Below are 141,399 nucleotides of genomic sequence, written 5' to 3' on the forward strand. Positions count from 1 at the left end.
CTGCTGTATTCAATAGCCTTCCTTCCCAAGGCTGCCGGAACATTCTTCTAAACTCCTCATGCGTGTCAAGCGGCAAGTGTACCCTGTGTGGTCTGTGGGGCTTTCACGTGGCTCTCCATATGCCATGTCAGCTGGAGCGAGCGCTAATCCCCAGATGTAAGAAGACAAGGCCGGGGTGAGAGTCCTAACACTGAATTTCTAAACTCTGCTCTTTTGAAGCAGCCTTTCACTTTGCATTAATTCTGGCCAGTCTAATTTGCGCCCCCGTCCAAAACTACGGGTCCACCAGGGTGCAATTCTTACAGCCAGATGAGCTAACGGCAGTGGGCCCTAGCTAGGCAGATTTTCCTTACCACTAGGAAAAGGCTTTTCATAGTAAGTCTACTTAAGAAGGAGACCAGGGGCACCTGGATGGCTCAGTCATTTAAGCATCCAACTCTTGGTTTTCACTCAGGCCCTGATCTCACGGTTCGTGGGTTTGAGCCCCGCGTCCGGCTCTGTGCTGACAGCTCAGGGCCTGGAGCCTGCTTCGACTTCCGTGTCTCCCTCTCCCCCTGCCCCTCCCCCACTTGTACTCTGTCTCTCTCTCAAAAAATGAGTATTTAAAGAAAAAAACAGGAAGGGGGGAAGGCCAAATTTCAGATTAAATAGCGGCGGGGAAAAAAGTTTCCTCGGGGCTTTCTCTTGAAAAATGAAAGTAAAAATTTATTTGAAAATATGTCTATGTATGTTCTTAGCAGCTTTCTTCGTAATAGCCCCAGACCGGAAATAACCAGATGAACAATTAAACCACTGCACGACACGCACCACGGACCCCACTCGGCAGTGAAAGGGATCGTCGCAGCAACCTGGATGGGGTTTCTGCCAGTTTCCTACAACTGCCGGAAGCAATTACCATGAATTCGGTGGCTTTACGAAGAGGAAATTTATTCTCGTAGTTCTGGAGGCCAGAAATCCAACACAAGGTGTCCCCAGGGCCGGTTCCCACCACAGGCTCCGAGGGAGAATCTTCCAGGCCTGTCTCCCAGCTCCTGGCGGCTGCCGGTGACTCTTAGAACTCTGGGCCTTGTAGGTGCCTCGCGCCAGCCTCTGCTCTGTCTTCGTGTGGCCTTCCCCTCTGTGGGTCTCTGTCTCACTCCTCCCTCCCTTTTCTCTTACGAGGACACCAGGCGTAGGACTTCGGGCCCAACGGATATCCAACATAATTACATCCCAAGATCCTTAAATTAATTCCATCTGCAAAGACCCCTTGGCCGTATAAGTGTAGTCACATTCACGGGTCCTGAGGGCTAGGAACCGAGGCTTCTCTTTTGTGGCAAAACTATTCTACCCACGAGCGACCTCAGGGAAAGTACTCCGAGTGAAAAAGAGCCCGTTGCTAAAGGTTACGCGCTGTATGATTCCATGTATGTAACATTCTCGAAATCACAGAATTATTTCCTAGTGGTTGCCGGGGTTGGGAACGGGGGCGGGTGGGTGTGGCCATAAAAGGGTAGCTGGAGGGATCCCTGGGGTAATAGCACAGGTTTGTATCTTTACTGTTAGGAAGCTACACTTGATAAAACTGCAAAGATATACACCAATGAATGCACGTAGCTGGTGAAATCCGAATGAACTCTGGATTGTATTGATGTCATTTCCCTCAATTTGATATTGTTGCGTAGTTATGCAACATAGCAACTTGGGAAACTGGGGGAGGGCACATGGACTCTGTAGGTTTTTTGCAACTTGTGGCACATCGATAATTACTCCAAAATAAAAAAATAATAATAATTTTATTTAATAAAAGGTGGGTTATTGTGGACTATACTCTCATCCTTGGAACAAAGGATAGACGAGGAATAGGTTTTGGGGATAAATTTTCAACAAAAACCATTCCGTGTTCCAACAAACGACCACTTTACCCTCATAGCCCAAACATAAGGAGGGTTGTTTCTGGAATATAATTTCTTTTTCTTTTTTTCTTTTTTGTTTTTTTAACGTTTATGTATTTTTGAGAAAGAGAGAGACAGAATGCAAGCAGGGGAGGGGCAGAGAGAGACGGAGACACAGAATCCGAAGCAGGCTCCAGGCTCTGAGCTGTCAGCACAGAGCCGGATGCGGGGCTCGAACTCATGGACCGTGAGATCATGACCCGAGCTGAAGTCGGAAGCTCAACCGACTGAGCCACGCAGGCGCCCTGCAATATAATTTCTAGACACTCCTGGAAATGATGTGAAGTTTCGCTGATGTTCTAAAAGACTCCTGTTTGTTTTCACATAATTCTCCTACACAAGTGCCTCTCGGAGCATCGTCCTGTGGATTTCCTCTTTGCTGTTGTCTTTCGGATCCTCGTGTGGCGCCTTTGGGAGCTTCGAGCAGTTCTCCAACATCACCTGTGTTAGCCTTGTGACGTTCTGTATCTTTTGTGAGATTTGCAGTAGATTTGATTTGCTGGGTGACTGTCATCGGTCAGTCCCTTGCTGACCATCAGGTGTCCCCAGCATCCAGCCAAGCGATCAGCCAGCCCAGAGCTGCAATGGGTGTGAGGAGGTGTTTACTTCTGCCTGGACACTTCAGCTTCTGCCTCCCTGTGCAACCTGGGGAGCCCAGGCCGGGGGCGGGAAGGGGCGCAGGGAGAAGCCCCGGCGGGCGTCCCTTCCGTGTGTTTCCTAAGGGCCCCCGGAATAAAGTTCCAGAGGAGAAGTTCCAGTACCCAGCATGCAGAAGAAACCAGAGTATTTGTGGAATGCACCAAATGTAATGCAGTCCATTCAGGTAAAATCCAGTGTGAACTAAGACAACTATGTTGTCTAGTCCTCCTTTATATGTCAAGGGGCGCCTGGGTGGCTCAGTCGGTTAAGTGTCTCACTCTTGGTTTTGGCTCAGGTCATGATCTCATGGTTCCTTGGATTGAGCCCCAAGTTGGGCTCTGAGCTGACAGCACAGAGTATGCTTGGGATTTTCTCCCCCCCCCCCCCCTTTCTCTGCACCCGCCCCCCTGCTTGGTCTCTGGCTCTCTCTCAAACTAAATAAACTTAAAAAAAAATTTTTTTTTAAATTAGAAAGTAAGTCAAAAACCAAAACAAAAAGAAATGAGATCCTAAGCTTCCATGCCAGTCTTCTTTACATGCTTCAGCTGCCGGAGACATTTTTTTACATGCTTTCTGGACACCTGCTGAGTGTCAGCTCCCAGGAGAGAGTTGAGTGAGGAGGGGTCCTGGGACGAGAATCTGGGTGCAAGCCATTGATGTGGGAGGAGATCCCAGGAAGCTTTGGTAGTGCAGTGGAGGAGTGAGACAGGGGCTTGGAAAAGTACTAAGTGCTAAACCAGTTCCCATTGTATGCTTGTTTTCAAATCAAGCAACTCAAGTGTAAAATTATATCATAAATGTGTACACAGAGAATCTTAAATAAAATAGTATATGCAACCCATGCATTGGAAATAAAGAATATGTATCAGAAATATCTGAGCTTTGGGGCACCTGGGTGGTTCAGTCACTTAAGCATTAACTCTTGATTTCAGGTCAGGACATGATCTCATGGTTTACGGGTTTGAGCCCCACGTCAGGGTCTGCGCTGCGCAAAGCCTGCCTGGGATTCTCTCTCTCCCCGTCCCCTGCTCACGTGCATACTGCATCTCTCAAAATAAATAAGTAAACTTTATTTTTAAAAGAGAGAGAGACAGAGAGAGACAGAGAGAGAGAGAAATATCTGAGCTTAACTAATGGTCTAGGTGTCCTAAGTGCCCTGACCCCAACCATCTCCTCTTAAATTAAGACCCAACAAGAGGCCATCAGCAATGGACGAACAGGACACAGGTCTCTTTACAGTGGCATTCATTGCTTACAATGTCCCGCCATGGCTCCAAGAAAAAGGTTCTCTGATGATGGTCAGGACACATAAAATATTTGGGAACAGCTGCAAATTTCACTCAGGCTACAGTAGAATCTTTTCTAAGACGCTCTACAGGGACAAGAGAGGCTCATCTCATTAGCAGCAGGATGATTCCACTTTGAGAATCAGCCTCCCTGCCAACTAAATTATTTCAAGGAAATCTATTATTGATAAGAACACACAAGACCCTGAAAACAAGAGATAGTTCCCTGTATCTCAGATAAAGAATTGATTCCCTGCTGAAGGATTAGATGAAATAATGTAGGTTAGAAATGCTCTGTAAATGACATGTATGAAGTTGTAAAATAAGGAAGGCAAGCCTCACACCCTAATTACCTTGAGTCCCCAGAACGTAGCCAGCACCTGGGACACAGAGGACTGGCACTATATCTGCAGAATGAAATCATTCAAAACCGTTTTGCTAACGAATACAGATTCCACCCCCCTGCCCCCGTGGTCTTTCTTAATTATACACATATATCAATAAGAATGAGATCACTCAGTAGAAAAATGAGCAAAGAATAAAGAACTTTCTTATTCAAAAACGCTTTTAAGCAAATGGAACACTACTCAAACTTATAGTAAAAAAATGTAAAATAACACAATGAGGTGTTGCTGTTTTTTTTTTAACCATCAGATTGGCAAAGATCTAAAAGTCTGAAAACACTAAGCTGGCAAGGGTGTTGGGAAACAGCCTTTCATAGGCATGTTGGAGAACATGAATATAGCCCCTTGGGAAGGAAATTTAGCACTGCCTACTCAAAATCAGAGCTTAGCACTCTTTTCGAAACAATACCATTTCAAGGAATTTATCCTACACATATACTCTCACAGGTGTTCCTAGAACCATGCTGGGCACATAGGAAGCGCTTGATTGTTTGTTAAATGTATTTGTACAAAGATATAAATATCAAGATACTCTTTGAAGCACTATTACTAATAGCAAAAAAAAAAAAAAAAAAGTAAAAATCCTGAATGTCCTTCAATGGGGGAACTGGTTAAAGAAAGTGTAGAGCACAAAAATAAACTCAAAATGGATGAAAGACCTAAACGTAAGATAGGAAGCCATCAGAGAAAGCAGGCAAAAACCTCTCTGGCCTCGGCCACAGCAACTTCTTACTCAACTTCTTGTCCAGAGACAAGGGAAACAAAAGCAAAAATACACTATCGGAACCTCATCAAGATAAAAATTTTCTGCACAGCAAAGGAAACAATCAGCAAAACTGAAAGGCAACCGACAGAATGAGAAAAGATATTTGCAAACGACATATCAGATAAAGGCTTAGTATCCAAAATCTATAAAGAACTTCTCAAACTCAGCACCCAAACAACAAATAATCTAGTGAAGAAATGGGCAAAAGACACGACTAGACACTTTTCCAAAGAAGACATCTAGATGGCCAACAGACACATGAAAAAATGCTCAACATCCCTCATCATCAGGGAAAGACAAATCAAAACCACAATGAGATACCACCTCACACCTGTCAGAAGGGCTCACATGAACAACTCAGCAACAACAGATGTTGGCAAGGATGCGGAGAAAGAGGATCTCTTCTGCATTGTTGGTGGCAATGCAAGCTGGTGCAGCCACTCTGGAAAACACCGTGGAGGTTCCTCAAAAAACTAAAAATAGAACTACCTTACGACCCAGCAATACTGCTACTAGGTATTTATCCAGGGAATACAGGTGTGCTGTTTCAAAGGGGCACATGCACCCCAATGTTTATAGTAGTGTTATTGACAATAGCCAAAGTATGGAAAGAGCCCAAATGTGCATCGACTGACAAATGGATAAAGATGTGGTATATATATACAATGGAGCATTACTTGGCAGTCAAAAAGAATGAAATCAAGGGGAGCCTGGGTGGCTCAGTCGGTAAGCGTCCGACTTCGGCTCAGGTCACGATCTCATGGTTTGTGAGTTTGAGCCCCACATCGGGCTCTGTGCTGACAGCTCGGAGCCGGGCGCCTGCTTTGGATTCTGTCTCCTTCTCTCTCTGCCCCTCTCCACGTCTGCTCTGTTTCTCTGTCTCTCAAAAATAAATAAATGTAAACAAACAAAAAAAGAAATTACATGCAACCACCAATTCATCAAAATACTAGGAAAAGCAGAGCATAGATTGATAGTGCACAAAACACCCCAATACCAATTTTTCAGTCTTTGAAAAATATCAATCTCAAACCACTTTATGTTATATTAAATTTACAAGGCATGAAAATGAACAAAAAAATATACTTGCCTTCAAAACTTGAACCACCCAAGATGATCAGCTTATGAATACAATATAAATGCAAAGCATATAATACAGGTGTTAAAATTGTTAAACTGCTGTAGGCTACTACCCCCAACACTTAATTAACTTAATTAACTTAATTAACTCCAAATGCACCAAGCTACATAAGACTCAAATCGTGTTTTGCTGTCATCTGTGTTTCTCTTTAAACCTAAAGCCTTTATCCAGCCTACAGGTATGTTTCCATTGGTAAAACAGTTTCAGAATTTTAAAATCCATCCTCAACATTCCAAATCAGGAGATTTCACAGAAAACTCCAAGGATCCAAGTTCGGGTCTCCAAACATCCAGATTTTCTTCCTAATACTGAAAGATTTCGCAATACCATACCTGTATTCCTGCACAGGCAAGTGGGCTGAAGCTGTTTAGTGGTTTTAGACGTGCTGTGTAATCCTAGACCGCCAGGGTCCCTAGCTGGCCACCCTTCCTCATTTTCTTGGCTAGCCCCTGGAGTTATGGAGTTTACAAATCACTTGACGCTCCGTGCCAGATAGATATTTAACTGTTGTTCATTATGTCAAATGAAACTTGTGATCTAAAAGTCCTATTTTCCCTCACAGCTCTCAAGACTACCAAAAGGATGCTCCCATTAGTATAAATTTAAGGCAGTAGTCCCTGCTGTACAAAGGTACATTTAAAAATATTTTTCTAAGTGTTTATTTTTCAATATATAGGCTTTTTAAAAATAATTTTTCATGTTTATTTATTTTTGAGAGAGAGAGTGTGAGCAGGGGAGGGGCAGAGAGAGAGGGAGACACAGAATCTGAAGCAGCCTCCAAGCTCTGAGCTGTCAGCACAGAGCACAGAGCCTGATGCAGGGCTCGAACTCACGGACGGTGAGATCATGACCTAAGCTGAAGTCGGACGCCCAACCAACCGACTGAGCCACCCAGGCACCCCTGTTTATGTTTAAAAGAGAGAGAGGGGCGCCTGCGTGACTCGGTTGGTTGAGTGTCCGACTTCGACTCAGGCCATGATCTCGCCGTTTGTGTATTTGAGCCCCACAACGGGCTCTGTGCTGACAGCTCAGAGTCTGGAGCCTGCTTCAATTCTGTGTCTCCCTCTCTCTCTGCCCCTCCCCCACTCATGCTCTGTCTCTCTCTCTCAACAATAAACATTAAAAAAAAAATTTAAGAGAGAGAGCGCTAGCGGTTAAGGGGCAGAGAGAGGGAGACAGGATCTGCAGTGGGCTCTGTGCCGACGGCAGGAAGTCCAACGTGGGGCTCGAACCCATGAACCGTGAGATCATGACCTGAGCGGAAGTCGGATGCTTAACAGACTGAGCCACCCTACGCCCCCTTCCTTTTTTATTATCTTAAGACCTGAGATGAGTAGCACTCTTTGCCCTCAACAGTGCAACTGATGGTGTGTGTGTGTTTCTTAACAGTTACAAAGTTGATGGAGAGATGTGGCATGACTATGGTGAACAGATTTGAACCATATTTGATGGAAGAACGTGTTTAGAAAGGCACGTTCCTCAAAAACTGCAGGGGAGGCTAAGAAAGGATATTTTCAGCCCTGCCAGTGTAGTGGAAAGTGGAACTGGGGAGGCTGTTGGGTAGACAAGCCAGAGTTCACCCCAGGGGATGATTAAGTCAAGATTGTAAAACACCACCTCCCCTTGTTACCCAATAAAGCAAGCCTTGCTTGGGAGTTTTACTGGACTTAAGAGTCCCCTGTTTCAACTCACCTGAACTTTGGACTGTTCTATTCTAATACTTTGTCTCTGGCCTCCCTCATCTGGAAGCATTGGGTAAAGCACTGCTCATTTGAAAGCATGCCCAGGGGATGTCTGGGGGGCCCAGTCAGTTAAGCTGCTGGGACCTTGGTTTCGGCTCCTGTCCTTATCTCACAGTTTTGTGGGTTTAGTGCACAGAGCCTGCTTGGGACTCTCTTTTCTTTCTCTCTCTGCCCCTCCCCTGCTTGCACTCTCTCTGTCTCTCTCAAAATAAATAAACTTAAAGAAAAATGCCCAAAATATCTTCCATCAATGTCACCCTACCCCTGGTTTTATAACCAAGGTGCCATCGAGGAGGGAAATTTTAAGACCTGAGACTTTTCACTTTCCTCCCCTTCGGCAGCTTGTTTGACAAATAGCATTCTGAGTAAGGGACGAAACACCTAGACAATTCACCATTCATTGTTTCTTACATTCTGAATAATTGGACTGAAGATTAAAAGCCAGAATCGGTACCACTATATAGAACTTCGTAATAAATGATATCCTATCTATTACCCCAATTCTGGGCTGGCTTAATGAGCTTTTCTCTCATATCCTGAGTGCTTCAGAGATTATAGTTCATCGAAGGTATGAATTAACGCTTTTTACCGTTTTATTTGCGAAAGACTTTACCACCCCTGCACCATTTTTTTTTTTCTTAATATTCCAAACTGACTCCAGAATTATCCTGAATCTTAAGGCAGGTGCACTATTTCAAATGATGAGATTTTATTATTACCTGGACAGGGCTACCTCACTTTACGGATGAAATCCTGAGAAGATACAACCTGTAAAAGCAAAGAAATCTTCTCCTGGGTGAAGAAACTAGGCTACATACCTGACCTCAGGCTCTGAGGGGCCCCTCTGCTGCTGTGGGAGGGAGCAGCTAATTAAAAATAAACAACATTGGGGGAAAAAAAGTTGTTCCTCTCCTATGGGAACATTCTCAGGAGACTTACTGCCCTTTTTTGACCCCCCTCCTTGGCAAGCCTTCTATTTACCTTCTGTGACTCATGTTGAGACCTTATTTCTCAACTTCCTTGACCAAAGTGGCTCATTATTAACCAGACATTACCTAGGTAACCCACTGGTGTCAGAGGATTTCCAGGCTTTCCTTCCCCAGAGAGAGGTGTGCAAGCCAAGGGCATCCGAGTCCATTTCTTCTGCATCTGAAACCCAAGCTCTTCCCTTCTCTCAGGGCATGGATTGTTTTTCAAAAGTGAAACATGAAAGTTACAAAGTTCTCACTGAGAGGCAGTATAACATATTGCTTAGGGCCCTGGCTCTTCAGCCAGACCATCTGGGTTCAAATTCCAAATCGCAGTGTAAGTGCCCAAGAAGTGTTAAGCTGTTATTTTACTTGGACTAAAAACCAAACTTCTGGTCTACTACCTACTTCATGTGTTCCCAATCTCCGTAAACCTTGCCTTCTTATACTCTCAATTGTTCACAACCCACTTGCTTCTTCAGTTTCTTGAACTTGACAAGTTTATTTGCCTCAGGGTCTTTCCACTTGTTTTTCTCCCGGTCAGGGATGTTCTCCCAAATCAAAATGGCTCATTGTCACCATTTACGTTTGGGTTTCATGTGGACCCTTCTGCAAAGAGCTAATGATCCAAAATAGCTCTTCCTTCCCCACCCCCAAACAGCACTTTTCGTTTCTTTTATGACACTCAACACAAATTTACTTATTGATTGGTCTCCCCCCATTTACATGTAAATTCTGAAACAGGAAATCTCTTGTTCTTCTTTATCCCAGAGTTTAGAATAGTGACTGGTACACTTGATGTTTGTTAAATGAAAAGGAAAAAAAGTTACAAATTAAAATCCTGTATGAATATTAAAAAACTGGCCACAATCCCCACAGAAAACAAAATTGCAAAGAATAAAAAAATCTGGATCCTGTAACAGATACCTGTCATGTCAACAGCCCATCTTTTCCAAACAAAAAACCCAGATTGAGTTCTGCCTCTGCAGACGTCAAAACTCACATTCCCAGCCGCTCTTGCCACTAAGATATAGGCATGTGACTAGGATTTACTCTAAGACACACCTCAGAAGGCTAAGAACAATCGATGGAGGCGCCTGGGTGGCTCAGTTGGCTGAGTGTCCGACTTCGATCTCACGGTTCATGGGTTCAAGCCCCGCGTCAGGCTCTGTGCTGACAGCTCGGAGCCTGGAGCCTGCTTCGGATTCTGTGTCTCCCTCTCTCTCTGCCCCTCCCCCGCTCATGCTCTGTCTCTCTCTTTCTCAAAAATAAAGATTTAAAAGAAAAAGAAAAAAAAGAGCAATCGATGTAAAGCCGATTCTGCTTTCTGTCCTGAGCTGTGGCTAAAGTGCTGGGCTTTCTGGGAGAGTAGTGGGGCCAGGTCAAGTAAGATCAGTGAGGTACCCTAGCAGTTTCCCCTAGTGCTAGATGGGGCAGCATTGCACAGCAAGTGGTCTCCGATCAGTTCTGTGCACGGCTTTGGCCATCACTCCTGGAATGAATAGCTCCCAGGCTCTCACCCAGATACTTACAAGCACCGTATCTCACTTTCATAAGCCCTTTTCCCACGTCAGCAGCTAGAGTCACCTGTGCTATTGACAACCAAGTTTGCAGGGACTACCAAAACTGCTTAACTTTAGGCCATCACTCTTTAGAATATCAAAGAGTTCCTACGTCCACTTTATTGTTTAATATGGATCAGAAGCAGCTTTTGTCCTGGAAGCAAGAAGCTGAGACACAGGCCTGCTATCTTTGTTCTCTTCTCCTGGCCTCAGTCATTCATTTCCACAACTCCTTGGGGAAAAAGCACAAGAAACCTGCTCCTGTAACCTGGGTTACCGTATTTCACGGTTAAAAAGTTAAGGGCTATCCTAATTTTGCATTTGGTAAATAATACCATCCTTTTATGATAAACTAAGAGTCTATATCAGAGATTGCAGACTGCTGAGTAAATCTGACCTGCAGAGGGTTTTGTCTGGCCCACATAAACTTTGTATATATACTGTATATATTCTATGTATATATATTGTAGCCAGAGATACAAAGATTCCACACATCTGTGATTTCTGAGAATTATAGACTGGCAGGCAACAATCAGCTGGAGAGTGGAGGCTCTTTTGACATGGCATGTACTCAATTTGCCCCAGATACTCACCAAATCTTTGCTTTTAATTTTGTACGTATTTAGAAGTTAGGCAGACTACCTTCCATCTCATGAAAATGTTGTTTAGTAAGTAAACATAAAAGCACCTACAATTTGTACTGTCATAAAATCCTGGAATAAAATAGATTAAATCAAAGTAGAAAGAGTAAATTGAAGGGGAGAAGTGGGGAGCTGTTTGGTGGGTGTTTCAGCCATGTGGGATGGGGGCTCCGGGATCTGTTGTACAGCGTGTGCATGTGGTTGACAATACTGTATTGTATGCCTGAAAGTTATTGAGGGGTAAATTGTGTTTGTGTGTGTGTGTGTGTGTGTGTGTGTGTTTTGCCACCATAGAAAGAATCAATGTAGTTTACTGCATTAACCGAAGTGAAAAAAAAGCAGCACATAATAATGCAGGAAAAGCACTTGACGAATTCAACCAAAGCTTAGCTAACTATACACGGAAGGAAAATTCTTTAATCTGATAAAGGGAATCTCTGGTAAAGCAATAACAAGTAATACTGGTCAAATAGTCAAGTTTTTCACCTGATTGTGAAGGAGGTAAGAATGCTCCCTATTCCACTTTAATTCAGTATTGTATTTGGGGTCCTTGGCCAGTAAAGCAAGAAAGAAACATAACAGGTTGGATAAGGAAAAAAGGGCAGGGGAGGGCAGAAGGTTGGGACTTAAGCTTGAAGACATCAAAGCAAGCCAAACCGCAGTATATCATGTATACAACACTATAAGAAACATTTTTTCTAAATCATCAATTTGTAAGAGAAACTGACAGACTACAAAGTTTTATCTTGCTAAACTACAAATATCTCACTTTGATATTAATCCAAAATGTTTCATAGAATGACCCTTCCCCACATAATTAAAACAATTTACGTTTTAAACACTTACTTCGGTAGCAATATAGTCTATCCTTTGAAGTAGAAAAAAGACCCAAACAATGTCTTAGCAAACATTAAACTGACCTTAAGTATATCATCTGTGATCAATTTAGTAAAACTACGTTTACAACACTTTTCCAAGCATCAAAACGGACGATTTAAAGTACTGTTTGATTGAGGGAGGTGGACAAAAAAGGACACACGATCTATCAAAACGCAAAACCCTGTCACTTAACATTATAACTCACACGTTCAAGACCTCATCCGAGTGCTAAAAACACAAGACAGATCTCAGAAACGGTAATATAACTGAAAACGACAGCATCCAATACGTTACGACAACAAAGCCCCTTATATAAAGGAGTTGAGGTATTCAGGCTCTTCCATACATTCCTGAAAAAAAAAATGCAAATAAATGTATCTTTTGGGTAACCCAGCCATCTTCCTCAGGTCAGACTCTCCCATCCACCTCAGTACTGCGGAAATGTTCCATCGATTTTGGCAGCCCAGGCCATAAGGCCCCCCACAACATCTTGAACTGTGAACGATTCTAACTCCTGGACTGCTGTCAAGGACTGCAGGATCTTCACGGCTTTCTGGGAGTCATTGCCCAGTTTGCAAATCACATAAACCGGGAAAGCTGCCCCTTCCTGTGTGCCCTGCTTCCCTTCCCGGATAGCTTCTCCTAAGAGTTCCAGGCTCTCTGCATCCCTCCGTTCCAAACGTTTCAAAGGGATGTGTAAGGCATGAGGCAAACGACAGATGTCCACCTCCACTTGAGGCCTAACGTCCAGCAACAGGTGGGGTGAGCCGGAATCCAGAAGTCGCTTATAGTCGGTGACCGAAACTCGCTCCTCTGGGCTCAGCAACCGCAGAGAGCGGCACTTATCAGTGGCTGAGGAGCCACAGAAGGCTTCGTAGTCCTCCAGGGCAGTCACTGTGGGCCGCTCCCCACAAGCTGCACAGTCAGGCCTGCGGCCCCGAAGCTGAATACAACGAAAATGTCCTCTGAGCGCATCAAAGATCAACAGGCTGCCGCTGTAAGACGGGCCCAGGCCTGCTGCGATCTTCAACACTTCCAGCGCCTGCAAGCAGCCCAGGACCCCGGTTACGACACCGAGCACCCCGCCATCCGCGCAGTTGGTCACTGTCTCCGCAGGAGGTGGCTGAGGGAATACGCAGCGGTAGCAAGGCCCGCCGTCATAGTGGTAGACCGTGATTTGGCCCTCAAAGCGCAGGGCGCTGGCTGACACGAGAGGCCGGCCGGCTAGCACACATGCGTCATTAACCAGGTAGCGAGTGGGCACGTTGTCAGAGCAGTCAGCCACCACGTCATAGCGGCGGACTAAGTCTAGCGCCGTGGCTGGCGTAAGCGCCTCCGCATAAGGCACGCACTCCACCGCCGAATTGAGGCGGCGCAGCGAGGCGGCGGCCGAAAAGACCTTGGCCTGCCCGGCCAGTGCCTCGCCATGCAGCACCTGGCGGGCCAAGTTGCTCATTTCTACTACGTCGTAGTCCACAAGGCCAAGGCGGCCTACGCCGGCCGCTGCCAGGTACTGCGCCAGCGGGCAGCCGAGCCCACCGCAGCCCACTACTAGCACCGATGCAGCGGCCAGGCGCAGCTGTCCCTGCACGCCCAGCTCAGGAAGCACCAACTGCCGGCTATAGCGCAAAATCTCATTTCGAGACAGGGAGGCCTTCGGCGGCAGGGGTGATACCGAAACCAGCCGCTCTGGCTCCGGCTCCGCCAAAACAGCCGCCGCCAGCTTCTGCTTCAGGAAACTCAGCTCCTCCTCGCGCTGGGCAACTTGAGCCTGCAAGGCGAGTACCTCCTCCCTGGAAGCCATGGCGCCCCTCCCGGAAGTTGTCCTGAAGAGCATTTCCGCTTCCGGCTTGCCGTCTCCTAGCGACTGGAATAAACTAAATAATTTTACGGAGCTGGGGAAAAAAGCGAAAACTAGACATGCACCTCCTGAAGAAACCCTAAGATTCAAGTTTAAAGATTTATAGTTCCTGGATATTTCCAACGGAACCATGAGGAGAGCCTTAGGAGAACTAGAACCTGGCCACATGGCTGTCCCCCTCTTCCCGAATTTGGTACGGTCCGACCCGCCCCTTCCCGCGCCACGTGACGTCATTCCGTTTCCGGCGTCTCGCGCAGTTCCGCCATGGCCTCCGAGGAAGCGAGCGGCAGCCCTCATAGGTCTCGGCGGGAGCCGGAGGGGCGCGTCCCGCGACAGGACAAGTATTCGGTGCTTTTGCCCACTTACAACGAGCGCGAGAACCTACCGCTCATCGTGTGGCTGCTGGTGAAAAGCTTCTCCGAGAGGTAGCGTGCCCTGCCGCCCTCCCTGAGGAATGAGATGAGCTGGCTTCGCCTGCCTGGGTGTCGGCAGTTGGCTGCGCGAGGAGTCCCTGCAGGCCTCCCTTCGGCTCTTGAGGGAAGCCTCGGGGAGAAGGCCACCCTGCGAGAAAGAGGCGGCGGATACTTCTGGGGTTCATTCTGTGTCTCGGGTTCTCATTCTTGCCCTTGGGTTTTATGAGACGTTCCTTTTATTGTACACTCCCATCCTCTGTCCCCCAACCCCACCCCACGCCCCTGGTTGTCTTTTTCTTAGTAGCGTTGCCCACCTTTTCAGTCGGAGCGAGGTTGAAAGCTTGACCTCACTCCTACTTCTGGATGGTCAGGATGCGGCAGGAGCCGGGAGACTAACCGAGCACGCTCACTCCCGCCCCCGTGCTGAGTGCTTATGTAAGCATGAGGTTTGATCTCTGTGGGTTAGGGAGCTGCTGCTGGCCTGGGCAACTTCGTTGGTCACTAGTGGATGTTTGGTGTGGTTGCTAGAAACTGGGGCTTTTAGAGTTTGAATTTGAAAGTGTTATACAATGTTTTTAAGATTTCGGAAGATCCTGGTATCAGTATGAAGTAGCTTGTTTTAGATCCAGTGGGATCGCGTATAGATGAAGATCTTTCTGTATCAACACATACAAACTTCGAAAATTAAGTAACTTTCTATATGGCTGTGTTATAATTTAACCAGGTCATCTCCGTGAACACAGATTATTTCTAGAGCTTTCTTGTTTTTCTTTTTTGACTTTTGTTTTACGAATGAAAACAGGTACTTTGTTCACACTATATTGTCCAGCATTTAGAAGAGCGCTTGACACACACTGAATGCTCCTTTATTAAATGACTGTTACAGCAAACATGCTCATACTTTTACTAGTGTACTGGGGATAAAGTCTTCAGGATGGAATTACTGGGTCAACTGATGTGCTTAAAATTGACAGTTATTCCCTCTCCTGCTTGCATGGTCACGCTTGCTCTCTCTCAAAAAACAAAACAAAAACAAAAACTAAAAAAGCTTTAGGGGCACCTGGTGGCTCAGTCGGTTGGGCATCTGACTTCAACCCAGGTCATTGATCTCGCAGCTCCAACCCCATACCTGCCCTCAGTGCAGAGCCCACCTTGCATCTTCTGTCTCCCTCTCTCTCTGCCCCTCCCCTACTCTCTCTCTCTCTCTCAAAAATATAAAAATCAACACATTGCTCGCAGAAAAAAAGATTGTACCACCTTAGGACTAGCATTATTTGGAGAGTGCCTGTTTCCCTACCAACCAGCCAACCTGAGCTTTATTAAACTTAACATTTTTGAAAACACTAATTGGTGAAAAATATTGCTTTTTTTTTTAAAGTTTATTTTATTTATTTTGAGAGAGAGAGAGAGAGAGAGAGAATCCCAGGCAGGCCCCACACTGCCAGCACAGAGCCCAACGTGGAGCTCAGACTCACGAATCATGAAATTACCTAAGCCGAAATCAAGAATCAGACGCTAACCGACTGAGCCACCCAGGCGCCCTGTAACTAACTGTCTTAATGTACATGGCTCCTTGCAGTTTTTGTACTCATATCTTTTCCTTTATTTTTTATTTTGGTTTTTACAAACACTTTGCAAATTAGAGAAATTATCTTAATACAGTTGATCCTGTTTATTTTGTCTTCTGATTCTCAAATATTTTTTCCTTTAATCAGAGTGATGTTTAATGAAGGAAACAACTATTTTCAGCTATGATCAGATTACTTAAAGGGAGTTTAGCTTGATTCCTTTAAACTACCTTACCCTCAGGTGTTCTGGGCACTTTGAAACGAGAGAAAGGAATAATTTGCTTATGAATGACTTCATTTCTTTATGAAGTATATCTCTTTCAGCATATCAACTGGAATCAACATCTTAGCAGGTTTTGGCTTGTTAAGTACTAAAGCACCTAGAGGAGAAGGCTTAACAGATGGGCTGATTTTAGCTTTCTTTTTGGATTTTGGGGCTGACTTTTGAAAGCCTTTTAACAGAATGAATGTTTTCTTGCTGATTTCCTTACATATGTTTATTAAGACCAAGAGGAAACAGTGTTGTGGGGGTTTGGTGTGCTTCCTTTACTTTGTCCTTAAGTTTCCCAATAAAGTTGTCCAAAACAAATCCAAAAGGGGGGTGGAGGAAGATGCAGTGATCACATGTACATCCAAGTATTGTGTTGGCTTATTTTTAGAATAGAAACTGTAACATAAAGTTAATGGAGAGCCAGCAGAGAGATTTTAATTTTGAAGCACATTAAAATCTTATGTAATTTTCTGTGCTCTTTCTAATGACTGAGATAATGGTACAACTATTTGAAATAGTGGTGTAAAGATTATGTCACCATTTTAAAGAGGGTTTTTTAACAGATGAAATGAAGTCCTATTTGTTCTTGATTATGTTATTTAAATTTATTTGGGATTAAATTTAAAAGAATATTCAGTCTAAGGTGGCTCAATGGGTTGTGGCCAACTCTTAATTTCTGCTCAAGTCATGATCTTGCGGTTTGTGTGTTAGAGCCCTGCATGGGTCTCTGCCTCCATGCTGAGTGCATGGAGTCTGCTTGGGATTCTGTCTTCCCTTCTCTCTGCTTCACCACCACCGCCCCAATGCACACTGTCTGTCTCAAATAGAACATTAAAAATAAATAAAAGAATATTAACTCAGCAACTCAGTCAACTTGAGATATCTTTTTTTTTTTTTTGAGAGACGAGACAAAGCGCCAGCCTGGGGAGGGGCAGAGAGAGCGGAAGACACAGAATCTGAAACAGGCTCCAGTCTCTGAGCTGTTAGCACAGAGCCTGACGTGGGGCTCGAACTCATGAACCACAAAATCATGACCTGAGCCGAAGTCAGACGTTCAACTGACTGAGCCACCCAGGCGCCCCTTGAGATATCTTTTATTTATTTATTTATTTTTTTTTTAAATTTTTTTTAACGTTTATTTATTTTTGGGACAGAGAGAGAGCATGAATGGGGGAGGGGCAGAGAGAGGGAGACACAGAATCTGAAACAGGCTCCAGGCTCCGAGCTGTCAGCCCAGAGCCCCACGCAGCTCTCGAACTCACGGACCGCGAGATCGTGACCTGAGCTGAAGTCGGCCGCTTAACCGACTGAGCCACCCAGGCGCCCCTTGAGATATCTTTCAAATGTACTTTTGAAATATTTTTTATAACTAAGACTTGATGCTAAGGTTCTATAATTCCACTTCCAAAGTAGGTAAGTAAAATTTTATGATATCCTATGGCATATAATGGACGGATGTGTATGTAATCGCTGTGAGTTTTTAAACTAAAGAGTGTGTTTTTGATTTGAGAATTTTTTTTTATCTCAGGGCTTCATTGTAACGTTTTTATCCATAGGCTGCCGAGTTTGGAGGTAAAGTACTAAATGTTTGACATTTGTTTCATTTGGTAATTGAAGTTTTCTTTGGTGATTAATATGACATAAATTCCCACTTATATTGGTGAGGAAATAGTAATTTTAAAGTTATTTTTTAATTGGAGAGTATTGTCTCTGCAAGCAATACAAACTTTTTTTTTTTTATTTTAGTGGAATCAGCTATGAAATTATAATCATAGATGATGGAAGCCCAGATGGAACAAGGGATGTTGCTGAACAGTTGGAGAAGATCTATGGGTCAGACAAAATTGTAAGTCATGTGAACATTCTTCTGTCACATTAGTTGTGTTTGTAGGGGAAAGATGAGAAATGACAATACTTAAAAGGCAATCTGTTTTTCTAGAAACTGAAATGAAAAAGAACATCTTGCTTGAGTTTTTCCATGTCTTTGATAAATTGGGTCAGTAGCAATTTTACAGCAAAATAGTGAGCCTTTGGATAAAGTCTGTTTTCAGAACTTACTCTGCAGATGAGTTTTCTTGAAGGGCAAAATTAAAGCATGATATTGACAGGAATATTAATGGAACTAGATTGCAATTAGTAATATGTGTCATGATCTTTCTTGCTCCCCTTTTTTGCAACTATAAAAGCTTGTAGCTGGGAAACGTGATTGTTTCCATGTGAAGTTGGCATCTTTCTATTTGTCAGAGCACTTGGCATCTTTCTTTGTAGAACAATCATCTGGGAGTAGATTGACTCTCTGAGTCTTGAACTTTATAGAGTTTCCCACTGTACGTTAAAGGGTGTTGTTTTTCTGCTGGAGTAACTTAGATGTAGAATTCATTTTATAATGGCTTTATAATTTTTATTTTTTATTAAAATGGTTTTTTTAATGTTCATTTTTGAGGGATAGAGAGAGGCTGAGTGTGAGCAGGGGAGGGGCAGAGAGAATCTGAAGCAGGCTCCAGGCTCCAAGCTGTCAGCACAGAGCCTGATGGCACAGAGCCTGACAGGCAGGGCTCAAACTCAGGAAGCTCGAGATCATGATATGAGCCAAAGTTGGACACTTAACTGACTCAGCCGCCCAGGTGCCCCTATAATTTTTATTTTTGACCACTGGTTTATTTTTATAATGGTTTTTATTCATAAGTGTTTGAATACACTTGTGAGCTCTACTTTAGGTAATTTTGGGGCCCAAGCAGACAGTTGAATCCAGATTTAAACACATTCTGAGCATTGGGTATTTTAGAATTTGTATGGACCAGAGTTTCTCAGTCTCGGCACAATTGACATTTTGGACCTAATAATCCTTAGATGTGGGGGACTGTCCTGTATGTTACAGGACATTTAGCATCATCCCTGGACTCCATCCACTAGATGCCATTAGCAGCCCGTCTCCCCAGTGTGGCCACCAAAAATGTCTGTGAGTATCATCAAATGACCTCTTGTGGGCAAAATTGTCCACTCCTCCCAAAAGAGAACCATTGGTATAGATACGAAGAAAGAGGTCTCTTGGAGAACCTTTGTTGATATTTTCATTTTAAGAAATAGCAATTAAGCATTATAAAAAAAAAACTGTGGCAGGGTGCACAAGTTGGAGGAGATATTGGTTGATGGAAGGGAAGCATTTAAGGGGAACATGTTCCTCTTACACACATAGTAAATCTCTCCTATACTAGTTATTCTTTCCATATCACACCTGGGCACCTCAAAGATCTATCACCCTTCCAATCCTCCTCCAGATGTACAGGAAGAGATTAAAAGTTGACAGATTTCCAGCCTTCTGTCAGTGACTTCTTATGATGCTAGGTTCGTTTTTTTGGCCACAGTCCCCCAGTTTTTCTTTTACAAGTTCCGGGCCAAAGCCACTAAATCACATGTTACATGTAGAATACTCTGAGTTAGGCACTTCTGTTTAAGCCAGGAATATCAACCTGACAATACTTTGAATACTTTTGCCATAGAACTTCAGCCCTGAGGTATAATTGATTGATCTTAGGGTATGTCTACTAAATTGACCTTTTCAAATGCTAAAACAATATGGCCCTCAAAGAGTTCCATTTTTCCCATCAACCAATAAAATTCAAAATAATGGGAAAAAAACTGCATTCACTATTACAATTTTCTTACAGTTCCTTTGTTATTTTATGATATTCAAATCATTTAAACTAGAAAAATTGCCCTTTTTTCCCCCTCAACAATATCAGGCCATGCCAGAAATGGCCCTTCTTGCTTTTAAGTGACAAGTGCCACAAGTTTACTTGGGAGAGAAGATGGAGAAGGATTATTATTGAAGCTATTTTACAATATCTCAAAACATTAAGCACCCGATGCTTTGTTTGCTGGTCTTTCAAACTGGCTGGAATGAATGTTTCAGAAAATGAAGGAAGTTTGTTTGGTTTTTAACTCTATGTGAAGAAACTGAGCCAAGAGGTTAAGTCACTTCCAATGTCATATAGCTAATAAATAGCAGAGGTGGGACCATACAAAAGTAGAGGCACATACCTTGAACTGTTAATGATGGTTATATAGGTCAGGGAGAGCTGAGGTTGTGGAGGGCTTCAGCCTTTCTATGTCGAGTGCTTACATGACATTTGATTTACATCATCTGTTTCAGCCTCCAACCTGAGGTCAGATTATATCACTTATATTATTCCATAGTTTACTATTTTACAAGTTCTGATAATGTAATGCATCTTCATTACTTTTAAAACATCAAATATAACTAAGATTGAGAGGTTTGACTACTTAAAAATACCAAAATATTACCTCTGACGAAAAGATCAGTATCCTAATGAGATGTACAAAACCATAATTCATAAGAACTATAAACAGCCAAAAATGGAAAAAATAAAATGAAAAAAAAAAAGGGAGCCTCATTGATAGTAAGGAATTGCAAAACAGGAAGAAAGTACAATTATTAGCCTTTTTTTTTTTATGTTTTGAGAGCGCGCGCGCGAGAGTCAGAGAGAGAGAGAGAGAGAGAGAGAGAGAGAGACAGAGCACAAGTGGGGGAGGGGCAGAGACAGAAGGAGACACAGAACCCAAAGCAGCTCCAGGCTTCCAGCTGTCAGCACACAGAGCCCGATGTGGGGCTCGAACTCAAACCGTGAGATCATGACCTGAGCCGAAATCGGACGCCCAACCGACTGAGCCACCCAGGCGCCACTACAATTAGCCTTTCTTAGCTGAAGATTTATTTTCATTATGGTAAAAAAAAAAAAAAAAAAGTCCACTCAAATACTGTTGATCCTGGTTTTTCTAAAATGTCATCAAGATTTTCTATAGTAAAAATGTTTTAGAAAATAAGTGTTTTACCAAATCATAGGGTCACATGAAGTATCTTATAAGCAGTTGTGGTGAGCATTCATCAGAGTGTGTGCCCAGCACTCCTGCACGTACTTTCTGTGAGTTCACACTTGTCCTGATGGCTGTGAGATAAGCTCTGTTGTGCCCTTTACTGCTTTGAGCCATCCTCATTGATGTGAGGGGGCAGAAAAGGAAGGGGGTGGAATTAAGGATTTGAAAGTACAGCACGCTAAACAAAACAGTGTGTTATTATGTAAGAAATGAAAAAACTACATTGTTGTCAAATGAAAAAGTTACTGATAAAACTGAAGTTGCCGTTTATGAACCTCCTAGTCCCTTCCCCAGGGGAGACCTCTGTCAGCAGTTTGGTGGGGGTGGCCTCAGACCTTTGTGCATGTGTGCGCATGGGTCTACATGTGGAGAACTGGGTAAGGTGGTGCTTTTGTTTTTTTAACATAGATGTAATCTTCCTGCATTCTGTTGATTTGTAATTATAGCTTGGAGATCTTTTATTACTAAATTTTCTCATTCTTTTAACTGTAGCACAGCATTCTTTCATATGCAGCGTGGTTTATGTTTTATAAACACTTGAGAAAAGACTTTTCTAGCAGAAACATAGGATTAGAAGATCTAAGGTGAACTCTATTTTTTTTAATGCTCATTTATTTTTGAGAGACAGAGCACGAGTGGGGGAGGAGCAGAGAAAGAGGGAGACACAGAATCCGAAGCAGGCTTCAGGCTCTGAGCTGTCAGCACAGAGCCGGACGCAGGGCTCGAACTCACGAGCTATGAGATCATGACCTGAGCTGAAGTCGGACAATTAACTGACTGAGCTACCCAGGCGCCCCTCCCTGTTCAGTAAATTTTAATTACTGTACATGGTTGATTGAATGTCTAGTTCTCCTGTAAGAGCTCATCAAGCAGAAGTGTATTTTGTCTTTGTTCCTCCCCAAGACTTGCATGCAGTTTGCATGTAGTAAAAAGTACTACAATCTGTCCTGGTTGAATTGAACTGAAAATACTCTGTTTAGAGATTTGCAGTCTGAGGCAGCCTGCTTATAGACTGGCAAATGCAGAAGGGGACAAGATAGGCTCAGTAGTGAGTCTACTTGAGCCGTGTAAGAAACAGTAAGAAAAGAAAAAATACAATTTTTTTTGTTAGGAATATAACCCTAGGGGCACCTGGGTGGCTCAGGTGGTTAAGCATCCAACTCTGGGTTTCGGGGCACCTGGGCGGCTCAGGTGGTGAAGCATCCAACTCTGGGTTTTGGCTCAGGTCGTGGTCTTGTGGTTTGTGAGTTCGAGCCCCACATCGGGCTGTCTCCTATCAGCACAGAGCCCACTCTGGATCCTCCTCTGTCCCCCTTTCGCCTTACCCCTCCCCCTCACGTGCTTTGTCTCTCTCAAAAATAAACATTAAATATATATGTATGTATATGTATATATTTAGGAATATAACCCTAAAGTCATGTAATTGTGGCATTAGAGAATGTAATGAGGTCATCCAAGGATAAAGTCAGGATAAGTTGATGGAGTGATGTCAGCATTTAAGATCATAAAAGGAGTTCAAAGAAAGGAGTATAAATACCCTTTCAGCCAGTGATTCAACTTTTAGGGTGCTAATTACAGAAATAACTGGACCTTGGGACACCTGGGTGGCCCAGTCAGTTAAACATCTGACTCTTGATCTCTGTTCAGGTCATGATCTCCTGGTTCCTGAGATCAAGTCCTGCCTAGGGCTCAGTGCTGATAGCATGGAGCCTACTTGGGATTCTCTCTGCCCCTTCCCCACTCCTTTTCACTCAGTGGTGCGCTTCCATTCGTTGGTGCACTCTGTTTCTCAAAATAAGTAAATAAACTTTATATAAAAAAGAAAACGGGGCGCCTGGGTGGCTCAGTCGGTTAAGCATCCGACTTTGGCCCAGATCATGATCTCACAGCTAGTGAGTTTGAGCCCCGCTTTGGGCTCTGTGCCGACAGCTCAGAGCCTGGAGCCTGCTTCAGATTTTGTGCCTCCTCTCTCTGCCCCTCCCCTGCTCACGCTCTCTCTCTCTCTCTCAAAAATAAACAAACATTTAAAAAAAAAAAAAAAAGAAAGAAAACAGGACCTATACAAAAGGATATATGTACAAGTGTCTTTGTTGTAGGTATATTTGTAGTGGCAGATACCTGGAACCAAACTGAATGCCATTAACTGATGAATGACCATATATTGTCTAACTTGTAATCTTAAGCCTGTGTTTTTGTAATTGAGAAAAATAAAAAGGAAAACAAATCAAGAACTAAAAACTAAATCATTAAAATCACAAAAGGAATTGGGGAAACAAATGTGGCTATCAAATATTCCAAGAAGATATGGAATAAGTGGGTTAAATCCTCAGTTTTCTTAGGGGAAGGAACCAGTAGATGTTGTTCAAAATGCTAAGTCATAGATATAATATATTGTTACATACTGTTTTCTGGTGGGTAACTCCAGGAAAAAAAAAATGTTTAAAATTTGGCCTGCAGTGTTGGGGTGAAATTTTCTAAGCTGTTAAACTATTTGATTTGTTATTAAATACTAAGCACTTTTTCACTTTGGCAAAAAATGTTAAGCATACTTTGCTTTAATGTCTAATATAAGGTCTAATGTATGGAACTATGTTTCTGTTAAAAAGGGTAAGTACCTATAAAAAAATAATTTTTAATAGTTTTGTGTGTGTGTGTGTGTGTGTGTTAAAATGCTGTTTCTTATTCTTGTAGCTTCTAAGACCACGTGAGAAGAAGTTAGGACTGGGTAAGTATAACCTCTCACCCCTCATACCTGCTCCTTGCCTTGGTAAGGTGATCCAGTATGTGTTTTCCCAATTTGGAACAGGGCCAAAATACAGTGTCCTCCTGTAATGGTTTTTAATGATCTTAATGACATTGAAATGGTTTAACTTGAGTTGTCTCTATCTGTCAAAGCCCAGTTGGGAAAGCAGAAACCACTGTCAGTCTTTCAACGTAGGGAATTTAATACGAAGAATCTGGTTACGCAGGTGAAGGAATGCTGAGAAGCCAAATGGAGCCGTGAAGCTACTCAGACTAGTAACAGCTAGTGGTTGCTACCACCCCTCGAAAGAAGCAACAATAGGAGATGGTGCTTTTGGAGCCCAGGAACCCCAGGTTATTTAGAAGGGGTTGGAATAATGGAGTGGGGGCTACCTGGCAGGAGCTGGAGCCATGGGGATACCCAGTCAGTGCTGGGATGCAGTGTAAGAGTGGGGACACACTTCGACTTTTCCTCTTCTCTCCTGGCAACTATCCCCTGGTGTCTCCCAAAGCGATTTGGCAGCCAGTTGACAAGAGCCCTTGGGAACTGTAGTTCCATGCAGTGTAGAACAGAGAAGGGGTCCGAGAGCAAATGTGTTGGGACCAGCACACCACTTTAGCTCTAAATCTTTGAGTATTTTTTTAGAAGTTATAAACAGTTACTCTTTGTTTTTAAAAAAGAAAGCTTTTCCAGCTTTTAATTATAGGAGGTTATAGAAAATCTCAGATGAACTTGGTCCTTCCAAGATGAATATCTGAATGCCCTTATTTCTTTTCTTTTGGTTGTAGTTGCTTATATTGGGAAATAATAATAATTTTATTAAAAAATTGAGAGAGCATGGAGGAAGCACAGTTCTTTTTTGTTGTTTTTTAATGTTTATTTGATTTATTTTAGAGAACGAGAGAACACAAGCAGGGGAGGGGCAGAGAGAGAGGGAGACACAGAATCCGAAGCAGGCTCCAGGCTCTGAGCTGTCAGCACAGATCCCTTGGGGGTCAAACTCATGCACTGTGAGATCATGTCCTGAGCCAAAGTTGGATGCCTAACCGTCTGAGACACCCAGGTGCCCTGGAAGCACAGTTCTTAAAAATCGAGTACTTGCTGTCCTGAAGACCCTTAGTTCTCTGGCATCATAAAGTATCTGAATATCTGAACCCAGAAGTTCTTTGGGATTGAAGTAATCTGGAAACTGCCGTGAAAGCAACCAGGAATTACTAACCAGTCAGTAGAAATCCAAAAAGCTGTGATGGTGACTTTTGAGCAAAGGAAGTTAGAACTGAGTTCGGCCTTGGGGCACCTGGGTGGCTCAGTTGGTTAAACGTCTGGCTTCAGTTCAGGTCATAATCTCATGGTTCATGAGTTCCAGCCTCGTGTTGGGCTCTCTGCTCTCAGCACAGAGCCTGCTTCAGATCTTCTGTCGATCCTCTGTCCTCTCTCTGTCCCTCCCCTACTCCCGTGCTCGCTCGCTCGCTCGCTCACTCACTCTCATGAATATTTAGAAGACTTTGCCCTTACTAAGAAGATACTGTGGTGGCTTGGACCTAGAGAATGCAGGAATCCTCAAATCCCAATTTACCCTTACTTGCCAGGTCCATAGGGAACTTTTAGGCATGAGGGTGGCTAAATAATTCCTGGTTGTGCCTTTGACCCCAGACACCAGACCAGGGCTCTAGTGTATTAGGCTTACAGCATAGAAGACATTCACTGGGTAGCTTTTATGAAGATGGGACAGGAGTGATGGGGAAGAGCAGAGGCAGGGCAATACTCGCCAGGTCAGGATTCAAGCATCGGAAGATGGTGCCTGGGACTAAGGTGAAGTTGGAGATGAAAGAACGGACTCAAGAGATGTTTTTTATTTTGAATAAATAGGATTTAACAGTAGTTTAGTTTTACCTCTGGAGAACTGCTGTATGCTTTTCAGATGCTTAATTTAATTTCTCGCCTGTTCACGAGTATACTTCAGTGTTTCCGGTGATTTTCTTTAATGGATATGTTTTTGTTTTTAGGAACTGCATATATTCATGGAATGAAACATGCCACAGGAAACTACATAATAATTATGGATGCTGATCTCTCACACCATGTAAGTGGTATCTTTTTTTGTTAGCTATTCATGATAGGTTAAGCCTGTTTTACTGACTTCATGTTTATTTTTTTTTAATTTCAGCCAAAATTTATTCCTGAATTCATTAGGTAGGTATTTCTAATATTTGAAAAAATTCTAATTCAAATCATTTATCTTATGTTGATTTTGGACTTCTTTTCATTTTTTTCATTCTTTACTAATTAAAAACGGACATGCTATTTTGTTTGCTGTCAAAATGGATACCAACATATATATTTGAGGCTCTTGACTATAGATATGTGACTAAATGATATATTTTAGGAACTAAGCAACAGATAATTCCTTTGTTATCTAAATTCTTCCAGAATATGGGAAAAGATGGAAGGTGACTCTGTTAAATGGAATTAAGCCCTGCATCGTAAGGGTGAAACACCATGAACAAATAGGGTTTATTCCAAGAATGCCAGGATGGTTCATCATCAGGAATTCATCAACATAATTTATCACATTAACAAAGCATGATTGAGTCTATAGATGCTAAAAGGTATTTGACAAACTTCCTGGGTCACCTCTAATGAAAACTTGAAAGTAGAAAGAAAAGGAGAACACTTAAATTTGATGGAGAAATCCAGTCCTGACACAAACATCTTACTAATTGGTGAAATGTTGAATCATTAATAAATGCATCAAGTTAGGCATACAGCTGTTATTATACATGGATATTTTAAGTGACATATTAAGCATGTAGTATAAATACTGATAAGGGATACAAAATTGTATTTATTTGCAGGTAGTATAGTTGTATTCTTAGAAAATCCAAAACAACATGAAACCTCTCAGAATAAGAATGTGGAAGCTGTGCTCAGTGTAAGCTACTAGGTAACGTTTCTCCCCTGTTTGGATCACTTCAGGCTCTTTTCTTTGCCCTTCAAACTGCTGTGTGATCTGGCCCCTCTGCCCCCCTCCTTTGGCTAAAATGTTCTTTCCTTTCTCCTTCATAGCCAACTATTCTCATCCTTTGATCTCTGCATAAAGTCCCTTCAGAGATACCTTGTCTGCTTATATGTTGAATACCCAAAAGCCCCTTTGACCTGTGAAGGAAATGAAACCAGGGGAATAGAAAATTTGTGAAAGACAGAAATAGGCCATATGTAGAAGAAAGCCCAATGGCTGATGAACCCAAGAGAAGATACCCTGGCATGTTGTCAGGGAAATGCAGTTGAAATAACTGTGGGAGTATTTTATTACCCGTTAGTTCGTCATAATTACAAACTGAAAGAGCAGCACATCTAGTGCCAATAAGATGGTGGGAGGTGGACACACAAATATTGCCGGAGAAATGTGAGTTGCCACAACCTTTTTGGAAAGTAATTTCTGGTGATATCTGTTGGAAATACTCCTAAGCTTTATTTTAGCAAATCTGTTATGTTCCACTTTGGGTCGTCTAAGCACCAGGATGTACGTTTATAAAAACATTGCCACACTTCATTGTGGTTGTGTTGTTGGGGGTGGGGAAACCCACCATGAAAACAACCATATAAGTATGTGGGTTCAGTGTTCTGTGGGACATTTTTGCAGCTATTGGAAAAAATGGGGAAATTCTCCGCTGACCTATAGGGATGTCCATGGTTCCATTATGTATGTTGTTAATGGACACAAGGCAGTTGCAAAATGTACTTTTTTGGGTTCCAGTTTCGTTAAAGCAACCAGAAAGCCTGGAGTTCCGTGTGTCTTTATCTTTCTGCAAAGAGAAAGGTCTGGAGGGTTACCAGACTGTTTTAGCACTGTTTACTTCATGGGGCCGAGAACAGAAAGGAGGGAGATTACATCTTAGGATGGTTTCACATGGTACAATCAGCAAGTACTATTTTTTTAGTTTTAGAAGTTAACACAGGGGAAAAAAATCAGAATTGGAAATATTACATCAAAAGATTTCTTAGTGGTATAGTTCATGCTTTCTTGGCATTATATTTCCTGTGCAAGTCTTAAAAGTTCTTTTTGTATAACTCATGAAAATAACTATTGAAAGCTCAATAGCTTTTTCTAATTGACAACTGATTTTTTCTATAGGAAGCAGAAGGAGGGTAATTTTGACATTGTCTCTGGAACTCGCTACAAAGGAAATGGAGGTGTATATGGCTGGGATTTGAAAAGAAAAATAATCAGGTAGAGACATGTGCTATGGTTTCTCTCTTGTTTAGTGTAACTGGACGTATGTTTGTAACAGGTATTTGGATTATAAATCACCATGGTGCCTTGGGATTTCTGGGACCAGATTGTTAACTTCATATATACGTATGTATGTATGTACATATGTATATGTGTATATATATAGTCATCTCAAATGTATGTAATCATTTCAAATAAATGAGACACTTCATGATCAGCTATTACTAAGCAGCAAAAGTAGTGAGGCTTTGGAGTCAGACCTGGGTTAAAATCCTGATTGTGTCATTTAATCCCTGTGTCACGTAGCATATTGTACCTTTTCTAGCCTTACTTCCCTCATCACAAAATGGAAATGAAACATACTGTTTCAGTTTTCTATCACTGTATAACAAACTGTGTCAAAGCTTAGTGACTTAAAACAACTATTTCTCCTCATTCTGTGACTTGGTTGATGGTTCCCCTGCTAGCTTCACCTGGGCTCATTCTTGCAGCTTCTTCAGCTGGAAGGTCAGGGTCAGGTAGGCTGAAAGATCCAAGATGGCCTCATTCCTGTATCCAGTCGTTGGGGCTGGTCGTTGTCTGGGGCATCTCACTACTGCACCTTCTGGAAAGCTTGGCCAGTGTCTTCACATGGCATCCTAAGGGCAGCATCCAAGAGTCCTAAGGCTGCAGCAGCAAGGCCTCCTAGTCCTAGGCTCTGGAGCTAACAGCATTCTTTTTTGGTCAGAGCAAGCCCATAATCAAGTGGTGAGGAAGGAGAAGCCACTTACTGGTCTTCATCCACAAGGAATTTGGGAGCATATTTAATCTACATCACTTTTTTGTGCTTCTTAGGAAGATGAGGTCAATTTTAATCCATAAAGGATCTATCCAGCTTACTATGTTACACATGACGACATAATTTTATACAAATTCTTACTAATGTTAGTGTTTTTTGTCACCCTTTTCATCCCTATTGAAGATTCTGTTGAGTTAATCTCCGTTCTGCTTCTTAAATGTGGAACCTTGGGCAAGTCATTTAAGACCTGTAGGACCCTCAGCCTTCAGTGAAATGAAGGGGTTGGATAAAGCAGAGAAAAAATCCTACACTACTTTTTCCTGTTCGCTCTTTCTTTCTCGTGCACACACACACACACACACACACACACTATATACACCGTTTGAATGGATCACCACAGGTGGGGCAAAACCATCAGTATTTTCCACAGGCTCTCCAGATGATTCTGTTGTACAACCAACATTCAGAACAACAGATGAGTGATCTCTCTCTCAGACCCGTCTGAATTTGGTCATCGGAATTCTTATTTAAAATAAGGGAATCCCGATCAGATACAATTTACAGCTTTTAGTTGGATCATTAAGTTATATTGAGTTGTGTTTGTCATCACTTGTTAATGTCTGCACTGACTTAGTATATAAACTCCTGAGAAAGATTATGTAATCACTTGCCCAAGGTCTCATTTGTGTGATCCAGAATTAGAATTAGAATCCAAGTCTGTCTCACCCTTGCTGCATATTTTAAAACAAACCCCCATTTAAAAATGCATTATCATGACGGGCACCCTGGTGGCTCAGTCATTTAAACGGCAATGCCTGATTTTGGCTCAGGTCGTGATCTCAGTTCGGGAGTCCAAGCCCCATGTCAGGCTCTGCGCTGACAGCTCAGAACCTGCTTAGGACTCTCTGTCTCCCTCTCTTTCTGCCCTCCCCTACTCACGTGCTCACTCGTGCATGTGCATGCTCTCTCTCTCTCCCTCTCTCAAAAGTAAATAAATAAACATTAAAAAAAATACATTAGCTTGAATAGAGCTGCAAATACATACGTATACATACACACATAAACATGTATGCATGCTTTCCTTTGATTAAACCCATCTTGGGGAGGTAAACTGTGTCCTAGAATTTTTTTGTTATCTATTAGAAGCCTCTTGAAAGGGAAAATGTTTTTGAAATTAGCCATTATCCCAGCTATATGACTAATCATGTTATTTGTATAAAAATAATCTTTCCGAGGGAGGGCCTTGGTAGTTAGTTACCTTGGCTTTGGAGAGAAACTGTTCTTTCCAGTTTGCCCCGGAAAACTTTTTTTTCTGAATCGGAGTTTACTAAAATAGCTGCAATAAAAAAGCCACTTTTTCCAAGGGCAAGGAAAGTCTTTTTGAAATACTAATAATAGCTATTAGTAATAGCTTGAAACTGATACTTGGTTGTGTTGGAAGCACACATCCTGTCATTGTTGTAGACTGGATGTCTTTGCTAAAATTCATGTGTTAAAGTACCTTACCCCCAAAGCATTGGTATTTGGAGGTGGGGCCTTTGGGAGGTAATTTAAATATAGTGACCATGGGGCACTCATGGTAGGATTAGTGCCCTTTCAAGAAGAGACCAGAGAGATTGGCTTCTCTTGGCCTCCTCCCCTCAGCACATAGCATGAAGGCAGCCCTTTAAGCTAGGAAGAGGGTCCTCCTCAGGAACCAAGTCTGCTGCACGTTGATCTTGGACTTCCCAGCCTTCAGAACTGTGAGAAATGAATATAAGCCACCCAGTCTACGGTATTTAGTTATAGTGGCCCAAGGAGACTGACACAGTCTCAGAATGAACCTTTGTTCAATTTCCACAGATTGCCAAAAACCAAAACCCTTTCCCACTTGTATACTTTCTTTAAAAAAAAAAAAAAAAAAAAAAGCCGTATTTATGCAGACTGACCTGTTGCATTACTTGAAATCCACAATCCCTTGTTGCTGATTAGAATCTGAAAAGGATACTCCAAATCCCTGATCCCTTTTGCTCTCTGAGAGATGCTCATAATTCTAAATAATGGCTGTTGGCAAATAGGCAAGTTGAATTTAAAATGTTACCTTTCTTACCTAAAATTTATAAGAATGATTGTTTTATAGGTCCCCTCTACGTGTCACATTTGAGAATAAAAGTCCCCATTTTCTGAAAAATGAGAATGCCAAATCTTTTACTGACTAAACTTTTTTATAAAATTAACATTTTTTTAAATGTTTATTTTTGAAAGAGAGGGCATGAGTGGGGTAGGGGCAGAGAGAGAGGGAGACAGGATCCAAAGCAGGCTTTGCACTGAGAGCAAAGAGCCCGATGTGGGGCTCAAACTCATGAACCATGAGATCATGACCTGAGCTCAAGTCAGATGCTTAACTGATTGAGCCACCCAGGCACCCCTATAAAATTGACATTTTTGTGAAACAGTTGTATTTATGAAATTTGTGTAGCAATTTTAGCACTCTGATCTCATGTGTGTTTCTCTTGTTTAAAAAATGTATTTTATAAAGAAAATCTGATTGTTTTATTTAACAGCCGTGGGGCCAATTTTATAACTCAGATTTTGCTCAGACCAGGAGCATCTGATTTAACAGGAAGTTTCAGGTACAGTAAAAACTTGTAATTTTATATTTTCTATATAAACTTTCTTGCTATACAGTGGCTTATTTAGGAAATGCTTTTCATTTCTACCCCATTTTTCTTCTGGAACACACAAAGGCCGACTGAAGTTCCTTCAGAGTTGCTAATGAGGCCTAAGCATCTTCTTAAGGAAAAATGTGTACTTTCCAAAGAGCATCCAAGGCAGGGCTTAGGTTAGTGTGTTTGTTAACATTCTCACTGGTGCTCAGCCCCTTGGGGGGCCCCAGAGGGCCAAGGTGGTTACTCAACTGCTTATTCAGAACATGGCTGTCACTGGTGATGTGCTCCAAAGAACACGTCTACCAGCAATTTTCTGCAATTTATATGAATATTTATGGCACAGTCCACAGAAAAGTTTAAAGACTTCAGTTACGTTGTTCTCCATATGCTTTCAATTAAAAAGCAAGCCTTGTTTAATTGGAATAAAGCCTCCTGCCAGGTTGGGAAGGGGTAATTTTTGTTTGTTTGGGGGGGGGGGGGGTATGTTTTTAATTTTTGAACTGCTATAGTAGATGAACTGTTTCGTATGACCATGCCAAATGACTAAAGACTGCCACTTTTTTGTCTCTGAAGCTAGAAGATGTCTGTTCCTCTACTTTAAGGCCTAAACCTCATGCATTAGTTGATAATTTATATTACTTGATACTTGCTCTTTTCTATTAAATGTTGATTCTTTTTTTTTTTTTTTTTTTTAAGTATTGACACTCTAGGTTAAGCCAGGTTAAGACAGGAACTTAGGCATCACAGGATTGAGGCAGTCCTGGTAAGATACAGCTATTACCAATTAAGGTCACAGTTAGATATGTATAATGGACAGATGTCCAGCCCAACTTTAGATGGGCTGCAGGCCAAACAGATCCCATCAAATTTACAGAGTAAGACAGAGGAGCTAAGAAGTCCTTTGGGTGAACCCAGTCACTTTCTTCAGGAACTCTCCTTTAAGTCCCCTAGAGGTACTTCAGTTTATCCCAGGGAATTTATTTAGTAGATCTTGGGAAATAGAAACTGGTTATAGGCATTTGTGAGGAAACACCTGTTAGTTACTGAGTGTGTTCTGCTTTATATTGTGGATTCATCATCATCTGTCAACTCTATTGTTGCAATATTTGGAACAGTTTCCCTTTGTTCAACCTGAAAAATAAATTTTAAGAAAATTTAAAAACTAAAAACAGTGGGTGGTTCTGCTTCAAGTGATTCACTTTAGCCTATTTTTATAACTTCCTTAAAAGACACTAAGAATTCATTTTCAAAAGTATTCTAAATTATTTACCAAATATTTCATGACCATTCCGCTTCAGGACAAGTGTCATAATCATCAGCTGTGACCACTTTTCTGCATACAGATGGCTAGTGAAAGTTTTAGGTTTTATAAATACCAGTGAACTTTCCAAAGATCAGGTTACATGTAGGCAAGTGTATTTACCTAGGTGTTCATGTATATTTTAATTTCTCACAGGTTATACCGAAAAGAAGTCCTACAGAAATTAATAGAAAAATGTGTTTCCAAAGGCTATGTCTTCCAGATGGAGATGATTGTTCGGGCAAGACAGTTGAATTATACTATTGGCGAGGTAGGCAACTGATGGTAAATAGTCCACTGTATTCCTTGTAAAGGAACAATAGGTTTAGACTTTTTATAATAAAAAGTTTAACTTGCACAACTACTGAATAAATGTGGAAAGCTTCCAGTTGTTGAGAATGTTCGTGCACTAAAGGATGAAAATTCATTTCACTTCCAAATTACTACCTACATTTGACCTAAGATGTAAAACCTTAATAGAAGGCAGCATTCTCTTTTAAGGGATTAAAAGCTACTGGTACCTTATTCATTTTGCCCTTTCTTCTGGTCACCCAGCCTTGTGAGATGAGTGTCTTTGCTCCTTTTCTTCTTGCCGTTGCCAAGAGCCACCCTAATGATGAATCCTTTTGCCATTTCCTAGGAGTAAATGAAGAGGACAGGAATATTTCCAGCCAGCTAGTGAGCTCTCAGGGAAGGCTCTCCTCACTTAACACTAATGTTTGTATTCATAGCAAGAAAATAGCTAACTAGATTGCCATTTCTCGTGTGGAAGTTCCAAGATTTTTAACTTCACACTAAAATAGTGACAGATAAATTTAATGGACTACTGAAAAATTGTACTTTTGGAGTATCAATTTTTCTTGAAGTACAGGCTGAAACTTTGGTAAACCAGCTTAATATTCAGGATCAGTGCTTTCAGACAGTTGGAGATTTGGTTCATATGACCGATTTTTACATAATGAAATGTTTAAAGATTTGGAGGTACACACGATTGCTGTAAGAATCCTCTAATTGTGAACTTACTTGAAGGACTTGGCTATCAGAAGTTAAATTTTATTTGTATTGTATTGGTGTATGCCTGCTATACTTCCTTTCTAATAGTTTTGAAGACTGACTTACCATATATATTTTTTTTAACTAGGTTCCAATATCATTCGTGGATCGCGTTTACGGTGAATCCAAGTTGGGAGGAAATGAAATAGTCTCTTTCTTGAAAGGATTATTGACTCTTTTTGCTACTACATAAAAAGAAAGTTATTCATTATACTTATCATGTTGATTCATTTAAACATAAAAGAAGCCTGGTTGCTGATTTTTATAAAATGTACTCTTAGAGCATAAATCATAAGGTAAGGTAAATTTCATACAAATCTTTTTTCTGAGGAAACTACATTTTATATGTCAAATTAAATTAGAAAAACGAGCAGTGTTCTCAATTTTCACTTGCATTTTGCTGTATTAAGACTTGTAAATAAATGTATTTGGTTTTTTTTTTTCCCCCCAGAAAATACTGCTTTCATTAGAATATGAGTGCAGAATTTCTTACATGGGGAAGATTTTGAAGTATATAAAAACTGGATTCATAGCTCTTTGTAATAGTGTCAGAAGTAAGAAAAATGTTAATTTTATTCATGAAATATATATGGCTGTTTCTGTATGAATGAACAAGTAGACACATCTGCCCCTTCTTAAAAAATGTATCTCAAATTTCTTAGATAAAATAATATATCCAGATCACAATTTTAGAATTTGGCCCTTTGTAGCTGTTGTGTTGATGAAGCATTACATCTGTCAAAGCAAGTCTGTTTAAAATACATACTGTGAATTGGAAACTTGACATCAGTTGATGGCATAGTTTTTTTCTCCCCTATCCTGAGCAGTAGCTTCTATCAGTAAGAAAAGAATACTGATGACATATTAAGGTATCGATGTTTTAATGACTTTTAAGACTTAGCTGCTATAGCACTTTTTAAACATCTGACTCTTACTAAGCTGTAAGTGTTCTGCCAGGTAAATTGCAGGCTAAGTTGTTCCTGAAAGCCAGCACGAATGTTCTGTGTACCTATCTTGTCTAACCTGGGTGTTTCAAAAACACTAAATTTCTAACTGTAGTATAGCTTATGGAACATACAGGATCTTTTAAGTTTGCAGGAAGTCATACTTTGAGCAAATAAGCTTAGAAACGAGTTGACTTGCAGATAAGAGACATCTCTAAGTTATTTAACAAGCATATTTATTGAACTGTATTCCTAATTACATTTTCCTGGCTTAATTTGGCTGCTAAAGAAACTCAAAGTCTGATTTTTCCATCGCATTTCTAACAGATACCACCAGAAATTAATACCAGGACGTAAAACCTTTGGTGTCATTTTGAACATTACCTTTTCCCATAATTGAATCCATAGGACACATTCCAGTAGGGCCTCTACTGTTCTGTTTCCCTTTTACACCGAGCTATGTAGCCAGCCAGCACACTACAGACCCACCTCCCTTGGGGAAGTGACGTCTCTTCGTCGTTAATAACAACTAGAAAGTTCATCACTGTTGGATGTAAAATTAGTTTTAAGCTAATGAAATACGGTACTTGCTGTTGTGGTTGAATGTTTAGAATCTCTTCTACTTCATCTAAACCCAGAGTTTTCATTGTCAGGTATGTGGAGCAGAGATGAAGTAACTACCTCAGAACTCACTAGAGTAGATAGCTATCTTCTGCCTTTTTAATCTTTTTGGTTCTTACACCCACAGTCATTACAACACTGTCACTATTGGAATTTATAGTAAAGAAAGTATTTGAGCAATGAAGACTTCATTACTTAGAAGTTATTTAGAAAATCTGGACTATTTAGATGCATGTTTTTTCGTAAATATGATGAGCACTAAAATATTCTTAAACATTTACATGTCAATCTAGCATCTCTTTTTACTTTGTAAATTAGGCCAAGGACGAAATCCAGATGTTTTCCCTTTGTATCTGTATTATCACTGTATGAAATCTAAGTATATCTAAGAAAAACTAAACTTGGGATAAAATTATTTTGCTTATTTCATGGTAGCTTTTGCCTGTATTCTGCAACGTGTAATTAGGTTTTTCATCTTTGTTTCTCTAAATCAGATGCTTTGGCGCCCCTCCCCCGCCCCCCCCCCCTTTTTTTTTTTTTACTTTTCCAGCTATTGTTTTCCCTTGAAACATTGATTGGGCTTTTAAAGATATATTTTATTACAATTTCAGAGATGGGGTTGGATGAAATGGCTTGTTTAAACCCGCTAACTGAAGTCTTCGAATTGAGCCATATAGAACCACAATTTGTACTATTTTGAATCACGTCAGGATCTTTTGGGATGTTAGGTATGGTTTGAAACTATTTTAACTTGAAATTTAGAGAAACAGCCCAAGATCAACGTACTTACAGAGCAGACCTTAAGAAAACAGGCTTGGTTAAACCTTCATGATTGGTATTCGTTACTCTCCAGTCTGTTTAGCCAAGGACATGCTCTCAGATGCACCTGCTATGAAAGGTGGGTTCGGAAATGTTGACATAATGTGTTGGTTGGGGTTGACCTAAATCGAGAGGCAGACTCTGCCCGTGTGCTATCCAGATTGTGTGCGCCCTAAAAGTGTCCCCGAGACTACAGTCGGCATAGTCATCGAGCATCTTGGGGAGGCCCGTTGGCAACACCCCTTCTCATCCTCAGGCTTCACCAGTCCGGTGGCCTCAACGCGCTAGGGATCCCGTTTGTCTTCTTCAGGCCAAGGAGAAGAGCCCATCACCGACCCGGAAGAATGTCCAGTCCCAGGGCGGCAGCCGGCCTTCTGTAAGACGCAGCCCCTGCCCACCGAGTAGCCCACCCCACCGGGACGGGGCCAGGCCTCCGAGGGCCCGTGTCTCCTCTCCAGTCGCTGTGTGAAGCACGAGGCCCTCACGCCTCATCTAAGGCGGGAGGCATCGCGCGCGGCCGCCCAGGTGCCCCTGCCCTTCCCGCGGCCGCCGAGCCCGTGAGAGCGCGGGCCTCCCGGCACGTGGAGCCGCCGGGCTGCCCGCACGCCCCCTCCCGCCAGATGTAGTCCAGGCCCAGCTGGGCCCGCGCAGGGATCCCCAGCACGGCCACCTGACTGAGTGCAGGGCGTGCTGCGGCCCGCTGCTTGTGCCTCCGCCGCCGGCGCTGCGGCCGGAGGAAGGCGCCCGCCGTGCACACGGGCCCTGGAAGCGCACTGCGGCCATTATCCGCGGCGCCTCCTAGTGGGTCAATGGCAAATCCTCTTGGTTCTCGCGAGAGCTCCCCCTCAGAGGGGATTATATAATTTCTCTTGGGTGGGGGTGCTGGTGCCACCCTCCCTCCAAAAAAGTTTGGTGCAAGCACAAGTGGGAGTGAGACGGTTGTCCCTGGGGGACATGGGGGGAAGGGGTAAAGCCCCCCACTGCCCCCCCTACTTAGCTGGACAATGAGTCCTCTTATGCTAATGAGGTATTTACGTCACTTCCGCTCTTTCTCGGCCGCCATTTTGGCTAGGGCAGGTTCGGGGACTCGCTCCGAGGCGCTTGTATTGTCTGCTGAGGGGAGACGCGGGATCGGCCCCCTCCCCCGCCCGTTGCCGCCGCCGCCTCCGCCGGCCCGGTCTCCCCTCCGCCGCCCGCCGGGATCCATGAGCTGAACTCCCGCCCCCCCCCCCCTCCCGGCCGCCGCCATCTTGTGCCCCCTCCCCCTCCCGCGGGCAGCGCTAAGGGGGATTTTGGCGTCTCCTCAGACACAGCTCCCTCTCTCGGTCCCCGCTGCTGAGGAGCGAGAGGAGCGCGGCCGCCGCCGCCGCCCGCCTGCCCGCGCCGGTGAAGCCGCCTCTCCCACACCCTCCGTCTCCTCCCTCCGCCCCTCCTTTGTCTGCACCGCTCGACGACGCTGCCGCCGCCGCCGCCCGCGCGGGGACTGGAGGGAGCCGCTCGCGCCGCCGCCGCCGCCCGCCGCTCTGCTGCGCCCGCCGCGCCCCCCGGCAGCAGCCGCGGCCGCGGCGCGAGCCGGAGCCCGCCGAGCCGGAGCGCGACGAGGCCCAGGGCGCGCCCTCGCCACCGCCGTGCCGCCGCCATCCGCCCGCCGCCGCCGCCGCCGCCGCCCGGCCCCCGAGCACGCCGGCCCCGCGCGCGCCTCGAGGCCGAGTCAAGGTAAGCCCCGGCGGCCGCCGCGCGCCGACCCCGCCGCCCGGCCCCGCTCCCGCCGAGCCGGCCCCGCGGGCGCATTGTTGTTTCCCCCGCCAGCCCTCCGGCCGCACACGCTCCTTCGCCTACTCCGGTGCTGACGGAGCGCCCGCCCCGGCGCGGACCGCTACCCGGGCTCCGCTCCGGGGTCCAGGCGCCTCCTCCTGCAGCCCGACCCCCCTTCCCCGCCCCGTGAGCCCGCCGAGGCCAGCAGCCAGCCTGGCCCCCGGAGCTCGTGCCGCTGATGGCATCTCCCTCCACCCCGCCCCCAGCAAGAAGCGAGCAGCTCCCATCCCTGGAACTAATCCCTTCTTCCCGTCCTCCCCCCCCCCCCTCCCAAAACGAGCCCCCCACGCACACCCCCAGTGCTTGGGACGAGCCTTCTGCCAGGTCTGCCCACCCTTAGCTGGGGGGAGGGGGGACAGATTGGGGGGCGGGGAGCATGCATGGCACGGGAGTGGAAAGTCTGTGCCTCCGCCGTGCAACCCTTCCTCCCTAACATGCCAGCTCCCCTCCTATCCTAACCGCGGAGTCCACCGCCACCCCCTTTTCTCAGAGTCGCAGCTGCCTGGTCAGCACGACCTCTTCCGAGCATTCTGAGCCCCAACTTTGCAGTAAGACGGTAAAAAATGGAAATTCAGAAAGCTGCGAAAAGATTTTTTTTTTTTAATGCAATGAATGGGGAGGAGTTCTTTGAGCACCCTTTTATTCACCTCTCTTTCCTCTGGGCTGCCTGCCTGCCTGCCTGCCTTCCCCTCCCCCTCCCCCCAACCTGGATGCCTGTCTGCTGGAAAAGGCGCGATTGCTTCTCTTCCTCTTCTGCCCAAGATCAGGCACTAAGGTCTGATACCCTTTTTAGTTACACGTGTGTCCACACTGAGTCTTCTTGATGTTCTTGCATTCACCAGTTCCTCTGGACAGTTCTTGCCATAACCCCATTTCTCAGACAAAGGCTTAGGAGGGAAAAAGAACCAAACTGCTTCCTGTGTTTGCCATTTTAATGCTGTCCATCCCCACACGCCCAATTCCTATCCCTGATGTTTCTCGTGCCAGCGTCTTGAACCTTCAGGAGGAAACAAACAAACAAAAAAAATCTCCTGGGTAGCTTGATACAGTTTCTTTATAAATCTGCATTGTTGCTTCTGGTTTATGGCCACGAAGAAAATACCAGCCCCCACCCAAAATGCACCGCAGCCAAGTCGGCTAAAGGCGATGAGTGTTGGAGTCAGTAGGGGGCGCATTCCCTGCACTGGGTAAGGCTGCAGAGGGGGGAAGGGCCCCAGAGCTAGAACAGGATGTGCTTCACAGCGCCTTCTACAGACCATGGGAAAATGGACCCAGCAAGACACACTCTCGCACTCTTAGTTGGTGAGCTGACAGCAACATGGCGAAGGATTAAGTGAGTCAAGAGCGGTGATTTTATTTCTTTTAAAGAATCCACCCAGCATTTTAGAAGTTCTGTCTTTTGACTTGTTCACAACTGTTGACCCTGACAATCCACATTTGTTCTTGGCACATCCTTGGTACACAGATTTCCTGTTCTCTGGAATTCTTCCACCTTAAGCTTTGAATGTGTCACCATGTCTTTCCAAGGTCAGGTGGTAAAGGGGAAAGTTTAAAACCTGAGAGTAATGGGTTTGGGAGTATTGCTGATAACCTCCTCTCTTCACGGCCCAAATCTTTCCCAGTCTTTGAGAGTTAAAAACCATTCTCGAGGGATGTTAGATTTCAGTGGGGTAGTAATTTTCATGAGCATGTAGATGGGTGTCATGATTTGCAAAGCCTTGTTGGTAAACATCGAGCCCATGTTGAGTTCTTCGTTGTCAAACTCAACAGAGTTGATTGTCAAATTTTGTTGCCTTCCAACTTTGGACTTGTAATTGCCGTTCATTATCCTCAGTAGCCAACCACCTTTGCAAAAGTGTTGACACCGGTCTTCTGTGAGCACCCACCTTCTTAGGGTGTGTTGATTTCTATAGATTTTACTCCTCTTGTTATTTCCATAGGTGTGAGATGCACAATGCGAAACCTAGGCCCCAGCTTTTGCACCATGATGCACAGGGTTGTACTTTTTGTACTGAACTGATAGGTGGCCTAGTGGTTATGCCCTGTACTACCATTTTGAGGATCTGGACTCCGTTCCTGCCTTGCTCTTTGGACCACATTGTCAATTCACACCGGTGGGTATATTCATTTTGGAGGGTGGGAACTGCAGCAACAGGGAGGCCAGAGACTTCTTCCTCCTTGCTCACCACCAAAGCCAACACTTCCAAAATATCAGCCTAGCCACATTCCTCAAGGAACCGGTTAGAGCTGGTTGCAGTCGTGGGTTCTGAACAGAGAAATGACTTAATGGCTTGTTTAAGACAAAAATTTTTTAAGTTGCTAATATTGTTTGAATGGTTTGCATTCTGCACTCTTGTGTATAAAGTTAAGTTCTCAATTACTGTTATCTTGATGACCAGTCTCAAGAGTTGCTAAGCTTCTATAAACCTTGGAGATTCTCTGATCAGAACAGACTTTTTCCATGAACATGAACTCGCTACCAATGACTGACAGTGGTAGTTGATACTCAAAGGGTACTTTAAGACTTTGTTGCAAGTTTTATATAGATACACCAAGATAAATTTGTGGGGATATGAATGGATGTATTCTTTGATAGACACAGTTATTCAGTTGGTGCTTAAGGGAGAATTTTCCTTGAGCATTTGCTGCCAAGTAACATTTTGGTGAGTGAAAAGGAGGCAGTTTGGTTCAGATAGTCCATTTGGAGACAATTAAATACTGCTTTTGCAATTTTTTAGTGACTTCAAGAATCAGATACTAAATCTAAGTGGTATTATTTATAATTTTAAAAACTGCTCAGTATTTATTAAACAAGTATAATTTTGACCTGTACTTGGTCTTTGGTATATACTTGTATGAGTTTTTAAATGAGTAATTTGAAAACAACTTACTTGAGTGCATGTTTGAGGTGAAGTTTGTGAAGGTGCTTTTGTTTGCTTTGGCAAATTATACATACGATACAGTGTTAACTGATGTCCTTAGTGGTAATAGCCATTTTTCCCCTACAGGAAAACTTGCTGTGATCTCTTAGAAAGCATGTATTTTGCAGTTTCAAGGTTTCCTGGTTTTACTAGTCAAAATAAATAAATAAAAGGTGAAACAATTGGGCTTGAAGGCTGGAATTTAGGTAAACCTATGAGGGCTTGTTAAAAGTACAGAAAAGAAAAAAAAAAAAAAAAAGCCTTAATAAACCAGAGGGTGGGGATGGGTATTCTGTTTAATTGAACTTTTAATAGAAATTCCTAATTTATCTTGGACCTTGTTGGAAATTTACTGAAATTACCTTATTAGAGGCTGCTATACATTGAACCAACCAAATCTTTGATTCTGGTTCTTAAAGTCTCTGTATAGAAAACTTAGGAGATTGGGCTTTGAATCTCTAAAGATTTCTGGCCCTGGCTATCCTGGAAGTCATTGGTTGTAAACATACCCACTGTGAATTTGTTTTGCTTAAATTTCTCTTTTTTTTCCTTAAACCAGAGTGCAGGAAAAGTTCTAATACTATTTATATTAAAATAAAACGTCACCATGTTGAACAGATTAAGTGTCAAGTAAGTTCACAATTATTGTTTTTGTTTTTTGATGACCCAGTCTGAAGAGTTGCTAAGCTTTTAAAAACCAGAAAGAGTCTCTGATTAGAATAGGCCTTTCCGTGAACATGTAGTTGCTACCAAATAACCAGCTAATAGGCTTTTATCAAGTAAAAATGGCTTTTGGTTTTTGTTATAATGTAAATGCACATACTTGTTTGATTATGAAAAGGAGAATTAAATAAGGTCGCTTTACTAGTAACTATCCACAAAATTTGAAAAATATCTACTGAATATAGTTTTTAGTATTTTAAAATGTAGATATTTAGCAGTCTGTTGATTCACATACTTAAGATGTACACACACTGGCTACATGTTTAATTGTGGGAATTACTTTAACGAGGATGATATGGCTGATCTGTTAAAAAGGAGCAGGTAGGGATCGATACTTGGGTAGAGAGAGATTGAAAGAAAAACCTCAGAATTTCAGTAGTATTTTTGTCTTTTAGGAACTATATATAAGTAACAAAAATTGCATAAGTTGTAATAGACTTTGGCAGGTTGAGTCCATTAATGGGAGTGTGTATATATACACACTTCAAATACAACCCGCTTTTTTAGAGTTGAAAATGACTGGCCTGTTATTAAATGCACTTGATCTTAGCCAAAAGGCCGAGAAGCGATAAATGCAAAGTCCATGCATTAGAGATGCGGTTGGGAAACAGTATGTTAACTATGGAAAAAATGAATTAGACGTTGTAGTTTTTTTTTTTTTAATAACCTGTTAAAATCTTAGATGAACTTTTAAGAAATGTGAAAAGTACAAAAAAATGAAAAATTTTATTTTACGATAAGATTAGAAGCTAATTTGTAGTTTTTACCAAGATGCTCAAAACTGTTGTGTGATAATCCACGTGTTCATCCTGGACTTTTAAAAGACTTTCACTTTAAAGTCTGTTATGTCTTCCAGAAGATAAAATACTTTTCATGGGGAGTTTAACTTTCATTTATTTGCCTAAGAGACATGAACATTAAGTAAAACTTTGCTCCCCTAAGTAAATAATTTATTTAGATTCACAGAGCCTGACATGTTCTTAGCCTCACAAACTTAGGAAGTTTTTCTTCCCCTAGTTTTCTAAGAGCCTGTGACATTAAGTCTGGGACAAATGGCCATATTTTGCTGCTGTGCATCACTGTCAGTTATACATTTTATGTTAGTTTGGAAACTTGGCATTTAAAATTGGTGAGAAACCACCCCACGCTAACTGAATTGATAATTTTGAACGTAGAAGCCATTTCTTATTTACTCATTGGCACTTTTCTGCCTTAATCATTGAGCTACTTTATGAAAGAGGCCATCTGTGTTTGGCCCAGCATGAGTGGCCACAATTCCATTGTGACTTTATGCTTTTTATAGCCTGATCCTGTTAATTACAAAGTGAGGGAAAGGCTGATTGTGCTCCCTCAGTCTCTCAGGGTCTTAGTACTCCTTAGACCTATGTTTTGGTTGTGACCTACCTTTGCTCTCTGGCAGTTTAGGAGTCTGCTTACATGAGAATCCATATTCTGCTTCACTGGAAGAAGGCTCTCCTCACGTATTATCAAGCTTCTCAAACTGGGGTACAGAGATGTGTACTTGATTACATTGTGATATATGTGTCCTATCTTAGGAAGTCACAGATAAAATGTGAGCCAGCTACATAAAGGAACCATTTTGATTGAGGGCGCACATTTTCTAATGAGTGTAAAATGCAAAGTTCCTTTCATTCTTTCCATCTGGGTTCTGTCCTCTCCGTGTCTGCAGCAGCTAGCCTCTGCCCGTAGTTCTTTGAAGTGCACTCACAAGCTGCCTTGCTTTTGTTGATCCCTGGTTTAGTTCTAACACAGCAGCTAGAGAAATACTGAAATCTCCAGAATGTCAGCAGTGTTCCAAAAATGAAGGTTGAGAGATTAAGGAGAGCATGAGAACTTTTGGTGGAGTTTACTAAGGGAAGACTGCCCTGAACATACACTGCAGTTTAAGACTTAAGGTTAAGGGTTAACTCCAAAGCATGCACATGATCTACTGTAGGAGACTTGTGCATTGTGTGACCATCCCTTAGAATTAAAAATAAATCCCTACACATCCTAACTCCCTCTCCAGTAAGGGTATAGAGTTATAATTGAGTCACTCAGCTGTGGCTTGTTGCTGTTTATGTGTCACTTTTCACATGACTTGGTTGAGGATTTTAGTAAGGGTGAGCTGTGAGTGGAAAGGCCTCTTTGCTGGCCTTTATGGTATTATAATATTAATGGTATGCCTGTTTTATTTGCCAGGCACCTTATGAAACCATTCTCAACCCTCTCAGGATTGTCCTTGTTTCACAAGTGGGCAAATCAAGGCACTGCGACGTGCACTGATGAAGTGAGCTACAGAATGTGTCTGTGCCAGGCCTGTGCCTGGAACATAGGCTTTTATAGGCTCCCATGTGCTGTTTGGCTGATGAGGGCACACACGAATGCTTCATGGTGATGTTTTGTGCTTCTGTATCAGAGAGTACCCAAGGATCCTAAGTGGGCTTCACAAAGAGGCTGGCAAGAGAGCACCGGTGAAAATTGTGCTGGGGGGTGGTTGGTTGAAGTAGTGTGTGTCTAGTTTGGAGTTGCCTGTCCAAGGATCTAAAAAGAAAGTTTGTTTGTGGTCCTGTTGCTTTTTCCAGTGTTTTGGTTTAGGGCAGTCTTATTCCTTCTCTCCTCTGAGCAGTTATTTTTGCTTAGACAGATAATTGCTGGCTTTTGCCCTTCTGCCTTTCCTTTTTCTGAACCCTCTGTGCTCCGTTGAAGAGTTTGCTGTGGAAACCTGTGCTTCCCTTGAAAATCTGCATCTTTTTCTGGTGGGAACTGGCAACAATTGAAAACCTGTATGAGTGGTTTCTTTTGAAATGTGATATATCTGAAAAAACTTCTGTCTGGTGGAAGTACAGAAAAACTCATTAAAATTTTAAGTTGGGGTTGTAAACGTAAGTCAGTAGTTGGAGTTCTTGCTCTCGTGAAAGGGAGACTGGAAGTGTCTTACACAGTGGGCTCAAAGTCCTGGTTCTGAATCAGTTAGGCTTAAAAACAACACCAAGAGAAAACTTCTCTGCAGAAGGTGTGAGGGTTGAGCCAGCAAGTGACAAAGCCTGCTGCAAGAATAATGCTTCTGCTACAAAGAAAGCTTTGCCTAAACTTTGACTCTTTGGAGGTAGCTTAGAAAAACTTGAGGTGATTCAAGTAAATTATTCTTTTATTCATGGATGAGGAGAAAACTAACCTTTCCCTTACTCTGGGAAAATTATTTGAGTAGTTTTGATAGAGCATGGAAATGTTACCATTAAAGGATTAAAAATAACCTGTTTTTCGTCTTAGGCGATTTAGATGCGAAGACAAGGACATGTCACTGGAATGATTAAAAGTAGATGTACCTAGATGTCTTCTTAGGCCCACTTGTGAATTGATTTCCCTTGTTCACATGTCTCTTAAGCCAGGTTGTCCACCTAAATTGACAGCAGCAGCACTAAGCTATGGAGTTCTTACGTGGGCACCAGAGCGTTGGGGTCGTGCCCCAACGCTGTGTCCCTGCCTTGCCGGAATGCCTGTTTAAAACGGAGTAAATTGGGAAATCCTTCCCGTCTCATACCTTCTGAAGTTAGATTAGGGTGTTAGAGATGGTCTCCATCCTTTTGGGGTGGGCGGTAAGCTGTGAGGCATCTTTCTCCCTGTCACGTAAAATTGCGTCTACTCCAGTATGTAATATCAGTAAAGGGTTAGGGACCACACCTCCAGTTGCTCAGCTGTCATCTTGTCCCTCTGGCTTCATCTCCCCTTCCATCCATGTATATATCTTAACAGTTTCAGCACACTCTCAGAGGTGCACCCTGAAAGCCATTGGTTCCATTGGTGTTCTGTAGATTCTGGCGGTCACAGCTAGGAATCTCATCTGAAATCCAAATACTCCCAAGTAATAGGGAGTTTCCAGTTACAGGCACTAGTCTTGTAGTCTGAAAGTCTTCTTAAAAGAGAAGTGACCCACATGCTTTTTAAAATAATAAATATGCAAAATCTAGATCACACCTTTAAGTTTCTATGTGACTGTAAGTCACCTAGGCTTATTGTGGGTACCTGCAGATACGCTATTGCATAAACGTTTTAAGTGCCGCAGAGTTTGTGAAGTTAAGAATATGCTAACTCTTTAACATGAAAAGCTCCCATAAACATTTTCTGTGAAAGCACTGTTATGTGTGTGAATGCGCGTTATAATGTGTATAGGAACAGGTAGATGGCAACCACGTCTGAATCTCAGGAATAATAGTCCATATTTTTAAAAAAGATTATATATACTGTGGTGTGAGCTCATAATTTTCAAAGTGATTATTCCAGTATCTGATCTGGTTTAAGATAATAATGATAACTGCTATAAATATTAACTGGTGTCATCTCATTTAATCCTTCTGGCACTTGAACAATGGGGATAGTGTCCTTCTGGTTATACCATAAGGAAACAGACCTCCAGAGGTTGAGTAACATTTTTAAGTTCACAAAGCTAGTAAGTGGCAAGAGTAAGGATATTTGAACACAGATCTGTCCAGCTCTGGAGCTGGAGCTGTATTCTTAATCACTACATTGTACCATCTTTCTTTTGAGCAGAGGAAAACTTTGCTGTGTCCCTATTTGTTACAGAAGTTTGAAGCTGTGAGGTAACAATTTTACATGTGGCTGATAGGTCAGCTAAATTTTTGTTCATAAAAACAATATAGTCTTACTGGAAAACAGATTTTAATGTAGGCTATAGGGTTCAGCCTTGAACTTCACCTTTTGCTATCACTTCAATATCGTATTACCTTACCTTACCTTACCTTGTACCTAAGGCTCTGGTGATTTTGCAGACCTTTCAGATCGCATAGGTCTGAAACGGGTGTAAGCTCTCTCAGGCAATTCTGACAGTTGCTTAGGCCTGGTATGCCACTCTTTATAGACTTCCTTTAGGCCTTTTTTAAATGGGACCTGCCGACCATGGCCAGATGCATTCTCTTAAAGTGCCATTCGAACTGTATCACTTCTCTACTTTAGTATCTGCAGCGTCTCGGTGCCTGCCAGACATAGCAGCAGACTCTAGCTTCACACTCGAGGCTGCTTTCCTGTCCCCGACCTACCCTTCCAACCTTGTCATTCATTATTACTCAGAAGCTTGACATATCAGCCATTCTGGACTCTGTGCAGTACTTCCTAAAACTCCTTTCCCACCTCTGGAACTGTGTGCCAGCAAGGGTTTGTTTGTTTGTTTGTTTTTGTTTGTTGTTTTTTTTTTTTTGCAGTGAATGCAGATTCTCAACCTAGTGGCCCCAGCTTAGCCTCTATTCCCACCTTCTCCTGAGCTCCCCTGCTGCGAATGAATTCTCCCTTTTATGAAACCTCAGTGCATTTAGTTTGTCACACATCTGACACTTTGCTTCTTTTCCTGTGTGTATTTATGGGGTGTCATCTCTGTAAGTCCTTTCTAGGCAGGGACTGTTCATTCCGTCGACGTGTGTTGAGTGCCTGCTATGTGCCAGCCACCATTGTAGATTGCTAGAGATCTAGCAGAGGGGAAGAAACCGAGCAAGATCTTTTCAATAGACTTTCTTTGCTTTGGATACTGAGATGGCACCCTTGTCTTCTTGCATATTTTAAGGGTTCTTAAGTCCATCAGTTGAGATCAGGAAGATCAGTCTCTGCTAAAAAATGATTCATAGTGATTGTAATTTACAGCCATGACTACCTCTTTACCACACTGTATCAATTATAATTTCAGGTCATAGTTTTACTAACTCTGAATTCGCCTGTGATGAGTATTTAAAATAAAACATTTGAGTCACAGTGTAATTGTAGTTTTGAAGATAATGTGAATGGGGCTGTTTCTTTCCCACTAGATTCGTGGTTTGATATTAGTGAGCCACACCACATGAAGAAAACAAAACTTAGTAAACTTAAATTTTCATCACTGTGTCACCTTTGAAAAGCCTTCCTAATTTATTTTTGTTAGGACCTCTCCCCTTTTGCAGTTCTACTTTTATAACCATTTGAAAGAAATGTAAAGTCATTTAAAAATTTAACACATGGAAAATCTTTGAAAATCTTTTCTGTACTGCTACATGTTTTAAGTTTATTTATTTTGAGAACGAGTGCACGAGCACAAGCAGGGGAGGGGCAGAGAGACAGAGAGAGAATCCCAGGCAGGCCTGCACTGTCTGTGGATAGCCAGATGTGGGCCTCAACCTCACTAACCCATGAGATCATGACCTGAGCCAAAATCAAGAGTCGGATGTTTAACCAGCTGAGCCACCCAGGCACCCCTTCACTGAGATTTGTTTTGAGTACTCAACAGTTGGGGACCATTAGTATGTTACCATAGAGTCATTCATTTAATACTGTCCAAAAGGTCCAGAATTTTACAAAGGCCTTCAACGTTCCTGTACATCCAGGACCTGCTCTAGAAGATCTGTTCTGTGCAAAGAAATCTTAACAGATGCTTAATATTCACAGTTTTGGCAGAGACTCATCAATGATAAATGCCTCTGGTTTCGAACCAGACTGTCCATGCTGATAAAATTATTACCAAACCTTATTTGGTTCCATATTCAGCATTGTTGCCTCAGATTTTCCAGTAGTGACATTTAGTATCTCCTATGAGTAGAATCACAGTATTTGTCCTTTTGTAACCAGCTTATTTCAGTTAGCCTAATGTCTTCAAGGTTCGTCTGTGTTTCCAGTAGCCACATTTTAACTTTTAATTTCATTTAATGTTAACATTTAATTTAAAAATGAAATTAATTGTAATGTGTTTTTAACCTGGTAAATCCAAAGTATGGTCATTTCAACATGTCAATATTTTTGAAAAGGTACTTACAAGATATTTTTCATTTTTTAATTCTAAGTCTTGGAAATCCCAAGTATATTTTACATGTGAAAGCATATCTTAAATGGGCAAAGACTTGAATAAACCTTTCTGCAAAGAAGACATACAAGTGGCCAGTAAGCACATGAAGATGCTCAGTACCCTTCACGGTCATTAAGGAAATGCACATCACATCTACGATGAAATACTACCTCATACGCATTAAGAGGGCTGTGATAAAAAATTAGCAGATGTTGGTGAAGATGGGGAGAAATTGGAAGCATTGTGCACTGTTGATGGGAATGGAAGTGGTAGAACCGCTGTGGAGACAGAATTACCGTGTGAAAAGATACTTGTACACCCATGTTCACAGCAGTATTCATAGTAGCTAAAAGGTGGAAGCAACGCAGGTGTCCCATCAACTGCAAAATGTGGCACGTACATAGCATGGAATATCATTCAGCCTTTAAAAGGAAGGACATTTGGGGGCACCTGGGTGGCTTAGTCGGTTGAGCGTCTGACTTCAGCTCAGGTCATGATCTCGCGGTGAGTTCGAGCCCCGCGTCGGGCTCTGTGCTGACAGCTCAGAGCCCGGAGCCTGCTTCGGATTCTGTGTCTCCCTGTCTCTCTGCTCCTCCCTCACTTGGGCTTGGTCTCTCTCTGTCTCTCAAAATGAATAAACGTTAAAAAAACAAAAAACAAAAAACAACTTTTTTTTTGAAGAAGGAAATTCGGATACAGGTTAACACGTACAAACCTGGAAGACATTGTGCAAAAGGAAAAGCCAGTCACAAAAAGACTTTGTGATTCCACTTACGTGAAATACTTAGCAGTCAAAATCATGGAGACAGTAGAATTGTGGTCGCCTGGTGCAGAGGGGAGTGAAATGGGGAGTTAATTGCCTAATGTATAGAGTTTCACTTTTGCATCACGAAAAGAGTTCCGGAGATGGGTGGTGGTGATGGTCAAATGGTATTATGACTGCTTAGTACCACTGAACTGTATACTTAAAAATGGTTAAGATGGTAAATTTTGTTACGTGTATTTTTACACAATATAAATTGATTTAAAAGCATCTCTCCAGTGCCTGGCTGGCTCAGTTGGTGGAGCGTGCAACTCTAGATCTCAGGTTGTAAGTTGGAGCCCCATGTTGGGTGGAGACATTAGTTAAGGTATAAAAAAAATTGTTTTTAAATAAATAGAAGCATACCTCCGTTCATTTCAGGCTAACCACATTTTATGTGAAGAAGAGCCATTTGTGCTAGCATTTACCTTGTTGGAAGGAAAGCACAGTTCTTAGAATAAAAATTTAAAAACTCTCAGCCAGCATTGCTTTTCTTGCTGCATGACTAAATGCTTGAGATGCATAGATGCATTTCCTTTTAAAAGAAAAATTGCGGGGCGCCTGGGTGGCTCAGTCGGTTAAGCGTCTGACTTCGGCTCAGGTCACGATCTCACGGTCCGTGAGTTCAAGCCCTGCGTTGGGCTCTGTGCTCACAGCTCAGAGCCTGGAGCCTGCTTCGGATTCTGTGCCTCCCTCTCTCTCTGCCCCTCCCCTGTTCATGCTCTCTCTCTGTCTCAAAAATAAGTAAACGTTAAAAAAAAAAAAAAGAAGAAAAAAAAATTGCGTGTGTGTAAAAATCCAGAAGGATAAATATACCCAGTGTTACCCTTGCCTTTGGGTATGATTATTTGTGTTCCGTGCCTTTTCTACATTTTGTTACATTAGCTCCAGTTGCCTTTTTCTTTTGTCACAGTTTTACTGAGATGTAACTCCTACACCATGCAATTCAGCCCCATGAAATCTATGATTTTTTTTTGTATATTCAAAGAGTTGTGCAGCCATCACCCCACAAAAGAACCGGGTCCCCATTAGCAGTCACCTTCAACCTTCCCCCCAACTCCTCTAGCCTTTGGCAGCTTTACTCTTTATGTCTCTGTAGATTTGCCTATTCTGCACCTTTTGTGTAAATGGAATCATATAACAAGTGGCCTCTGGCAGCTGACGTCTTTCACTTCTTTTACATTATATTTCATACGACGTTTTCAGGTTTCATCTGTGTTGGAGCATAGATCAGTACTTTTTTATGGCCGAGTCATTTCATTGTATGAATATACCACATTTGATTTATCCACTTAACAGTTAATGGAGATTTGGGTTGTTTCTCCTTGGGTGCTAATAATTACTGTGAGAACATTTCGGGTATAGGTTTTCATGTGGATGTATATTTTTATTTCCCGGTTGCTTTTGTAACAAAAATGAATGGAACTTTATTTGCCAAAAACAGCCTAAGAGGTAGTTGAAAGCAGACCAGCCTCCTGCCTAACCCTGTTCTCCAGAAAAAGAAAAAGGATCACCAAAGCCTCTTCTTTCCCAAGCAGTTTTTGGAGTAGCATGGTTCGAGTATTGATAATTGGAAGGTGGTAAAAGAGAGACATAGGATACGTCTGTTTTTGAAAAGCTGTCATTTTACTTAGGGATACAAAGGTTGTGGTTTTCGTTTTGAAGGTATTATTACGATTTAAATGTCCTTCCAGCGTGACTGTTTAGTGAGTTGGCATTCATGGTGATGGTAAGAGCACTTTAGAGCAAGTGGTCTCAGAACTCAGTTCTTGTTTCAGTTCTCTGGATCTCACGGGGCCATCTGACCTGATATATGTGCGAATTCTTAATCCCAGTTTCACCTCTTGAGCTAGTTTAGTTGAGCTTGTATAAGGTCATTTCAGTCTTGAGTTTTGAAGTTTTGGCGCGTGGAGATGTATCTATTTGACATGCTCTTGTTTATTACCAATGTCAGACATCAGACCTTGGTCCAAATGGGTAATGGGAGGAGGGCTGCATCCTAGATCTGAAGATGACCTTGAGACCCGGCTCTGCTCTGTCACGGACAAACTGATCACCCTTGGGTCAGGTGCTTCACCTCAGGTGCTAATCTGTAAAATGAGAAGAGTTTAGATTAGGCAACCCTGAGGCTCTTTCAGTGATTCACAGTGTTCCACTTTAGAATCGGAATACTCTTGCCCCTTCACTTGAAAAGATACTTAAAGACTTGATAATTACTTCCCTTCAAACCAGACGTGGACTCAGTACAGATTTTTTTTTTTCTCACCAACTGAACCACCTAATACTGAAACACGCAGCACATATTTAAAAAAAAAAAAAATCTTGGTTAATCGTCACATGTGAGGTGGCTGCCACCAACACAAATAACACCTTTCAGGAGCATTAATTTAAAAATAATATCCAGGGCATGCCCAGTGAGTGGAACATGCGACTCTTGATCTCAGGGTCATGAATTTGAGCCCCGTGTTGGGCAGAGAGATTACTTTTTAAAAAAATAATAAAATTTGAAAAAAAAACCCCAGTAACATCCAGAACTAGAGAAGTGTTGTCCCATTTGACCTTCTGATTTAGCATATCTGGAATAAGTTTATTTAGGGCACCAAAGACATTGACAGACTGGAGCCTGTCCACTGGAGATTGGCTTCTGTGATAGCAGAAGCAATGGTGAAAAGAACTGAGTGTGGGTAACTTGGAGAAGGGGGAATATTTGGGAGGAGAAAGGGTCTGAAAAACGTGGAAGGCTGCCCTGTGGCTAGAGGATTAAAGATTTCTGTACCCGGACTGAGAGCTCTAGGCTTGTGGACAGAGCTTTCCGGCGTGGGACAAGCTTCCTGGCAGGGTCTGTGCTGTGCTCACTCAAGGTGATCAGGCAGAGAGATGATCTTAGAGCAGGGCTGCTTGTGGGAGGGATTCACCCATGGTTCGTCAACAGTGGCCAAAAGTGTTCCTATGACCAAATGTTGTACAGGATGCTATATTTGCATAAATATACTCATGTTGCCATCTACTTACCAAAAAAATAGTATGAAAGCTTAAGGAATTTAATCATTGATTTGGTTAAGACTTGAAGAACGTCAAAATGTCTTTTTCTGGAGGCAGTTTTGTATTTGACAAGATTAACTCCATTGGGATTTATTATTATCAGAGAATAGTAAAAGTCAATGCAGTTAGTGGATAAGAATAAAACAGAAATTGGTTACATTTCCTGCCTGCTGCTTTATTAACAGGGTTCTAACATGATTATCCTAAGCAAAATAATTCATTATTCAGATTTAGTTTTTGGTACAAGTGTGTCTTCATTTGCAAAGTAATTTCTCTTTCTCATCCTCCTGGGCTTTCCTAATAAACCCCTGTTGTGGCCTCAACACTACTTCACAATTTCTGTTAATTAAGGAGAAGGGAGCCTAAACTTTGTTTTCTTACCTCTCATGCTGCACAGTTTTATCTGCTAATCCAGAAGAGCATTCTGCTCCTGGATTATCAGTTACATTCTCTGGTATTTGGGATTGAGAAAGAGAGATGATAATTAGAGCTGCCTTTCTATGAAGAGCCTCTGGCATCTGCAAGGTCTTTTGCCCAAGTTTATAGGAAATTGAAAGATTAGCTGCTTCTGTTCAGGACTGTGGCTTTAAAAAAAAAAAAGATTGAGCAGGGTGATTGCTTCCAGACTGAATGTTAGGCTCTGGGCTCTCAACACTGTCACTCATTGGAAGGTTGTTCTAGAAAGGCTTTTACAGGGTTTATTTTTCAAAATACAAACATACAAACTTTTTTACGACTGGTTTAGTTTAAATGTAGGACTTAGTGACACCCTTAAAAGCAAATAAGATGTGTCTGTTCACTGCTTCTGATCCCAGAATTATCAGGAAAGATAAGCACTTAACTGATTATAAAAGAAACTGTGTTTTACAATAACCACAGTTATGCTCTGTGATATCGACTGGTATTAAATATGTTGCTGAGGAGGTGGTAAGAGGAAGAGTGAGCGCACAAATATGGAAATGTTTTCTTTCTGCCTAGTTTTTATTTTAATGGGTCCTAAATGTTTCCACAGAGATGTCACAAGAGCTGTTTTTAAAAAAAAGTACATCATAGGTAGCATGAAGATTTCATGAAAATCTTAAAACGTCTGTGCTTCCTAAAAAATAAAATTTAGTTAGCGATTTAAACTTAAAATATATCTGACCCTTAAACCCCAGTGTGGGTTATAAGATCTTTATATAAATAGTTGAATCCTTAGAACATTGGAATACTTTGTTTTCTTAATATCAAGGGTCTGAATTTCTTCTTACATGTTAATTTGGACTGAGGATGTTTTCAAAAATGTAATTGTTTATATTGTAGTAGTTTGAATGTCTTCCTGATTCTTTATTAATTTAGAAAATAACAACTGCCATTTTTCTTCACTAGTAATGGCATAATTTCCGGCCTTTGATCCCACCCCCAGCCCCCAGTAAAAGATTTTCCCAGATGTGTATTTTTCTTTACAGCTTGATGTAGAAAGGTTTAAAAGACAACATCAAAGTATAAACTGTACTTTAATCCTTAGGCTTATTGTGGGCTTCTGATAACCATACTCTGATCAGACTGTAATTTTAGGTAGCGGAGATTTTCAGTAAACTACTGGAATTCTGCTGTAGCCATCAAACTTCTTGCTTTGGGTGATTGCCCACCAGGTCCCGATTCTACATTTCACAACTGCCACCTTGGCATGTATATTTGCTTTAGAAACAGTTTAGGCAAGTAACTATTTCAAGGAGATTCTCGGGAACAGACTTTTCCTTTTTTCTCTTCCCATTTCAACCTGAGTCCCTCTACTTTTTTATAATTCAGTTAAGATTTGTTTAGAAACCAGGGTTTCCTCTTCAAAGGGGGTGTCGGGGGTGTTGAAAACCCTGGTTTTAGACTAAGCAGCTTATGTTTAGGTGTTACCAGGAAGAAGTAACCATTCCTGGCTAGCTCTCAGTGCATTGTTAGAAACATTTGCTTAAGATAATTACAAGTTATAATCACTCACATAACTGATGCATTAGTTGTCATTCGGGTATGTGCTTAGATTTTGGTTCCCAGATACGAGAAAGTTGCACTTATACTTGGGGGTGATGGAAACTAGGACATGCTGTCGTATTTACTTCCGTATTTTCTGGCATGTTAAATTAGCACCATATGTTCTTATTAAGAACTTGGGAAACATAAGAATGCACATAAAAATATGAAGAATTGTAATACTGAAAAATCCCATGTTACATCCACACTTGAAGGAAAAGTTTGATGTGGGGCTTTTTTTTTTTTTCTTCTGGCTTGTTTGATTATCTGTGCCTGGTCAAAGGTTTAGGTTGGGTTTTTTGTTTTTGATTTAACTTTCTGTGGGCACAGTTATGTTTTCTGCTTTTCTTGTACCCCTAAAAACAGAGACTAAAGGATGCTATCCTTGATCTGATGGCTTTGTGAGGGACCTTATCATACATAGACCAGCCTCATTGACTCTTGGTACATCAGGTCCTGCCAACCTTGCCTTGAGCCAGATAAACTAGCACCGTCTGTCGGATTCCTGTTCGTCTTCCTAACCCAGGAGAACCTGAGTACGACACCTAGCTTGATTCAAGCCTTTCGGCAGAGATTTTGCTTCCTAAAGGATAATTCTTTTTCTCAGATAATGGCTTCTTTGCTCCTAAGGAAAGTTCACAGTGAGGTAGTATTGTCCTTCCTGTGTACAGATTCAGCCTGTATAGATGGTACGTCCTCATGAGACACACTCACTCTGCCTCATTTACTCTCTTGGTATGTGGAGTAGAGAAGTGTTTTTGTTTTTGGTATATGGAGGGGTAGAAGGAGTATGTATTTGGTGAGTCTTCGATACGTGTTTTCATTTCATCTCTAGCTCAGATTTTCATTTCTGCCATCTGACTCGTGCTTTCTAAGAAAGTGCATGAGTAGGAGTTTGGCCAGGATTATTACCAGAACTTTAATGTGTTGGCCCCAATCAGTAGGTGTGGATATAATTCTCAAAGATCAATAGGAAGGAGTGTGGCTGAATCATTCAGCAGCAGTGAATTTAAATCATTCTCAAAAATTGATATTTTAAGTCTAGTTCATCAGATGGCATATGCTTACCCAAATGCTACTTATTTTCAGTTGTTAATAAAATACTTGGAAATGTTAACTCTTATTAATAGGTCATTTAGGGGCACCTGGGTGGCCCAGTCAGTTAAGCATCCAGCTCTTGACTTCGGCTCAGGTCATGATCTCCCAGTTCGTGAGTTTGAGCCCTGCGTTGGGCTCTGCACTGACATTGTAGAGCCTGCTTGAGTGTCTCTCTCTCTCTCTCTCTCTCTCTCTCTGCCCCTCCCTCCCTCACAGGCTCTCTCAAAAAATAAATCAATATAAAAAATAAATAGGCCATTGAGCTTTTAGAATTTAGAAAGTGATTCTTTTCATACAGTGTTTGTTTTAATGAAACCAGGGGCCACATCATCTTTCAGAATGACTGTCTTCCTGGCAAACTCTTATTCTTCCTACTAGACTTAATTTACAAATGTAATTGCTTGGCATAAAGTTCTTCATCTTTTCTCTTGCTCACTTCCTCTTCTGTGTCCCACTGCCCAGTGGTCTACTAAGAATTTTGGTTGCAAGGGACATGAACTAAGCTTAAGCAGAAATGGGCATGTACTTGGCTCTTGTTTAGGAAAAGTCGAACAGGTGTCCTTCCTCCCTCTGCTTTCTGCATGTAGTAGTAGGTCCTGAATCCTTTTCAGCATCACTGTCAGTCTTGTTTGGGCACATGTCCAAGTAACTCTACCAGTCAGTGTCTGTAGAGATAGAATACTCTTAATTGGTGTACCTGAGTCCTGCACACTCTGCTCTAATGGAGGAAGGGCCTCCTAATGGCACATCATTTGTACCAGGGGTGGCTCCAAGGGGGAACGTTAGCAGGTAAAAACAACCATCTTTTTTATTCCAGTGCCCGAGTGCCTACTGTGTGCTCTATAGGTCCTGTCCCTTAGACACGATGGATTTTTGAAGGGAACGACTAGGTCCTGTTCATCTCCCTTTTCTGAAGTGACAAACAGGTGAACTGTGGTTCCATTCTATTATATTGGATATTATCCCCTTTTTTTGCCATGAGCTGAAAGGATTATGGTATGACTGAAGGGAGCTCTCCTTGGTATTGAGATAATGGTGCAGACCTGGTGAAATAGCCATCCTCACGGCCAGGGAGGTTCAAGAGAAAGAACTAGCCACGTGGGGACAAATCTGGAGAGGAAGACTATCCTGCATTCCTTTGAAAGCCCATCACCAGACAGTTTTAACATTGTAAGATATCTTCCTCCCTAAGAGTAATTGTTGTAAACACTTTGTTTTTAGCTAAGTGAGGGAACAGCCCTTAATCCCAGTTGATTTCTTATTTACTCTGTTCCTGCCCCTCAGTCACTTAAGGTATGGGCCCCTTGTCCAGGTTTCTAATTTAAAGGGCTTTTTAGGGGTGCAGAGGAGGCCAGGAGTTACTCTTATAGAAGTTTTAAAGTATGAATCAAATAGATAACATGGGTGAACCCTAAAGCCGGCAGTTGGAGTTTTTTTGTTTTGTTTTTTGTTTTTGTTTTTTTAATGTTTATTTTTGAGAGGCAGGGGAGGAGCAGAGAGAGGGGAAGATACAGAATTTGAAGCAGGGTCCAGGCTCTGAACTGTTAGCCCAGAGCCGGATGCGGGGCCCGAACCCACGAACCGTGAGATCGTGACCTGAGCTGAAGCCCACCTTAACAGACGGAGCGGAGCCACTCAAGGCACCCCGAAGTTGTTTCCTAACAGCAACAGGCTGGGGAAAACAACAACATAGGGCTCTTGAGTTCTTTTTCTTATCATCCATACTAATCCTAACATTCACAGATAAGAGTTTGTTGGAAATGTTCTTTTGGAACCTTTGGCTTGTAGAAAAGCTTGACATAACGGTGGCCCCTATAGGAAGGAGGAGAGCTCCATTGCTGGAGGGCAGGAGTAGGAGGGAGGCTTCTTTGCTTATATTCTTACACTGTGTGCCTGTTTTGTGCAGTGTTTTACTTAAAAAACAAGAGTCTTTGTAAATGTTTTTGATAGTGCTAACACGATGAATGAATGTGTTATTCTCGCTCCAGATGGACATAATCTTGTAAGTGATCTCCATAAGCAAGATACATGGAGGGTACCTCCATCTGGGGAAGGGGGTAGAAAGGATTCCCCAGGTAATTTAAAAAAAAGAGAAAAAAACAACTGGCATTTTTTAAAGTTTATTGTTTATTTTGAGAGGGCATGAGCATGACTGGGAGGAGGGGCGAGAGAATACCAAGCAGGCTCTGCACTCCGTGCTGAGCCCGACACGGGGCTCAGTCCCCACGACCTGTGAGATCATGACCTGAGCCCAAATCAAGAGCCAGACGCTTAACTGAGCCACCCAGGCACCCACCCCCCCTCCCCCCCCAAAATGCCAGGAATCTTAACTCCGAGTATTCTGTATCTTTCAGTGTAAACTTAGGCTCCTCCTAGTTGCTAATCATTAAAAAAACCATTTTTGTACAACATTTTCTGGTAAGCAATGTTCACTATATATCTGTTTAATTCAGCCTAAGTAAACTTGAGATTTACTGTATGGCTGAAATACCAAGTTTTATAAATTATAAGTTTCTTGTAGCTAAGCTCCTTTATGAGCATACTCACTTTTTCAGACCTATAGGTTTATAAGTCGGGTACCTACCATGCAGTGAGGTGCTTCAGTTGGAGGTCTTAAAACAATTTTGCTTGCTGTGAAGGGTGGGCACTTAGGAGAATGAGTTTTCCTTTATCCTCTGCAGCAGTTGAGCTCCCCTGGATGTTTTCTGTGTAGGTGGGTGGCTTCGGTGGTGGCGACATTTCCAGATCATTGGGCATTTGTTTTGCTGAGATGTTGAGCTGCTTCTATCCAGGAGGCAGGGGAGACCAGTAATGGCTGCCTTCTGGGCCCATCTCTCCTCTGAAGTAAAGCAGGACTGACTAGGGAAGTTCGGAAAGAACTGCTGGGTTTGGGCCCACAGAGTTTATGAATTGAATAAACAAAAATGTCCCTTCTCAGACTTGGGTGCTTACGGGCATCTGTTTGATGCCTGGGCTCTTCAGAATTAGCCTGTTACATTTTCTGTTATTTCTGAAACATTTCTATCAGGTGGCTTTCTCCAAATGACCTAGTTTGGGGAATGGTTTTATTGAGCAACTAGTTAAAAAGTTTCAAAGAGATGATTTAAAAACAATTTAGCAATAAAATTTCCACAAGGAATAATGGATTTGGTCTTGAGTGCACATTAATTTGTATGCAAAGTGACTTCTGAGTCCCCTGTTAACCACTAGGCTGATTAGTGGAGGGCACAGTGTGGAGGGCACCGTACTCATGCTTCTTAGCTGATAGAGGAGTTTGGTGTTGAGCATGGGAAGGCTGATTTTTTTTTTGTTTTTTTTAGTGAAGTGCTTTGCTTTTTTGACCTCAATTACACTTCAGTACTTCATGTAGAATATTTTGAAACTTCTAAGTTCTGGTGACATACCAAATTCTAGGAGTTACTATTTGCTTTGGTGTAGGCTTCACACACTTCCATTTTTCATAGTCCACAATATTGATTTTTGGATTCGAATGATAAATGAGGCAACACGATACTGTATTACATTTGGATTAGTTGATTATGGTCGTGCTAAAAATGGTAGTGATGTTAGAGAGTACCTGCCTTTATTAATTAGAAACCCAGATTTGCATGTATTAAACTTTTAATTCCTGATGCTTTGGCTTTCAGGTTTGCCTCTAGTTTGGGGTTTTGGAACTCTTTGATATCCTACAATATTCATTTGGACTACTAGATAAGTTCTTACCATATTTTATAGGAAAATATAAATGATCATGTTGAAAGCCATACAAATAACTAATTTTATTTTCTTAACTTTTGTTTTTTAAGGAACTTGGTGAAGTGGATCTAAATTTCTGCTTTAATGTGTTAGGTCATTTAAATAATTTTTCAGTTCCTTCACACATATATAGGCTTTTCCTTTTTCAAAAGGATCCCCTAAAATCTGTAACACAGCACCTGCTCTGATGCTGAGTGCCTAGCTTTCCCCATCACCATGAGTGAGTGCCTTTGTCCAGGTGTGGTGCTGGCTGGGGGGCAGGCTACACAGCCGTTAGTGTCTGTAGTTGGGATAGTATATGGAAACACTGAAGGAGATTTCTTTAAGAATATCATAGCAGCATGCAGGACGGTTCCCAGAAAACAAACACTTCTTTTCCCTGGCACTCAAAATTATGTGGCAATGATGCTGGAATGGTGAACATTTTTCTATTTTCAGAGGCTCAACATCACAAGGAGAAAAGCACTCACACTCAATTTTAAAATAATCGGTTGGTATTATTAACCTAATTCTCCACTTTAAGAAAACCAGTGTGGTGATGAAGTTAAGCTCTAGAATTGTGCCAGATTAGACTCCTAGTCCATCTATGATGTAAAATGTCCTGTTAGACAAGGTCACAGAGCACTTATTTTGCCTGCCTGCTCTAAGTATCCGAACAGACTAGGTAAGGGTGTCTGCTCACCTTCTTTGTCAGTGGGCCAGGGTTTGTGGTCCTGCCATCAGTGGAACTAGGAAATATTACAAGTTGTACGTGTTTTGACTTGACTTAAATTTTTTTTTCCAATAGAAACTATGTTCCAACTTCCTGTCAACAATCTTGGCAGTTTAAGAAAAGCCCGGAAAACTGTGAAAAAAATACTTAGTGACATTGGGTTGGAATACTGTAAAGAACACATAGAAGTAAGTAGCATGCCATTTTTTAATTTTAACATGACTCAGCTTCTGATCCATTACTTTGTGTCAGCAGCCAGGATGGTTAATTCTTAGCTGGGATTCTGAATTTTAACTGCAGCATTAGCTTCCCCAGAGCTTTCTCAGTTGGCTAAACTTGTTCCCTTCTCCCTAAAATGGGCTTTTTCATCTTTGCATCATGAAGCAAAAGCAGTTCTACCATTGAGGACATAGTTTACTAGGCGCTTTAAAATGGTCTCTAAATCCAGATCCTTAGAACAACCCCTGGGGGAAATGTAGGAATTCTCATCCAATTTTCAGATGAAGAACCGGTAAAGAAATAGGTTCACCTCACAGCTGAGCGTATGGCAGGGTCTGTCTGCGGGACTCCAGAGCCTGTTCTCATTCTGATATGCCTGAGTGTTCTGGTTGACCTTCTGATTGTTGAGGCGTGGTGGTTTGGGTGCTTGTTGTCTCTTTCCTTAGGATTTGAGCAGTCGTTGGCCCTTTTGACCCATCATAGACGATTATCTTCCCCTTGTGTAACAGTTTGGACTTTTGCAAACTGTTTTTCTAACCTGTTTATTCTACGAGCTTTTAACAGCCCTGTGGGATAGCCAGTGTGCTGGTCTCCTCCTTTTCCAGATCTCCTTGCTCCAGATCTTGCTGGTTAGTTGGTCAAAGCCTCTGGTTGAAATATTTAAAGCCGTTTTCCCCTCTAGCCTTTAAGTTCCAGCTGGCCAGGGACCAGAACTACCTTGCCCATCCACGTATAGCCAGCACCAAGCGCAGTGCTGGGTACATAATAGGCACTCAGTAAACGTTTGGATGGAATTGAAAGTTAAAAAGTGATTTCCTTCCTACAACGGGTTTTCTTTTCCGGATTCCCATGAGTAATACTCTAGGGGTGTACGATGAAGACTGAAGCTTCTCAAAAGTGGGCTTCTCTAGTTACGTTGTCCCCAAGCGTGGAAGTTCACTGCCTCTCCAACCCCACAAATTCAGGTAGATCTGCCCAATGAAACAGTCCATCCGCTTCCACTTTGCACGCAGCTGGGTAATCTGCATAAGAATAAATGCAAATGTGAAGATACCTTTCCTATCCTGCATTTGATGTGTTCCTCCTGTTACTACGCCCATTACATCCTCTGGAATTTATACATACTTGATTTTTCCACAGGGAACTGTGAACCTTTTAGGAGCCAAGAGGAATTTTCTCCTAAGACTTTGCTATCTTCCTGGCCTGGGGGGAAAATGGGCCATTAAATTTTTATAGGAGAGTATAAATTTAACACAATACTGCTTACTTTCTTCAAATAGCTTTCTTTCTTCCTTTTGTGGGTTCAGAAATCGTGAGTTTTCCTCCCAGTCCATTTCTACCCACCCCCCAACCCCTCCCCCCCCTTTTTTTTTTCCTGCAGAAACAGAGTATCACATCCATGGTGCCTTAAGCAAACATTGCTAGTTTATATTCCATTTTAATACTACAATTGATGAGTTACAATACTCTAATGAAAGGGGCTTTGGTATTAATATGTGGCTGAATTTTTTACTTAATTAGAACTTCAATTGGTTTCCTTGGAAACCTGGCTGACCATTTAGGGGAATGTTTGGTTGTTAGAAGATGTTGAATGCAACTTCCATGTGCCTTTTCTATTTCCTAATAGCCTGACCGTTCCTCACTTTTAGTTCTTGGTGGGGTTGGTTTTTCTGTGTGTCTCCCCAGCTCTAGCTAAGAGATGGGATTGGAGTCAGGTTGGGCCAGAGTTGGTATCATGATGTTTTTGTAAACTTCTTTCACTGTTTTCTAGGATTTTAAACAGTTTGAACCTAATGACTTTTATTTGAAAAACACTACATGGGAGGATGTAGGACTATGGGACCCTTCACTCACAAAAAATCAGGTAAGTGGCCGAGGGGACTTAACGACAGCATCCTTGGTACACCCCCTTGTCAGCTCTAGGCTTTTTCATGATGATGCATTGTTTCGTAGGCAGCAACCTGGTGTGGAAAATGTCCATTTCCTAAGTGGCAGGGAAAACTGGGAAGAATTTGTCTTTTTTGTCATTGGACAGAAACTTCAAGTGTGAGAAGAGGAAATTTTGTTACTTAAAGGTTCTGAGGCCCAGTGTGCATCAACATTCCCTCACAGAAGTACTTTGGCTCTTTTGTTTCTGTTTCTAAAATGTTCCCTCCAACATTCTGTTCATCTAGGTCATCCATCATTATTTTTGTGTCTGTCACAATTCTTATTTTTTTGGAGAGGGTATTTTTTTCTAGGTTGGTATCATCCGACCGCTGTGGAGCAGGGTGGCTTTGTCAGGATGGCAGTGACAGGTGTAGCTTAAGTTTTTACAGATTGGAATTAAAAACACTATTAGGTAGTTCAAGGCACCAGCAAGTGTCAACAGGTGAAGATGTGACAGAGAGAGTGGTGTAGGTGGTGGTTCCTGTCCCACAGGGAGAAGTGATTGTCACTGCGGACTTTACCATTAACCTATTTCAGTAGCGATTGTAACTCTAATTATTGATCTGTTTGTCCATCGGAATATACTTAGGGAATTACTACTTTTCAACTCTGTGTCAGAAATCTGATAGTATAGTTACTTGGTTGTTTTCTTCTAAAAGGTATTAACCAGAAGTCTTAGAGTGTAAAAGCTTTCCAGTGGGACATGTCACTTAATTCGGTTTTATGAATCCCAGAGCTTCGTATTCTAACACTAAATAAGGGTTGAGCTTTAAGGAAAAGGGGAGTATTTAATATTGCCGCACACCAGCATCTGAAACAAAGTCAGTTTCTACGGAGGAAAGGTGGTCTCTTGCCCAGCTGGTGTTTCACCGGTCTTCAAAGGACAAACTGCACAGGTGCTAATGAGCATAATTCTGGAAGTTGCTCTTTGAAGTCAGTATATTCTGCAATACTCGTTGGCTTTTTAACACCATGCATTGCTCATAGTCCATAGGAAATTTTTATTTAACTTCTTAATTTGAGTCAAAGCAGCTGTCACTTCATTACTTCTTTTGAAGCTGCTCTTGCTTGAGAAGAGAGCATGGCTTCTAGAAGAAAGGCTTCTAGAAGAAAGCAGACTCTTCAAATCAGTAGCTTTTTGATCGGCAATGAAATCTGAATACTACACTGTACTTCGATCAGAGGGAAAAGATGTTCTGAGATTTTTGAAGATTCTCCATGATGGGAAGGATCAAAGGTGTATCTTTATGTCTTACTGCCTAATTGCACACAGCACTCTGGGCCCTGAGTTTTACTGAAGAGTAAGTCTGAAACCTTTAGTGATTTACTGATTCAGGGAGTGAAAGTGATTTCACAGGGTTTATTCTTGTCGTGTCTAACTGTAAAATGTTTATCTTTGAAGCCATTTGTCTTTGGCTTTTCTAAAACCAATCAGCAAATATGACTTTGATCTTTTCTAAACATTGAGGAAAACTGGAACGGGGTATTTTGTTTATACTCTGGAAACAAAATTATTAGATTTCAAACTGCTTTTCCATCTGGGTTTATATTTTATAAATCCATTTTGCAGAAGGAAAAATAATTAATGCATTACAGAGTTTCAGTTCTAAAAATACCATTATATCTCTATTAAAAATAGAGGATGTCTGGGGGAAGACCCAGAACTTGTTAGCGCCTATCTGAAGTGGCATTCTCATTCCAGTTTTTGTCTTTTCTTTAGGACTACCGGACAAAACCTTTTTGCTGCAGTGCTTGTCCGTTTTCTTCAAAATTTTTCTCTGCCTACAAAAGTCATTTCCGGAATGTCCATAGTGAAGACTTTGAAAATAGGATTCTCCTTAATTGCCCCTACTGTACCTTCAATGCAGACAAAAAGACTTTGGAAACACACATTAAGATATTTCATGCTCCAAACGCCAGCGCACCAAGTAGCAGCCTCAGCACTTTCAAAGATAAAAGCAAAAATGATGGCCTTAAACCTAAGCAGGCTGACAGTGTAGAACAAGCTGTTTATTACTGTAAGAAGTGCACTTACCGAGATCCTCTTTATGAAATAGTTAGGAAGCACATTTACAGGGAACATTTTCAGCATGTGGCAGCACCTTACATAGCAAAGGCAGGTGAAAAATCACTCAACGGTGCAGTCCCTTTAGGTTCAAATGCCCGGGAAGAGAGCAGTATTCACTGCAAGCGATGCCTTTTCATGCCAAAGTCCTACGAAGCTTTGGTACAACATGTCATCGAAGACCACGAACGCATAGGCTATCAGGTCACTGCCATGATTGGGCACACAAATGTGGTGGTTCCCCGATCTAAACCTTTGATGCTAATCGCTCCCAAACCTCAAGAGAAGAAGGGCATGGGACTCCAGTCGAGAATTGGTTCCCTTGCTTCTGGAAATGTCCGGTCTTTGCCATCACAGCAGATGGTAAATCGACTCTCAATACCAAAGCCTAACTTAAATTCTACAGGAGTCAACATGATGTCTAACGTTCACCTCCAGCAGAATAACTATGGAGTCAAATCTGTAGGCCAGGGCTATGGCGTTGGTCAGTCAATGAGACTGGGTCTAGGTGGCAACGCACCAGTTTCCATCCCTCAGCAGTCTCAGTCTGTGAAGCAGCTACTTCCGAGTGGAAATGGAAGATCTTATGGGCTTGGGTCGGAGCAGAGGTCCCAGGCACCAGCAAGATACTCCCTGCAGTCTGCTAATGCCTCTGCTCTCTCATCAGGCCAGTTAAAGTCTCCCTCCCTCTCCCAGTCACAGGCATCCAGAGTATTAGGTCAGTCCAGTTCCAAACCTACTGCAGCTGCCACGGGCCCTCCCCCAGCCAATACTTCCTCAACTCAAAAGTGGAAAATATGTACAATCTGTAACGAGCTTTTTCCTGAAAATGTCTATAGTGTGCACTTCGAAAAAGAACATAAAGCGGAGAAAGTCCCAGCAGTAGCCAACTACATTATGAAAATACACAATTTCACTAGCAAATGCCTCTACTGTAATCGCTACTTGCCCACAGACACCCTGCTCAACCACATGTTAATTCATGGCCTGTCTTGTCCATATTGCCGTTCAACTTTCAATGATGTGGAAAAGATGGCGGCACACATGCGGATGGTTCACGTTGATGAAGAGATGGGACCTAAAACAGATTCTACTTTGAGTTTTGATTTGACATTGCAGCAGGGTAGCCACACTAACATCCATCTCCTTGTAACCACATACAACCTGAGGGATGCCCCAGCTGAATCTGTTGCTTACCACGCCCAGAATAACCCTCCAGTCCCTCCAAAGCCACAGCCAAAAGTTCAGGAGAAGGCCGATATCCCTGTTAAAAGTTCACCTCAAGCAGCAGTGCCCTATAAAAAAGATGTCGGGAAAACCCTTTGCCCTCTTTGCTTTTCAATCCTAAAAGGACCCATATCTGACGCACTTGCACATCACCTACGAGAGAGGCACCAAGTTATTCAGACGGTTCATCCCGTGGAAAAAAAGCTCACCTACAAGTGCATCCATTGCCTGGGTGTGTACACCAGCAACATGACCGCCTCGACTATCACTCTGCATCTCGTTCACTGTAGGGGTGTCGGAAAGACCCAGAATGGCCAGGATAAGACAAACGCACCCTCTCGGCTTAATCAGTCACCAGGCCTAGCACCCGTGAAGCGCACTTACGAGCAAGTGGAATTTCCCTTGCTGAAAAAGCGAAAGTTAGATGAGGATAGCGATTCGCCCAGCTTCTTTGAGGAGAAGCCCGAGGAGCCTGTTGTGTTAGCTTTAGACCCCAAGGGTCACGAAGATGATTCCTACGAAGCCAGGAAAAGCTTCCTAACGAAGTATTTCAACAAACAGCCCTATCCCACCCGGAGAGAAATTGAGAAGCTGGCTGCCAGTTTATGGTTGTGGAAGAGTGACATTGCTTCCCATTTTAGCAACAAGAGGAAGAAATGTGTCCGAGACTGTGAAAAGTACAAGCCCGGTGTGTTACTGGGCTTCAACATGAAAGAACTAAACAAAGTGAAGCACGAGATGGATTTTGATGCCGAGTGGCTGTTTGAGAATCACGATGAGAAGGATTCCAGAGTGAATGCTAGTAAAACTGCTGACAAGAAGCTCAGCCTTGGGAAGGAAGAGGACAGCTCCTCAGACAGTTTTGAAAATTTGGAAGAAGAATCCAATGGAAGTGGTAGCCCTTTTGACCCTGTGTTTGAAGTTGAGCCTAAACTCCCTAACGATAACCCGGAGGAACACATACCGAAGGTCCTTTCTGAGGATGCTTTAGAATCGGAGAAGCTAGACCAAAAAGAGGAGGATGGTTCAAAGTACGGAACTATTCATTTGACTGAGGAACCAACCAAACTAATGCATGATGCTTCTGACAGTGAGGTTGACCAGGATGATGTTGTTGAGTGGAAAGACGGTGCTTCTCCGTCTGAGAGTGGTCCTGGTTCCCAGCAGGTGTCAGACTTTGAGGACAACGCGTGTGAAATGAAACCAGGAACCTGGTCTGATGAGTCTTCCCAGAGTGAAGATGCAAGAAGCAGTAAGCCAGCTGCCAAAAAAAAGGCTACCGTGCAAGGTGACAGAGAGCAGTTGAAATGGAAGAATAGTTCCTATGGAAAAGTCGAAGGGTTTTGGTCCAAGGACCAGTCACAGTGGAAGAATGCATCTGAAAATGATGAGCGCTTATCTAACCCACAGATTGAGTGGCAGAATAGCACAATTGACAGTGAGGACGGGGAGCAGTTTGACAACATGACTGATGGGGTTGCTGAGCCGATGCACGGCAGCCTCGCCGGAGTTAAACTGAGCAGCCAGCAGGCCTAAGTGCCAGGCTCTCTGGCATCGGGGACCTGCTGCAGCCCGGAACTCTGCTCTCCTGGCGGCAGGACTGCACAGCTGTACTCTCACTGGCACTGCCTTCTGAGCGCTGGGTCATCGGGCTGTGGGGACGCGTGGCCACTGCAGCCCGGTGGTGGTTTCCAAGTCTGTGACACACGATCGGCTGATCGGGCTTCAGAACTTGCTGTGACAGACACGGTAAATAAATGTGAAAACCCAATAAGCTGGTGGCTCACGAACGCACGCGAGGAAAAGCAGAGGTTTACTTTTCTGCCTTCTCGACGTTTCTTTCCCTCTGTAAAATGTTTGGTTGGATGACCTTGGGAGGCGTTCTCCTGATTCGCGTGGTGGTGCAGGGCCAACAGACAAGCTGCCAGTCCCGTGTGTATAGTAGACTTTGGGGAAAATCAATTTTTTTTCATGTATTCATTCTGAATAGTTGAAATGTATATTTGTACAGTCTTTTAGACCTATTCAAGTGATGCCTATGATATTGTTATTGTGTACCCATCATAGATTTGTTTTTTTTTTTTTTTTTTTTTTTTTTTAGTGTTGCCCTTGCTGTGTAATAAACGCTATACCTAGTTTACCTAGCAAAAGCTTGAAACTGCGCTAGTATGGACCTTTGGACAGACTTAGTTTTTGCACATAACCTTGTACAATCTTGCAACAGAGGCCAGCCACGTAAGATATATATCTGGACTCTCTTGTATTATAGAATTTTTCTTGTTCTGAATATCCTTGACATTACAGCTGACAGAAACAAAAACTGGTATTTCAGATCTGTTTTCTGAAATCTTTTAAGCTAAAATCACATGCAAGAATTGACTTTGCAGCTACTAATTTTGACACCTTTTAGATCTGTATGAAAGTGTGTTGTGTTGAAGCAGCAAACCAATGAGTGCTGCGTTTTTGGATATTTAGTTTTATCTTTAGTTAAACACCTCCCTGGTGTATTCATTTATACCATCTAATATATGACACACTGTTGTAGTATGTATAATTTTGTGATCTTTATTTCCCTTTGTATTCATTTTAAGCATCTAAATAAATTGCTGTATTGTGCTTAATGTAAATATTTGCTTTATTACACATTACAGTCCTGTGTCCATTATGTCTTGTGCCAGCCGATGCCATGGCTCACTTTCATCAGAGACGAGCCACGGCCACTGAGGAAACTTGTGAAAGACCACAATGTGCCATTGGCATAAAAGAATGCTTTCTCTCAAGGCACCTGTTACAAAATCTTTTGGTTTTGTTTTCGTCTTTTTCCTTTTTTAACTGCTAAAATAAACATCCTTGAGTTTTTCGGTTCCCCTTTTTTTAAGGAGCAGAGCCTGCTTGTGTGTGTAAACGTCTCCGTGATAAAAGGATGTAAACAGATTGGCATTAACGTGCAAGCAGAATGTTAATGCCCTGGCCTTCTTCTAAAGGAAGTAAATGTTGGTCTTCACCTTATAATGGGAACAATTGTACTCAACAGGCAACTTCTGTCAGCTTTTATTGTAATTCTCTTGACCATCTTGCTATTAAAAAGGCTTTGGAGATCACACACTTGGAGGACTAAGATGGAAGGAGCTAGCGTATTTACAGATTCCCAATAGCAACGTGGACTAAAGAACGGTTACAAGGAGGCAGTGTTAGGCAACATTTTCAGTAATTACAACTATGATCCAAAGCTCCAGTCCATACAAAGGGCAGAAGCACAGCAGGCACCTCTCGGGGCCATTGGTCTCGAGAGTTAAGTGGCTGGCTTCCATAACTTCTAAGCCTCCTTCCAACAGATAGGTGTAACGAAACCATTAACAAGACCAAAGAAAGTTGGAACGACTTCCTTCTAAAATGTTAAGTCCTGCTTCTCAACTACAGGAGAAAGTGCAAGAATAGACTAGAACCTTTAGGGCATTTGGGGCTGGCATGGAGTTATTTTTAAGTCTGTTATACAAGTAGCTTATAAATTCTATAGACCCCAGCTCGTAAGATTTAGGACAGGATGTCTCCAAATTAAGATGCCACAAATTACCAAATCAGAAAAACTGGCATTGATAAAGCCTGTTTTCTCTTACTTAAGGATAGTAATAGCAGCTGAATTTAAGCCATCTCACACTTGGTTTGAAAGTAGTCTGCCTAATAAATTACTAGGTGGGAAGGACTTAGCCTGGACTCGAGTCCTACTCGGAGGTCTAATGAGACTTGAATAGACTAGTGGAGGGGGGAGGTATGTTCCTGGTTGGACTTTTGAGCAGAGACAGATGAGCATGCTTCCTTGCTAGGGTGGTGGGAGTGGGCATTGTTGGCATTCGGAAAAGAATTTAGCCACCTAAGAATTGGAAATAAAGAAGATCCCCAACTAGAAATGTTGCAGAAGTCCTAAAAGTGTCTCAATAAAAGCCATTTTAAAAGAATGTTGTTGCTACTGTTTGCTTTTGGAATAATCTGGAAGTAAAAAGCTGCAGCAATCTGCACCTTCTAATTAGAGAATGTCTCTGTGGACTGAACAATTTGGTGGATTTTCTTTCCAGGAAACTTTTTGCCCTTCGGGTTTTCTAGTGGCCAGGAGTTCTAGAGTCCGACTAGCAGCATGATTTCTCTCTCTTCAGTACATCAAGAAACTTTCTTGTGCCATCTTTGGTCTCTTGTAAAAAGGGCTTGTGTCCTCTCTTAAGAGCTAAGCAGAAAAGGATCTACACCTTTGATTGCCCTATAGTTGTGTATCCAGTATCCAGTCTAAGTGCCCGCTCATTTGTAAAGATGAACGCTTTTCAGAGAACAAAACCAAGTCCTTGCTAGATTTGAAAAACGATCTGTCAAAGATGGGGGGTGCCCCTCTGAAACACCCCTGGAAGCCATTAAACTTGTTGTCAAGCGAGTAGTGCCATACACGGGGATGGCTTCCCCACCTCGACGCCAGACTGCCAGCATCAAGCTCTCAAGATGGGAGCCCCCAAAATCCTCTCTAGGGGATTCTGTGCCACTAAAGCTTGAGAGTCAGTTTGAGTGATGGAAAACACTCTTTACTAATGAAATTAAGTAGGATGTATTAAATCTGTGGTTTTCACAGAGCATCAGGTCAGCCCTCTTGCCCCTTAGGCAATGGTCGGTCTTTTTTACCCATTGTAACCCTTATTTCTAACCTACCCTGTTGCCCATTGGGTTGGCCCCAACCGCAAGCATGTCTCACCAAAGTGTCATGGAGGAACATCTCAAGATTACTGAGCCCCAGAAGACTGGAAATAAAAGAGCTTGCTTCATCATGCATTCCAACATACCAGTTATCAGTTGGGCCACCATGAGGTGGTCTGGGAAAAGACAAACTCTTGGTGTGTCAGCATGGAAAAGGAGGCAATTTCTACCAACTACTACGTTAAAAATCGATCCAAAGTTAACCAAAGGATAGTCACTGTTAGTAATCCTTTGCATCATCTGGCTACTTTCCATCAACATACTCCACTTAAAATAACTTTAACATTGACTATAATTTAAATCTAAATGGAATTGCAAATAAAGTAGGAGTTGTATTCAAAACCAGCTTAAGAGGTGAAAAGTTCCAGATCCTGAAAATCCTACAGTCATGATTTCAAAGTGCTCTGAGTAAGAGGACACAGAAAGGAGGTCCATAGTCCTTTCCAGGGCAGATGATCTATGGATGGAATAAAGGGCAGCATCTTTACTATTTAAATGAGTTGTTGCAGCTGTGTGTTTTCAGAATACGATGTTCTTGCATCTGGTGCAAACCAACTGCATCCGCCTGGCCCGTGTTGCATGAATCTTGCTGGACCTTTAGTAATGTCTTATTACTAAGTGAGGCAAAATGGATATCCTAGTAAGTCCATCGCTCACCTTTTGGACACTGAGAAAGCAAGAGGCTAGAAGTAAAAGGGCTTTTCCAATATAGTTGTAAGCAGTGTGCTGGCTGCGACCTGGACTAGAGGGAATGTGGCAGCTACGTTGTACTGACCGTGTATGTGAAGCAGCCATACGTGAGAGCCTAGAGATTAATGGGAAAGGCTGTGCACAACTTGCTAGTGGCTGCTTCCAGCAACAAGTCTAGGTATCAGGTTCCCTGGGAAGAGGGAGCCAAGAGAGACTCAAACACAGCCCTGTCCTCCAAGGAGCCCTCCTCCTCCAGGCCAGGGGCATGACTACACCTTTCCTCGCAGCTTAGCATACCTTGCGAGTACTCCAGTACCTTCTGAACATCCCTGAAATGTTCCTGGGACTAGTTGTAGAGTACTAGAGTTCAAGATAATTTGAGTCCTCAGAAGAGTCCTCCAGTGCCCCAATACCCATCCACTCCCAAGCTCCCCCTCCCCACCGCACCCTCCCCCCACCCAAAACAAAAAACCTGTGTAGGAAGACTAGCTCCAGGTTTGAGAAGCTAGCTTGTCCCAAGAGCCCAACTGGCACAGGGGAGATGCTGACTTGGACCCAGGACATCTGAGCCCACAGTCACTGGCATTCCAACCATACCGTGCAGCCTTGATCGTGGCTAAAGACCAGCCTCATAAGAAAGGTTTTTCCCTGCTGTGAGTGCAGAGACACAGGAGCTTGGTCTCTAAACCAACACATCAACACGTCACACTTTCCCCGACAGACACTGTGTCTCCCAAACTGCCTGTTCATACGGCCTTCTTTGTCGTCTGCCTAACAACCATTTTATGTACTTAGTAGGTTTCCACTGCCCTTTTCATTTTTCTTTAAAGTTTGTTCGTGTTTTGGCGGGGGGGGGGGGGGGGGGGGGCGGGAAGGGGGGGTTGGGGAAGAGGAGTACAGAGCCTGACAGGGGGCTTGATCCCATGAACTGTGAGATCAGGACCTGAGCTGAAACCAAGAATTGGACACTTCACTGACTGAGCCACCAGGTGCCCCTCAACTGCCCTTTTTTAAAAGGAAAACTTTGCCTCTACAAGAAAGGACAACCAGCATCATTTGCCATTAATGAAGACATCCCTTAAAATAAATACAAGACAAAGCATCATACTAAAACTTTGTCATCTGTTACTGCTTGCCGAGGGCTGTGAGTCTGAGGTTGGCTCTGCTTGTTAACAAGGAAAAGCACAAGGATTCAGGGCACACTAGCACCAAAATGAGACTTTTTCCTTGACCCAGGCAAGACAAAGAATTGGGGGAGCCTTGAGTCTCGGGGTGACTTCTGTTGCTTAATGGCATGCAGAGTGGCACCCAAGAGCCAAGAGGTGGTTCCGGCCCAGAGTGTTCCCCAGGGAAGTCTTTGCCCATCAATGATCGCCGAACTCTCCTCACCCAGCTTTAGACTCCTTTTTTATGAAATGGGAGTCTCACTGGCAAGACAATAGAAACTCCAACTCAGACTGTGTTTGATAAAAGGGACACGCAGGTAACACTATGCCTGAGTGGCAGACTGCTCAGCAGCATAGGCAAAGGCTCAGGTGCACCGTCCTTCTGTCCTGCCACCCACATGGTCACCTTCATCCTAGGCAGGCACCCTGGTGTCCATAGGGTGCTTCCCATTTACCTTGCCTGGGAGAGGGTTTCTCCTCCCTCCCTAGTGAGCAAGAATCCTGACGTTGGAGCCAATTGGACCATTCCAGAACTAGTTTCTGTGGCTGGTGGGCTTAGATCAGAGCTATCTCAGTGGGCCACTGGGAGTTAGGATGACCTTGATTGGCTTAGATCAGTCAGTACCCATCTCCGGAGCCGGGGTGGAATCAGTTCAACACAAACCAGAAGCCAACTCAAACCCAATTGTGCATTACACTCAGGAAGGCGGGAGACAGAGGTCAAGGGCCCTGCACTCTTCAAATTAAACCTTGTGCAGGATGTAAAACAAGAAGGTGTGGTTGCTGCAACCCAGGTAGCCAATCGCTGAAAATCCCCTGACTGCTGTTCTCCCAGAGCTCAGCCGCCTCAAGGCTGTGGATCCAAATCCCCTGGGGAGCTCGAACTCGGCCCCTCCCCCGGGGCTTCTGATGTAGTTGGTCCTGGGCTGGTCCGGCCAATTCCCGTGTGCAACCAAGACTGAGAAACACTGTTTTAAAGACATACACGTGAACACGGCCTACAGCACGAGCCTTCCCCGGAGAAATACACTTGCCTGTGGCTTTCCTATGTAAGAGCATTGATTCCACTTCTCCCCATTCAACATGAGTCGGACAGCTTAAGAACCCCTGTCTCTACACTCAGGCGACGTGTGTGTAGAAACCAAATTTTTTTTTTAAATGTTTAAAGAGAGATGTTTTAATGTTGAAAGAGAGAGAGAGAAGTGGGTAGGGGGAGCCAGAGCTCAGAAGTGGACTCTGTGCTGACAGCAGAGAGCCTGACCCAGGGCTCGAACTCACAAACCGTGAGATCACGACCTGAGCTGAAGTCAGACGCTGAACCGACTGAGCCACTCACGTGCCCTGAGTCCAATTTTTTAAAGATTTTTTTTAAAAGTAATCTCTACACCCAATGCGGGGCTCAAACCCACAACCCCGAGACCAAGAGCCAGATGCTCCACCAACTGAGCCAGCAGGGCTCCCCGACAGAAACCGGATTTCACGCGTGTCTCCTGGGCTCACGGAGGGACAACAAGGAGCCCCTGGGCCTGAAGGGACAGCCCCCGGTCCCCAGGCGGGGTCACCGCCGCCGCCCCCACCCTCGGCTCTCTCACAGATGAGCCAACGGAAGAAAGGCACGAACCTCGTTCTCCGGGCGCTCCTCCGGGTCTGCTCCCTCTCCTCCGCCTCGGGCCTGGCTCCCCAGAGGAGCGGTGGGGACGGAACGCCGTGCTCCCTGGCCAGCAGGGTGGCCCCGGGGAAACCCGCGAGCAAGTCCTTCCCGTGGGAGGGCCCACCACCGGCCCGGCCCGGCCCGCGTGGCCCTGCGGTGGGGCCAGAGGCCTGGCCCGCCCAACGCCCTGTCCACTGCGGTCCTCTCCTTGCGGCCTTCCTCGGACTCAGCCCCACGTGCAGCCGGGAAAGCGCGCTGGCCACGAGTCCCGGCCAGGAAGGCAGACGCGGGCCTCAGGGCTTTGTTCTCCGCCTGCAAGGCTGAAGTGCGTGCAGCTGACCGTCGCTGATAAGAACTTGGATGCTTTGGAGTCCACAGGGATCCCACGGGACTCACAGAGATTCTGTGAAAGCTGTCCAGAGTCAGAATCGCTTTGAACCCCAAGACGGTCGTGCTCTTGACCGGAAGACAGAGTGGGTCAAGCACGTCTAGGAGCCTCCCAGAGCCCAGCGGCCTTTGAGGGCCCCACTGCCACCTTCCTGGTATCAGAGCTTCTCTGCCTGAATCTCTCTCCTCCCCCACCACGAGGCAGCTTGTTGTTGTTGTTTTTAAGTAAGCTCTACACCCAACACGGGGCTTGAACTCAAGACCCCAAGATCAAGAGTTGAGTCTCATACTCTACCAACTGAGCCAACCGAACGCCCTCACCAGGCCGCTTTTTACCCGGTTTTTATAGCCCTCCCTCAAGCCGTGGGCCAACTGGAAACAATAAAGCTTTCTGCGGAAGGGGAAGAAAAAAAGCTTAAGTGGGATTTTGCTCTAAGATGGGGAGGAAGGTGCCCCGGTGCCTCCAGCTGCCTGGGTCAACAAGGCATCTCCAGGGAGCTGGTGATCCTATCAGTAGACGCCTTTGGGGGTGTCTACCCAGCCTGTAACCCTGCTCTCTGAGAACTCGTCACACCCCAAGAAGGAGAGGTTTTATCGTGAGTGGCTGTTAGATTTTGGCAGATGCCTTGTTCCACACCTACGGAGATGATCGTGTGGGTTTTGAGCGGTATTAACACGGGGTGTTACACTGATAGACTTTCAGATGTTAAACCGACCTTGCATTCCTAGGAGAGATCCCACTCGGCCATGTATCAGCCATTTTAGAGGTTGCTGGATTCAGTCTGTTGATATTTTGTTGAGAAATTCTGCATCTATATTCGTGAGGGATATTGGTCTACAGTTTTCTTACAGTGTCTTTGTCCGAGTTGGTGTCAGTCACTTCCAAAAGGAGGGCCGTGGAAAGCGCACACTTCTAGAGTAAGACCACACCCTCTGGCCCCAGGGAATTCGGAACTGGGGCACAGAGATGGTTGCTGGCAGGCCAGTTGCTTGCACAGCAATGGTCACTCAGCTGTCGCTTCTCCCCAGCTGCGTTTCTTCACAGACCCCCCCCCCCCCCCACACACCCTTGGAGTAAATTCTCCAGGGTCTGAGGGCCTCTGGTTCTCAGGCTCTCACATGCAAATGCCCACGGGGGCCAGGCAGATCAAATAAATCGGCGAAACAATAATGGATACAAGGGAAACCTGGAGAGCACGAGCCCCTCTAAAGCGACTCAGCTTTAGCTCATTGTTTCCAGCAACAGTGTGAGCCCGGAATTGCCAGACATTCCAGGGTTTTTATTTTTTAATTTTTTAATTTGAGAGACAGTGTGAGTGGGGGAGGGGCAGAGAGAGAGGGAGACAGAATCCCAAGCAGATTCTGCACTGTCAGCATGGAGTCCGATGCAGGGCTCGGACTCACAAAACCCTGAGATCATGACCTGAGCCGACACCGGCTCAGTGGGACGCTTAACCGACTGAGCCACCCAGGCGCCCCTAGATATTCCAGTTTTTGAAGAGAAGCTGGAAATCCAGCTGTCCTCAGCTTCCATTGCTGGCGACTGATTTCCCATTTCAGTTTTTTTCTATACTTTTTTGGTGCTTACCTATTCAAAACATTTAACTAAAAAGTCTACTTCTCACCCAAAACATATGTGTGGTTCTCAAATTTTTGTTTATCCTTCCGAAGAATGTTAATGCCTTTCTCACACAGATGGAAGCATATCACACACATTCTCCTGTACCTTGGCTTTCGTATCTTGGTGACGTTTTCATACCAACTCACAAGGAACTCCTCTTTAAGTTTATTTATTTTGAGAAAGACAGAGAGGTGAGTCTTAAGCAGGCTCGACACTCACATCCTGGAGCATGATTTGGGGCTCAATCCCACGACCCTGGGATTACGACCTGAACCAAAATCAAGAGTCTGACGCTCCTCATAAAGAACTCATCCATTTTGGGGGCCCCTGGGTGGCTCAGTCGGTTAAGCATCTGACTTCAACTCAGGTCATGATCTCGCGATTTGTGAGTTCGAGCCCCACGTCGGGCTGTGTGCTGACAGCTCGGAGCCTGGAGCCTGCTTCGGATTCTGTGTCTCCATCTCTCTCTGCCCCTCCCCTGCTCACACTCTGTCTCTATCAAAAATAAATAAACGCTTAAAAATTAAAAAAAAAAAAAAAAAAAAAAGGACTCATCCATTTCTACAATTTCATGGGATTCCAGCCGTCTGTGTATAGATGTACCAGAACTGAACCAATCCCATTCTGATGGACACTTAGGTTCCTTCCAATCTTGTGTTATTTCCACATGTGGAGAAGAGCCTTTCGCATTTATCATTTGTCTCCTGTGTGTGTGTATATTGGGAGGTGAGATCCCTAGAGGTGAAATTACCAGGTTCAAGGGCATCTACACTTGTCATTCGGACAGGGACCGTCCAGAGACCTCCACCAGAACGGTGTCTCACTGCCCATGCATGAGAACGCTTCTTTCTTCAAAATTTCACTAAGTGTCATCAAAAACTTCCGTGTTTGCCAGCCTGAAATCGTGAAAACTGAGGAATTTCAATATTCTTTCATACTTACTGGTACGGATCGAGTATCTCTTCACAGGATTAAAATGTCTCTTACATTTTCTTTTCTGTGAAATGCCTGTTCATATCCTTTGCTCATTTTGCTACTTTTTCTCTTATTTATTTGTAGGAGCTGTTGAATATTAGGGAGACTTTCCCTTTATAATATGTGCTGCACATATTACTTTCCCAATTTGTCATTTGTCTTTTTGGTCACTCGTCTTTCAAATTTGCTTAGGATTTATCATACTGTATGGATTTTTTTTGGTTGAATTTTTTATTTGTTTTTGCCATGCAGAGGATTTAACTCTGGTTTTAAGGCTTCTGGATTTCGAATGATTCTCCAATGTTTCTGCCTCCTCGTATAAATTCATTTTATACATCTAACTCATCCTTAATCCGTTTGGAATTTTGGAAATGTTCCTGGTGTACAGAGTGAGGTATGGAACTCACTTTATTTTTTCCAGATGGTTACCCAGTTGTCTCAACATGAAAACATTTTTAAACAGTTCAGGGCAAACCATATATTTCTGCCAACCTGTGAGCCACCTTCTTGGAACCTCTTGCTTTGACAGACATGAAGTTCACGTCTGCTGGGAAAGCAGGGAGGTGACTGACCAAAGAGCCTCGCTCTTAATGAAAACTTGCAATGCCCTTTATACTGGCGCCCCACAACAGAACCTCTTCCCTGGCTGCAAAATGACCCCGGCAAGGGCTGTGGGGCCTCCTCGAGCCAGTAGTCAAGGCTTTCCTTTACGTGACAGGACATCAGGTCACCTCTCCCAAGGACGATGCCTCCAGAATACCAGCAGCTCAAAGGACTGAGGTCAGAATTGCCAGCAGGCTCTGTGTCCTGGCCTTCCCTCCCCCCCCCCCAGGTGTCCCCAAGTGTCCCTAAAAGCTCCATTTAGCACTACAACTCCTGGAAAACTCGGAATGGCCAATCCTAGTTCATTAGTCAGCTTTCTCCACACATGTTCTCATGCAACCTCTCCCTTCCTCGCTGACGCTGGGGAAAGGCGGGGGGGGGGGGGGGGTGTCCCTAAAAGAAGCCCAGGACAGCAAAACACAGAGAGGGCTAGTTGGCCTTGCCAACTCTTCCACAGCCTGTTCTTACTCTGAAATTCAAGGCCGGTCCCTAAGGCACTCACTGTTGATGCTCTTGGATGCCAGTGATCGACGGAGAAAGAGCACACAGTCAGCCCTTTCCCCACAGCGCCAATCACCACAACAACGTCACCCATTGCGGTGCTCGCGGCCAGCCCTGAGTCAAGCGCTCACACGGGTCACCTCTTTTCACCCTCACGAACACCCAACGGGCAGGTGCTATCCTTCTCTGCCTTCTTGCGGAGGACGAAGCTAGGCTCAGAGAGGGTAAGCAACTAACCCAGGGCCACACAGCTGAAGCGTGCAGGAGATGATGGTGCCACCCAGGCAGGCTGACCTCAGAGCCTATAAGCTCTTGGCCACAGCCCTGTGGGTCTCTATTTTAGGACACTCGGGCTGCTGCGGCTTGGTCACATAGCATTCCCTTTCACCTCTCCCTGGCCCCTGCGCCAGGCTCGGAAAGGAGAAAGCAGCCTAGGCGGTTCCGGCAGTCAACTACTCGGCCTTCTGGAAATGGGTGTCCTCGCCTCTTGCCTGAAAAATTAACTTTCCATCGAATCTGTGCTTTCCCTGAGCAGACACAGTGGTGCACAGTGAGTATCTGAGCCTCCTTCATTAAAACCAGTCCCGATCAATACAGCACGGCCACGAGAACGACCAGTCTGCAGCTACGTGCCAGCCAGGGTAGCCGGACACAGAGACGACACCACGTGCACACCATCCACCCATCCTCCGGCTACAGGAAGTACAGACACCAGCAACACCTGTCTCCGTTGACAGATGTCAGGATGCTGTTAGCCCCGGGTGGGGTTTGTGAAAATTCAGTGAACCTTACACCTAGGTGAATTTTTCTGTATACAAACTATACCTCAGTAATTTAAAACAATGTATACAAGTTTTTACTAAAAAAAAAAAAAAAATCTCTCTATATATAGGTGATATAGATACATATAGATATATAGATATAGATATAGATATAGATATAGATATAGATATAGATATAGATATAGATATACTCTACGGAAAAATACTGGCTTTTCTCAGGGCACCTGGGCAGCCTAGTCAGTTGAACATCTGACTTCAGTTCAGGTCAGGGTTCATGAGTTCGAGCCCCACATCCGGCTGTCTGCTGTCAGCACAGAGCCTGCTACTGATCCTCTGTCTCCCTCTCTCTAACCCCACCCCTGCTCAGGCTCTCTGTCTCTCTTGAAAACAAATAAACACTAAAAAAAAAGAAGAAGAAGAAAACGAAAGGAAAACGCTGGCTCTTCTTGAAATAAGATGTCTGCCTACAGCTTTAATTCCAAGAAATTGCCCTAAAATTGTCAAGATGCAGCACTCCCCTTGCTTTTCTACTGCTCTGTCTCCTGATTCGTTAGGTTAGGTTTCCTTGAAATTCTAGTGCGGGTCTGCCGTTCAGCTGGGTGAGTGTGTGTGTCTTCTTGGCCCTGGGAGGAATTCCAGAAAAACCAGAATTATCCATCACCAAACTGAGAAATCGGGAATTTCAGGACAAGAGCAGGAAATTCAATCGCATGAAATCTACCTTTGAAGATCCCTGGAAATCCTATTGATCTCTTGCATTCTTTTTTTTCTTTAAGTTTATTTATTTTAGGAGAGAGAGAGAAAGCAAGCACGAGCAGGGGATAGGCAGAGAGAGGGAGAGACAGAATCCCAAGCAGACTCCTCGATCAGCAAAGAGCCCGACGTGGGGCTCAGTCTCACGAACCTGAGATCATGACCTGAGCTGAAACCAAGATTCCGATGCTTAACCGACTGAGCCACCCAGGAGCCCCACCCATTTTTTTTTTAATTAAAAAAAAAATTGTTTTTTAAGTTTATTTATTTTGAGAAAGAGAGACAGAGAGCAAGTGGGGTAGGAGCAGAGAGAAAGGGAGACAGAGAATCCCCAAGCAGGCTCCCATCCTCAGCACAGAGCCCTGTGCAGGGCTTGAACTCCCAATAGTGAGATCATGACCTGAGCCGAAATCAAGAGTCCCACGCTTCACCGACTGAGCCACCCAGGCACCCCATGACCTCTCCATTCTTTTCTTTTTAAAAATTTTTTTTTAATGTTTATTTATTTTTGAGAGAGAGAGAGAGGCAGAGAGAGAGGGAGACAGAATCCGAAGCAGGCTCCATCCAGGCTCTGAGCCGTCAGCACAGAGCCCGGCTCGGGGCCCGAACCCACAAACTGCCAGATCATGACCTGAGCCGAAGTCGGACGCTCAGCCGACTGAGCCACCCAGGCGCCCCGTGACCTCTCCACTCTTACTGGGACTCTGATGACCACCGCCGCCCCCTCCCCTCAGGCAGGGCTCCCTGAGGAGCAGAGTGGGAGGGGCAGACTGGCCTAGGGGGCAGGTGCTCCCTTCCAGAGGACATTTGCACCCAGACCACACATGAGCTCTTGACACCTTTATTGAGATGATTCACAGGCCCGTGGGCACGGGGCTTGGCAGCCAAACTACCCACCACAGACAGACCTGGAGCCACGCACCCTGGTGCAGGAGCGCCCCCCCCCCACCCCACCCCATGATGCCCACGCAAAGCCGGGCACAGACCGACAGGGAGATCGAGTCCCCGGTCCCGGAGCCCCGAAGCTCCCGAGACCCGCGCGCCCCGTGTCCCAGGACACCAGGCAGACCCGACCCGGGTGGGAACCGCCGGCCGGCTCAGCGCGGCACGCGTGGGGGCTCCAGATGCTTCTCCGAACCCCGCCGTTTCACATGAAGCAAGAGAGGAAACTGAAAAACACAAATGCACAGCGAGCAGACCAGAAAACCCGAGCCGCTGCACGCACGCACTGTCGCTTTCCGACGACCCGACGGCAGAGCTCACACGCGCCTGTGGCGGCGGCGACTGGGGGTCCTGGGCGCGTCCCCCGCGTCCCCGGGGAAGTAGTCCTCCGTCCGGTACAGCGCGGGCAGCTCGAAGGGCAGGGGTGCCGGCGTGGACGGCTTCTGGAACGACAGAAAGCGGGGTGACCCGTGAGCCATTTCAGCGCTCTTGTTCTGTGACCGGAGAAGTCCGGTTGTGGGACCGGACGCATCCTGCAGGGGACGTGGCCCGCGGGATGCTTGGGGGGCACTGCCCGTGAGAGCCAACGCCGGCCCCCACGGACGCGGACAGGCAGGGCCAGGTTGTGACGGAGAGTGACCGAGAAAGCAGGTGTCCCTGGTGCGAGGCGGGGGTCCCTCCACACGTGTGTGCACAGGAGCTCGGTGCACCCCCCACCTTCCCACCCGCCCCAGCCCAGCCCAGCCCAGGGCCTGCTGCTGGGCGACTGGGGGGCAGGCTGCGCATTCCTGCACCGGGTCCCCATCTGTGCCGCCTCAAGCTGGTGCCATATGAATGTGTTACTTTAAAAAAAAAAACAAAACTAAACCATTTTAAGAAGTGCTCGCTTATTTCTGGTGTGGATTTTTGTTGAGAAGGGAGGGGAGAAGAGATTTTCCGTCCAGCAGCCCTCCCCGAGCTCTGGTTGGTGAGACCCGTTCTCAGGGTGGAACCCCAGTTTCACCGAGGACCGGGTCAAACAGCGCTTCTCCAACGTGGCCGCACCCCCCCACGTGGCTGGAACCCCCCGGGAGAACTTCTGCCTGGGGGCCCCCCACCCTGAGTCTGATGACACTGGTTTGGGGGCGTGGCCTAGCACGGGGGTATTTCCAAGCCCCCAGAGGACTCTCCTGCAGAGCTGGGGCTGATTCTATGACGAGGCCTCTGAGCCCTCAGGAGGAGGGGGGCCGGGCTCCGCTGGCAGACGGGCAGGTGCGTGGGGCTCGGGGGCGCAGAGGGAGGAGCGGGGGTCCCTCTCACCACTCTCCCGGTTTCCCCCCACACTTCCCTGGACTGTCCGGTCTCCTGGACCCCAAGCTGAGACCCAGCTCGGGTGGGTCTGCAGGTGCAGGGGCGGGGGCAGCGGGTGGGGGCTCTGGCTCCCCGCCAGCCACAGCTCTCCCGAAGCCCGACGCCTGCGTGTGCCCCGCACCACGCTGGTGCACACTCGGCCTCCCCGCACACTTGTTCCCCACAGTGACGCCCTGACCGCCATCCCCATCGTGGAGGCGGGGACACCAAGGATCAAGGGGGTCCCATGTGCTCCAGGCGTCCTCCCGACTCCATCACCACGTCCCGAGCACCCGCACCAGCCAGGCCCCTTCTGCCCACATCCCGGGCTCACTGGCGGGAGAGACAAAGGAACCCACGGAACACCACCGCCGCGTGATGGCTGATGGTGGGACGGCACGGGCACCTGTAGAACCCAGAGGTGGCCCAACTCCTCCTGGGGGGTCGGGGAGGTTTCCAGAGGCTTGAAACCCCCTGCTTCCAGGATGGGGCCTCCAGGCTGAGACAAGAGCATGTCACACGCCGTGGCAGGAGGCGGGGGGCAGACCTGGGGACTCCAGGGGCTCAGTCTGGAATGGGGCCAGGTCGGGGCGTGGACAGCGATGAGGCTATAAACCAAGGCCAGACCACATGGGCTCTTGGAAGCCATGCCAAGAACTTCATCCCAAGAGACCAGGGAGCCATTTAAGTCACTAACCGGGAATGTGTGTGTGGAGTTCGGTATGTGTCTTAGAAAGAGCAGAAATGAGGGGAAAGAGGGGACCAGGGAGGGGGGCTGTGGCCAGTGTCCCCTAAAGGTGAGCAGTCAGGCTTAGGGAAGAAGTGGACAGACTCTCATGTCGAAGCCCCAAAGCCCTGAACGTCCCCCCACACCGAACCCTCTTTCTCTGCAGAAGGAAACCATCAAAGTATTTCCAATAAGATGGAATGTGCTCGGGGTGTAAGGACTACCTCCCTCCCTGCGCCACCATACCTGGAAAACCAGGATACGCAGTTCACCTTGGCCAAGGGCCAGCCTCACACAAGGGCAACAGAACATTCTGCCCGGCAGCCCCGGGTCCGCCATTCTTGGCTCAGCCTACTTGGGGGTACTTGGGGCCCAGGCCTATCCCCTGCCTCCTTTCTCTAGCTCCTTCCTGGGACGTCCCCTGCCCCCCTGAATGGGAAGCAAGTCCTCTGATAGCTCTGTGACCAGAGCACAACTGGGAAACGAACCCCAAGATACGCCTCGCAGCCTGGGGGATGCAGTCTGGGGATAGCCCAGAGGCTTAGAATCTCTTCACCCCATTTCTCCTGAGTGCCGGCCATCGTAGTATCTAGAAAATGGGCGAACAATGACAGCTCAAAGACCCGCTCCCTCACCTGACACATGGGGGCCAAAGAGCATTTTGTGATCATGAAGAGATAGGTCCCTTCTCCTGACCCCCCGGTCGCAGGCAAGGGAAGGGACCCATGAGGGGTCAGTGGCCGAGCTGGAGCCAGTGTCCCGACCCAGTCATGTGGCCTCATCCTGACCCCGTATTCTTTTTGAAATAGTCCTACCATTCAGGGGGGGGGGGGGTGTTTCTGAATGGGTAAGGCATCCCTGTGAGAGATGGGGCTTCTGTCTCCTCCTTCGAGGAGAGAGACTTCCAAAAAAGGGAGAAAATCAATATAATTAAGACAGGATCAAGGAGAAGTCATCATAAGAGCCTCCCAGCAGCCCTGGACCAAACCCCTGCCAACATCTTGGAGCACGTGGGCAAGTGTGGGACGGTGACTCATAGCTGGTTGGAGAACTGAGCCTGAAGTCACAGGGACGGCCTATGATGAGCCCAGGGGGCCCCGTGTGGCTCAGGGCACAACTCTTGGAGAGTAGGGGGGGCATGGAACGGGCATGGGCCCTCTAATCTCCACCGCCCAGTCTCGATCTTCTTGCCGGTCACTTGTGCCCGTGCCCACCCTACGGCTCCAGTGGGGGCTGGGTGGAGGCCTGACCCACCCCAGGCGTGACTGGTGGAGGGCTGAGCCTGTGGCCAGCGGCCGTCAGCCTTGGGACCTTCACTGCTGAGACAGGGATGCTCTCTCTGCTTCCCGGCCCCCAAGTTCCGGAGTGGATGGCTGTGAGCCTGAGGGCCACCGCTGCCACCACAGCGCAGGACCTGCCTGGGATTGAAGCCACCAGGAGAAGCAGAGCTGAGACAAGGTCCTGACGATATCATTCGGGCACCTGAATCTGTTACTGCCTGAGGCTACAGTTTCCCTGGGACATTTCCCGTCCATGGGCCACGGAAGCCTCTTTTTTGCTTAAGCCAAGATGACCTGGGTTGTTGTCACTTGCAACCAGGTGTCCTGAAACCAGGAACCCCCAGGGGAGCCAGCGGCTTGAATCAGCAGGTAAGGGCTGGAGTGTGAGGCTAAAACCAGCCAGACGCCCCAGCTGCTGCCAGGAAGAAGAGACCACATCCTGGAGGCCAGGCCCCCAATCACAGCCATGTCAGGACGCCACAGAAGCCCAGCCCCTCACACCCATTTTCCCCCGGATTCCCATGGCAACCTGCAAAACCGGGGTCATCCCCATGTCCCAGAAGTGGCAGGAGCCAGGGGACCAGGGAGCTGGAGTCCAACCAGGCCTGTCTAGTTCTAAGCCCAGCCTTTGCCCATCATCAGACAGGACCCAAGTCTTTGGGGACAGAGCAGCAAACCCAAACCCTTGAGAATCTCAGTCCTCGGAGGGGACCTCAGAGACCTCCACCTCCCACCCCTCCCTCTACAGCTGGTAATGAGATTCCCCTCCGGGGGCTTCCAGGTGAGCAAAGAGGAGTGTCCACCTCCTGGCTCCCCAGCTCCCAGCCCGCCGGCAGGAACGTTCCACCAGCCTGGGATCGGTTGGGAGATGCGGAAATCTGACACCGCAGCTCCAAGACTCTGCCCCGCCCCCTCTGAGTCTCCCTCCCTGGTCCCCCCCCCCCCCCCCCACTGCCCCCAGCGGGAGCTCAGAGCTCCAGCCTGCTGGCTTAAGGCGCTGGGCCTGGCCTGCTCTCCCCAGTCTACCCACATTCCAGAATCCTCACTTCTACCCTGGACACCGGAGTTCTCAAACCCGGAACCCACACACCAGACGGATATGCGCTTGGTCTGCTTCATGATTTAAAAAAAAAAAAAAAAAAAAAGGAATTAATTGCAAACATGTAACAAATCAGGAGATTTCTCATGAAAACCAGACTGCCAGCTTCTCTCGGAAAATCAGATGATCTGGCAGCACTGGGCCCACAGCTCCTCGTGGCTCTGGGTGGCTGAGCTGCGGAACAGGGGGTACACTCTCCCGGGGCCCCAGATCGCTCGTGGCCACTTCACCATTTCTATATCCTGCTGCTTCCGGCAGAAACCCCAAAGATGGCCACCCTGGAAAGCTTCTTTTCTGATAAGCCCACCCCCCCCCCCACCCCCCTGCCAAATGGCTGCTGCAACACTGGGTTCAGGGCAGATCACTGTCTTCTAAAGCTAAGCTCACCCACCCCAGGGCCTTAGCTCGTCCTCTACCACCAGCCCACTTGTTTCCAGAAATCCCCACAGCCCCTTGGAAGTCCTGGCCCGCCTTGTATCTCCCTCTTGGGAAGCCCTAAATGCACATTCCTAATCCTGGTCTGCTTTCTGTTCAGGCCAGGGTCTGCAAACTTGTTCTGTGAAGGGCCAGACAGAAAATACTTTAGGCTTTGCAAGCCACATGGTCGCTATGGCAACCACTCAACTCTGCCCTTGTAGCACAACAGCAGCCACAGATAATATGTAAACTAACAGCATGGTTGTGTGCCAATAAAACTTTATTTACAAAAATGGAGGCAGGCCAGATTTGGACCCCCAGTCATGGTTTGCCCCTGAATCAATAGATCAGGACAACAAACCCTTCCCTGTAGCTCCCATTCAATGGGCACTGAGTCACCACACGGGCTGTAGGACTCAGGGACAGGCCCACCTTGCCCACTGTCCCAGAACTCTGTGCTATTTGGTTGGCTGTTCTTGGGCCATCACTGCAGCTCCAGCCTGTCCTGCCCCACCCAGCATCCCCGCACCCCTACCCCCCACCCCACCAGAAGCAGCAGGCCACATGGCATCCCCACTCAGGGGCTGGCTTCTGAGGAACACAGGGTCAGCCCCAGAGCCTGGTCAACCCCTGGGGGGCTGAGGCCCCAGGTTGACCTTGCACAGGATCTCAGCTGCCCAGAGGCCCACACTCCTCCCCCCAGGTCACCAGGCCCTCCCAGCTTGAGGGCCTTGGGAGAGGTACCTCCCGCTGAGAAAACAATCATTACACCTACTGTGCCCAGGCTACACTCATTGTCTGTGACCCTCACAGCCTCTTTAAGTAGGGCTTTCTCCTTTTGAGCCTCACTTTCCTCTCCGTAAAGTGGGGATAATGCTATCAATTTCACGGAGTCCTGTTTGGAGCACAGCAGTGATGGTGGAGGTGCTGCAGCCACCTTGGGACCATGAGGACAAGAGACACATGCTAAGAACGGCAGACCAGCATCCAGGAAAAGCCTGGGTCCCCAGTAGCCTCCCTGAGAAGCCCCATCAGCTCCACTGGCCACTCAGGACTTCTTGTCACATGAAGACCACTTGTCATGTGTTTTGTGTCACAAAACACAAACCCTATTTGGTTAAACCACTTTGGTCAGGCTTCTGAACGCAGCCTGACACAGGCTGCCTTATTCTCATCATCACCCCCTTTGACAGTGAGTCACTCAAGGCCAAGCAGATAGTTAAATGGGTGAGAACAAGACTCAACCCAAGTTGTTTAGGCAATGAAATACAGTGATCTCAAAAAAAAAAAAAAAAAAAAGTGAAAACTGCTAGACGTAAAGACAAACAGATAGAGGAGAGATACAAATCTCAAACCAATTCCAAATGACATCAAAGATTTCCCATTGGCTTCTACATGTACTGCCCCCCTCCGGGAGCTCGGGCTTAGCTGGCCCTCCCCTTGATGGGGCTGCACTCAGCCATTTGCTTTCAAAGAGCAGAATATGAAAAGGAGGAAAAGTAACTGCTCAGGAAAAACCTGGCAGACACCACTCAGTCCGGGGGTCAAGGTCAACACCATCAGCGATACATCTTGTGGACAGCATGTGCCCTGGATGTGACGCGAAGTCACCTCACCTCTGTGGTCTTCCTCCCCAAACCCGTAAGCCCAATCGAACCACAAGAAAAACATCACATCAGCCCTAACAGAGGGATATTGTGCAAAATACTTAACCCATATTCCTCAAAACCGTCAAGGTCATCAAAACCAAGGAAAGTCGGAGAAGGTGTCATAGACCAGAGGCAGCTGAGGAGGCAAGGTGACTAAATAGAGTACGGTTTGTGTCTTGGATGCCATCCTGGGACAGAAAAGGACACCAGGGAAAAACTAGCAGAATCTGAATAAACCGTGCAGCTTACTTATTAGCAAGCAATCCATTGACGTCGGTCCCCTGACTGTGACTGCACCACAGTAAAATAAGATATTAACAATGAGGGAAACCGGGTGAGGGGTACATGGGAACTCTCTGTGTTATCACAGAAACCTGTCTCTAATTCTAAAATTATAGAATGTATTTGGGGGCTGGGGAGAAGCAACGGACAGAAGAAACAGCCCTATCTGCACAGACCAAGCCCCCGGCCTCTCCACAACCACAGCGACCTGGTGTTGAGCACTTTCTGGGCACCCAGCCCATGATGGGCCCTATGGATTCACAGCCTGTCTGTTCTCGCAGCTGCCGACAGAGGCAGGTATCCCTAATTCCATTTTGCAGAAGAGGAAGCTGAGGGCCAGAGAGGTACTTGCCCAAATATTCAGCTGGGAACTGGCAGAGAAGGATTTGAATCCAGGACCCCCCAGCCCCAGCACGGAGCCAGGACAACAGAAAGTCCCGGGACTGAGTGGGGCTGGGGGATGAGCTCTGAGTGCAGGACTCAGGAGGTCCCTTTATCACCTGCTTCCCAACCTTAGCAACTTCAGGAACCGCCCCCACGCCCCCGGCTTCAACGTACTCGGAGATCGCAAACCGGAGGCCTTTGCTTAGCATCTGGCCCGCAGACACGGCCGGTTTGGCTCGTGCGAATTTGAAAACGAGTTAGCTGCCAACAGGGAAGAGCTGGGATGTTTCAAATAAATACTGAGTTCCTATTTCTCTTGAAGGGAGCGATCTGGCCACTCTGAGCGCGCATTCCTGTGGGGTGCTGTGGGCTGGCCCCTGCAGACAGGGCATGTGCTGTCCGGTTCGCCACCGCCCCCACCCGGCCTGACTCACTGGTCCGCAGGACCTGCCGAGCCCTGGGGGGCATCTGAGCCGGCAGGGGCTCCAAGCTCACGGCACATCACTGAGACACAGGGCTGTCGAGGACCTGGATGGAGAAGGTGTCGCTTCCAGTCCCTTGCTCTGGGCCCCACGGGCTGGGGACCGCCAGCGGCCGCTGCCCTTCCCACCGTCTCCCAGGGAGCTCGCGGAAGCCCTTGAGGCCGGCACTGCGACGGTGCCCGTCCTGTGGAGCAAAGAGCAGGCTTGGAGAGAAGGTAGGTCACACATCCAGGGTCACACAGACGGAGAAAGGCCAAGCTGGGAATCAGAGCGGGCTCCCCTGGGCTGTGGGCACTGCCCCCTGCCACAGCCAGCCCACAGGACGGTCCCCCTTGGTCCCAGCCTCCCTCCTCCGTCCTGGCCTGGGGCCTTCTGTACGTCAGGCCACGCCTGGCTACTCTGCCTGCAATGTTCCACGTTTGCTCCAGGGCCCCCAGTCTTCCAGAAGGCTCTGACAGCTGTGAGCAGAGCTCCACCCACTTCTCTGCAAGTAGCCCCTGCGTGTCCAATCCCGTCTGCAGCGCTGGACTGGCAGAGCCCTCCCACCCAGCTGGGCCACCAGCCCCAACCCCTGCCAGCCCAGTGACCCAGAGCGGCCGGTGGCAGGAGGGGGCTGCTGAGGCTCTGATGGCAGAGGAACAGGGCTGGAGGCTCCCGTGGCGCGCAGCCCCCGCCCAGAAGGACCCTCGCAGCAGGGACCAGCTGGTGAAATCTCGCTATAGGTGATGCTGACCCTGGGCAGCGGCTCTAGAAGGTTCGTGGCTCCCCCGTGGATTCTGCTTTTAGCTGGAGGAAAAGCGTTAACATGGAAACTAGCAGAGGAGGAGCCCCTAGACGTTCTGCCAAGATACCGGCTCCTAAATCCAAACTCACACACAGTCTGGGAGGGGAGACAGGACAGCCGGCGGGAGGAGTCATGTCACGGCCTCCTCCAGAACTAGACCGAACGGGGCGGGAGGCGGGGGTGCCCAGCCCCTGAGCCAGAGTCTGATCTCTCTGTCCCCGGGGCCAGGGCTCCGCTGTTGCCTGCTTGGCCCCTCCTCCCTCCGGCCGCTCCACCCTCGGAGCCCCTCTTCGTGGAGCCCCGGCTCCCCCTCCACTTCATGGTTTGCATCAGAGTCGTCCTGTTTCGACACCGAGTCACTTGGCCTTTGCCGCTCATCATCACACAGCCACTGACAGAACTGTCCGATGACCATCCACTTACACGCGTGTTGTTAACTGAGCACCTGCTCCGCGTGGGTGTCGGAAGGCCCTTGCACGGAGGAGGAAACCGAGGCTTTCAGCGGTCGCGAGACTCACTGTGGGGCCCACCCACTGCCCAGACTGGACGCCCACATCCCACGGGTCCTCAATCCCTTCTGCTAATTCCTCCCAAACCCCTCTCCCCATCACCACTGGTGTCCTGTCTGTGCCACCTCTCAGGGGCCGCTCTGGCCCTTAACCCATTCTCCGCACGGCAGCCTGAGGGATTGTCTTAAGAAACAAATCCGATCCGGGGAGCCTGGCTGGCTCAGTCGGTGAAGCATCTGACCCTCGATTTTGGCTCAGGTCATGATCTCACGGTTCCTGAGATCGAGACCCACGTCGGGCTCCGTGCTGCTGGGGATTCTCCCTCTCTCCCTGCCCCTCCCCAGCTTGTGCCCTCTCTCTCTCTCTCAAAATAAACAAATAAAAATTTAAACATAAAGAATACATTAAAAAAAAAAAAAGAAACTTGATCCTCCAGTAGGTACCTTGTGATGGTGAGAATAAAGTGAGACTCCTCACTGCTGTCTTCAGGCCCTGCCACTAAGGTCACCAATGGGCCCAACCCAGACCCACAGGTGCGTCCCACTTGGCCTCCACTGTGCTGTCTCTTGCTCCTTTGGTCTGGTTGTGTTCCCAAGTTTTTGAATGAAATGCCTCTTCTCTTTAAAAGATGGATTTCAAGCTTCTTGTTTAAAAAAATGGAAAGCTAGGGGCTCCTGGGTGGCTCAGTCAGTTGAGCATCCGACTTCGACTCGGGTCGTGATCTCAAGGTTCGTGAGTTTGAGCCCCGCGTCGGGCTCTCTGCTGACCGCTTGGAGCCTGGAGCCGGCTTCGGATTCTGTGTCCCAATCTCTGCCCCTCCCCCACTCACATTCTGTGTCTCCCTCTCCTCCTGCCCCTCCCCTGCTCACAGGCATGCACGCTCTCTCAAAAATAAATGAACATTAAAAATGTTTAAATAAATAAATAAATATAATAAAGCACATCCGTGGCAGCATATGCAAAGCACTGAGGGAATAGCACAGATAAGAGCTACTAAATAATAATATCAACATCACCAGTCATAATAACAGCCACTGACCCTTATGTTATCTGAATTACTGCTCACGACAATCCTGTGCAGAGGCTGTAACTGTAAATCCCGCTACACAGATGTGGAAACTGAGACTCAGCAGGCTTAGGACCTCACTCAAGGCGTGACACTTGTAGGGGACAGACAGGGCCCAGCTCGTGGGCGTGCCATCCACATAGACACACAGGCCCGCACTTGCTCTGATGCTCTATCGCTGGCCTGAAATTCTTAATAAGCTGTGACAACGGGGCCTGCAGATGTTGTAGGATCTCTGGGCTCCCAGGGTCGGTTGTCTCCATGCCTCAGAAAGGTCACTCATGGAAGATATTTGCAGAGGACATATCAGATAAAGGGTTAGTATCCAAAACCTCTAAAGAACTTATCAAACTCGACACCCAAAACACAAATAATCCAGTGAAGAAATGGGCGAAAGACATGAATAGACATTTCTCCAAAGACATCCAGATGGCCAAGAGACACATGAAAAAATGCTCCACATCACTCATCATCAGGGAAATACAGATCAAAACCACAATGAGATACCACCTCCCACCTGTCAGAATGGCTCACATGAACAATTCAGGCAACAACAGATGTTGGCAAGGATGCGGAGAAAGAGATCTCTTTTGCACTGCTGGTGGGAATGCAAACTGGTGCAGCCGCTCTGGAAAACAGTCTGGAGGTTCCTCAAAAAATTGAAAATGGAACTACCTACGACTCAGCAATTTCACTACTAGGCATTTACCCAAGGGATACAGGGGTGCTGTTTCAAAGGGACACGTGCACCCCCATGTTTAAAACAGCACCATTCACAATAGCCAAAGTATGGAAAGAGCCCCAATGTCCATCGATGGGTGAACGGATAAAGAAGATGTGGTCTATATATACCATGGAGTATTACTCGGCAATCAAAAAGAATGAAATCTTGCCATTTGCAACTACGTGGATGGAACTGGAGGGTATTATGCTAAGTGAAATTAGTCACTCAGAGAAAGACAAATATATGACTTCGCTCATATGTGGCACTTAAGATACAAAATAGATGAAAATAAGGGAAGGGAAGCAAAAAGAAAAACAAGGAGGGGGACAAACATAAGAGACTCTTAAATACAGAGAACAAACGGAGGGTTGCTGGAGGGGGCTGCGGGTGGGGGGATGGGCTAAATGGGGAAGGGGAACTAAGAAGGCCGCTTGCTGGGATGAGCACTGGGTGTTATATGTAGGGGAGAAATCACTGGAATCTACTCCTGAAATCATTATTGCCCTAGATGTTAACTAACTTGGATATAAATAGATAAATAAATAAATGCTAAAAAAAACAAGTCACTCGTGGATGGCTTCGTGGGCAGCATGAGGCCAGCACTCCTGGCTGAGAGGACATCGTGGGGCAAAGGGCACAGCAGGAGCAATGGTGGATTTGAGGGGGGACATCAGCGAATGGATTTGTCTGGAGCCGAGACTGACCCACTCCTGGCACAGAGCAAGGAAGGGAAGATCCTTCCCCGGCCCAGAGCGTCAAAGCAGCTTCCTATTCCCAGGGGTCTGCTCAGCTTAGCAACCTCCTTGTCAAACAGATTCTCCACCGACCCACAGGAGGCACGGTTGTGTCCGGATTCCAGCCACTGGCGGGTGGTCCGCCTCCAGATGAGTGTCCGTGGCCTGAACCAACAGCTGGCTAAGGTTCCCCAGCTGGCTACTGTCATGTGGGAGCTATACATTTCTCACTCTGATGCCGGTTAGCAGTAGAACCCCGGGAGGTTCCATTGCCTGGCCTTGAAGGTGGCTGGCTCCACAAAAGAATGTTGAAAATAGCACCGGTTATAGCTCTGGGGAGCAGAAAGCAAACACAGCCTCAATTGACCATTTTGTCAGGGTCCCCAGTGTGGGCAGCTGTTCTCCATCAGATACACAAGCCGTTCGGAGGTGTCCAGAACCAGCAGGTGCTAAGAAGCCGCCTACATGCCTGCCCCCCACTCCTGCCCGGGCTGGAGAAAGACTCCCCGGGGCTGAGCGGTCGCCTCCCGACAGCTGAAGGAATCTGCTTCAGAGGCAAGGCCCAGACTGTCACCTGTGCCCATTCTCCCCCATCCCAGACATCCAGGCAGCCTTGGGAGTCTCCTTTCAATCCACCCTTTCCTCAGACGCAGGTGCTCTCAGAGCTCTGGTCTAGGCCCGCCAACCCCTCCAGCGGGTGGCCCGGGCTGCGGCCACCACACTGATGTCACCCTGTCACTCGCCCTGGGAAGCCCTTTTACGGGAGCTCGCCTCCCGCGCTGTCCTGGTCTGATTAAGACATTTTATCCACTGGGCCCCCTGAGGGTGGCAATGGATGATCTCCAGGGTCTGGAAAAATAATACTTGAGAGTGAGAAAAAGAAGAAAAGCTCGAGATGAAGACAGCAGGGACGGGACAGAGCAGGAGGTAACGAGAGACGGGGTCGGAGACGCAGACAAAGGGAAAGACACAAGAGGGACAGACACACACAAATGGGAGAGAAAGAGCAAGAGAAAATGTGGAAACAAGATGGGGGAGGGGACTGAGAAAAAGCAGAAATAGATGGAAAGGAGGAGGGGAACGTGTGGTGAATGGGGAGAGAGGGAGAACAGAGAGAATGAAGACGGACAGAGTGAGGGAGTAAGACAGAAAAGGAGAGGGAAGCACGGGGGCCGAGAGAAAAGGGAGGCATGTCCCGAAAGGCGGTGGCAGGGGTGGGGACACTTTGGGGTCAAGGACCCGGAGGGGAGGGGATGGTGACAGGAGGGCACGAGCTGTTCCGTGCATTCAGGACCTCTCCAAACCCAAGCCAGGCTGCTGCACCAGATACACAAGAAACCCCCGCTCCGGGCCCCCACCTGCCAGCCCCATCCCTTTGTCAAAGAAATCATATTCTTCCCAAAGGACGGAGGCCATCTCGGGAGTCAGGTCAGTCTTTGTTGAAGGGACTCTATCTCACCTTAGGGGCAGCGCTTTGCCCTTTTCCCATTTTATTCAGGACCCCTGGAAACCCTGGTCTAAACCCTCAACAGGGGCCCAGCCCTCTGGCTGCAAAGAGAGAAAGGGGAGGAAGGGGGAGATGATGAGTGAACAGCTTCTTCCACGCCCACCGCAGACACCCAGCCCCGAGGCAGCCTCACCCCAGCTGCAGGGACATCATCTGTCTCCAAGGGCTGGCCACATCCCTGCGCCCGGTACACTAAGATGCTTAATCGACTCGCACTCGGTCATCGACCTAGATCCCCTCTGTCTCCTGGGGTGATCTCGTTCAGCTTCTGGCTCCATGCTGGACACCTCCAGCCCCGAACCCCACACTAGCATCTCCAACTAGGCCTCTGCCCTGCAAACACATCCAGACAAACTCTTGAGTCACGCAGCGACTTGGATGTATCTACAGAGAATAATGCTGAGCGAGAAGAGCCAATCCCGAAAGGTTACATGGTGTAGGGTTCCATTTCTAGAACATTTTTGAAATAGCAACATTTTAGAAACGGAGGGCAGAGTGGTAGCTGCTGGGGATTGAGCAGGGGTGGGATCCCGGCAAGATTGGAACTGTTCAGTGTGGACCCTAGTGGTGGAGACAGGAGGCTAACTAATATAAACGCGTAGAATTTATACAACTGTCTAGAACCTAAAACACCTGCAAATGAGGACAAGCAAAATGGGAGCCCTAAGACCAGCTGATTGCATCAATGTCAGTACCTGGTCATGATATTATTATACTAAAGTTTTGCAAAATGTTTCCACTGGGGGAAAAGGGGCTAAGCTTCCAAGAGATTTCTCTGTATTCATTCATTCATTCATTCATTCATTCATTCATTCATTCTTCCTTCCTCCCTCCCTCCCTCCCTCCCTCCCTTCCTTTTTACACTTGATCTTAGCCAAAAGGCTGAGAAGCGATGCCCTTCCTTCCTTTCTAATGCTTATTTATTTTTGAGAACGAGAGAGGAAGGGGCAGAGAGAGAAGGAAACACAGAATCTGAAGCAGGCTCCAGGCTCTGAGCTGTCAGCACAGAGCCCGATGCAGGGCTCGAACCCATGAACTGCGAGATCACGACCTGAGCCAAAGTTGGACACTTAACCAACTGCATCACTCAGGCACCCCCCCCCCCATATTATTGCTTAACTGCGTGTAAATCTACAATTTTTGCAAAAAATTTCAATTAAATACCCTGCCCCGTGCACACACGAGGAATAGACCCTGTTTCCCCAGCTCCACCCTGACCCGCCCTGGTCCAGGCCAACAGCATCTCTCCCTGGACCATCGCAGGCCAGATCCCGCCTCAAACCCTCCAGAGCTGAGTCCCAGCGCTGGCCCCACACCTGCTCCATCCACCCGCTTCACCTCCGACTTCCAACAGGCTGCCCACTCAGGTCTCGCTGCTCCCACAGCCGCCCAGGACCCCTGCACACGCCCTTTCTACCTCCTTCGGCGAACCAGCCACCTCCCTGACCACATCCTACCCTCAGACACCCATCTCCCTGTGCTTCTTCACTTTTCCATCTCCCCCGGGGCACACTAGACTGTCACCTGCCAGATGGCAGGAATATTTTCTGTTCTCCATGGGTTCCAAGGATACAAAATAGCGAACAGCTCATCCAGGTCAGTGGGTAAGTATCGGTGGGTAAGTATTTGCTGGATGAACGAACAAATACGTGAATGTATGGATGACCAAAAGAACAGAGGGGAGGCCCATGGAGATTTGGCATCAAAGGAGTTAAGCCCGGCCCAGGGACTGGGGTCCTGGTGCAGCCAAGGAGGACTTACAGGGAATGTGGGGGAGGAAGAGGCCAGGGTGGACCTCAGCACAGAGGGGGGATGGGCGGGGCTGTCTTCAGGAGGAAGAGCCCAAGGTATGAGGGAAAGAAGCCCGGGAGAATACCTCGCAGGCTGACCATGCTGGCCACCCCCCAACATGCTTTCGAGAAAACAAACAGTTTGGGTGGAGGCCGAGTTCACTTTCTGGGGCCTCCGGGGGACCTATCGGCCAAGCCTAAGGGGCTTCCTACCATCTAAGGGGCCCATTTCCTCCAAAGTGGCTCATGCTGCCTGGGGAGTGAGGGTGTGAGTGGAGGTGGGGGGGGGGTCACAAAGGGCTTTGGATCTGCACTGTGACATGCCCTCCGAAGCCCCACGTGGGGCTGCCAGCACTGAAAGCAGGTCCCTCCATCTAGCACAGGAAGCTGCCCATTCCTACATCTCTCAGACGGCAGTGGTCCCCCCTCCCTAGCTGTGTGATCTTAGCCAAGTTACTTAACCTCTCTGTGCCTCAGTTTTCTCACCTGGTGAACAGGACTAACGACAGTTTCTTACTTCAGGGGGTGTTACGCCCATAGAACTGCAAAGTGCTTAGAAAATACCAAGTGCTCACTGAATGCCGGCTAATTTCATTATTATTACGGCCCCCTGAATTCATATTCTTTTTAAACACCGTCAGTAGCTTACAAAGAGCCCAAGCGTACAATTTCGTAACTTTGCACTTTTAGCATTAAATGCATTTCAGTTTCAAAACACGAACGTTTAAACTAAATCACAGTTGTGGGAGCCAATTCTGGGCACTGCTTGATTCTTAATAACAAGGAGCCTCAAAAATTGTAAGTGCCGGGACATCCTCCAGCCACTATAAGGCATGGCTCCTATATCGACTGAGGCAGCTGGCTCAGAGAATACTCAGTGGACGCCCGCTGGCCAGTGACAAGTTGCAGGAGGCCACACCAGGCACAAATGCTCTGGCAGCCAGCCCCAGCAGCAGCCCCCGGCGTGGTCTCCCACTTCTCTCGAACCAGTGACTGATGCCATCCGAGCCGCTCCTTTCCCCCCACTCTGCCCCACACACACTCCTTGGGGTATCGCCCGAGGCCTCTGGAGCCTGGTCCACACCAGCTAAGAAGCTTCCAGACACAGGACGAGAAGAGCTGGTGCCAGGGCCACAGCGCCAAGATCCCCAACCCAGGTCCCGGTGGGCACCTCCCCTCCGGTGCTCAACGATGTCCGGCCTGGAACGAGCTCCCTCCCTGCTCCGGCTCCTCATCGCGTTCGAACGCCGGAATTACCCCCTCTGCCTGAGGCTCCAGGTTAATTATTAGGACTCTCCAAGTAACGGGAACTTTGGCCTTGACTTTAGGTCTGGCCGCATCACTAGGTGCAATGGCATCAGCCAGAACAGGCACCTGGATGAATTTACTGCTTAATGGGACGTGCTTTATTCTCCCTCGAAGAAAGCGGGCCGTGAACAGAGCCAAGTTCAAGAGCCTCCCGGGCTCCTTAGGCATCAAAGGGGTCACGCTTCCTCCAGAAGCCCCAACCCCGGCTGCGGGCGTCACACAGGTGCCTGTGCTAACGAAGGGCTGCCCTGCACGCGTCACGTCCCTCAGAACCTGCCCGCCCTCTGCCAGCCGGGCCTCGGCCACGGCCACGCCACTCCCCTGACCTCTCTTTCCTTTCCGGTCACGTGCCGGAGCCGGAGGCACGCAGCCCTCCTCAGATCCACCTGCTAAGAGCACCTGCCTGGGAGCTCTACTTTCTGGGGAGACTGTGGGGCTCAGTTCACAGCTGTTATTACCGACGGCTCCCCCCGCACCACTGCAGGACTCCCCCTGGGTGTGCCTATGTCCCCAAGAACGGCAGCGGACGTCCGCGGTGCAGCCCAGCCAGCGGACGCAGAAGCAGATTCAGACCTCGTGGTCCCTCCGCTCCGCACCTCTCTCCATCTGAGGAGGGTGGGGTCCTGGGGAGACCCCTGGGTGGGGGAAGAGGTGACAGGGAATGGGGGCAGGGGGCATGGTGAGGCGTTGTGCCTTGTGTGCGAGCCAAGGAGAGACGCAGGAGACAGAGGCACAGAGACGCATGGAGAGAGGCAAGCAGAGAGATGAACAATTCGGAGAGGGGGGTCCAGATGGACACAGAGCCTGACGGGCTGACATCTCCACGTGGCAGCCAGTACGGCCCCCAGTGTGTTGAAAGGGGTGGGGACTCAGAGGGGGGACCCCAGATGCCCCCGGTGCCTGTGTCCCCCGATGGCCCAGCCTCACCTGGGACGTGTCCTCGGGCAAGACCTGTGCCCGGGAGTCCCGCTCCGAGCCGCCACCTCGGCCAGGCCGGGGGTGGTCCTGGCACGAGCAGGGGGAGGCTGGCCCAGGTGGGACAGGGGCCCCGGGGCAGAGCGAGCTGCCCCATTCAACTCCCGCTGGTGGGACGGGCAGCGGCTCCGCACAAGCTCGTGGGGGTGCGGGCGGGACCCTCGGCCGCTCCAAGGGAAGTTTCTACAAAACGGATCCCCACAGCGCACGCTCAGAGCAGCTGCCGAGTGCCGCCCACGAATCCCGATCTCCGGGGGCAGCAGGCCGCCCCGAACGCGCTCCAGACAGCTGCGGCCCCCCGGGCTGCTCTCTTCCCTGACCACGGGCAAGCGACCTCACCTCTCCCCGCCCCAGCGGCCCTTCTCCAACACGGGCCAGTGATGGCAGCCCGCCTGCCCACGGCAAGCAGGAACTGAGGAAACGAGTACCGAGTTCAGTCCAGGGCACCCAGGACGGGTCCCGCTGTGCAGAAAGTCCTCAGGAAACCCGGCTCCTCCTCCAGTGATAGAAGTCAGTGCTCACATCACAGTCGGTGCCTGACACGAGTTTGCCAAGGGCGGAGGGAATCCCGCACGCTGATTCCACGGGGTTCGAGCACCGCTACCCCACTTCACAGACGGGAAAGTTGAGACCCCGTTCCAAGGCCACGGGGCTAGTAAGCGACTCCATCAAGGCACAAACCCGGGGCTCTTGGGCTCTAGAACCCATGTTTTCATGTGTTTTTAAACGTTTGGGAATTGTCCGTATTTATAGGAGACACGCAAAGGCAAAGGCAATGATGTGTCCCACACACGATCATCGGTTCTGAGGACGGTCGTTCATCTGGGCCAGTGGTTCCTAACCCAGGGCAATTTTGCATCCAGGGACTTTTGTAATTTCTGGACTTTAATGATGGTCCTGACTGGAGGCATCTGGTGGGCAGAGACCAGGGACCAGATACCATCGTATGATGCACAGGACCGTCCGGCTGCAAAGAACGATCTGGCCCCACGTGTCAGTAGTGCTAAGGTTGTGAAACCCTGATCTGAACCCATGCTCTCAACTACCCCCTCCAAGAACCACGGGAGTTTGGTCTACACTCTGGGGGGGCGGGGGGATGGGAACTGGGAAGGCAGAATCTGTGAAGGGTTACCTGGAGGGGGACAGTCCGACTCCTTCAGTAAACAGGCTCGGACCCCACCCCTGGCCAGGCTTGTGGAGGCCTGTGGGCCAATAGGTCCCCCGAGATTTCTTTGGAGTCTCAGATTTATTTCCAAAATCAATTGATTTCACATAAGTCTTTACTCCCAACCTCTCTTTTTAAAAAAAGACCAAGGTCAGGCCACTCTGAGCCTCTGTTCCTGGCTGGAGTTGAGGGTGCCTGCCTCCTCAGTTGGCCGTCTCTGCCCGGCCCCAGAGCCTCACTTGGGGCAACCTGATTCCAGTGTTTGGATTTTGACCCTTGGAGCACGAAGAACATGGGGTCGAATTCAAATGAACCAACCCCTGGCTAAGTCGAGACGTTCTAGCTTTCTTAAGCCTCAGTTTCCTCATCTGTCAAGGGGAAACGGTAACAGTACGTATGAACAGGTGAGCCCAGCCAGGGCAGGTAAAGTGCTAGCTTTTGCTGGTCCAATGAAGAGCCCAGAGGGCTCGGGCTGCTACTAAGTCAAAGACAAGACAGTCCCCAGCCTTGAGAAACTCTCAGTCTTGGGGAAGAGAAACTCTCAGTCTCGGGGAAACAACATGAAAAAACACAGCACCCCAAGGTGCTGTGCCAACAGGAGAACAGACAAGGGAAGTTCAGAGGAACGTTGCCTGGGGGCATTCAGGCAGCTTCCCAGAGGTGGTAACATTCAACATGGCCTTGAGCAATGAATAAACATTATCAGGCAGGGTACAGGAAGGGTATTCTAGGCAGGGGACCAGCATATGCAAAGGGCACAGCATCCACCAGCCGATGGGGACAATGGGGACGCTGCGGTCACAGGGATGCTGCGGTCACAGGGATGCGGGGAGTGGATGCCAAAGTTGGTGGCTGTGTTGCTGGGGAGGGGGGACTGTGTCCCACCGACCACGGAGAAGTTGGAATGCTCCCACATAGGCTTCAGCAAACAGTCCCCCCGAAACAGAAGCCCATTCTTGTTGAAAGGAACTTTCTTGGTCAACTTCAAAATCTCAACAAGAATGCAATGCTTAAAAAAAAAACAAAAAAAAAAACGGGTTCGAAAACCAGCCTGCTCAGTGCCCTCTGTCCCTCCCCAGCACACAGGCCAGTGTGTAACTCACAGGGCCAGTTTGGTGTGGTGGGGGGGGGTGAGCAGGGGGGCTGGGGACCAAGCGCCACTCAGCCCTCCACTGTTGCGTTAATATTTGCCAACTGCTCATGTTGTGTTTCTACCGAAAGGGATGAAGGGCAGAAGGAGAAGAAGAAGCCAGTTCGGGGCCCCGGAGAAGGAGCCTTGGAATCTCCTCTGCCTCCTTTGTGTTGGTGCCTGGCTCGGCCTCCACCGCCAGATAAAGCCCCAGCCAAGCCTTGCCTCCTTCCGGGAGTCACCCCTCCAGGGGGATTGGGCAGAGGGAGGGGGAGGTGCCCCAGCCAGGCAGAGCCTCCCTCCCTCTACAGGCCTGGGTGGGGAGGGAGCTGGGGGGTGGTGCATAGGGTGAGCGGGGAGGGGAGGAGACACCGAGCCTGGCACTGCTGACTCCTACAGGCCAGCCTGGGCAGGGCTGCTCCGCCCACAATCTCCATTACCTTCTTGAAAGTCCCAGAGGCGGCCCCAAGCTGCAGGGGAGCTGCAGGGGAGAGGGGCAGGCCAGGACACTCTTCCCGGGGCTCTCCGCTGCCTGGAGACGGCCTCCAGAGAAATCTGGGGAGGCCGTCAGGGGCCACGGAAGCCTTACGAGCACCCACTGATTCATATTTACTGAACACCTACTATGTGCTCCACCTGGGTTGGAAGACCAAACGCCCAGAGGCAGGTGCTGAGTGTGGGCAACTCCGGGCCGACGACGGTGGTGTGGCAGGAACGCTTCCCAGGAGCCCAGACCTCTGCTTTCTCAAGAGAAAAAAAGTACAGATCCTTATGTGAAATTAGTTTTTTAAATGCTGGCAACTGCAGGGCGCCTGGGGGGCTCCGTCGGTTAAGCGTCTGACTCTTGGTTTCAGCTCAGCTCATGATTTCGAGGTTCATGAGTTCGAGCCTTACTCCGGGCTCCGTGCTGCCAGTGCAGATCCTGCTTCAGATTCTGTCTCCCTCTCTGTACCTCCCCCACTCGCTCTCTATCGCTCTCAAAAAAATAAATACACTTAAAAAAATAAAAAGGCTGGCAACTAATTCCAACTGAACACACACGCACACAGACACGCACACCCCAAGTGGGGCGAAGACCCTCCGTGGGTAGGGCACATTTGACCTAAGGACCTTCAGTGTGCAACCATGACCATTGAGGCTGAGGTCTGCGCCCTTAGCAGGAGCACAGAGCAAGGGGAGAGACGCGCTGAACAAGGTCAAAGCTGGATTAGATCCTTGCTTTACCACTTACACTCCGTGACCCTGGGCAAGTAAATAGACCCCTCTGAACCTCCGGTCCCTTCCCCACGAACCGGAATAACAACAGCCACCTCCAGGCTTGTTATGGGGAAGCGGTGACAAGGCACAGAAAGCCCTTCGTATACGTGCTCAATAGAACCGTGATCGTTGGAGCGAGAGCGGACACGCCACTACGAAAAGGCTGAAGGGTCCCTGCAGGGGCTGGTGCAAAGAGGCAAAGAGGATGCCTCCTCGCTCTTCCCTGCTGCCAGAAGCCCCTGGAGAGGTGACGTCTGTGGGGTACAGGCCATCAGCCTAAAACCCAGAGCTGGGAGCATGCAGGGCACAACTCACAGCTGCGGCACGTTTCCCCCCAGCGCTCAACACTTACAAGAATGACTTACTGACTTTTTGACGTCAGAAGGTTCATGTAAGACTCTCGACGGCCACCTTTCTCTGAAATAGGAACATCTGGCCACGGTCGGCCACCACTTCGTTCCCGTGCAGGGAGCTGCGGACGTTCTCTCCTGCTTTAGAGGAGGCCCGGGCTCTGCCATGTGCCTCCCTTCCCACCCTTCCTTACTGGCCCACACCCGGCAGACACGCTCCTTTACACTACTGGCTTGCCCGGCGGGCATCTGTCGGGTGAAGAGGTGGGCCGGGCAGGCTAGGCCGGGCCAGGCCGCAATCTAACCGGGCAGCCCGGCTCTGTGTGGGCGTCAGGCCCCAAGCGGTTCTGCCATTAGCCCAAGAGATTTCCTTGGAAAGCATCGCACTCTTATCCATCGGAAACTTAATCAGAATGACGCCTCGTGAGCAAGATGTTTTGGCTCGGCAGAAAACCAAACAAACAAATGAGTGAGGTGGTTCTGTGCCTCCGGGCACAGGCGCAGAAGAGCGAGGCCCGGTGCGGTCAGCAGAACACCAGGGGTGGCCACTGGGCCCCGTGCGACCGGGCCTGGGCCAAGGGGACAACAGCGACACCCGACATGGTCTCCCTTGCCCTTCGGAGGCCCGAGCCCCCCCTGGCTCCAGTTCCACCTCACGCTTCCATTTCCACACACGCCGAGAAAGATCTCCGGATGTGAAGGGCCCTGGGTGCCGACCTGGGCTGACAGCCACGTCCTCGGGCGGGGTCTCTGGAACCCAGACACTCATCCAGGAGGCCTGGGTCCCCCACCTGGAGCCTCTGTTCTCTCTTCTGATTGTGGGGGAGGCAAAGATCGGGGCGTTCAGGGCACCACACGTGACGTTTCTAGGCTGAGGACGCTCCCCCTACCAACTGAAGCTGAGAGCTTGGAGGGCACCCTTCGCCCCACTCAATTCTCACATCCAGGTCTCAACAAGACAGTGCTGACCCTGGATGCCAGCCCTCGCTCAGGGCAGAGGAGGAGCCCTGGCAGTTCTCCGAGTGAAGCAGGCTTACCGTGACACTCCCCTGCTGTGAAGCCTTCCATGGCTCCCCATTGCCCTCAGAATAATGTTAAACTCCTCTGTGTGGCCTGAGACCCTGTCTAATCTGGCCCTGACCTCATGTCCCCCAGCTCCCCGCTTTGTCCATTCAGCCGACCCACACCGCACTTCTGACCGCTGCTCGGCACTGCGTGTGGCCCCTTCCGAGGCCTTTGGGCCCACGGTGCCTTCTGCCAGGAGCACCCTTTCTCCTGTCTTCAGACTGACTTACTCCCCATCCAGGCCCCAGCCTACATGGCCCTTCCTCAGAGGCCATCCTTGACTCCCTCAGAGCAAGCCGGGGTCCCCTTTCGAGGCAACTATATACTGAATTTTCTTAGGATTTGGTCACTGTGATCTCTTCCCCCTAGACACAAGCATGCTGGGGGAAGAGATCACAGTGTTCTCTGAAGGCAAGAGGGGACAGAGTTAAGAAAGTGGGCTCGTATCCTGATGCCCAGCTGTGTAACCTTGGGTAAGTTACTTACCCTCTCTGTGCCTTAGTTTGCTTGCCTGTACAATGGGGCTAAAAGCAGCACTCTGGCCTTGCGCGGCGTGGGGAGGTGGAGAATGGTGCACGCCGCTGCAGGGCCGGCTCTGTGTCACCATCCCCACGATACCTGCGCCCCCCTGGATGAGGAGGCGGTCTGTCCTGAATCGCTCCATTATTTATAGGCAGCGCTGGCTTTGCAGATCCGCCAATGCCCACAGAACCCTCCTTCGGACAGTCTTCCTCGTCCTTTCCATTCTCACTGCTTCGGTGGAGGCCCTCGTCCCTTCGCATCAAACCCAAACCAGCTTCCCAGCGAGCAGAGCTTTTGTGATCACGCCCGTGTCCGCGAACCAGCAGCTGAGCGGCCCGGGGCTTACAGCGACTTGCCCACGGACCCGCGGCCAAAAGATGCCAGAGATGGGGCTTAGCTACAGGGGAAGAGAGGCGCGATGCTCGCTTCAAATCCACAAGGCACAATCTTGGAACGCTGTAAGAATCCACGTAAAGGTCTAATGGAAAACGTTCACGTAGCGCAGGATGAAGAGAAGGACCGTGGACCAGAGAAACACGTGCATTAGCATTAAAATCGGAGCACGGACCGTGTACGTTTTTGTACCGGGGCACGGAAGGCCTGGGGCACCAGTCAGCCCTCCCCTCAGTCTGTGGACGGACTGCCTGCCCCGCCCCGCCCCCGGCAGCTTGGGTCAGAGGTAAAAGGCCCAGGGTTCAGGGGCTCGTGATGGAGGTGGTACCCGCAGGCTGGCACGCCCGGGCGCCCTCAGCCAGCCCCGGCCGGGCCAGCAACAAGTCACACGGGCAGGGGGCAGGCCTAGGCCCCTGGTGCTGGGCACAGGGGTGGGGGGACTGTTTCCTGGCCCTGCTCCCGGCGCGCTGGGAGACCCCAGCCCGGCTGCCCTGCACCCTCGTCGGGCCTCCCCCCACACATGCAAACCGAGGAAGGAGAGAGAGGGAGGAGGGCAGGACGGAGGGCGGGTGGGGCTGGCCAAGTTAATAAAAACAAGGACCGGTTTTCTCTCCGTGCCCCCCTGCCCTCCCCAGGAATCCCACTCCAGCTAATGGAATGGCAGGAAGGGTGGGAAACACACCCCCAAAGGCCCCTGCCCAGCTCCAGGCTGAAAGCAGAGGGCCCTCCCTCCTGGGCCCCGCGGGGGGGGCCGCCATCCCTCCTTGACTCCGGAAGGGTCTTGGGGGGCAGTGATGGGTGCTGGGCTTTCAGGGGAGGGGTAGGAGGCTCACCCCACAGGGAAAGGACCCCTTGTCAGCATTTCCACGGGGCCAAGTGAGACCCAAATACCTCTGCCCCACTCTTCACTCCACGGGGCCCTCGGGGACCCTCGGGGGCCCTCAGAGTCGTGAGGCGGGCGGGTGAGGGCGGGAGGTGGAATTGGGGGCTGGCGGGGGCTGGGGAGGAGGGAGGCCTCTTGTAGGCTCACTGAGGGAAGTGTGCACCTGAGACAGACACTGAGGGGAACGGGCTTAAGCCCAGCTGAGTGGCTTTGGGGGAACCCATCCTGACGCTCTAGGAGAACCCCCACCCCCCAGATGGAGGTTCCAGCGGCAGAGCGGGGCACAGAAAGGGCGCGGGGCCAAGTGGCGACCCAATGGGCCCAGGCCTCACAGATCTGAATCCCAGCTTCACCACCTTCCGGGTGAACAAGCAATTCGACTCTTTGGTGCCTCAGTTTCCTCATCTGCAAAATAGGGACGATGACCCGACCACGTCACAGGGCGGGATGTCTGGTGCCCGCCGAGTCAGGGCTCCAGCGTGAGGTGCAACGACCATTGTTCTAGAAGGACTCCTCCAGCTCACACCCTGGGTGCAGGTGCACATACGCACACGTGTGCACACCCTCGCCTGCACCACCTGCCCCAGACAAAGCCCTCCTGGGGCCAAGATTGATATGCTGGCTTGCTGAATGACTCACCACGGCTGGCTGGGATGCACTTCCTGGAACAGGTCACCACAGGCAGGCCTGGGGCCCCCCCGAGTCTGGTAGAGATGAGAGGGTGCAGGTTCCGGCATGCCCAGCCACACCCAGGTGGGATCCTGCTGCGGGAGGGGGCAGGGGAACCCCAGTTTCAGGGGCCTGCAGGCCTGAGCTCCAACCCCAGCACTGAACTCAGACGCACGACTCACCATCTCTGAGACCTGGTCTCTGCCTCTAAATGGGGACGCTAGTGCCGACCACACGGGGACAACTGCAGAGCACAGAGAAAGACTGCAAAGTGCAAAGACCAAGGGCCCGACAGGTCCCACTGTTAGGATACTTGCTGGGGGCCAGGGGCAGCCACGGTCCTCTGATCTTCCTCCCCCGATGTGCTTCTAAGCCCTCAGTGGGCAGAGCACTGGGTGCTCTGGAGGTTCCTGGGGGCGACTGGGGGTTCCTGTTTACCCGGGAACGGTCATCATATCTCAAGGGAGAGGAAGAAAAAACAACAACAAAAAACAAACAGCTCCTGACTTCATCATTGTTGGAAAGCAGAAAGATAGCATTTCTCTGGAGATGGGGCAACCCTGGAGGGCTTCTGAGAAGAGGTGGCATTAACTTAGCCTCTGAAGGATCAACAGGAGTTCCTAGACCATGAGACAGGTGAGGCCATTGTCTAGCTGTTACTGGCCTTGGGCAAGGCACTCACGTGGAAGCACATGCCTCGGGCAGGTGTAAAAGAAGACGGAGCAGTGGGGTCCTGGCAGGGACTAGACAGCGAAGCCCAGCCAGGCACCCCAAGGCACACTGTTCAAATAACACTGCCTGGCCAAATAGAACGAGTTCACCTGCTCCATTCTGTCCGTGGGCGGTAAGACCGCAACCCCTGAAACCTACCAAGTCTCCATCCCCCTCCCTATCAAATCGGAATAACGCTGATGCCCAGGGCGCACACGACGTTGGGGAAAGGTAAGTGAATCAGCGTGTACGAAATGCCCAGTGCAGCGCCTGGCACGCAGTAAACACAGTGGAAATACGCAGGCAGGCAGCAGACAGAGGCGTGGGAGGGAGGGGGGCTTCCCGGGCAGACCCAAGGAACAGTGAGAAACCCCTGGCGGGGGCAGGACAGGGTGGCTGGCTGAGCTGTGAAGGGCGAGGCCTCAGAGAGGGGCCAACCAGGGTCCACCCCAGCCTCGTCACACCAGGTCGTGTGGCCTTGGGCGAGTCCCTTCACCCCACTGAGCCTCATCCTTCCCATCTGTAGAATGGGGGTGGTATAAAGGTCCCTCCTCCAAAGCCTGGCATGGGAATGAGATGCCACATAACCCAGCACACAAAGCACTTCGAACAGACCCGGCAGAAACCGTCGCTACAATTATCGAACGCGGGGCGTTCTCAAACTAGAGGCGGGGTTTCTCAAACTAGAGAATCTCCTGCCGTGGTGGTGGGGAGGGGGGGGGGAAGCGGGGCTGTCCTGCACACTGTAGGGTGTTCAGCGGCATCCCTGGTGCCTAATCACCAGATGCCAACAGCACCCTTCACATCTAGTCACAACCAAAATGTCTCCGGACGTTGTCCCGTGTCCCCTGGACCGGGTGACCAGCAGATAAGTTGAGAAGACGGCTGTGTTTTAAACATTGAAGGTCTCCACTGCAGGATCAGTCTGGCCTCAGTTTTTCCATCAGCAAAAGGGATACAATGATCCCTCCTTTGGGGTCGTAGGGAGGATTCCGGGAAAGCAGAGATGTGGAGAGGAGAGGCCTCTGTAAGTCACAAAGGGCCACATGCAGGCTGTCCCTCCGTCCCCAGACCTCCACCGCCCCCGGCCACTCTGGTCGACTTGAGGCCGACTCGTGCCTCCAGAAGGACCCACCCTGAATTCTGAATGTCACCCTGAGCACGTCCTTATGTGTGCAAGGACAGGACAGGAGGGAAGGGGCTGTCTCTGCTCACTTCAGTAACCCCAGATGGACCACAGTGCTCAGCAAACAGCAGGCGCTCAATAAATAAATGGTGGGTGAATACACAAGCGGTCACAGCACTGAAGCTCCAAGCTCAGAGCGAGAAGAGGCGCCCCAGGGAGGGACGGAGACACTCCAGCCACCTGGGCCTGCCAGCCAGACACCGTTTCCTGTCTGTGCGAGTGAGACATGCCCTTTGAACTCCCACTTCCTGAGCCCCTCTCCCCTCTCTGGGGTCTGGGAGGAGGCGGGAGGCGGGGAGATACTCACATTCCTGAAGGAGGGCAGCCCCGAGGAGCCCAGCCACCTCCGCAGAGCCTGCGAGAAGGCCCCGTGGTCCCGCTCGGCCTGAAGCACGTGGGCCTCCAGGAAGGAGACGTGGTGCCCAACCATCTTGACGAAGGCCTAGTGGAGAGAAGAGACAGACGGGGATGCCACACTGGCCACGGGCTGGAGCACGGTTTGCGTAGACACCCGGCCCTCCATCACCGCTGCCCTGTGGGCTCCTGAGGACGCCAGGCAGGGCCTGCTCAGCGGGGGCACCTTCAGACACCCTGATGATAACAGTAACGGCCCCACGGGGGGCCTCGCGGGGCCTCTACTTGTGACCTCTCACCTTCTCCCCATAGGGACCCTGGTTTTAGCCTCTATTTTGCAGAGGAGGGAAACCGAGGTTCAGAGAGGTTAGGTCACCTAACCAAAGTCACACAGCCAGTGGGTGGAGGAGAAGGGACTCGGGTGCACATCCGTCAGACTGCAAAGCCTTCTTAATTAAAAACAGGGTTTAGATTAGAATCCAGTTCTGCTCCTTAAAAAACATTTATTAAAGATATTTTTAATGTTTATTTTTGAGAGAGACAGAGCTTGAGCGGGGGAGGGGCAGAGAGAGAGGGAGACACAGAATCCAAAGCAGGCTCCAGGCCCCGAGCTGTCAGCATAGAGCTCAACGCGGGGCTCAAACCCACAAACCGTGAGATCATGACCTGAGCCAAAGTCGGACGCCCAACTGACTGAGCCACCCAGGGGCCCCTAAAAAAATTTTTTTTTAATGTTTATTTTTGACAGAGAGAGAGAGACAGAGACAGAGAGACACAGCATAGGGCGGGAGGGGCAGAGAGAGAGGGAGGCACAGAATCCCAAGTAGGCTCCAGGCTCCGAGCTGTCAGCACAGAGCCTGATGTGGGGCTGGAACTCATGAGCTGTGAGATCATAACCTGAGCCAAAGTTGGACACTTAACTGACTGGAACCGCCCAGGTGCCCCTAAAAACAGGTTTTTTTAGAAATTGCCCAAATGGGGGCACCCGAGTGGCTCAGTCAGTTAAGCATCCAACTTCAGCTCAGGTCAAGATCTCACAGCTTGTGAGTTTGAGCCCCACGTCGGGTTCTGTGCTGACAGCTCGGAGCCTGGAGCCTGCTTGAGATTCTGTGTGTCTCTCTCTCTCTGTCCCTCTCCAGCTGGTGCTCTCTCTCTCAAAAATAAATAAACATTAAAAAAAAATTGCCAAAACACTCACTTTAATAGTTAGTGAACATCAGAGAGTCTCAAACTCAGAGGCTGCTTGCTAAGGGGCAGACAGGTGACAAGCAGGTAAAGAGGGCTGCGTGGAGACTGGGGTGACCCGGAATGCAGGGTCCAGGCCCACAGAGGCTGCTCTGCTCCAGGCCTTTGATGCAAAATACCCAGTTTCAAAAAAAAAAAAAAAAAAAAAAAAAAAAAAGAAAGAAAGAAAGAAAAAAAAGAGAGAGAGAGAGAGAGAGAGAACCTGGGTCAGACTCTCTGGATTAGAATCCAGTTCTGCCCCTTACAAGCTGTATGCAACTTTCTACAAGCCTCAATTTCCTTATCTAGTAAATGATAATAATGATGATATTACTATATGGAATACGAATAATACCAACCTTGCTAAGCAGGGGAGTGCTTACTTAGCACATACTGAGCTCAATAAACGTCAGGTATCATTTCGAAAAGAAAAAAAAACTGCAGATTTTATGAAAAGCCTTGAGTTTTTACCCATGTTAGCAATAATTCCCAATTAAAAAAAAAAAAAATTCCATGCAGGCGCAGACACGTCAAACCTGCTCATCTGCAGCCTGTGGTGTATCTTCACCTTTCCCTTCACCCAGCACACGGGTGTTCCCGCACTCACGTGTGTGCATGTTCATAGCGTGCGTGTATTTAAGCGTGTTCGTGTGCCTGTGCTCGTGTGAGCTTGTGTGTTTATACGCACGTGTATTCGAGTGCGCGGGCATGTTCCCGTGTTGCGAGCACAGAAGGCGAAGGCCACCAAAGGAAGCGACTCCAGAGCCACATCAGACGAGCCACACCTCTGTGGGCCTCCCTCGCTCCCGCTCCCGCAGTAGGCTAGCAGAGATCTTCTCTCGCCAGGAAGAGGAAGGAGACTAGGAGGGAGCCTCCCTCCACTGGAAGGAAGTTCATGGCCCCCCACTGCCTACAGGGTGCCCACCATCCGGCCCTGCCCTCTCCTCCTCACACTGGCCTCCCCTCCTTCGGGTTCCCTGGAAATGCCAGGCCCCACTCACCACAGGACCCTTCCACCTGCTGTCTCCAGGCCAGGCCCTGCTCTCTGTTCTTGATGGGGTGAACGTCACCCAGCTTTCAGGGCCTGGACTGACAGTCCCCTCCAGAGAGAGGCCTTCCCCGGCCGCCTAATCTAACGCAGCCCCCATCACCGTGGAGACTCCTGCTTTCCCTGTCTCCTTAGCCCTCCTCGCCCTCCGAACTTCTCGTCCACTGCCTCCAGAACGTAGGTTCCGAAGGAAAAGGTGCTGAGTCAGTGTTATTCACAAGGCCAAGACCGGAACCTGGTGGGCTGCACGGGGTTCCCCTGGACGGCAGGTGCCTGAGAATCCACGCACGAATGGGCACATCCGTAGCAAAAAGACACCACATCGTTGCTCCACTGTGGCCCCAGGGTTCTGGCAGCTGAAAGGCCGAATAAGCCACATCAGATGTGGCGGGGGGGACAGAAGACAAGGGGCCACAGGGCCAGGAGGCTTCCCCTGACCAGGGCTCCGGCCCTTGGGCTCTGAGGCCTCCCTGGGCGGCACAGCTACTTGTAAAACACGGAAGACGGCCCCGCAGTCCCTGTCCGCCAGCCGATTCCAACTGTATGCACCCCCTGTTCCCTCCAGTCTGGGGGGGAGCTGAGGAATGCACGCTCGCAGGTCGGAAATGCCAGCCAAGGGCAGCCCGGGAGAGACCTGGTTCGGGGAGACCAGGAGAGATGCAGCCACCAGAGCGGATGGGGCTGGGGGACAGGATGGTGACCACTCTGGTGGCTGCGTCTCGGGAATAGGGGGGACTCGTAGTCTTTTTTTTTTATTTATTAAAAAAATTTTTTATGTCTATTTATTTTTGAGAGAGAGGGACAGAGCACGAGTGGGGGAAGGGCAAAGAGGGAGGGAGACACAGAATCTGAAGCAGGCTCCAGGGTGCTTGCTGGTCAGCACAGAGCCCGACATGGGGTTTGAACCCACGAACTGCAAGATCATGACCTGAGCTGAAGTCGAACGCTTAACCGACTGAGCCACCCAGGCGCCCCCTACGTAATCTTCCCTACGTGAAAATATACTACTTTTACTAGCAGGAGGGAGGGAGGGAGGGGGGAGAGAGGAAAGCCCCATTGTTTTGTTTTAAAACATATTGGTCAGTACTGACGTGTATGGTCGCTTCGGGCAAAAGGTCCCCGCTTCAGACCGGAGCACTGTCTGCAGAGAGGTGCCAACATTTGGCTCTGGGGAGCACTCAGGAGCAGACTTCTGCAACCCCCACTCTGCCGCTCCCTAGCTGTGTGACCGTGGGCAGATCACCCCACCTCTCTGTGCCTCCCCTGCTTTCTCGGTCGGGTGGGACGAATAACGGGATTGTCCTCCGGGGCGGCCGTGGGCTGGAGCGCCTTCTCCCGAGGAAAGCACTTCGAATCCCTGGTGCCCTGTGTGTGCTAGTTTTTATTACCAAAACTAAGAAAGGCCCAAGTGCTGCACTGAGAGGTCACCCTGTGGTCCCCAAGCCCCTCCTGGCAGGTGGCACTGATCTGAGAGCAGGGTGGTCCTGGGCACCCCGGGAGGCCCTGACAGCGAGCAGCCGTCCCAGATACGCTCACCCCTGTCTGTGGCAACAGCCAGCAAAACAGTGCTGGGCTTCACCGAGCACCTCAGGGACCTAGTGCCAGCTGCTGGCCTAATGCCCCACGATGACTGCCAGGAGGGAAGACATATTCCCAACTTACAGAGGAAGAAACAGATTCTGGAGGGTGACAGAGCTACCCAAGGGGCAGTTCTGGGGCCGGGGCCACATGGCTCTGGAATCTACCTGTCCCGGTCCAATGCACATCAGGTTCTCATAAGCTCCTAAAGCACACACTTCATAGTGGGAAATATGTATTTTCGCACCGGCTTCTCGTCCAAGACCCCCCTGGACTAGCTCAGTGTTTCCTCCTTTTAACAGAGACCCAGTTACAGAGAAATACCTCTACTCTAAGGAAAGCAACAGCCCAGGGGAGGCTGATACGAGGCAAATGCCACTCAGCCTCAACATTGGGGAGACTCTAGGGCAGAGTGGGGATTGTGGCAGCCTGGTGATCCTAGCCCACTGAAGGGGACGGGTGCTTCTCAGCTGCAGCTGTTGGAAGGAATGGGGGAGGGGGCCTTGGGGTTGGTCGTGTAGCACCCGGTCACTCAGTACAGCCCCGGATCCTGCCGGCATCTGAGTGTGCCATTTCCATCTAAAACTCGTAGTAATCGCTGGTGCGAGCGTAAAATGCCATAGTCACGTCACTTTGGAACACGTCTGGCAGTTCCCCAAAAGAGTTCTGGTATGACCTAGCATTTCCACTCCTAGGTTTCCACCCGAGAGGAATGAAAATACAGATTCACACAAAAACGCAGACGTGCGTGTTCACAGCATTATTCATAAGAGCCAAAAAGGGGAAATGACCCAAGTACCCATCAACCGATGAAGGATAGACGAAATGTGGCGTGTCCATCCACACACTAGAATATTATTCAGCCAAAAAAAGGAATGAAGATCAGACACATATTACGGCCTGGATGAACCCCCGAAACATCATCGTGAGTGAAATAAGCCAGGCATTGTAGCCACAGGCTGTATAATACCGTTAGTGTGAAACATCCAGAAGAGGCAGATCCATAGAGCCAGAAAGTGGATGTGTGGCCGCCAGGGGCTGGGGCGTGGCTGCTGGTGGTTACAGAGTTTCTTCGGGGGACGATGAAAACTTCCTGGAATCAGGTAGTGGTGATGATTGCACAACCAGGTAAATACACTCAGTTCTTAGCACGTGTTCGGTGTTCCATGGGTTGTGAATGGAACGCTTCAAAAGTCTTTTTGGATTTTCTCGGGGTTGGGGAGGGAATAATAGTATAGTATTTGCAATCACTTTTGAAGAGTCCTGTCGTTCTCACCACGGGGTCCAAACTCCACGACTCGGCCCAACACGGTCAGTCTGTGCCCACCCCTAACCTTGAGCTCTATCTACACCACCCACAACTGCCTGAAAGGCCTTGGTCTTTGCAGCCTTGGGACATCTGCACAAGCTGTCCACCCCCCCACCAGGCTTATTCCTTCATTTCTCAGTCCTTCGTGTGAAGAGACCCCCAGGAAGCGGGTCTCTCTTACAGGTCTGGCCAGGCCCCTGCTTTGCAGGTGCTGACACAGCCAACCTATCTCATCCAGCCCAGGTCCTCACCCAGCACCCCCACAGGCCACTAGCAGGGGACCAGGACGCTCATACCCATATCTCAGGGTAGCTCATAACGAGCGTTCAAGTAATGTTGGCCAAGTAAATACTGGTAAGATTTGGGTTCAAGGGGGCAGCTGGGTGGCTCGGTCGGTTAAGCGGCAGACTTCAGCTCAGGTCATGATCTCACTGCTTGTGAGTTCGAGCCCCACGTCGGGCTCTGTACTGACAGCTCAGAGCTTGGAGCCTGCTTTGGCTTCTGTGTCTCCCTCTCTGTCTGCTCCTGTCCCGCTCATGCTCTGTCTCTCTGCCTCCCAAAAATAAATTAAAAATGCTAAAAAAAAAAAAAAAAAAAAAAAAGAAAGAAAAGAAAAAAAGATTTGGGTTCAGGAACCTCACTACTGTCACTCCATTTTACAGGGGAGCAGAGACTTGGAATTTGCCAGGGGGGTCACACAAGGAAAGAGACAGCATCAGGATCCGAACCCAGGCAGTAGGACTCTAGAGCCAGGGTTGAGGGGGAATGCTATCTCGTGGGTGGAGACCCGGACGCTGCTACGTCACAGGATGCCCCACAACAGAGAATGTCAGGCCCGAAGCGTCAACAGCACCAACACCCTGCCGTGGGGACTATCCTGTCTCATCAGTGGCTCCCCATCGCTTGGGATGAAGAGGCCAAAATCCTGACAACAGGGCTCCTGCTGCCCGATTTCTCCAGCCCCACTCTGGTCACGTTCCCATCATCAGGCCATCCCGGGATCCTCCCAGCGTCCCCATGTCCCTCCTGCCCCCGAGCTCAACTCCGTCCTGCCTCTGAGCCTCTGCCCGAGCTGTCCCCCCTGCCCGTCCCCCCTCCACCTAACATCACCCCTTCCATTCTTCCTCCAGGGGCTCTTTCCACTCCTCGGGCAGCACCTTCCTCCAGAGCACCTGCCTCCTTCCCTCGGCCACTGTGGTCAGCAGGAAAACGGCCCCCAGAGAGGGCACACCCTCATTCCCAGAACCTGCGAAGATATTATAGGGGCAAGAAGGACTCTGCAGATGGGACTGAGGACGGGGAGATGATGCCGGGTGACCCGGGGGACTACAGGGTCCTTGTCAGAGGGGAGCAGGAGGGTCAGAGCGTAAGAGAGACTGGAAGGCGCTACAGGTGGGGTGGATGTGGAGGTAGAGGCCACAAGCCAAGGAATGCGGGCAGCTTCTGGAAGGTGGAAAAGGCCCCCCAGAGCCTCGAGAAGGAACCAGCCCCGCTAACACCTCAATTTTCAGCCTACAAGACACATTGGGACTTGCAACATCAGGAGCTGTAAGATATAAACCCATGTCGCTTGACGCCCCTAAGTCTGTGGGCATGTGTTATGGTGGCCGCCGGGAACCACTGTGGGAGCGCTTTGCGGCCGGGCCCCTCCTGCTGGAACACGGCCGCGGGCTGCACCTGCCTTTCTCCCCGTGAGAGTCCCGCAGCGCACACAGTAGGCCCTCAGTAAGTCTCAGTGGGCTGACTGTTAAGGGAAGCGCTGGGCTTGAGAGCTGGGCCAGGGCTCCAAACCTTCCCATTTTCTTTCTTTCCTCGGTCAAACGTGTGGAATAAAATTCAAATGAATCAGCGATTCCAAGGGCAAAGTTTTAATTATATTCCTGCCTCATTCTCTGCTGACAAGAATGTTAACTCTGCCAGCTCTAGTGGTGACTGCCGTGCTCCCTTCCTCCGTGGCTCGGAGCGGCTCACGTCCCCTCCGTCCAGGTGACCGCTATTTAATTGCAAGCTCCCTCAAGCCTCCCGGGCTTTCGCTGTGTAAGGAGCCAGGATCCCAAGCTGAGGGCCCCGGTACGGGTAAGAGCTTGGGCTCCAGGGGACGCAGGCTGAGGTCCCAGCTTCAGGGAATGAGCTGTGTGACCCTGGGAACGCTGCTTACCTCTTGGAGTTTATGCTCTTCCTCTGGGAAATGGGACAGTGAGGGTACCGTGCAGCGAGGAGAAAAATGAGCTACGATGCGCTTAGCCTGGTGCTCACACGGGAACAAGGCAGGTGAGGGAAGTCAGCAGTGAGGCAGTAGGGCGTGGTGGGGATTGCGGTATGCTGGAGAACACGGGCCTTGTCTGAGGGGCAGGTGCCACCCGGCTCTACAAAATTACAGCCCGGGGCTTAGAAACGTTCTCCTTCTCAATTCGGGTCGTCCTCACATGGGGGTTTTGTGTGTAAAAATTCACTGAACTATACACGGAAGATGTGTGTACTTCAGGGGCGCCTGGGTGGCTCAGTTTGTTAAGCATCCGGCTTTGGCTCAGGTCATGATCTCACAGCTGGTGAGTTCGAGCCCCGCGTCGGGCTCTGTGCTGACGGCTCGGAGCCTGGAGCCTGCTTCCGATTCTGGGTCTCCCTCTCTCTCTGCCCCTCCCTCACTTGCACTCTGTCTCTCTCTCTCTCTCTCAAAAATAAACATAAAAAAAAAAGATGTGTGTACTTCATGTATTTATACCTTGAGAAATACAACCTGGAGATTAAAGTATTTAAAGAAATGTGAGCTAAGTGCTATCAAAGCTTTTGAATTTCCAAAAGCAGCTTAAAAGCCAGATTTTTAGGGGCACCTGGGTGGCTCCGTCGGTTAAGCATCCAACTTCGGCTCAGGTCACGATCTCACGGTTCGTATGTTCGAGCCCTATATGGGGCTCTGTGCTGACAGTGCTTGGGATCCTCTCTCTCTCCCTCTTTCTCTACCCCTCCCCCCCACTCTCTCTCTCAAAATAAATTAAAAAACCTTTTTTAAAAAGTCTGATTTTTAAATTTTTTTAATGTTTATTCATTTATTGAGAGAGAGAGAGAGAGAGAGAGAGAGAGAGAGAATGAGTGGGGGAGGGGCAGCGAAAGCCCAACGCAGGGCTTGAACCCACAAACCGTGAGATCATGACCTGAGCTGAAGTCGGACACTTAACCAACTGAGCCACCCAGGCGCCCCATACCTGGACTTTTAAGTGGGGTACTTTATATGAATTCACATTTGTCACAGCTTTTACAATACCGTGTAAGTACGCCCTCTTTCGCCACCAACCCCCTGTACTGGGTCTAACACCCGACGCTCTGGAGGCCCAATCAGCACTTTGGAAGAGAGGAGGAAGGAACCAGAACAGGCCCACAGGTCTCACAAAGAAAGCTCATCATCTCAGACACACCTCTAGCTGGTCCACTTTGGCATAGATGCCACGCATTTCTGTCACTTTGGCCTTAAGGAGTGGGATGTTTTCCTCCAAGATCTGTGAAGTGTCGCTCCTGATCTGCAAGAAACAGAACAGCTCGTCAGGCCCTCTGCCCCGTTACCCCGGCCTCCGGCCTGCCTCCGGGGTCGCCCAGGGTCTGCAGGGACCTCGCGGATGGCCACGATGTCGAGCGGCATCCTGCACAAGGACAGACCCGGGGACAACCCAGAACCCAGAGTCCTGAGTGGGGACCCAGACCGACCCATGTATCGTTTACTGCCGTTTCCCCCGCGAACACCTGCCAACACCAGTCCCAAAATAAGATCTGTTTTCTAAACCACTCAACTGGAGCAAAGGGAAAGACCCGAAATCTCTTCTCCAAACCCAAGTCGGGTAAGTCACATTTTCACTGCCCTGAAATTAATAATACCAACAAGTTAATGATCATTAACATTCATCAATAACGTGAATGAAAACCACCGCTCCCAAGTATCAAAGTGCTTCCCATATGCAGACACCGCGCTAAGCACTTCCCACACACCATCTCATTTAATTTTCAATTTCTTCTGCTTGGAAGGGCTCCCAACGTGGCTATGACCTTTAATGAAGCCACACCTCTCCCGTGATCCCTGAAATCGGACACCTCTGCCTCTGTTTTTGTCCTCAAGAGCCAAAGACCACGCCTAACCCGTCACTGTGTGAGAGAGAGAGAGAGACACGTCATCTCCGTGTTATCATGCCCTTAGGATGCGGGAGCTGCTCTCAGACTCCAGGGAGCATCGGGATCCCCCACGGCAACCTGCCCGATGCTGATTCCCAGGCCCCTCCATGTCTGGTTTAGTCTGCCTGGGGTCAGCCGGGAATCTGCGTCTTCAGCTAAGCTCCGAGGCCAGGCTGGAGCTGGAGTGTGAGAGAAGTCGGGGAACACCAGCGGGCACCCTAGAGGCTGGACTCAGGCTGGAGTCTGAGCTGTGTGACCTCGGGCGAGTCACTGCACCTCTCTGAGCCCTCCTTTGCTTATCTGGACGGCAAAGCAGTGACAATGGCTCCGGCTTCCTTGGCAGGCGGTGAGGACAGACCGTCCGGCAGGGTGTTTGGCAGGGTTCGTACAGGCGGCTCCTGACACACTCCCCAGTGACCGCTGCCTCCTGCACAGCCGCTGCGTGACCCACCCCCCACCCCCCGGGACTGTGAACTGGCCCTGGCGATTCACTTCTAACGAAAGGGACTCGGCCAAAAGGAGAGATGGCACTCTGGGGACAGGGTCACACAGAGGACTGTCATTCCAGTTTGTTCTCTCTCTCTCTCATTGGCTCGCTTGTGCACACTTCCTCTCCCCCCCCACCTTCCTCACCTGCCTTCTCAGCCACCAGTAAACTGAGGCGACAGAGAGGCCCACGCAGCTGGGGACGGAGGGCAGCCTCCGGCACCCGCCAGTGGGGAACCGAGGCGCACCCCCGCCGACTGGGCGGGATGCGGTCCTGCCCCGGCTGAACCTCGAGACGAGAGCGGCCCCAGCCGACTCCCCGTGGGCAGCCTGTGCGGCAAGGGCCACCGAGCCACCTGGCGGGGCCGCACACACTCCCGACCCACAGGTGCTGCCAGGTTGGGAAGGCCGTCGTTTCACGTCACCACGTCTCGGGACCCGGGTTCAGCAGCGACAGACAACTGACGCAGGGAGACAGCTCAGCACAAAGTCTTCATGTTAAACATGATCTGAAAACCACATCTGTTCACCTTTCTACCCAAATACACGAGACCCGCCTGTGGTCCTCCCGGAACCCGCTCCCACCGCCCTGCGGGCTGACACCACCCTCCCTGCCCCAGGTCTCAGACGCTACCCCCGTTCCCCGAATGTCCCAGACCAAGCTGTCCCCTCCTGCTTCTCCTCCTCTGGTCACAGCGCTGCCACCGTGCTGCTTGGGTGCCTGGCTCCAAGCCCACTGTCCTGGGTATCCTCCTGCCTCACATGCCCTGGCCCCACAAGGGCACACACAGGCCCTGAGAGGGTGGCATGTGGCCTCAGTCTCTGCCCTGACCTCCCTGTGCCTCGGTTTCCCTGTCTATAAAATGGGTACCACACAGGTTCTTCCCTTCAAAGAATGTTCTGGAGATGAAACAACACCAGCTATGCCTGGATGTGGCCCACAGAGTGAGTTTTGTTTTTTGTTTTTTAAGTTTTTTTAATGTTTGCTTATTTTTGAGAGAAAGAGTGTGAGCAGGGGAAGGGCAGAGAGAGAGGGAGACACAGAACCCAAAGCAAAGCCAGGCTCTGAGCTGTCAGCACGGAGCCCTACGCGGGGCTCGAACTCACAGACCGCGAGATCATGACCTGAGCCGAAGTCGGACGCTTAACCGACTGAGCCACCCAGGTGCCCCTTTGTAAATTTTTTTAACGTTTATTCATTTTTGAGAGAGCATGAGTGGGGGGGAGGGGCAGAGAGAGAGGGAGACACAGAACCCGAAGCAGGCTCCAGGCTCCGAGCTGTCAGCACAAAGCCCGACGTGGGGCTCAAACCCACGAACCTCAAGATCATGACCTGAGCGGAAGCCAGGCACTTAACTGACTGAGTCACCCAGGCACCCCAAGTTTTTTAATATATGACTTAATTTCTAACTTTCCTAGGAGAAATGGCTGTTTCTAGGGCTGGGGCAGGGAAAACATAGTGCCTGGAGAATCTTCTAGTGCCAGAATGTAAGGGAGTATTTATTTATTTATTTAAACTTATTTTTATTAAGTAATCTCTATGCCCCGTGAGGGGCTCAAACTCACGACCCCAAGATCATGAGTTAGGTGCTCCTCTGACCAAGCCAGCCAGGCACCCCTGTAAGGGAGTGTTTAAGAAGATATAGGACAGGGGCACCTGGGTGGCTCAGTCAGTTGAGCGGCCGACTTCAGCTCAGGTCATGATCTCACGGTTCACGAGGTCGAGCCCCGCCTCAGGCTCTGTGCTGTCAGCGAGGAGACTGCTTCTGGTCATCTGTCCTCCTCTCTCTCTGTCACTCCACCACACGCTTGCTCTCTCTCTCTCTCAAAAGTAGACATTAAAAAAAAAAAGATAAAGGATGGGGCATGTCAAAGGAACACAGGAGCCAACCTGAAAGAGACGAATGGTCAAATCTGGAACAATCTGGACAACAAAACACGTAATATGATATCGGACTATAACCCAAAGCACAAGATGGACACCACAAACGATGGGGAAGGAGAAATGGTGACATAAGCTAGGCGTGTGGGTGCCACGTGCCCCAGACACGACGTGATGAGAAGGCACCTCACCTGTGTGGATTCTCTCTAGAAACCCACAACCCCCGTCTCACCATAAGAAAAACACCGGACAAACCCAAATGGAGGGACCTTCTACAAAGTACCTGACCAGGGCTCCTCGAAACTGCCAATGTCGTGAAAAGCAAGGAAAGACCGAAACTGCCACAGAGGAGGCGACTAAGCAGACATGACGACTTAACGCGATGTGGGATCTCACGTGATCCTGGATCGCGTTCATCCTGGACGTTAACGGGAAACTGGCAAAATCAAAATCTAACGATGGAGAGTAGTGAATAGCAATGCGCCCGTGTTGGTTTCTTAGGTTTTTTGTTTGTTTTTTGGTTTTTTAATGTTTATGTATTTTTGAGGGGGGAGGGGGGGAACCAGTGGGGGAGAGGCACAGAGGGAGACAGAGGATCTGAAGCGGCCTCTGTGCTGACAGCAGAGAGCCTGATGCGGGGCTTGAACACAGGAACCACGAGATCATGACCTGAGCCGAAGTTGGACGCCTAACTGACCGAGCCATCCAGTCGCCCCTGGGTTTCTTAGTTTTGACAAAGGTCCTGTGGCTGACGCGAGATGTTAGCACAGGGGGGAGAAACTGGATGAGGGGCGTGTGGGCACTCTCCATACCATCTTCTCACTTTTCCTGTAAATCTAAAACTATTCCAAAATAAAACACGTAAATACGGCTTTAAAATATTCAAGTGATTAAGTGGGGATTTACAACACGTCTTGAAAGTCAGCCGCTTTGGCAACACTGGGCCTACATCCCCCAGGCACCGAAGGCCGGGCTGAGCCGTGGCTGCTGGTTCCGGGTGGGGCATGGGCTCTCTGGTGTCCTCAGTCACCACCCCTCCCTCATGCCTCGCCCCTGCCCCCTTCACTCCTGTCCAGATCCTGCCTGGCTCCCGCGGGCACATGCGTTTGTTACCCTTGATAGGAAAAAGCCCTCAACATCTTCCCTTGGGCTCCCCCAAGGCCAAACTTCTGGAGACATACCCATCCCTCCACAAGGCTGAACTCTCGAGAAATTGCTGTGATTCAGTAATGCAACAAAGAGCAGATAACTCCCGGCAAGGTCAGAACACAGTAGATCAAACGCAGATCTTTTCTTTCTGCTCATTTTTCTCAAGAAACGAATCGGGCGAGAACAAGGGCAGTCAGGAGGGCCTGGTCCCAGTGACCCACCCTGAGGGGGTGAGGGGAACACTGCAGAGGGGAGAGTGATGACGTGCGTCCCTGCCTCCCTCTAGCTTCGAAGGAACCCCAGGAAGAGGGGGTCTGTGGCTGGGCAGGCAGTCCCCTCTCCACTTGCTGAAACTGTGGATAACGGGGGGCTGTCTACCCCTGCCTGCATGGCGGTCTGTGCGTGCATGGGGGGAAAGTAGAGAGTAATCCTTGGGGTCCAAAAGGCCCCCAACGCTTCCTCTTGGTTCCCCCACGTGCTGGGAACTGTAAGGCGAAAATGAGGGCGAGGAGGGGCATGATGCCAGCACTCTGTAGGCTTTCGCCTGGTGCTGAGAACAGACCCTGTGAATCAGAAACGATTTTATCTTTAACCTTTCATGGGTGGTGATGCTGCACAAGACGGAAAAACGAAATGAGCCAGCCCAAGGTCGGAAGGCTACAAAGTGGGAGGTGGAAGGTTACCATCCAGGTTGGTCCGGGGTCACCTCTAATACCAGAGGTCTGCAGACGCGTTCTGCCGAGCCAGCCCGCATCATGTCTAAAAAAAAACCAAAGCCCACCCGAGCGAGATGCCAAGATCTGAAAACAAGGAGGTTTCCCTTAGAAGCCCAGATTTCTAGCTCCTTGTGAAAAATCGGAAGACCGGGCCACCCTGAGACCATGTCCTGTGTGGAGCTGTGACAGCTGTCCCCTCTGGTTAACTGTGATCTCTCACCACTCCCTAGAGTCCCTCCAGCAGGGCGTCTGTGGCCACGCTGTGCCCTTCTCTTCTTCCAGGGGAGTCCAAGGAAAGCAACACATTCTGCTTCTCACACCTACTTTGCATCATCATGGAATCTGAGATGGCACGTTTCGTTCGCGACCGAGAAGCACACAGAGAGGTCAGCGACGAATCGATCCTATCTGAGCCTCTGCCAGGACGAACCCCCAACCTGGTTGATTGGCCTGGCCGACCCTTCCCCAGCCCGGTCTGCCACCACCTCCCCAGAGCTGGCCTCCGGAGCCCAGAAGTCTGGGCAGCGGATGTGGGGGTTATCACCGAGCAAAGACGGCTGTCCAGGATGATTCAGGGCCCCCAGGAAGGAGAGCCAAATGCACTTGACCCAAGAACACACACCAATGCCAAATGCAAGTGCTGGCCCAGGGCCAACAGGGAATTTTCTCCATCTATGTGAGCGAAGAAAGAGTCCGCTCCCTGCCAGGGGTGGGGGTTCCCAGGGCCCGGATGAGCCACCTGAACTCCAGAGGGCACAGGGCTGAAGGCCTTACAAATCCTCATCACTGTCACCACCTCCCGGTGCTTCCGTAATGACGATGGTGACCCCAGGAGCCACCATTTACGCAGAGCGGCATACAGAGCCGGCACCCTGCTAAGCAATTATTTTTAACTATTTTTAATCGAATGGCAACGACATACAGCAAAGTGCTCGGGCCTTCAGTGGGCAGTTGGACGTATTTTGTGAGCACGTTTCCATCTGGGTAAACACCACCCAGGCCACCGTGTGGAACATCCCATCACCCCGGAAGGCTCCCTCCTGCCTCTTTCCAGTCGTGACCACGCCCCCAAAGCCAACCACTGCCTGACTTCCCATCACCACAGACTCGTTCTGCATATTTTTGAACTTCGGATCATGGAAGCCACCACAGCTCGCATTCTGTGCCCGACTCCTTTCCCCGGGCCTCACGCTCGGGAGAGACCTCACTGATGTCGTGTGCAGTTTGTTCCTTCGCGTCGCCGTGAGGGCCAGGGTGTGAAGAAACAACAGCTGATTGCCTCGTTTTCTACCGCCGATGGACGCCGAGGTTCTTTCTGGTCTGGGAGCGTCGCGAATAAAGCTGCTGCGAACATTGGGGTGCGAGGCTTTGCAGTCTCTGCTTTCCACTTCTCTGGGGTAATTATCTCGGATGACAGTCGCCAGGATGCAGGGTCAGTGCATGTTTGACTTTCTGAAAATCTGCCGAACGGTTTCCAAAGTGGCTGTGCCTTCTTGCATCTCTGCCAGCAAGGCGACGAGCGTTCCTGTTGCCCCACATCCTCGCCCACACTTGCACTGCGGTCACCGCAGGGGAGGGGCAGCGCGTATCCCCACCTCATCCGGTCCGCACGGTAACTCTTGGGAGACAGATACCATTTGCGTAGATTGAAGAGGGCCACAAGTCCTTTGCATTCCTTCCGTGAGCACGCGGGGTCTGTGTCCTCTCCCCTTGGATCTGGGTGCCCTGTGGGACTGGTCTGACCAGTAAAATAGGACAGAAGTGACGCTGGCACACCCAAGCGTCCAGACACCCGGAGGCTCCCACTTCCCATCTGTCGGAATGCCTGCCCTGGGAGGCCTGACGCCATGCCAAGGGAGCCCGAACTAGCCCCGAGGACAGGCTGCATGGGGAGAGGGGACACCAGCCGGTCCCCGGCCATCGGCACTCGCAGCCCAGACGTCAGACAAGCGGGAGAAAGGGCCACGGCGGACATCCCCGCCCCAGCAGGAACCACATCCCCTCTGTGCCCTGCCCTGGCCCACGTAATAAACGGGTGGTCGTTTTACCCCACTGCCTGATGCGGCAACGGACAGAACCACGACCTCCATTTACAGGAGAGAAGAGAAAGGGAGGGAGAGGGCACGTGCTGTGCCCGAGAACCCGCAGCAGCAGGATTCGGAGCTTGAAGTGGCAGCAGCGAGCCTCACGTCTAAGGTCTAAACAGGTGGCAGGCACAGGCTGGTGAATTCCAGTCACACAGGGTGATCAAGGGCAAGGGCAGGCTGGCAATGCACTTAATGCATCAGACAGGAAGCCGGACTCTCGTTCCTAAGTGCCTGATTTTCCCGGAAAAGGCGCGGCTTCTCTCTGGACTATGCACCAGGGAGCCTGGCCACTCTCAGCCCTCTAACTCGACCACTGTTGCCAAAGGCCAAAGCAGGGAGCTGGGGACAACGTCCATGGGGTGACATCACCTGCCCCCCAGAGGTCCCCACTCATCCCTAGCTTGCACCAAAAGAGAAAAGGAGGCCCCGAGCTGGACACCTCTCTCTGCCACGCGTGCAGGCGCACCAGGGAAACTAAGCATCAAGTGTCGGGGCCAAGAGGGTCTCCGTAACTCCGCGCACTGTTGCAGGGGCCACAAAAGCATCGTACCAGGCACATTCTCTTAACGCAGGCACGCTCGTTTGCGTATGAACACAAGAAATGGTCTTCACTCCGGTGGGAGACGCACTCTCTTCCCTTTCTTGAAACACAGGACCCTCTTGGTCTGGTGTCATTTGCCCTTTTTCAGTAGGACGCCAAATACAGAGAAACATACTCTCGGCCCACAAAACATTTGCGCGTGGGATAGACGTACCTGGCAGGCGGCCACGGAGTCAGGGGGCCCCACAGGAGCAGTGGCCAGTGACAGGCTGAGAGCTCACACGCTGTCCAGGGTGGGGCGGCCACTACACAACTCCGGCCGATGCTGGCCAGGTGGGACCAAGCACCCAAGGGAGCCAGAACTTTGCTCTTCCAAAAGAAGCCAGAAACCCTGATTTTTTTTTTTTTTTTTTTTTTTGCATGACATTCTATAAATGTCAGCAGTGAATTCCTTTTTCTTTTCCTTCCAGAAACAGTCAACATATCTGCAGGCGGGACCGGGTCCATGGGTCATGTGTGTGATCTCGGTATTAAAACCTTTGCATAAGTGCATCTCCAGGCTTCCAGTTAGGGGAGGGGCTTGTCAGCACACTGCCTGACGCCTTGGCCTCTGGGCGACACACACAGGCTCCCCCACCACAGGAAGCTTTGATGGTTTCAAAGGCAAGATGGCCCGACCCCTCTCCCGATCCAGGCTGACTCCTGCCCCAAGATCGCCCCTTAGGCGGATCGTGGGTCTCCTTTCAAGGAGGAGGGTGGCTGAGACTTGAGAACAAAACGTCCCTGAGTCACCGGTCCACCCATCTTCCAAATCTACCCCTTTGGCTTTGGGCCCCCCAGGTCCACACTGTGCCCAGCACACCATACCCACGGGCCGGTGCCTCTGCCTGGACACTCACCCTCCCCGGCGGCGGAATTCTTTCTGTTCCTCCTTCAAAGCCCCAAATTAATCACCACCTGCTCTGCAAAGCCTTCCCAATTTCCCAGGCAGAATCTAACGCCTCTGCTTTTCTTTCTTTTTCTTTCTTTTTTTTTTTAAACAAATCAAGTCTTAGGATCATGTGCCCAGTTCCTTCTAGACCCTCCCTCTTCAAAACCTTTGCAGTCTCCTTTTGCACCTTGAACACACCTTCAGGCGAGGGCTGCCACACTGGATAACAGCGCTGGTCACACACAGTGGGCTCCTCTCACAGAGGGAAGGGAGACACGGTCCACTTTCTTCTCATCCTCGGGCTCACCCCGGCACCCAGTCAGGGGCAGGTGTCCAACGGCCGGTGATGAAGAAAGGGCTGTCCGGGCTGTTCAAAGTCTGCCTCATTACCCAGCTCCCACCCGGACCCTCACCCAAACTAGAAAATTGGTTCTCAAGAGCGAAACACACACAGGTCCTCTTGGGAACACTTCTGTCTTGTTCACTGTTGTGTCCCCAAGGGTGGCGCGAGGGAGGCCTATTGAATGAATGGGGATGACGGGGTGCCTGTCACGTTGGCCTGCTTCAAGGAGAAATGGGCTGATACGGGAAATGCACTTTGCACTGTGCCTGGCACCAAGTAGGTGTTCAATAAACGTAGAGGGCTGCCGTGACCGTTCCTCCCCTGGGCTCTCAGAAACACTTCTCCGGACACGTGCTTCACAGGCGCACAAATCTACCCCACTGGGTCCAGCCGAGACACGGGTCCTGATCACAATATGGAGCTCTACGCTTTGGGCCTTCAGGCCTTAAACCGAGAGTGCTGGGAGCTTCCAGAAAGTTCTATCACTGCTCCTCAGGGGCCCACACCTGGCTGGCAACAATGCTGGGGACACAAGGATCTGGAGGAGATTTTTGCAAAATTTGTAGTGGAGACCTTGTCTTCTGGGCCTAAGGCACCATCTCCCCCACCCAGCCAAGAGGATTTGATCCAACAAAACAGAGTAAGAGGCAACAGCAGAGACGGCAAAAGGATCTGAGAAGGAACCCGATGCCCAACCCTGCCTCGGGCTACAGCCTGGGCAAGAGGCTCCTCCCAGGCCTTGCAGGCCTGAAGCCATTTCCTGGCTGTCTCCATGTTTGCCTGGCGGACCGCGCAGAGCCGAGGAAAGTTAAATATAGTCTTAGCATCCCCGCTGAACGGCTCCCCGCATCGGTGCCCGAGAGTGCCACCTGGTGGCCCACTCCTGGCTCCTCTGTGGAATAAGAGCCATCTGGGGGGGGATGGGCACGATCAAGATGGCCGCCTCAGGAAGCCTTGGTGTTGAGAGACCGTGGGAGAGAGTGCGCGCGCCTGGTCCTGCTCTCACCGTCGGCTGCTGCCCCCATTCCTTCTGGTTGCCAAATCGCCACCAAAATGGCTTCCCCAGAAAACTCCAGGAAGGACCTGGAGTCTGGCCGGGGCCTAAATCCACTCCTCCCGGGCAGACACTCACCATGTCGGTCAGGCTGCAAAACTCTTCCAGCCTGAGGAGCATCCCCTCGATGGTCTCCTCCACCTCCTTCGCCTGAAAAGAGACAATATCCTGGAGATTAGCAAGTGGTTTCCAGGGAGAAAAACGCCCTTCACTTTTTTTTTTAATTTTTTTTTTAAGCAAACTAAGGATTATCTGCCCAGTTCCCTTCAGACCTCCTTTCCCTTTGCAAAACGTCTCATAGCCTCATTTAAAGTAGTGGTGATCAGGCAGCAATCGTGACACCTGTGGACAGAGGCCTGGCGAAAAGCCACCACGGCCCATCCACTCCAGGCAGCGTTCAAAGGAGAGGAGATAAATAAATATGAGCAGGACTAGAACAAACCTAGCCTTACCATCCCGCTGTTCAGATAAGGAAACCGAGGCTCAGAGAGGACAGGTAACCCTGCTTGAGGGCACACAGCTAGCAAGGGGTGGGGCCAGGATTCCCCGGTAGGTTTGAGTTCACAGCCCCAAAGCGTGCTCTTGACAAACTCTGAGAAATGCCTCCTGGGAAACACGATGGACGGTTCACACAAGATGTAGAAGACGTAGAACGTAAACCTATTCTTGTGACGACACACAAACAACGTACATGGCTTGACAGAAAGGCCTGGAATGATACAGACCGAAGTGCCCAGAGTCAGGGGATGTACTTACACTAAACGATGATTCAATCTGAAATTCAAATTTAACTGGGTGCCCTGGACTTCACCTGGTAACACTATTAACAGGGTTTACTTAGCCCTGGGGAGCACAAATGGGGAATGGGGTCTGACAAGGGAGACTTGAAGGGTCCCCAACTCGAGGTACTAGGGCTGGGCAGTAACTTAACGAGTGACGTAAGGCAGCCCGCTGGGGCTTGTGGCAATCTGAGGAGCATTTGCCCAAGTCTAGAACAGCCAGCTGCCAGTAGCCATCAGTAGACGCGCTCAGCACTCCCAGAGCCTTCCATTTTGCAAGAGAAGCCAGAAATTGTAACTTTAGGGAAAATGTCCCGATTTTTAAATGGTAGCTCAAATTAAAAAAAAAAAAAAAAAATTTAACACTCCACAGGCCCAGCCAAACATGACCATGAAAGGATCTGCCAACTTACAAGCCCATTTAAATCCCTCGTGTAAAAATTAGTTTGAACCCTTTTTCCCCCCAAGTATTTACTATTTTCATGACTTAAAAATAGCTGGGGTTTTATTTATTTATTTATTTATTTTATTTATTTATTTATTTATAAAGCTTATTCATTTTTGAGAGACAGAGCGTGAGTGGGGGAGGGGCAGAGAGAGAAGGGGACACAGAATCCGAAGCAGGCTCCAGGCTCCGAGCTGTCCGCACAGAGCCCGATGCAGGGCTCGAACTCGCAAGCTGTGAGATCGCGACCTGAGCCGAAGTCGGACGCTTAACCACCTGAGCCACCTGGGCATTCCAATTGGTATGTATGTATGTATTTATTTATTATTTTAATGTTTATTCACTTTTGAGAGAGCATGAGTGGGAGAGGGACAAAGAGAGAGGGGACACGGAATCCGAAGCAGGCTCCAGGCTCCGAGCTGCCAGCACAGAGCCCGATGCCGGGTTTAAGCCCATGAACCGTGAGATCATGACCTAAGCCGAAGTCAGACACTTAACCAAATGAGTCACCCAAGTGCCCCTGTTGTATGTGTTTTTAATTACCAGGCATCTAGGAATAAAGTTCATCTAGAACATGGCTTACCAGGCCAGATCATTCTGTGCCAGGGAAGCGACCCCAGACATTTCTGGGCAGGCCTGGTACCTGCCCCCCCACCCCCGACCTGAAGGCTCCCCTTATCACCCACTCGTCCCCCGAGAGATGTTTATACAGTGCCACAGCCTGCTGCCTGCGGCGGGAGCCGTCGCTACCACAACAGCATAAACGAATGTGCAGAAAAACATCTTTCCGGCTGGAGTAAAAATAGTACCAAGTTGCAATTTTAAACTCTGGAACCTTCATCTCACAGCTGGGACTATTTCTGGGCCTGAACGGGGGAGGCTTGACAGAGAAGGGGACCACAGCAGAGAGAGGACTAAGAGACTCACAGGACGTTCTCTCTGCCCCCCAAAAGGAAGATCGCGGTAAAAAATTGCCCTTAATGCACTAAGAGGGGAAGAAGGAGCCAAGAGAGGCCACAGGGACAGGAGAGAGGCAGGCTGGTCGCTTTCCTTCTGCTGCAGAGGCGAGGGAGAGGGGCACAGAAGGGGGCAGAGGCTCCCTCCAGAGTGCAGGTGTACAAACCCCAGACGCCAGGCCGAATCAAAACCTGCAGAGGGACATGAGAGCCCAGGGCCCGGCTGGATGGGCCGCCTCCTTCTCCAGAGGGGCCCGAAGAGAGGAAGTACATCTCAGCCTATGGCCGAGTGTTCAGGAGGGAGGCCAGTCAGCCCTGGGTTCAGATCCCACCTTCTCGTTTGCCAACCACGTGACCTTAATTGAAGGGCTTACCTTCTGCATTTCGGTTGGCCCACCTGTAAGCCACACCACTCGGCAGGGTTGTTAAGAGGTTAACCTCACGTAATAAAGGTGGTTCAATCATTTGACAGAGTGCTGACATACAGTAGGTGCATAATAAGTGGCTGCTTTATGTGTCTCTCTCCCTAGATAACAAACGCGGTGGCCAATCGCCATATATGGCTTATTTCATTGGAGGCTCACAAGAACTTTATACAGTAGGTGCTGTCGCTTGCCCCTCTTTCATGGACAGAGAAACAGAGGACCAGAGAGCTCACATCACTTGCTCAAGGTCACATAGCTAATACGTACTGAAGCCAGATCTGACCCTGAGCACTCTCAGTCCAGAGCTGAAGTCTGTAAGTTCCAAGAGGCTCTTTGGAGAGGGGGCAGCGTGTCCCCTTTACGGCCGTCTGTCAGCTGTGGTCTCGACCCCCTTTCCCCCACCTCCCGGTACCAAGGGCAAGTGCCCCAACGCAGGAGAGGGTAGAGAAAGCATTTGGCGACTGGCCAGCTAAGGAGGAACGAGCCCCGAGACGTTCCCAACCAACAGGAAGGAGCTCAGGCTAAGCCAACCCACCACGCCCGCAAATCATTCACGGGACAATTTTCTCTCAAGATAATCCCCTAAGTGGCCTCAGAAGCGAGAGTCCTGCGGGCTGCAGCCCACACGCCTTTTTAACCAGCCCATCAGCAAAATGAATGCCCTCGTCATGCTGTGCAACTCCCTGGGCATAAATCGTCCCCCTCCCAGGGGAAGAAGGGCAAATGGCTCACTCAGAGTGACATTCAGGGCACCGCCGGTGGGGACAGCAGGTGGGCATTGATAACACGCGGGAATCATGGCCTCTGCTTCTTCCTTACGTAAGTCTCCCAAGATGCCAATCGGAGCCTCCCAGCGGGGCAAGGCCCCAAACCCAAAGTGGGGCTGGCTTCCCGCCCGTGAGTGACGGGCGCAAAACCCCACAAACAGACCCCCCGCCGTGGTCTTCTCCAACTCGGCGGAGGCGCCACTGGCCCGTTGCTCAGGCCGAACACCTGAGAGCATCCTCGAGGTCGTCCTTTCTCGGCCCACCCCGTCCACTGTGTGTGCAAATCCTCTCTGCTCCGCCTCCGGAATGTGGCCCAAATCCGACCGCTTCTGTCCACCCCTCGCGCCACCGCCCTGGCACAGGGCGCTGTCCTCTCCCACCGGTCCCTGCTTCCTCTCTGGCCCCCCTTCGGTCTCCTCCCCCGAAAGACCCCGTCAGAACCCGAGCCCTCCCCCGCCGCCGGTGGGGATGGGACGCGGGGCAGCGGCTCCGGAAACCAGTCCGGCGCTCTTTCAAAACGTTACACGCAGAGTTGCCCTACGACCCCGCAAGAAAGCCAAGAGAACGGAAATCATGGTGTTCTTACAAAAACTTGGGAGGTATTCACGACAGCCAAAAGGTGGAAATGACTCAAGGCCCGTCAAGTGATGAATGGACAGTCAAGACGGGCCATAGCCATGCTACGGAGTATTACGCGGTACTGAAAAGGAATGCCAGCCCGACACCTGCTACAACACGGACGGTCCTCGAAAACATTGAAAGAGGCCACACACAAAGGCCAGGTACTACGTGATTCCTTTTCTGGGCAGTGTTTGCAAGAAGCAAACGCACAGAGACCGAAAGGAGATCACGGGCTGGGGTGGGGGGTGGGGAGGGAGAAGGAGAGTGCTAATGGTCATGGGGTTCCTTTCTTGGCGGGGGCAGGGGGGACTGCTCTGGAATGAGGTCACGGCGATGTTCGCACAACACAGTGAGCTTATGAAGAACCACTGAACGTACGCTTCAAAACGGTAATTTTTTTACATTACGTGAATTACAGCTTAATTAAAAAACAGGACTCCTCTCCTGCCCCCCACCTCCCTCAGCAAACACCTAATGGAGGCCTCGTTAGCCCTACGCCACCTGGACCCTCCATCTGTTCTCCGACCTCGCCGCCTACAGCCCGCTCCCCACCAGCCACACCAACCGCGTCGTCACTCCGGGGCCTTCGCGCCCGCTGCTCCCATCACGGACAAAGCTCACCGCGCACCTCCTCCCAGCCTCGGCTCAAACGTCTCTCCTCATCGAGGCCTTCCCTGGCCCTGCAGCCTCCCCCGCTCCCTGTCCCGCACCAACTTCTTTCTGGCTTCAGCCTCCATCCCTGTCTAACATCTTACATGTTTCACCTGTCCTGTCCTCTTCTGCCACCAGAATGAAAGCTCCAGGGGTCTTAGTGCCTCTCACTCACCGCCACATCCCCAGGGCCCAGGGCGATGCCTGGCACATAGCAGGTGCTTACGCTTCTGAAGATGCCCCCCCCATTCCCTCCCATCTGCATACCTTTGGGCAATCGGACTCCGCCCCCAAATCTGGCCTGGCCCTGTGACTTGCCTTGGCCAACAGAATGGGTGGAAACCGCTCTTTGTGACATCCGGCTCTAGCCTCAAGAGACCCGGCGGCATCTGAGTCACCCTCTTGGAGGACAACAGCCGTGTGAAGAAATCCAGGCAACGTGGCTGGAGAGGCTGTAGGACACGAAGGGCCAAGTGGAGGAGAACCGAGGCGCCCCAGGCAGCACCAACCGCCCGACGAGAGCGAGGCCACGTTTCAGCGCAGCAAACCCTCCAGCCGAACGCAGCCCCGTGACTCGGCCCGGCCGGTGCCGTGGGAGCAGACCCGCAAAACCACGCATCCCGCACCATCATACGGTAGTTGTTTTCAGCCACTAAGATTTGGGGTAGTTTGTTACCTGGCACTTGGTGACCAATACGGTGCCCAGGGCGTATTTGTTGCAGGAAAGGAAAGGGGGAGGGAGGGAGGGAAAATGAGCAAGGGAAGGAGGAAGAAATATGCCCTCCTGGAGAAGCTGTAGCCTGAGAAGAGCAGCCTAGACCACTCTTCGGTCCCACCCTGGCATGTCATGCTGTGTGGTCTTAACTACACTCCGACCATCTCTGTGCCCTGGTTTCCCATTTGAAAATCGGGAGAAAACGAGCCTCAGACTCTGTCTCGAGATGGAAGCGGAGGACAGTCCGCTAAGTAATTTCCCTGGGTTACTCTCGGTGAGGGGCCAGACCCATACAAAGGACAGTTGTAGCTGGGACCCAACCAGGGTCTCCACACTCAAATGGAATGGACACAAGTGAGGCAGGAAACGAACACACCACACGGGAACATGTTTTCTGCACGCTGTTGACTTTCCGTTTCTCACTTTTCCAAGAGACCTTCTACTTTTCTCTAAGAACCACAGCGGCACAAGCAGGATAACGAATGGAAGTTAATACTCAGCTTCCCGCCAGAGAGACAACAGGGAGAGGTGGGGACTGTGGCCAACAGGAGGCCCCTTCTCCATCGGACGAGGGCGGCTGCTACTTGACCCCAGCAGAGTGAGCCAGGTGGAAACGTGCCAACCCGGTTTTGTTCAAGACAGACAGTGCTCCAGGAGTTGGCGCAAACCAGTTTGAAAATTCAAAACTAACGCCCCAAATTAAAACACACTACGATGGCCAAACAAACCTGTCTGCAGGCTGAATGTGACCTTCACACCTCTGGCCTATTTGTATCTTTAAAACAAGCACATATGGGGGCACCTGGGCGGCTCGGTCAGTCGAGTGTCCAACTTCGGCTCGGGTCATGATCTCGCGGTTCGTGGGTTCGAGCCCCGCGTCGGGCTCTGTGCTGACAGCTCGGAGCCTGGAGCCTGCTTGGGAGTCTGTGTCTCCCTCTCTCCATGCTCCTCCCCCACTCACAGTCTGTCTCTCCCTCTCTAATAAATAAACATTGAAAAAAATGTTAAGCCATTAAATTGTACACTTTAATTGTATGACTTGTATATGGCACATGAATTCTATCACAATAATGCTGTTTATACACACACACACACACACACACACACACACACACACACACACACACACACACGGAAATCCTAGGAACCACAAGGTCCACTCAGCCAGGCCACGGACAGGGCCACTGAAGACCTATACCTTCTGCAGCAACACTTTTAGAGAAGCCAGACATTGGGTTTTTTATGAGAAGACTCCCACTTTTTAGAACGTGGCGACTACCTGCCGTCCAGAGGACACCCACGGGCAGCCCCGCCGAGTTCCAGGTGGGTTTTTCGCCTTTTGCCGACACCAAGAGCCGCTGCCTGCCCCCGCCCCCCCCGGCTTCCTCCGAGGTCCCCGAGTACACGGTGGGGGGGTGAACATGAAGAGGCCCGAGGACTGTGGGGCCTGCCTTCACCCTGGGCACGCAAGTAGGAATGTCACCTCTTCTCCAGAAGCGGTCACGGGGGCCCCTTCAGATGACAGCGGAGTAAAGGTCTTTCCAAGGTGGCTGTCCGCCCCTCCACCAGCCTGACCGGAGGCAGAAAGAGCAGCCTCAACCCTGTGCACAGAATGGGCGGGCGAGGGGGAAGGGAGCGGGGGCCTGCTGCGGGGGGGTGGGGGGGAAGCCCAGGGAGGAGCAGACGAAGGGGTTCTCCAGGCGGCGCTGGTGGGACCTGCAAACCAGGAAGGACCCCCCTCCCCCAGGTATTTATCCTACAGACATGTTGGCACAAATGCAAAAGGAGTACAGAGATTCCTCCTGCAACAGACTTTGTGAGAATGAAAGGATGCACGTAACCCAAATGCCCATCTATAGAAGAATGGCTGCCTGAATTGTAATCCAGACTGCGATTCTGTTTAGCAGCTAAAAATAATCGGGCAGCTCTCTACGTACTCATACGGAAAGATCTCCAAGACATATTGAGTGAAAAAAGCAGGATGCACAAATGGGAGGTAACAGGTGGGGATGGGAAAGGACCCGTCATGCTGGAAGGGGACAGAGACAGGAACAGAGGTGGGTAGGACGGGGTTCTGTGCCACTCCACGGCCACTGGGACCTGTGGATTTTGTAACATGTTCATATACTTTTATTAATTTTTTTATAGTTTATTTTTGAGAGAGAGAGACAGAGCGTAAGCAGGGGAGGGGCAGAGAGAGAGAGAGAGGGAGACAGAATCCGAAGCAGGCTCCAGGCTCTGAGCTGTCAGCACAGAGCCCGACGTGGGGCTCGAACCCATGAACCATGAGATCCCGACCTGAGCCGAGACCAAGAGTTGGATGCTTAACTGACTGAGCCATCCACGCGCCCCACAAAACTTATTTTAAAAGCAAAACTGGGCACATTTCGCTAACAGTGCAGAGCCTGCTTGGGATACTCTCTCTCTCTCTCAAAAGAAATAAACTTACAAAAAAAAAAAAAAAGAAAAACCAACTCCAATTCATTTTTTTAATTTTTTTATTTTTTGTTAAATGTTTATTTATTTTTGACACAGAGAGAGAGAGACAGAGCATGATGGGGGAGGGACGGAGAGAGAGGGAGACACAGAATCCGAAGCAGGCTCCAGGCTCCGAGCTGTCAGCACAGAACCCGACGCAGGGCTTGAACTCACAGACCGCGAGATCATGACCTGAGCCGAAGTCAGACGCTTAACCGACTGAGCCACCCAGGCGCCCCTCCAATTCATTTTAAAAGACCCCACAGGCCAAATTTCCACCACACCTGCACCAAGGGATAATTTCAGAACGCAAAACAGCGTAAGGGGGACCGGTGGTTCCTTTGGACCCCGGGCTCAGCAACTGTGTTTTGCAAAGCAAAAAGTACCATCGAGGGCTGGCCTCACGTACGCAGGTCAGGAAGTTAACCCCGGATTTCTCGGCCTACAGGAGGCCGCGCTGGGGAGTGAGAACTTGTGACCTTCGGCACAAGTGGAGGCGAAAGGCTGAAATCCCCACAGCCGGACACTGTAGAGAAGTGAGTGTGCGACCCGCTCTGTCCCCACGGACAGAAGTGTCCCCCGCGTATTCTCCCTCCCAGCGCCTGGCACGACGTCTGCCCCCAGTACCTGCTCCATAAACATCTGCAGAGTGAGGAAGTGAGCAATCGTAGCTGACGTTCCCAGCCTGCTAACTACGGGCCAGACCCCGCACCAAGCGTTTCCTGCAGCTCACCTCATCCGACCGTCCAGCACCGCGGGACATGAGCAGACAAGGCAGGAAGGGGCCCCGAGCACAGGGTCGAGATCCGACCCCACACCTCGTGGCTTCAGGGCCCAGTTCCCCCCCACCCCCAACCTGAGCAGGAGGACGAGGGGAGTCCGCACCTCTATAAAGGATGTTTCTTTAACTGATACGTACGAAGTCACTCAGTGGCTCTGGACAAAGCAGCAGGCAGGACAGACAGGGTCCCTCAGGGGGCTGCGGCTGGACACAGGGCATTCATTCACAAAAGAGAGGAGCTGTGTGGGCCCTACCGGGTTGGCCACCGGAATCACCAGGGGAGTGTTGACCAGGCCAGGCCCCCAGGCCCGGGCCTTGCTCGCAGGTGCCCCTACAATCAGCGATTTTCCAACACACCAATCCATCCAGGTCACTCCGGGCTTAAAACTCTGCTGGAGAGCTTTTCGAATCCCCGTGGGCAGGGGGCACCCACACCAGTGACATTAGAATACCTGGGTCGGCGGGCAGGGGTGGCAGAGGCCGCAGGCATCAGAATCTTTTCTGGAAGATCCCCCGATGACCCCGACCTTTGGCAAAGTCTGGGGACCCCGCGCTCCAACAGAGCTCTCAGCCTTCGCTGCGCCCCACCCAACCCCTGGTGGCCGCTCCAACTTCATTTACAGAGGCTCCAACGCCTATTTAGAGAGGTGTGAAATACGTGTCTTCGCCTTTTAAGCTGTTACACGCACACGCACACCTCCGTGCACCTGGCCTCACTCCCGCGTGAGTCTCCCGTGCAGAGCTGACTCGCTCCGCAGCCGGGACCTGTCCACTGGGCACAAGCATCGCCGTCCACCAGCCTGTGCGACAGCACTGAGGTCATTCCCAATCTTTGGGAACCTCTCTGTCTTCAAGCTTCTCGGCTGGTGCAGGGGAACCTTTAGCCAAGGCTCTGGGCTGACCCAGGGATGGCTCCTTCCACCGCTGGGCAGCTCCGCGGGGAGAAAGGCAGGAACTTCTTTCCGAGAAACACGCTCCCGCCGTGGCCTGGGCTCCTCACACCCCGGAAGGTTCTGATTCAGGGAATGCGGCCAGCTCAGTCCACGTCCACTTGGACAGCCACGTCTGTGGTCTCCCTGCGGCCCTTCCAGCACCTTCCAGCCCTGCAGCCGTGAGTGTGAAAATCGGATCATGTCTTTCCTCTGCTCATGGCCAACTCACCCCCGCTCGTGGCCAGGACCCCGGAATCAAATCCAGAGTCCTCCCCGTGGCCCTAGGTCCCGGTCTACTCCTGCCCACTCCTGCCCTTGGCCGCTGAGGTCCACCCACGTGAGCACCTCTCTGTTTCTCATGTTTCCCCCTCGGGCCATGCCCCTGCCGCTGGAACTTGGCCTGGCTGTTCCTTCCACCCCCCCCTCCCCCGCCCCACGCTGTCTCCTTCACGGCACTGATCACCATGTAGTTGTTCCGCTTGGTGGTTACTGGTCTGCTCATCTTCCTGACCGCACCCCCAGTCCTTGAGGGCAGGCACCCCCTGTGCCCCACAGGCCTCTCCGCGGGACCCAGCACAGTGCCTGGCACACAGCAGCTTCGCCATAAGGATCCGAGGAGTAAACGAATACAGAACTACATCTGGAGACAGGGCATCTGAACATCCCAAACCTGAAAGCCGAAAGCAAGCCAGCAGCTCACGAGGACGGGACACGCGGTGCATGCAGGTTGGACATAACGAGTATCCTCTGCTCTCACAACGAAGCAGCCTCTTGTACGTTTTTCAAGAAACTCAAGGCATCTTTGGCTAGTTTATGTTTTTCTTTAGTCGAAACACATGGCTGGGAGAAGCTCTTCTGTTTCCTCCCCATACGACGACAGCAAAATCAAAAGTCCAAGCACAAGGGTAAATGGTAACGGATGCTGGGAGGAGTTGGGGGCGGGGGGGACGCCCGGATGGCTCAGTCAGTTGAATGTCCGACTCTTGATTTCAGCTCAGCTCATGATCCCAAGACTGTGGGGTCAAGCCCAAGGTCACAGGATTGAGCCCTGCATCAGGCTCTGTGCTAACAGCACAGAACCTGCTTGGTATTCTCCCCCCACTCTCAAAATACATAAATCATCATTTACAAAAATTTTGTTTTAAATAGGGAGGAGTGGAGACTATGACAAGGGGGGCCCAAACTCAGAAACATAGACCTAGATTTACCAGATCAGCTAATATTTTTTTTTTATTTTTAAATGTTTATTTTTGAGAGAGAGAGAGAACGCGTGCAAGTGGGGGAGGGGCAGAGAGAGAGGGAGACACAGAACCGGAAGCAGGCTCCAGGCTCTGAGCTGTCAGCACAGAGCCCTACACAGAGCTTAAACTCATGAGCTGTGAGATCATGACCTGAGCTGAAGTCAGACACTTAACCAACTGGGCCCCTTATTTTATTTTTTAACGTAAGCTCTATGCCCAATGTGGGGCTTGAACTCATGACCCCAAGGTCAAGAGTCACATGCTCTATCGACTAAGGGGTGCCTGACTGGCTCAGTCGGTAGAACATATGATTCTTGATCTTGCGGTCGTGAGTTCAAGCCCCATGTTGGGTGTAGAGCTTACTTTAAAAAAAAAAGAACAGGGGCGCCTCGGTGGCTCAGTCGGTTGAGCGTCCGACTTCAGCTCAGGTCACGATCTCGCGGTCCGTGAGTTCGAGCCCCACGTCGGGCTCTGGGCTGATCGCTCAGAGCCTGGAGCCTGCTTCCCATTCTGTGTCTCCCTCTCTCTCTGCCCCGCTCCCGCTCATGCTCTGTCTCTCTCTGTCTCAAAAATAAATAAAAAATCGTTAAAAAAAAAAAAAAAGAACAGATTGATGTTTTAAATAAACAAGAAACTCAGAATTTTTCATGAAAATTCTCTATTTAAACAACCCCATGTGGACTGATCCAATCACATCAGTGTTGGATTCGACCCCTGGGCCTCGAGTTTGCAAACCCTGATCTAATCCACCTGTAGTTAAAAGACCCAAATGTTTTGTCCCCTGTCATCCTCTGCTCACTCAAGCAAAGCCCCTGGGCATGAGAAAGTACTGGCTTGACTTCCTTCCATCTAGGCCATGAACCTCATCTGTGGGCCAAGCCCATCCTATGTCCCAACACAGGTACCAAACAGGATTCTGAAAGAGCCTGGCCAGGAAGTCACCCGTGGGTGGCTATCGGCACCCAGCCTTTCGAGAGGGCCCTGAGCTCCCTCCCCCCATAAGCCAGAGGGCACCCAAGAGGCAAACACCTCTCCCTGCCATCGTGGAGCAGCTTCTGGAGGCCACCCTGGCACCTCCCCCGAAGAGGAAGTTCAAACCAGAAAAAGAAAGTAAGACACAAAAAACCGGGCTGAACAGAATACCCCAAAGGCGCCGGAAACAGTAAAACACTCACCTGCCAACCAGCGTCAACACGCCTCCGCCCTGTAGCAGCTCCTTGATCCCGGCAGACAGAGCACAGTGCCGGGCTCGGCTTCCGCCCTCCTCGCCGGCTGCACCTCCCTCTGCTCCCCCTCCACCTGCTCTTCTGCCCGAGGTGCACCCTGCTTCGTTCCACCCCAGGGCCTTTGCAAGTTTTGTTCCCTCTGCCTGGGATGCTTTTCTCCCCTTTGCCTGGCCAACTCCTATTCACACTTCAGGGCTCAGCCTAAAATGTCGCTGCCTCAAGGAAGGCCTCCCTGACTGCACCCCCAACAGAGTCAGGTCCCTGTGCTTCCTCTTCCCTGCACATTCACAGGTCCCAGCTTCCTCAGACAGACCTTCCCCACCCCTCGTCTCCCCGACTCATGCAGATACCCTCTACCTCACCACCCCACCTAGAGGGGTTGTGTGTTGTGTCTGTTGTCTGCCAGTGTCCTGAAGGCAGGGCCCCTGCGTGTTTCACTGCTCTCCCCCGCTCCTGGGCCCCGCCGTCCAGTCCTGTTCCCAAACCGGACCTCCCTTTTCCAGATTGCTCACTGGCCCATCTGCAAACAGCCTCAGCGCGGGGAGCTGCCAGTGGGTTGAGCCTTAACCAGAAGCTGCAAGTGACTGTGCTCTGGCAGTTTCTGCTGCTTCTGGTAAATAAAGTTCAGCAAGCACTCTAAGTGGGTTTATTGCCGCTGGAGCTGCAGGGAGTTGGGCTGTTCATTACATCCCTTACAAATGAGCGTGAGCCAGCCCGTGTCTGAGTTAAAGAGAGCCCTGAGTGAGAAAATGAAGTTAACGCATGCAGTTTCTCTCGAAGGCTGTCCCTAATAGAGACAAAATGAAGCTGAGGTCTAGCCGCTGGGCACGACATCTCTCTGCTGAGAGCAAGGGAGAGAAGGAACGAGGACGACGCTCAGGCTTCTTACACCAGTGAAAACCCGGAGACAACCCAAATGCCCATTCCTGGGGGCACGGTTCATAAGTTACGGTACCTCCACGGGACGTCACTTATTCCGTGTGGGTCTCAGTTTTCCCAGCTATGAAATCAACCAAACAAGGGGCGCCTGGGTGGCTCCAACGGTTGAGCGTCCGACTTCGGCTCAGGCCGTGACCTCACAGCTCGGGAGTTCGAGCCCCGCGTCGGGCTCTGTGCTGACAGCTCGGAGCCTGGAGCCTGCTTCACATTCTGTGTCTCCCTCTCTCTCTGCCCCTCTGCCACTTGTGCTTTGTCTCTCTCTCTCTCTCTCTCAAAAATAAACATTAAAAAAAATTTTTTTTTTTAATTAACCAAGCAACCTCCTAGCCCTGGGTCACTGCCAGGAGCAACGACACAGTCTGTGAACAGGGTCCGGCACGCTGCTAGCACATGGCATGGGCCCAGGAAATAGGAGTAATTATCATTTAGTTGTGGGGTACGGGGAAGCCAAAGAACGATGGAGCATAGTCTCCAACATGGAGGCCGCCGGCCTCACATGACTATTGAACACTCACAACGTGGCCGGTCCCAACTGAGATATGTTGTAAGTTCAATATAAAAGCCTGATTTTGAACACCTAGCACCAAAAAAAAAAAAAAAAAAAAAAGAACGTAAAAATCTCAGTAAGATTTTTACATGGTCATTGTTTACATGTTGGAGTGATTGATATTTTGGAGGAACTGTTACTTTAAATATATTGAGACTACTTTCACCTGTTTCTTTTTCTTTTTTTTTTTTTTTTTTTTTTTTTTTTTTTTTTTTTTTTTGTGGCTCCCAGAATATTTAAAATTACAGGAGTGGCTCATATTTGTGGCTCAGATTATATTTCTATTGGACAGCTCTTACGGATACATTCAGACATGAAAATATGTCCATGCGATTTTGTAAAATTGAGATGTAAGTCACATACCATAAAAGTCACCCTCTACGAGCACACAGGTCTGTGGTTTTCAGTATATTCACAAAGTTGGGCAGCCACCACCACTAATTCGAGAACATTTTCGTCACCCCAAAAAGCCCTGTACTTTATCACCAGCAGTCACTCCCCACTTGTCCATGCTATTTTGAGTGGGGGGAGAAAAAAGCCACTTGGAGAACGGTATTACTAGGTCAAGCAGAGTTTTATAAAAACGAATACCTAGTATTATTGATACATGCACACCCGCACTGGCAAATGCATTTTCTAAGCGTTTGGTTGGGGTGAGGTACAACACCACACGGCTAGTGATGGTTATCTCGGGGAGCCGGAGTCGGGGCGCAGAGAGCAGGAAGAGGGGTGCTCCCTCTGTATTTGATGTATTTCTGTCCTGCTTCTGAGATTTAAAAAGAGAATGAGTTGAATTGAACCCTTAAATAACTCCTGGTGCACTTGGGTAAATAACTTTCATGGCACTGTTAACAGACTGGCTTCGGCTGGAAGATGAAGGGCCTAGTTTCAGATCTACTTTTTATTCTGTGCTTTTAAAATAGAAAGTACAGATAGAGACGAGGTATTTTCCCTCTTAGCAACAGCAGGACCGAGGAGGCCTGGTACTTCCCCGCACAGACGCAGGCTGCCCGCCTCCTCCCGGGCCACTGGCACCCGGCTCTGAGCGCAGCGGGCCGAGCGCTCGGCCGGGGGCAGGACCGGGGGCGGGGGGCGGCCTCCCCAGAGCCCGGCCGATGCTGGGGGCCCGGGTCCGGATGCGAGGCGACTCTGGGCCCCCGGGGGGCCTTGTGGCCGAAAGAGGGAGAGGCCAGACCTGCCGCGCATCTCTGGGTGGCGCCAGGCAGTCATCTCTCCGCAAGGCGGGGATCCTCGGGCCCTTGCGTTGGGCGCGCGAGGATGCTGCGGGGACGCCGAGGGTTCGGGTTCGGGTCCCCGCGCGCCGGAGGCCGCACCCACCCTCTCCTCCCCCGGGGTGCCAGGGCGTAGACCGCCGCCCCTCCCCCGACCCACCTCCCCTACCTCCAGCCCCCGCTCCCTACCTCGGCCGCGGGCTCGGGGGTCAGGAAGAGCGCGAGCTCGCGCGCCCCGCTGCGCACGGGCTCCGGCCGGTCGGCGTCCAGGAGCAGCATCAGGAGAGCGGCGGGGTCCAGCTGGCGGAGGCTGCCCGAGAGCCGGTGGCCGGGTCCCGGCCTCGGAGCCCCGCCCCCGACCGGCTGCATGCCCCGCGGCCCGCCTGGAGGAGGCGGGGCAGGTGCGCACCCGGACGCGGCCCGCGCCTCCCCGAGCACCGGACCGAGGGGGGCAGCGCCACCCAGTGGCGCGCGGCGCTCACTGCGCCCGGCCCTCGCACCACCTGGTAAAGCCGAGCTTCTCAACCTCGCTTGCATATTGTCATCACCTGGGACTCTTCAAACTTCCAAAGTCCGGCCCAGCACGCGGTCCCTGAGGTTGGGACCTGAGCACCAGCATTTTTTGAAGTTCGCCTGGGGATTCCTACAGACGGCGGAGTTTGAGAACCGCCAGTATAGACCACCCCTTTTCATTGGAATCCGGGCGGAGCCGTGTCTCCCAGCCCCCACGGCACTTTAGAATGCCCTGGGGAGCTTTCAAAAGCCCGGAAGCCAGGCCTCACCCCGGCGGATTCAGCCGGAATCCCTGGGGGTGGGGCTTGGGCATCAGTAGTTTTTTAAAGCTCCCGGGGTGTTTCCAGCATCCAGGATAGAGAACGGGGTCCTTTCCTTTAAAGACCAAAGTCCCCGCCCCCAGGGCCGTCCTAATTCCAGCATCTTGTTTGCGCCCGGCGGAGAGATCTGGAAATTAGAGAAGCCGGTTGTAGCGGTCCTTTTCCTCGCTGGGGCAGCTTGTAGAATAAACTCCCCAGGGAATCCTTAAGCTCACTGTTTGCCCGCCCCCCCCCCCCCCAAATACACACACCCCTGGGAGGCTTGTCGAGACCCTCTAGAGGCCGAAGAGGGCGGGGTGCATCCGCCCAAAGCAATGCTAATAAGGAAAATCCTAAAAATGGGGAAGAGGTCCAGGGAAGTCTAGAAATATAATTTTTCCTATGACGTCTTTTTTTTCTTTTAATGTCACATTCGTTTAACAAAATCAAGCTGGGCTTAGGGGTGTAAAATGTACGCAACGTCCCTCGTCCCTCGCCCCCCTCCCGGCCCCGTGGAATCTATAGTTTACGTGACCACCTGGGTAGGGGGCATAACATGTCCTCCAT

At 48.8% G+C, this 141,399-nt stretch overlaps 4 protein-coding genes and 2 long non-coding RNA genes across 15 annotated transcripts; 4 read left to right on the top strand and 2 right to left on the bottom strand.

Moving 5' to 3' along the window:
* Positions 1 to 11,482: 11,482 nt before the first annotated feature.
* On the bottom strand, positions 11,483 to 13,808 carry MOCS3 (molybdenum cofactor synthesis 3). Its single transcript, XM_019458145.2, has one exon. The coding sequence runs from the start codon at positions 13,797 to 13,799 to the stop codon at positions 12,390 to 12,392; it is 1,410 nt and encodes a 469-aa protein (XP_019313690.2). The 5' UTR covers positions 13,800 to 13,808; the 3' UTR covers positions 11,483 to 12,389.
* Positions 13,809 to 14,060: 252 nt separating this feature from the next.
* DPM1 (dolichyl-phosphate mannosyltransferase subunit 1, catalytic) lies at positions 14,061 to 34,511 on the top strand. 2 transcript variants are annotated; one of them, XM_019458146.2, is made up of 9 exons: positions 14,064 to 14,248; positions 17,822 to 17,921; positions 23,663 to 23,696; positions 25,721 to 25,797; positions 25,882 to 25,907; positions 27,850 to 27,945; positions 31,270 to 31,338; positions 32,831 to 32,945; positions 33,816 to 34,511. In XM_019458146.2, the coding sequence occupies exons 1-9, from the start codon at positions 14,088 to 14,090 to the stop codon at positions 33,918 to 33,920; spliced, it is 783 nt and encodes a 260-aa protein (XP_019313691.2). In that variant the 5' UTR covers positions 14,064 to 14,087; the 3' UTR covers positions 33,921 to 34,511. The 2 variants fall into 2 exon arrangements, with proteins under 2 accessions (XP_019313692.2, XP_019313691.2); XM_019458147.2 differs by lacking the exons at positions 31,270 to 31,338; positions 32,831 to 32,945; positions 33,816 to 34,511 and adding an exon at positions 28,910 to 29,039 and having other exon boundaries at positions 14,061 to 14,248.
* On the top strand, positions 17,933 to 22,975 carry LOC128773449 (uncharacterized). The gene is made up of 2 exons (XR_008417691.1): positions 17,933 to 22,115; positions 22,163 to 22,975. It is a non-coding gene; the product is annotated as an uncharacterized LOC128773449 (long non-coding RNA).
* Positions 33,914 to 67,871, top strand: ADNP (activity dependent neuroprotector homeobox). Of its 6 annotated transcripts, none has more exons than XM_053890134.1 (5): positions 37,151 to 37,827; positions 39,867 to 40,040; positions 59,880 to 59,992; positions 61,795 to 61,887; positions 63,673 to 67,871. In XM_053890134.1, exons 3-5 carry the CDS (start codon positions 59,885 to 59,887, stop codon positions 66,778 to 66,780), a joined length of 3,309 nt encoding a protein of 1,102 aa, XP_053746109.1. In that variant the 5' UTR covers positions 37,151 to 37,827; positions 39,867 to 40,040; positions 59,880 to 59,884; the 3' UTR covers positions 66,781 to 67,871. The 6 variants fall into 6 exon arrangements, with proteins under 6 accessions (XP_019313689.1, XP_053746109.1, XP_053746110.1 ...); XM_019458143.2 differs by lacking the exon at positions 37,151 to 37,827 and adding an exon at positions 41,407 to 41,477 and having other exon boundaries at positions 38,326 to 40,040; XM_019458144.2 differs by lacking the exons at positions 37,151 to 37,827; positions 39,867 to 40,040 and adding an exon at positions 33,914 to 34,023.
* A 12,061-nt stretch (positions 67,872 to 79,932) lies between these two features.
* BCAS4 (breast carcinoma amplified sequence 4) lies at positions 79,933 to 140,516 on the bottom strand. Of its 4 annotated transcripts, none has more exons than XM_019458151.2 (6): positions 140,210 to 140,513; positions 125,364 to 125,435; positions 115,352 to 115,453; positions 106,733 to 106,867; positions 104,499 to 104,620; positions 80,385 to 80,492 (listed from the first exon to the last, which is right to left on the bottom strand). In XM_019458151.2, coding segments are annotated over exons 1-6 (612 nt in total). In that variant the 5' UTR covers positions 140,390 to 140,513; the 3' UTR covers positions 80,385 to 80,491. The 4 variants fall into 4 exon arrangements, with proteins under 4 accessions (XP_019313694.1, XP_019313698.1, XP_019313696.1 ...); XM_019458150.2 differs by having other exon boundaries at positions 104,499 to 104,623; XM_019458149.2 differs by lacking the exon at positions 104,499 to 104,620 and having other exon boundaries at positions 79,933 to 80,492; positions 140,210 to 140,475.
* On the top strand, positions 88,237 to 89,176 carry LOC128773450 (uncharacterized). The gene is made up of 2 exons (XR_008417692.1): positions 88,237 to 88,452; positions 88,711 to 89,176. It is a non-coding gene; the product is annotated as an uncharacterized LOC128773450 (long non-coding RNA).
* Positions 140,517 to 141,399: the final 883 nt, after the last annotated feature.

The sequence above is a fragment of the Panthera pardus genome, unplaced genomic scaffold (genome assembly GCF_024362965.1).
Source record: "Panthera pardus isolate Hobbes unplaced genomic scaffold, ASM2436296v1 HiC_scaffold_25, whole genome shotgun sequence".
NCBI lineage: Eukaryota > Metazoa > Chordata > Mammalia > Carnivora > Felidae > Panthera > Panthera pardus.

Excerpts from the sequence above, each read along its gene's own strand:
- MOCS3 (XM_019458145.2), bottom strand. The coding sequence starts at position 13,799 with ATGCTCTTCAGGACAACTTCCGGGAGGGGCGCCATGGCTTCCAGGGAG.
- DPM1 (XM_019458146.2), top strand. The coding sequence starts at position 14,088 with ATGGCCTCCGAGGAAGCGAGCGGCAGCCCTCATAGGTCTCGGCGGGAG. Across the intron at positions 17,922-23,662 it reads TCTATGGGTCAGACAAAATT|CTTCTAAGACCACGTGAGAA; the intron begins GTAAGTCATGTG and ends TTATTCTTGTAG. Across the intron at positions 25,908-27,849 it reads TTTATTCCTGAATTCATTAG|GAAGCAGAAGGAGGGTAATT; the intron begins GTAGGTATTTCT and ends TTTTTTCTATAG.
- ADNP (XM_019458144.2), top strand. The coding sequence starts at position 59,885 with ATGTTCCAACTTCCTGTCAACAATCTTGGCAGTTTAAGAAAAGCCCGG. Across the intron at positions 59,993-61,794 it reads ACTGTAAAGAACACATAGAA|GATTTTAAACAGTTTGAACC; the intron begins GTAAGTAGCATG and ends ACTGTTTTCTAG. Across the intron at positions 61,888-63,672 it reads CTTCACTCACAAAAAATCAG|GACTACCGGACAAAACCTTT; the intron begins GTAAGTGGCCGA and ends TCTTTTCTTTAG.
- BCAS4 (XM_019458149.2), bottom strand. The coding sequence starts at position 140,389 with ATGCAGCCGGTCGGGGGCGGGGCTCCGAGGCCGGGACCCGGCCACCGG. Across the intron at positions 125,436-140,209 it reads CCCCCGAGCCCGCGGCCGAG|GCGAAGGAGGTGGAGGAGAC; the intron begins GTAGGGAGCGGG and ends GTCTCTTTTCAG. Across the intron at positions 106,868-115,351 it reads CCAAAGTGGACCAGCTAGAG|GCCTTCGTCAAGATGGTTGG; the intron begins GTGTGTCTGAGA and ends TCTCTCCACTAG.